Genomic DNA, 144,179 nt, shown 5'->3' with positions numbered 1-144,179 from the left:
CAATATTTACCAATGTTGTTGTTTACATTTACAAATGCAGCAGTAAGTGACTAAGCAGGGAGGACTGAGTGAAAATAGCTTACATCTTCTTCACTTCTTGACCAGTAATAGAAGCAATCTGAAACAAACTGGTATAATTATAAAACCAGAGAAAGCACACATTGTCACTCATCCCTCAGTCATTCATTCATTTGTTCATTCTGAAAAAGAAAATGAAGAGTGGCTTAATAACATGTTATTATCTGTTATTCAGTACTGGAGCTTCAAATGTGGTTGAGCCTGTGATCTCTGTTAGCTTAGAGGTGAGGCCTGTCCTGCTGCTCTGCTAAGAGGACCATGATTCATGAGCTGGGCCTTGTGTCCCTGGAGCGAATAGAAGGAATAGCTGGCATTATCTCTGGCAAATGGGTTTGAAAATGCTTCTGGCCGGGATGTCACTCCTGATTTATTGCTTAAGAGATTGTAAATAGTTAGCTAGCATCTCTAGCATAGGTGTGTGCATTCATTTTCTCTTTTGTACCTCTTAAGGCCATGCTTCAAGTTTAGTCTGGTCATATAGCAGTGGTAAAGCGGGAAAGATGTAAGCTTGGCCTCTTTATTTTATTCTGCCTTTACGTATGTATGTATGTATTAATTTAGTGATTTGTTCGTTCATTAATTTCTTTTTGGTGTGTCACCAGTAGGGTGAGCGTTACTTTTCCTGCCTTCCAAAGAGGACCTGGAATTTTCACAGTGTATCGGACGGTCTCCAGATTTTTTTTATCTTTCTCCTTGCACTTAAAACCAAATAAAAAATAGGGGAAAAATAAAACATCTCAGTTCTGCTGTTTCTCCACTTAGTGAGGGTGCAGAGTCGTGCCATACACATGGACTTTAGCTTGTAAAATAAAACACCTGGCACCGAGCCTTTCTCCGAACTTTTAATATATGTATTTTTTAGACAAGACATGACTTTTTACACAGCATGTTGCTATTCTTATTGAAAGGAGAAACATGGGCATTTCATAGCTGCATGTTGGTCTGCATTTGAAACTGAAGCTTAAATTAAACTAGCAATTTGTCTCATCATAGAGAGAGAGAGTGGTATCTGAAAAAAAAAACCTCAACTTCACACAGGTTCCTCACTTTTCCCTCAATCTTCCCAACTGGAGATAATTGCCATAATGCTGATATTTATAGCATTCATCTGCAACAGTGTTTGACAGCATATCTCATTTTCAGAACCTCAAATGCTCAGTTTGCACTGCGGTAGTCTACAGAGTAGCCTGTATTTTGTCTGTCTTATCACTCTCCTTTTGTGCTGTTCAGTTGATCAGGTCATGGTTGTCTAGATTGTAGTGGCCAAGCAGAGGTTAATGTTGACAATCTTTTTGTGAAGATTCAAAGGCCTCCAGAAGCTGTCAAGAGATGATCATTGTAATTTTGAGTTCATTTTTCTGTTTGCTAGCGGTTAAATCTCGTGCCTTTCAGAGTTCCAGATGAGACAGTATTGTGTCTTGTTCTGTCTCACAGTCTTCACGTTGAATTCGGCAGTTTCAGTCATGTGGTAATGAAGGCGGATTGCCTTGTCATAGCCGCCATTGTAGAAAATGATGACCAAACACACCGTTGGAGAAGAGTTTAATAAAGAAGAAGAAGAATGGAATTTTTCAAGTGGAGGTTTGTATCCGCATCACATATCGCTAAGCTACGCTCAAGACAGCCCTGGTAATGATTAAAAAGAGGTTTGTTGTTGTTTTAAATTGCAGATAAAGGGTTATCATCCCCGAATACGTCAACAGAAAAACATTATTGAAAACACCAATGAGCTTTTCAATTTAACAACTCGCAAGTTTTTCCTTTTCAGTGGGTGGCCACTGTACTGGCCTCAGTACAGTTCATAACGTTTTTGATGTCTTATTGGTATTGTTTGATTGTTTTTTGGCTTGCTCTCATATCCTTGCACTGTGTTACACCCTGTTCTTTAAATGCAGGGTGTAACTCTCAGTCTCAGACACAAAACATGGTAACGTAAACTGCTTCTGACTGATTTTCTGGAGCGTCTCAAATATCAACTGACAGAGGATGTTTTGCCGACATCACCTGCGACTACTGCTACGATTCTCTCCCTCTCTTTCTTCCTCTGAAGCATTCAAAATAATGTTATGTAAGTGTGGCTCTGATTGAAAACATGGTTGACTGTTCTGCTTAGCATTGGTACCGTGGGTCAAGGAGTCACAAGTCACATAGGTTTAATCAGTGACATTCAAGCTCAGTGTTTTGAGACAGAAAATCTCTATGTGTGCTGAATACAAGCTTCTCGCTTTCTTCCAGACCCCCTGCCCTATCCATGTCAGAGATTCACCTTTTCTGAGGCAGATGTTAATATTTTTAAATGGCGTACTTAGAAGTGGATTATACCGGAGGCTGCATGTCAGAGAAATCTGTTTCTGTTGACTTGGCAGCTTGACTCGGGGGTGTACCTTATCGTGATCATGAATGCTGATTAGCCTTTTTGTGTGTGTGTGTGTGTGTGTGTGTGTTGGCGTGTTGGCGTGTGTGTTGTGTGTGTGTGTGTGTGTCTGTGCCTGTGTCTGTGTTTATGTTTGTGTTATGTGTCTTCAGCTCTTTCCACATTATGCGACTGATCAAATATTTTGATTAAATGTAATGATGTGACTAATTCCATGTATCAGAAGCCAAAAAAAAAAAAAGAAGAGTCAAAAAGAATTCCCTTCGTGGCCTTGTGCAGCATCTGTGAGGACATCAGCTGCCTCTGTCGTTTTATTCTGATCAAGAGATAAAAAGAAGTAAAGCTGAATTACACTTACACCACAGGAATGGAGACAACTTAAGATGGAGAAAAATCATGTCAAAAGTTGCTCTAAGTGGAAAACAGAACAATTCATCACAACAGCATTGCACTATCTGTTAATCTTGAAATATAATGTTTAATCCCTGGACTATACTACAGATAATAGTATTTTTGGGGCCGTCCGAATGACAGAGAAAGAGTGAATGCAATTGGTGATTTATGTCACAGTTAACCTTTATTCAAATCATTGCCCTTGCTGCTTGAAAATACTCATTACCATTTAAGCAAGGAGGTGAACGTCATAGTTTTAGAATCAATTTCCTTTTTCAATATAATTAATTTCCCTCCAAATAAATAAGGTTGTTCGTGTCCGGAATGCTCATTACATATCAGCGGCTCTGAGTGTTGAGGAAGACTGTATGGACAATTTCAATAATGACAAGTCCTTTTGATAGCATGCCACACCCATACAACTTAGTGGAAATAACAGAATCACATTTACCAAAACAGCAAGCCTACAGAAATGACCATCATCCATGCGACACCGACTTGGCTGAGCCAGTCACTAATATTCATACCTAACAACCAACACCTTGGACGTCATGGCGACATCAATTATTCTCCTTGCCCAAGTGATCCCAAGGCGGTTGGCATTTTCATTCTGCCGAGCTTCTGCAACAAAGCTTGAATCCTTGGCATTTTATCCTTTTTTTTTTTTTTTTTTGAAAAGCTCGACTTTTCAAATGAAAATGGTAGTGTTGACAGCGATATTTCTGTTGGCCCTTACTCTGTAGGTGAGAAGGAACATTAAGAAATGTCAGAATCTAACTTCCTCAACAAAGATGTTACGGGTAGTTTTGGACTTGAAGCGAAGGTCACGTCTTATCTCATCTGAAGTGTCCTTCTTGTTGAATAGGAATGATTTTTTGTTTTTTTTAAGCCTCAGTATGCTTTTTGCCTATTACTGTGAGTGAAAACCTATTTTCATGAGGATCTCAAGCCCCAATTATTTGTCGGATAAATTGGATGTGCTGAGGCCTTTTAAGAGTGGGTGGCAGCAATTTTATGTTGTGACGACAGTAACCTGTTGAGTTGAAGGTGATGGTGTGGCTAATTCTGAAACGCAACAGTGCGAAAACAGCTCAAAGGGCAAAATAATTAACCACTGTTGATTTGTTTATATTAGGAGTATCAGAGTGAACACAGTAGCTCCACTGATTAAAATAAAACATAACATATTTAAACTTTTGGATGCTGGAGATGATTTATATTGGGGGGAAATATCACACAGCTGGCTATGCGAGGCAGTGTTAGTGTTGCTATGTTAAGATAGGAAGATGGATAGCAGCTTAGCAACACAACTCATCACCTTTGTTGACATAACAGTAGAGAAAGGCTAAACAGAAAGCTAAAATCTTTATACTTGGCTCTTTGGATTAAACTAAGCCTCTGAGTCCTTGTTTTGGGAGTGAATTTGTTTCCAAAGCTGCATAATAACTTTCTTAGCAAAATGTTCAACTGATGATGCTAGAGTAACAAAACTTGCAGAAAACTCGCATGGCAAGCTACTTTTTGAGCCTAAACCTTAGAAGCTAAATCAGAGGCAGATTTTCCATTTTCTTTTCTCTTTTAATTAAAATATGTCACACCTGCAACCTAATTTAGAGTTCATTAGATGGAAACACCTTTGAATTAGGCGTAAATTTGATCATATACCTAACTGTGATTAATCATCATTAATCACAGCAAATCATGCGAATAAGGTGACTTTTTTTTTTTTTTTTTTTATCAGTAGCCACCCTGAATTTCTGTGGACATGTAAAGGAAAATGAATGCTCAAGTCAGTCAAGGTAGGTATGTTCTAACACTGCTGCAAATATAGCATGACCTTCAGTAGTCTCTATGCATGTGGATCTTGAAAGTGCATTGACACTGAGCTATGCGTGAGAGTCAAGTCAAGGATGAAGGCATGAACATACATCCATTTCCCTCAGTCAAAGCTCTCATTCATGACTTACAGGTTCAAAATCTGTCTTACAGTCAGATTCACAGTTACTGGCTCTAAGGGTGTTGTCCATGCCTCTCTCCTGTTCTCAAACAGCAAATGACTTGAGTTTCTGTCCACATTCTATTTGTATGCTATTGAATTTGATCCTGAGTACATATTTGGCGTGATTCTCTAAAGCTGTCAAATTTTTAATGAATGCCTGTACATCTGCTATCATGAAGTAGACTAACACGACACTGAGGACCCCCCCCCCCCCTTTTTTTTTTTTTTTTTTTGAAAGGCAAGTACTTTTGGTGCAGTTTCTTGATGACTCATAAATGAAAGTGTGTTTGAATGGGACATATGTTACCCACACAACCCTGTAGGTTACTGGTCTATGGAGAGTCTATATGAGAGTGTGCCACCAGTCCTCACAAGAAGGTGAATAAAATGGCTAAGATGCTTAATGGAATGATGGTACACTTCTGTTCCTGCAGATGGAGCGAGTGCTTTCATAAAATGTTAATCTATAAGGTATTATAGATTCAGCTGCCTGGGAGTCAGGTGTATATTTTTGGTCAGGAATGAAATGTGAATTGATGCATAATGCCATGTATATGCCCTATGGAAAATGTGTGCTAATCTTATTCACCTCAGGAGGGACATCTGTGGGAGTATGTGTTCTAGAACATTCCAAATTGGAAAAGAAAATGGAAGAAAAGAATAAATGCATGTAAATGTATAACCTCAAAGTCAGTTACTTTCCTCTCATGATAAGTCTTTTCTTTCCTTTTACCTTGTGCACAAAGCTTGAGTAGTTTAATTGAAACAAGTGAGTACGTGTCCAGTTGAGGAAAAGAAAGAAAACAAATAAACATCGGAATACGGTCCTGTAAATATTAAAAATGGAGATAATTTTAATTAGAAAAATTAATTGGAATTTTAATTAGTGTCCTCTGAAGTGAAACACTTGAAGGGATATGGCTTATCGGACATGGGGAATGCTGGATATTGAGCACACAGCAAAAAGCGTGAAAATTTTTGAAAAAACTGGATGGATAAAAAGTGATGTGTCCCCATAGATGGAGGAAGAACACCAGTCGTTAAACTAGCCATGCAGTATCATGCTTTCACGCAGGTTTTTAAAATGGAATTGGTGGTGCGCTCTAGGAATGCCTGTGAAATGGCAAAATGTGTTACCCCATTCTCTTATCCTTATCTGCCATTAATATGAGGCGTTGGGGCGGTGTTCAATGGAACACACTTGTCCTCACAGTACATGCTGAATTCCACCCACATCAAATTTTGGTCTGTCCCCATTAGTATTGCTTTTGCAGAACATCATTTTGTTATGTTTTATCTGCCAGTTCTGAAGTATGGGGCAGCAGAATGCCAAACAGAGGTAGCTGTACTGTTAAAAATATCTCAGATAAAATATATAGTTTGCGACCTCAGTTACCTAATGTGATTTTTTTTGTTTTCAATTATTATATTTTAGCCTACACAGCTCATTATATCTCTTGAAAGTTAAGCAAGCTGCCTGCCTCTCACTGAGGTAAGGTACATGCCATCTGTTTTTACTAAATGCTTGAATTGTTCACATTGTTCTTTAATGTACGTTGCCCTGTGTATTTTCAGCTTGAGAGATCTCTGTAAAATCACTTCTACTCTGATATCAAGGGTATTTATCTGAAAACGATAGGTAGCTGCCGTTTTTGAAGTGGCTTGGTGGGGTGGGGGGTAAGTGGCTGAAATGCATTAGATTGCAGCACCTCTTTGTCATGATTGGTTAGTCATTCCAGTCCAGAAATGACTCTGATCCTGTATGAAATGGATTAACATAGCCTAAACTATGTATGGTATGGTTCAAAAAATGGTTCAAAAAATTGCAGGTGGTTTCGATTAGAGTAATCCAGTGGTATTAGGAAGGATACTTGAAGCAGAATTGATTTGTTCTATGTTCCCATTCTCACATCAGACACAAAAAAGACAGCAAAGCATTTGATTTTTAACCCTTTTTTGAATACCCACCAAAGTTCTTGATAGTATTTTAAAGAAATATGACAAATGAAAAACTCTTAATATCTTAGGTAAATGACTGACAGCATGACAAAAAATATCTGTCAGTTGATTGTGCACAGGTGACCTCCTACATTGTGTGTAGACTTGCTCTGGCAAGGTCTGTCTGTGCCTCCTTGTACAGAACATGTCAATGAGGCCTTTGAAGCGAACCATTGATCTCCAAGTAGATCAAATATAAATCTGCGGTTAGTGATAGCAATAGAGCAGTGCTCTTCGTTTTTTTCCCCTCATCTAAATAAGGCAGAAATCTATTTATCATTTGTTATAGATGCTCCCGCAATGGTCAACATTCCCTTTGGTTTATTTATTTATTTATTTATTGACTGGGAGAAATTAGGTAGACTAATTTTGCTCCTTTGTATATTGTTTTGAAACTAGAGTTAAAATGTGGTGATTTTAATTTCTCTCAAGCTAATTTGCCAATTATGAACATTCATTATCCGTTATGCTCTAATCTTGCCTCGGTCAGGGATGTTAATTACCAACAAATGTTTGTTGTTTATGAACTTGTCAGTCAGCAGACATTTGACAACTGAAATTCTTACCACCGTGTCTTTTCTTAGCCTTTTTTATTTGTTTGTTTTCTTTTTTCTATGTAAAAACCCCCTTAAGAAGAAATGATTAGACAGCATAGAAGGCCTGCACTTATTTCTGCTCTGTCTGGCCAATAACAGTTGGGAAACAAAATATTAAATATTTCTGTTGGAAGTGTGTATAGACATTGGGTATAAGTTATTAAATGTCTTGAAAGGACTGACCGACTGTTAGTTGTTAGTTGGTGTAACGGTTCAACCTGTCCATCATTTGGTTTGTACCTCAGTTTTTGGGCCACGGTTCAGTTTGTATCACAGTTTGGTTTGAAAGAAAACTGAACCAACTCATAAGTGTGTTTCTCCCTTTTTCATTTAAACGTATAGAAATTTGAACCCCCCCCCCCCCCCCCCCAACCACCACTTAGTTGTAGTTTTTCCACTCACATGTGAGGCTGCCATGATGAAAAGCAGAATAGAGGCTCTCTCATGTTGATCTCTACAAGGTCAGATTTTTGGCTTTGAGTTTTCACCTTTAAGCAGTTTTGACTTCAACGTCTTCTCGGTTGAAGAATCAAACTTTTCAAGGGCGCTTCTGTACTTTCAGTTTGCTGCTCTTTTTCTTTTGCCAGAGGAATGTCTGATTCCAGCAGTGCTCAGAACTTCAGATGCTTGTTGTGCAGCTCAGCTCTGTGAAGCTTGTGTTGTTTTTTTTCCTTGACAAGCAAGAACCCCTTTACCTGACAGAGCTCTTAAGCAAAAAACACCACCTCTACCCCTTTAAAAACTGGTATAAGGTCGGAGCTGTGATATTCATTTTGTCAAAGTGTTTCTGCTGACAAAACGAGAGCACTTTACCCTATAGTCAGATAGATCGGTTGTTTGATGTAGGAGGAAAGTTTTAGATGATGCTCACATTAAGATAGTGACTCCAGAAGGGCTGCATGAGATATCGTATTTTTATCATGACCTCCATATGAATTTCCATGATAAATACATCGTAAAGGGCTGTAGTATTAGAACAGCTATGAAAAATCATAAAGCTACAAGGTTGATGGAGAGGCATGGAGGAGAGGAATAGCCCTAATCTAATGTTACCTGCAAACACATCTGCGGTGACATAATTAGAGGGGACGAGTAGAGAGGCAGAGAGCTGCACAGAGAAACCAAAAACAGCTGAGCAACAAACTGCTAAAAAGAAGTCTTGAAGAAAAAACCGAGGCGAAGAATGTAAGTGGGTCAGCAGTGGATGTGATACTGAAAAAGTGGAAGTACATCTGTCAAATGGGAATACTTCAGTTATAAAAGAGACATGTCAAGTATTGGTAGCTGCTATATGGAAGAACAGAGCAAACTTGTATTATCACTTAAAATATAACCAAACTCGTTCTGTTCATCATCAGGGTTTATACGTACAGCATGTATCATGAGAGACACGTTGAAATTGAAACTTAGGGTGCTTTCACAGCTACGTTGTTTGGTCCGGACCTTCGCACTTTTCAGTTTGCTCCAAACCAAAATGGCAGGTGTGAAAGGTGCCTCGGACCACAGGCCGGACCAAAGGACCAAAATTTGGTCCGACCAAAAAAGGTCGACTTGGTCTGGATCAAACTGAACCATGGTTTGGTTCAGTTCACTTTTTTGGATGGTTCGGACTTTCGGACCAATTACAGGAAGTTGAGGCAGGCACTCATCACCCAATAGAAGAAGAAAAAGAACTGGAAGAGAGGTAAAAATGAGCTGCGGCTGCACATGGGGAGTGGAAGAGACGAAGTATTTAATTGTAATTTGGTCAACGAATAAATCAAAAGTCAACTAGCAGGCTTCGCCTCCTGACCTGTAGGCGACGATATAATTTTTGCACGTCAAGGATGTTCATTTGGCAAATTCGAACTAGTTCCAAGTACTGCACTTGAAGCCTGTGCTGATGTTAGTAATGCCATGATAATAACAGTATAGTGGCAACGAAATGAATCTGTTCATTCATTTTTCTCCATTCAAATTGAAAAGGCTTCCCGCCAAATTGACAACACGCCGACGTCAGCTCCACACCTGTCAACAAACCAATCAGTGTCTAGGATAGGGAGACACAGCCCACGTAGGTGATGACGACAGGACTTGGGTGTGTCATGCAAAGTTCTCTAGTGCGCTTGCAAAATTGCAATGTGAAACCAAAACTAACTGGATCAAACGTGTACAACGTAACAAAAACGTGAACCATGGTTTGGACCTTGGTCCGGACTTTCAAGTGTGAAAACGCCCTTAATTTTTGTTTGATTTGAAAAACTTAAGTCTTTGTTTTATTGTATCTCATATCCCCATCGCAGTATCCAGCGCGCTTATCTGACATTGCATATTTTCTCCATATTCCACAACCCTGTATTTCAGTACTTTTATTTTTTTAGCCTAAGTAAGTCAGTGTGTTTTTCCTTTTCCAGGTAGCTGGTAGGCAGTGATGTACTGATTCATTTCTGACTCATTAGTTAGCCAAGTTGATTGTCCCCATCAGTATGTTCATTAAGACCCATATTGGATATCTACCTGGAATTATTTTTTTCTCGTATGATCAAAGTTAGCACATTTTAAAGTAGACCAATTTTAAAAAAGAAAACAAGTGAAGTGCTGGATCAGATGTCATGCCACTTTCATTATTCATAACAAGACCTGCAGGAGACCTAAGCCACGTGAAAAATGGTTTTCATTCATCAACATGAATGACAGAATATGTTCCTGCTGTGTAGGAACATTTGGCTGAGTGATAGGTTGATTCTCTGGCATAGCTTGATACTGTAGACTTGAAACTCCGCCATGCTCTTGAACTAATATTCCATCTCCTTTTGCTGTCATGAGCTGTGCTGAACAGTCTCCAAAAACGTTATGAATGCAGTGGTACTACTGGTAAAGATGAAAGGTCTACCACTGAAACAGGTGCTTTGGCTCCAGAGCTTGTATTGGAGCACTACTACCAGGTGAAAATGGGAAGGAACATGCCAAATCACACCCCACCTGTCTGCACCTAGCTGCCTCCATCAGACGGCTAGTGTTATAGCTACTGAGGTCACTCTCTCTTTTTGTTTTGGATAGCTTGCAATTTTATTATGTCATCTTTCAGGTCATCCTGATATTTGTGAAAAACGTCCCAAACCTTGGTTCTGTACAGGGACAAGTTGAGAAGAAGTTGAATGCCATTTTGGGAACCTAGGTGTAGCCTAACAGTCCACAGATGTCCCTCATCTACGGCTTATGTTTGGTTCTGTTATGCACCAGATATGATTAAGACAGAGCCAGGAGAAAAATGAAAGCGCTTAATTGAAAAATCATGTCTATAGAGCAATTATAGTGTGAGAAGGAAAAAAAAAAAAAAAAACGATAGATGTGGTGAAATATTGAAAATTGCTTACATCTTTCAGAGGCCCTTGATACTACCGCAAGTATTTTCCAAGAGAGCGCAGCACAATCAACAAAACTTCAATCATGAAGTGATGAACTACTCCTTGTGTTGAAGGACTGAATTATTTCAATCAGTGTTGTTTTAATCCCATGTCTGTAGCAGCTCTGTACTGTGAACACAGTAAAACCATCCTGGCCAATCAAGCTCCCTGCTGCTCTGCTGTTTTGGTTTAGGCAACCTGCACTTGTGCTTTAGGAGAAACCAGCGGCACTGTGTTGAACCACGAGCATATCTTAATTGACATCTGAATAGCATGGACACTTGATGAAAGATGCCAGTGTAGACAGTGTTCTGTATAGTTGCTCAGTGGAACTGGCAATGTCATGCTCAGCATGGAGGAGACTGATGGCATACTGTGGGAAGTCTAACTTCTGAGCAGAGAATGCTCTGAATGGCACCATGGTAAACAAAGCTGTCTTAACAAGGCCCGTCACCCTAAGGAAGGACAAAAAAAAAAACCCAACTCCCCCCAATGCCCCCCTTTCCACCAGGAAGAAATGTCCTAGAAAGCCACAAACTCTATGTATTGTGTCCCCCTTTTTTCCTGAAAGTTTCCTTAAGGCTTTGCAAGGAATTGTCTCCTCTCTTTGAATTGTGTTAACACACTGCTTGCTCTGTTCAAGAGTGTATTCAGGATGTTCAAAAAGCTTTTGTGAGCATATATGTGCCTCTCTTTTAGAAATCTTTGACAAGACGTATACAGGCTACTGTGGCCTTTTTCTGAATCCATTAACTGACAGAGGCTTTATGTGATAGTGGGTCATTCTGTCTGAAAACTGACCAGACATGCTCTTTGCACCTTGGTTTTTTCTTTATTCTTCTCTCTCGCAGCTGATTGTGATGGTAGCTTTTTTTTATTGTAAGATGTATCACCATTAATTAAGTTAAAGTGACTTTTCTCATCTTATTGGGTCATCTCATTCAGTGGACTATCGTGCTTTTTTTTCTTTTGCTTTGCCTGAAGAGCAAGATATGAAGAAAAAAAACCCAAAACAAAAAACGCCTTTATATATAAGGAGATGCGTACAAGCATTTGGACTTGTTTAGATTGGAGGATTGCTTGTACATAGCCCACTAACATATTTCTGTTATGCTCATCAAAAACTTAAAAAAGCAAAATTAAGAATGTGATGTTGAATTGAGTCTTATTTTTTTTCACATGTAGTATTTTTTCATGTTGAGTTGTAACATCTAAGGTATTTAAACTAAATTCTTGATGATCAGCACAATGTAACGATTGCAAGGATGCCATGACTGTCCGTGCAAAATATAGCTAAAAATCATCTGAACAGGGTGGACGGTCATAAAGTTTGGAAAATGGCTCTTTTGCAAGGCTCCTTTTGTAGATATAAGCATATATATCGTGTTTGCATCAATATTTCCTCTCAAAAAGGGAATTATCTTCATGATGCATTTTTTAAAAAATGTGAGAGATTATGAGACTTTTGTCCATCTTTACACACAAAATGACCATTTATGTGGATAAGAGCATGGGAGAACACAAAACATAGCCTTTCAACAATGTGGTATCACAGACGTGATGTTGGTGGGGAGGTGAAGCAGATGTTTTGGCTGTTTTAGATATCCATTTATCTTCATTCCTTGTGCTGAGAATAGCCTCATTCTGATATTGCGGTGGACTCGGTGTGGTACCAGCTGAATGTCTAGACGGTGGGATTGAGAAAGTCTAGAAAAAGCAGAGGAGGCATTAAAACAGTGACAGCACTGCCCATAAAAGAGCTTACATAGGCAGCCATGATTACTAGTGTGAGAGAATGAAGTACTTGGCGCCATAAGGCTAGCCAAACTGCCATTCAGTCATATACAGATTTGATTAGAGACATGGGTGGTGTAGTAAATTCATGCTGTGGTAATCCAGTTTTTTCTATGACTATGGAGATTGATATATTTTAGCGGCATGTACTATATATTTTGCCAGATTCACTGTTACAAAGTAGCAACTCAGTAGTTTTGATATATTAGAAAATATGAAAATGCGGCCTTTTTAAACTTTGCTGTATTCAGTTTGCCCATGGATAAATGGAACAGGGCAAGCCTCTTATTACTGGTGGTTTGTTGTCACAACCCTGTGAGAAAAGCTGAAACACTCTCTTTTTCATCCTTGTTTGGCCCCAGAGGTCTGACAGTGTTCTGTGTTGTACTTCACGTCTTGTGCTTTTCTTCAGCGTTTCAGGAAATAACTTAACGTCTTGAATTCAGCAGATGGTGCGTTGTTGCATTTCTTTCCTCGCTACGTTATCGTGGCATTCTGGATCGATTTGTCACGCTCTGCATGAAAAGGGCAACCAGTAATGAGTTCACTCATGCCAAGAATGCAAGCATGTATCCTAGCTTTCTCACAACATATCTTCACACATTCTTGTGTCAATTTAGTCACATTAAGCAATTCATCCACAGAGTCAACTCAGTCACCACGGTGCCCAAACAACTCCTACCTCCAAAGCTTCTCTTTGGATACTGATGATTTTACCCTTAGACCTGCTCATCTAACTTGGCTTTTTCTCCTCAGTGTATCTTGTTCTTGTTGTTCTTGTTGTTCTTGTTGTTGGGGCTGTGTTCTGTGCTGAAACTCCACGGTTATACAGAGTTGTGTAAAATGGATTTCTCAGCATTCCTGCCACCTCCTCCTCATCAGTACAATCAGCACAGGCCATCAGTCAGCAGAAATGCCATGTAGAAATCATGTCAACACAGGATACTCAAGTTACCACTCTTAGGTTCCAGCTTTTTTGTATGTATCTTGTATATATTATATATTATATTATATTATATTATATATATATATTCTGCGTTCATGAACAATGCTTGTTGGATTTCTATAATATAGTGAGAAAGAGAGAGCCATTTCATTTGTTAATTTGTTTCCTCTCCTGTCATGTGAATTGTGTTGATGCACCTCAACGCAACATGGTGCATTAAGAGAGAAGGGTTGGTATAAATTAGTTCAAAGGTAGAGCTCTCTAAGTCAAAAACAACAACAACAAAAAAGGTAGCTCTGGGAGAGCCTGTTCCATAGATACCTCTCTCTCCTGGGCTGTGAAAGTGCTTTTAAGGCATGGACTTGTGCCTGGATTGGTCCAGGTCTGTTGACTGGCAGATGAAAGGGACAGCCGGAGGGGCTGTGCTCCATAGTCAGGGACTAGCTCTGTTTGAGTGCTGCTGAACTGACATTGTTCCTTGTACTCTCAAGGCCTCTAGCCCTCCTTTGATCTTTCTCCACAACCAGGGAGGAAGTGTTGCATGTATGTCTTTTTATTCCATAATTTAATCCATCAGATTTGTTTGTTTCAGCATTAACTGACGACTCCATCTAGAGCTTCTGCACAAGTAAGAGATGTGCATTTCCCCCAAGCGTGGATATTGAGTAGGAGAAGACATTTCATTCGAAAGGGATATCAAGAATCTCTTAAGAAATATTCCACAGTGTTTTGCTGGCTCTGATAATGATGATTACTGTAATTATTGCGATTATCATAGTATTTACTTTTTAAGATGGGCATGGTAAAGTCAGGATAGATTTAAGATCCGTTTAGGATATGAATAGTGCTTAAGTCTGGAGAGGCAATTTAGTCATTTTAGTTAAGCAAGTTTCATTTTTGGGTATTTCAAAGTAGCTACACGAGCAATAATTTCATCATGAATACATACAGCAAAAGCTAATTTGTAGATGAAGGCTCAGTTGGCGAAGTCATTATTTATGGTCGGAGTCTAGTGCCAATAACATTTTGTGTTCATAGTCAGTGAGGAACTTATTTTCCAGGTCAGGAAGAGAAATTCATAGCTCTCATAGATTCTTTTGTACTTTTTAAATTCACTAACCTTTTCTTGGAAAGTGACTGTATTTGAATCTCATTTTTTCTTTCCAACCCTTTATGCAAGTTTGCTCAAAATCAGAATGTCCCTCCAGGGGTTGTAAGGAGCAGAGAGTTGTGTAGTCTGTGTGTCTTCACAAAACTGTTTTGGTGCATAACATCCATTCCTTTTCATTTTTTTTTTTAATATTCTGACAGTTCTCCCAATTAGTATTTGTTTTCCTGTTGTGTTGTTCATCAGTACAACTTGTTGTCTGTGTTCCATGCTTTAAAAAAAAAAAAAAGCTTTTCTCATTTTTCTTACAGTTTGTCTTGTTTTTGTCTCCACAACTTGGCCTAGAGGTAAAATTGAAACATTGTTATCGGAATTGAACGTGCGTGTTGAGGAGAAAGGGAACAGAGGGTGAGGGAGATAGAGCTTAGATATGAGGATGTATGGATTATCACAAGGTTGGCCAGTTCTTATTCGTTTAGCTCATGTCTATTTCACTCCATCACAAGGAGAACTAGCTCTCTATCCATAGGTGTAGTCTGTTAGCATCTAGCTGCATTCTTAATTGGCCAAGTTAAAAGGATAGGCTTCTAAGAGAGACACCCACTGTCTCTGTTATGTTTTAAATGCACACCATGAGCACAGTGAGCCCAAGTTCCCCAAGAGTGTGCTGAGATGAGTCTGTTTCAGCTGAAACTGGATAGCAATGCCTCTGTGAAGTTTCTAGTTTGCCCTGCGCGTACACGCTTGCCCATGGTTTGAAAAACCTGACACCAGCAGATGGATTTCCCAGCTATCCAAGCCGTGAGGTAATGGGAGTCTGGAGCGTAACAAATGGTGGTGCCAGCCAGGTTCTCACTCAGCCTCAGCACAGGTGGTTACTCTTTCAGTCGGCACAAACCCTTCAAAACCAAGTCGCTTTCACAAGCCGAGCCAAGGACACAGTCTGGGTTATATTCCTGAGGTTAGGTTACACTCCAGTCATTTTATTACCTGTTAATTACATTCAGTTTTAAGATTTTTTTTACTCATTTATTTATTTATTTAATTTCTTTTACTAGAAACACGCTAATGGAATCACAATGCTGGTATACCTGCTCACATGCTAACAGGAAGCCTGGCCATTACAGCTAATGGATGCTGTCATTAGCGGAACCAGAACGCGGAATTCCTGCAGAACGTAGTGCTGGGTTTGTTGTCGTCCAGAATCAGCTTGCAAGTCATGGCAACAAAGACCACTCATATCATTCACCATGTTGGTCTCTGCTACTTTTGCATGATCTGTTTTCACGCTGGTGTTTGTTTTAACAAGATGTGCCCCCTCAGCTGCAGAGGCCCTACTTCTTGTTGTTGCCCCCCCCCCGCCCCCCCCGCTTTGCTGTCTACCAGGCTTGACTATTAGTCACAGTGACCACAGGGCCAGAGTTCAGCAGTACTGTAGGTTTGGTTTGTCGACCTTTGGGCTGAGACTGGCTCCCAATGCTGTGCCCTGTCTGCTTTTCTCACCCTCTCCATCATCGCCACCAGAGTCTCCGGGCTGGTCACTGGGCCCTGGCGAAAGCCGACAGGCAGGAGTGGTCAGTGGGGGGCAGGGGACATCTGACAAAAGGGCATCTGCTCAGCCCTGATTTGGCTTTGGCCCGAGAGAAAGGACGGCTCAGCCAAAATTTGCCTTGATGACACAAAGATTGGCTGTACAATATGGCACTGGGAATCATTGCACTGAAAGCTTCCAAGGTCATCGTCACCTTGTTAAAATATGGCGTCATTGAGATGTAAATATCCAGAACCTTCCTAACTTAAGGCATTTATGTATTGTCATTTGAAGAGAACAACAGTGTTTAGTGTTAAATGAATTGCATGAAGGTGTTTTATAATGGATAGAACATTATTACATGCAACATAGGTTCAGCATGAATGGCGAACTGAACAATTTTCCTCTGGGCAAGGGTTAATGCTGTGATTGTTTGTAATTGAAATTGTTGTCACTATTCTTGTTCCATAGTACCTTAAAGATGAATATGTGTTTTTACTTTTTTTTTTTAACAGATTAAAACGGCAGTGACTAATGTTACTTAGGTGAAATGCAGACAATTGTTATCCACCAGCCAGAAAACCTATACCCACCCTCTTCTCTTGAAAACATACTGAACCATGATCCTAAAATCATGGTTCCTACCAAACTCTGAATTATGTGTATCGTTAAAACCTTATGCTTTATAGTGTCATGTTAATTTCTCGTACTCTGGTGAAAGTAGGTTAAGATTTGCATAAGTGCTATGCTGATCTGTTTTTGTTTTTGTTTTTTTAAATATGTAATAACCCTGGGTTTGGTAATTGCCTATGAACAAGCCTGAGCATGTTGTTGTTGCCTTTCTTAAGTTTCTCACTGGACTTTTCACTTCAGCTTAGAATAAGCTGAAGTGTTACATTACTGTGACCAATGCAGCTTCAAGGTCACTGCCTCGTCACCACAGATATTTCTCCTTCCATAAATGAGGCAAAGTGTTACAATCAGGACTGTTTCAGTTCCCAGGCTATCCCTTTACCTCTTGAATGTCTCTATTGTGCTGTTCCTCGACCAGATGGGACATGCGTGATGTCTAACTCACCAGCACTCAGTTGGTTTAATCCAGGCTTTGTGAGGAACTGTACTCGTGGGATACTGCAATGGCGAAAGGCCAAATGACCACTGAAACGACTCATCTGTTCCAATCAGGAGTTTATCAAATGCAGTCAAGCTTTTTTTTCTAAATTACCTATAAAAATGCTGCAGGTTTGTTTAATCTGTGTAGCTTGTATGCATGATATACTATTAATGTGCATACTCATTTCAATTTTTTTTCCTTATTTGCATTACGGACACTAATTCTACATCTTGAATCATTCTGGTCTTAAATCAGTTAGATCATGTTATGTGGTACTTCTCTCTGTCAAGTTGGAATCCGAGGTACAGCTTACTATAAAGAAAAAAAGCAATTTTGCATTTGTCACACTCTTTCAGTCACATGCAGGTTGACTGCTCTATTATTCAGCAGCTAGACACTCCAATGTATGTACTTACTGCTTGTCTTATTTTTTTTTTTCTTTTCTTTTCTTTTGATAATTACAACTCAACATCTACCAAATGTGTGACGACTGGAGGTACTGTGCCAGATGTTGTGAATTCTTTTGCGAAAGGCGTCCCATTGGGAAATCACAAATGTCGTCCCAGAGTGGTGATATTTGTCCATAGTGGTGCTGCTCTAATATTTAGGTGATATAACTGCCGTGGCAAAACTCATTATTGAGACGTGAATTGATCTGAACATTTTCCTAGTGGGAAGCCTGTTTTCCGAGCCGCACGGCGACAGCAGCGCATCGGGACACACTGGAGGAAATTGCATTACGGTTCGTCTCCCATTTCGCCCTGCCTGTCTGATGGGATCAGCTGTACCGCTGGGCCGCACGGATCAACCGTAGGACAGGAGGGCTGAACAACAGGCAAAGGCCAAACGCACACGTGTGGATTTATTCATTGTCTAAGGCTTCAGCAGACGTAGGCAGCAATAGCGAGGTTGGACGCGATTATATGTGATGTACTCACTTCGAACTTTGACAGTGTGTGGGCGTGAACCTGGTCCGAGACACCTTCGCACAGGGGGGGCAAAAAGGGTGTCCCAGGGCATGCCAGTCCTCCGTAGTATTCCACCCATCTGCTCCACCCTGCCATGACGGAATAGCTGGTGTGTGTTTCAGCAGGGCATGGGGAGGCGGGGGGAGGGGCACCGAGAATGTGGGGTGGCTAATCCTCTACTGCTCAGAGAGAATTCGTGCTCTATGGTATGGTTCAAACATCTCGTTTGAATACGTTAGCCGGGTTGATTAGGAATTAAGTCTGTCTATCAAGGTGATATTTTAAAAGAACTCTGAGGAGAAGAGGAGACATAGAAAAGACAGTCAGAAGATAATCCATTTTCAGAGGTTTGGGTTAAAGAATTCTGTGACCTTTGGCATCTTTAACTTATTAAGGGAATACCCAGCCAATTCTTTAGCTAATAAATTGAGCCAACATTTGATTTCTTAAGTTCTTCTCTTCTGCTGCTATCTTTATCTTTTATCTACTATCTTTTTTTCTTTTTTTTTTCTTTGACAAGCTATTAAGTGGTGGACGTGTGACCTCTTTTAGAATAGTTCGGGTAATGTAGACCACTGTTTGGCCTTAATAAAAATGGGTGCAGCAGTGGTGAAGTTGCTGCTTTGAATTGTATTGGGTGGGTTTTTGAGGTCGAGTTGGTCTAGTTGACTGTTTCAGCAGGTGTCCATGCTGCCCCATGACCAGAGAACATAACCTGGAAAGTTTCCCTTTGAAATGTTTGAATCTGGACAAGCCAGGACAGAAAGGAATCTGGCCAACTTTTTGTCTGAAAGTACATTGTGGTGTAACTTATGGCCTCTGGCAAGCTTCAGGAAATTTTCAAAACTGAGCAAACAATGAAATAAGTGGATTTTTTCTCACTCTTTGGCTGAAGGAATGGGAGCAAACAGCATGTATATTCATGACTTTTCTTGTCTAATTGTCTTATTGATTCAGTAATTTTTCCTTTGCCCACTTTTCACTAATACCTATGCTAGCTGAACACAGCTTTGTAGAATTATTTTGAAGTCTCGCCTTTCTTTTTCCTAAGTCATCTCACAAAACTTGAAAGTTGAGAAAAATCTAGTAATGAGATCAACTTGTTTTACCAACATATGCATCAGTGTGCCTGTGCCCCCCCACCCCAGAATCCGTTGGAGGTAACCAACACAGCATGCATTTCCAACAATTAAGTGGATTTGCAACAGAGATGGAATATTTTTCCTCATTTAAGCTCTTGATTGTTACGTTCAGCATTTGAATTATAATGTGTTTTGAATTGGCAGAATGTGAAAGAGCTCACACTAACCCTGTAAATTGGAAAAGTTAGAGGTTGACAGCTCGATAAGATGCTCATCCCATCAAGCGGTCTTGTCTTTTTTAAATCTCTTTCTTTTTTTTTTTCAGTCTTCCACCTCTTCCAAAATTAAATTTTTTTTTCTTCTCCTCTCAACCCAACTTGTCTTCTTGCTCTTAATTAATCTGAAAGGAGCAGTAGCATCTGGCATGCCAGTGTCTTGTAAACTCTGCCACCTCGAACACACACGCTCCTGTTCTGAAGCATACAGTGGGGCACTGAAGGTTGAGACCTCAGGGGATTTGGGAGAGGGAAGTGGTGGAGGAGGGGTGTGGGGGTGAAGGGGTTATGCATGACTTGACACCATCCACCAATACACACACACACACACACACACACACACACACAAACTTCAGTTCAGAGGGCGTCAGGAGAGTGATGAGTGGACGTGACTTTCACAGCCCTGCCTGGTGCTCCTGTTTGTGCCCGGGCGTCAAAGAGAGTGCTGCCGTTCCTACTAACAACTCTTGGCCTTATCTCCTCCCATCCGTCAACCCTTTGTTGAGGAGATGGACCCTGCAAATGGCAGCCGTGATGGATTACTCACTCATTTGGCTGCTTGCTCATATGTGTGTGTGTGTGTGTGTGTGTGTGTGTCTGTGTGTGTGTGTGTGTGTGTGGATACGATGAAATGGGGGTTGGTTGGAAGCTCTGTGAGTGTGTGTATGTGAGTGAGAGTGGAAGAGAGAGAAAAAAGATGAGAGAAAGGAGAAATAAATTTTCATGTCTATGTGGCACCTCGTATGCATTTGCATTCTTTGACAAATATGGCATCAGCTGTCTCTGCCTTTGACTACTCAACCGATATTGTGAGCTTTGTTTTTCTCCTTTGTTAAATAAAGTTGTTCCTGGGTTGCCAGGTTGGTTTTTTTCTCCTTAGAGCATCTCTTGATAAACATCAGAAATGGAAGCTAAGCTGTTGCTTATTCTTCCCAGTTCAGTGAAGCTGAACATTGTCACCCTTGGGGACAAGTGAATCTATTAATAAGTGATTTAAAATAACACACACACATACACACACACACACACACACAAAACTGCAAACACTGGAGCCAGTGATTTTCCTCATCATGCTTGGAAGAAGAAACAGAAAGGGATGTTTGTCTTTGTTATACTTGAAATGAGACTACCTGTCCAGTTTTTTGGGGGTTTTTTTGGACACTCGTTTTAGTTTGTCTCCCACCTATCGGGGGGCTTAGTTTTTTATGCTAGTACAGGATCTGAATACATCGAGGAAGAATGGTTAATGAGATTGTCATGAAGTGGTGCCATTGTTTCATATTCATCAAGCATTCTGTGTGCTAAATGACTCCTCAGAACTGCAGAAATAATTAAAGGAGTAAAGACACAATTATTGGACTCCCAATACCAAAACAGAATTGCCAATAGGGAAATGTTTTACACTAACAGTGGAAACAATGCATTTTTTCTCAATTAAACGGTTGCTTTGTTTAACAACTTTAAATTAAAATGATCCTGAAATGATTTTCTGTAACCTTCCCCAAGTTTTGCCGTTTGAGTCATTTTGTTGAGTTTTTTTTTTTTTTTTTCAGTTTATTTATTATAATGTATTACTTATCCTAACAAACCCTGATTTTCAGTGTCTGCTTTGTTTATCTGTGTGTGAGGTTTGAGTGTCATTGAGCCTGTGAAGTGTCTCTTTCACTGTCTGAATATGCCTCATCCATTTGGAGTGCTGTTGCCCCATGGGTAGAGTGGAGGTGCATTGTGGGAAGAAGGAGCAGAACTAGAGAGTCACTCGGTAAAGACAAAGTGTCTGCCTTTTAGGCCTGGCAAAGCCGCTCCTCTCGCCCCTGTGGGAACGCTCTCGATTCATCAACACGTCCTCATTACATCTCAGTCCCACTGACCCACAATGGGACTCTAGAAGCGTCGCTGGCTCCTTCTTCTCCGTCCCACTGTGCGACAGACACTGAGCCTGCTCCCACACAGTTTACCGTGGAGCAGCCGTCCATCGCTGACTCCAAATGTGCCGTAGGGAGAGGAGGAGAAACAGGCTTTTCCACTGCGGATGAATCAGTGTCCTCTGAGGATCCTCCAGAGTTGATGAAGAAGTGACTCAGGGCTGAGATAAACTGTAGACAAAATGCACGTAAGCAGGCACCAACCAAAAGATGTTTCCTCATCTTTGTTCCTAATGTGATGCAGAGGTATCCATGAACTTAGGTGTTTCTGAATTTTCAGAAGCTTATCTGCATGAGCCAACATGCCACCACATCCCTGTGGGGAAAGAAAAAAACACAAACAAACAGCACAAAACAGGTTTTGTTGCACTAAGAACATTACGCAACATCCAGATGACATGAAATGGATGTGTTTTTTAGGTGCGACAGTTGTTTTTGCTGACAGTCAACTGATGATGTTGGGAGAGAACGTGTTTGAGAAGTCCACAGCTGCTCTCACTGTCTGTAATCTGCGTCATGGCCCCTCGCCGTGCTGTGTTTCCTCTGCCTCAGGTCTTTGGCCTACAGGGTGCATCAGAAACCCATCACTCCCCTGAGTTAGAACATATCGCCTCCCCCACCTCCTCTCTGCCTCCCTCCCTCCTTTTCTCTCCCTCTTGGTCTCCTTTTCTTCTCCCTCTCTCTCTCTCTCTCTCTCTCTCCCTCTCGCTCTCTTTCTCTCTCGCTCTCTCTCTCTCTCTCTCTCTCTCTCTCTCTCTCTCTCTCTCTTCCTCTCTCTCTCTCTCTCTCTCTCTCTCTCTCTCTCTCTCTTTTTCTCTCTCTCTCTCCCTCTCTCGCTCTCTCTCTCTCAGCAGCAGCTCTGGCCTTTGAAGAGGCTCTGGGAGAAAGGGGCGCAACGTTTTAAAGGGGCTCATGTCGCCTCATTTCCCTGTTTTAATTGGGCTATCTAAATGCATCCCTGCTTCGTCAATACCCGCTGGGGTCCCAGATAAAAATGATTTGTCTGCCGTATTCGTCAGCACGCGCCGCTGTTCCCCCTAGAGAACACGGCCCGTGACTCGTCCGGATTAATGTAATAGAGAATGCGTGTTGTTTTTAATTTTTAAAAAGGAACAAGGAAATTGCTGTGTTGAGGCTCTCTCCGTCTCGCACTCTCTTGTGCACACAAACAAGCAAACCACACACTCACACACACACACACACACACACACAAATACACACAGATAGACTGAAAATGCTGAAGGTCACGGTGCTGAACTTACTGATCCTCTCCCATTTTTTTTCTTAAAACTCACACACTAACAAACAGACCTGCATGAGCCCACACACACACACACACACACACACACACACACACACACACACACAGAGAGACAAGGTCAGTTTACTAAGCTGAGCCTTATCTCAGTACTTGTGTTTGCACTCTGATTCCCACCATCCTGTGTGTGTGTGTGTTTTCTTCCCCTTTGTGCCTCTTGTCCGTGAGCACTGAGTGGCTCAGCCATTCTAACTCTGCTGGAGACCCTATTATCTTCAGCGCTTAAGTTCTCAGAGCTGGGCAAGATCCAGCTCTCTATGTAGCTGACTTTAACTGTCTTAACAGTAAAGCGAGACACTTCACAGTATTGAGTGACAAGACTCATCCATATTGATGCAGTCTACCTTCACATGTGGCAGCACGACACTGTGGAGTTACTGCGTGTTGCGCTTAAGCAGCGGTCACATGATTAAGCGTCCAAACTTCTCCAGCAAGTCCAGTCAGTTTATGCGTCCAGCAAAAGCAAAGCCATCCTTTGCTAACTTTGGAGGCTCCCCTAGATAACTGTTTATAATAATGTGCACAATGCCCCACCTTGAAATCCAATAATAAGAGCGAGTAATTGTTTGTGGCTGTGTTTACATTTGTGAGCGTGTGTAGGAGCCTGGTCTAAGTACGTGTACACAGGTGTTGACCAACTGTGAGTTGGGTACACAGAGCCACCTGTGACAGCACGTTCTGAAGGGCTCCTGCAGACTGAGGACAGAGAAGCCCAGTACCTTTCTGAATAATTGATGCATCTGTCGTGCTTTACCATGCGATTGTCCAATTTCTCTCTCTCTCTCGCTCTCTCTCTCTGCAGATTTACAAAGAGAAAAAAAGCAGAGTAGCATAAGCATATCTGAAAAAAGAGCTGTGTCTGTGGGCTGACAAACGACTGGACCCGCTCCTGCGGTGTTTCTGATGGAATTACCTTTCCGCTCTCCAATGAGATAACAATGAAAGAGATGTTTGAAGATCAAAACAAGTGTTTTTCATATATACATATATTTGTTTTTGAAGATTTGATATTTCAGACAGAACGTTCAAATTAAAGGAGGAAAATCCTTATCGGAAAGGTCGGATGTTGGTGTCGGTGTTCTTAAATCTGATCAGAGTCTGTCAGTACATCCAAGTCTGTCGAGCGCTTGCTATTCATTTTTTTATCATCTATTTTATTAATCTTTTTTATGTGATTATCATTTTTTTTTACCCAGTGTCTGTTTACTTTTGGGCACAAAAAAAATCATGATCGGACAATTTCATTTTTGACACAGGAAGATTTAACAGAGTACGTGATTAAGTTGAAAGAGGATTAACCCATTGTAAATTTACCTTTTAATCCAGAAAGTACCCCCCACCACCCCTGTCATCCCCACCGAGGCTCTGAAACGGTGCGGTTAAACCATGTATGTGTAATGAGTTGGTGCGTATGGAGAGACTAGGGTGTGTTTCTTCATTCCACTGTTATCACTAGGGGGTTTTATGGCTATTCTGAAGCCCAAATGTGGGCTTCAGCTTTGTCATTTGAAAACGTATGCGCTTTCACTCAAAACGACACAGCCTGACACGGTAGGGGTCTAAGAAGTAACTCATTTCGTGCATGGAAGAGAGATGAGGTGTCAGTAAATTGATTTAGATTGCGGGCAGGGGGCATCGGCGGGCCTGAGATCTGCACTTCACCGCTTAATGGGGAAAGCAGGAGCTGTATTAAGCACTTGGCCAGTGACACTCTGAAATGAGAAGAGTAGTGGGCAGGGCTCGGGACTGAAGACTATTTTTGTGATGCTCTTCTTGTTCTTCCAGCGTGGGATAACTACGGTGCCCCAGGAGAGAACAGTGGGGTTGGGAGGGCAACAGGTGGACAGAGGCGTTTTTTGACCTTTGCCTACAGTCATGCTCCTCCCCAGCCACCCCACCCCACTCCCTCCCCCAACATGGTCCCCACCCTCTTGCAATTCACAGCCCAGTCCAAATGAAAGATAAATAGGCACCACTTTGCCCAGTTGCTGTGTGACATTAGAGTTTAGTTGGGAACACATTGCACTTTTAGGCTTGGTAACAGTTTACATGCTCTCTGTCTCTGGGGGAGGCTTGGAGACCATTGTGACTATGAGTGTGTAATTATGCCCTAGAAAGCTGTCTCCAGTGCTGACTAGGCATAGACTCTAGAGGATCTCTCAACTCTCCCAGGAACACACTCTTGTCCTATTTCTCCATCCCCTGGACTGTTACTTTAAGGAATGTGTGAAGTAAGAAATGAGATATTTCCTCTCATTATCTTTTTTTTTTTTTTTTTTTTTAACATCCACTCAGTAATTCACAGCATTCAAAATGCCTCGTTTAGTCTGTCACAGCTGTTCTTTTTAAAGACGGTGGACATGCTGTACATCTGCAGTGTATCTTGCGATTCGTGAATGCAGTTCAGTGTGGAAAAATACCGCAGTGCTGTGGTTTAATGTAATGTATAATTTGAGTGGGCTTTCACATTTGGCATTTGAGGACAGTAGTGATGGGTGTGCACAAACTCTCCCCTGAGGTGCACTAATCTAATAAACATCATTGTCTCAGGATGTTGGAGGAAGTGGTGAGGGTATGTGAAATCTTAGTGTAAGAGGCAAAGGATTACTGGCTTTACATGATGCAAAGAGAGGCACCAAAGCCGTCCTCTCCCATATCCCAGACATTGCCCAAAATCCATCAGAACAGCACAACAGCATCTAAACAGGACGATTAGCTCTGTGTCTGGATGAGCCCGACCCACAGGGAATGCACTTTGTGTTTTCTGTGTACACTCATTTGGCTTTGTCAGAAAACTGACCCTATCAAATATTTTGCCTTTTTATTCTAGTCATTCCTGTGGCATTTTTTTTTAACTGAAAGGAGTCATTGTTTACTTTCAGTGTTTTCTCTGGGTGGACCAATTTTTTTTTTCTTTTGCAAGCCTTTGGTTTAAATATATTGTCTACACAATGTCTTGTTTCAAAATGATATGTCATTTAATGCTGTCTTGTGCCTTTTTTTCTAGCCCTTCTAAATCATTTTGAAGGACACTGTTATAAAGGGGAAAGATTTAAAATCCTTGACCTAGTAAGTTATAACATGAGTTATGATTAATCCTCATCAAATGGCCGAGGAGAGATAGGAGACGCGTCAGCCCACACATATAACTTTGAACACAGGTAGATTTCAAAGCAGTTATTTCATTGGCTGCCCCCCCCCCCCACCTCACCCCACCCCATTCCCCTCCAGTAGTGAAACCTTACACCTGTGAGATGACATACTGGCTCTAGCTCCACCCACACTTGCCCCAGGCTGGTAGTGCACAGATAGTGTGAAGACTGTGCTTTGTCTAAGGCGGGACAGTCTCTACAATCAACACAAGATCGTAGTGTCACCCAAGAGCACGCAAGGCAACTGTAACCTGTTTAAAAGAGGTTGTTTAAAAGAAAAAAAAGAAAAGGACAGAGTTTGCTTAAAACACTTGTGATGGATTAAAACACTCAGAGGAAGGTGCTCTTTGTTTTTCCTTTTTTTTTTTTTTTCTCTAAACAACTTCTAATAAGGATTTTCTTACCTGGATGTTTCGCTTTAAAGGATTTGATTGTTTGACTGAGCGCCCTTGGGAATAACTGTTGAGACATTCTGACAAAGCGGGAAACAGGATTAATATTCTCAGGATTTTTAGATGAATTTTTGTCTATTTCACTGTTATGGGTGAGTTTGCTCATCGCCTGCCTTGATCTTTTTCTGCTATGTGCTATTTGATCTTAATTGACTCTATGTCTCTCTCTCTCTCCCCCTCTCTCGCTCTCTCTCTCAAACACAACTTTTGTGAGGCAAAGTAGAACTTAGAAAAACAGCAGTGAAAGAACTGAGCCATGCTGAAAATTCCATGTTAAAGATTCAGTGACTAAACTGTTTACAAACAAAATTTAACTTTGAAATAAGATTTTTTTTTCTAAATCTGAGTTTTGAGACATGTGGCTTCAGATAAGGTGTTACATGAGGAGTATTTTTTTCTCTTCCCAGAGCACTTTCAGTGGTTCCTTTGTCCTTTTATTTTTGCTTGTTAAGCCAAAACAATAGTTTAACCTTGTCTTGGCTGAGCTTCATTGGGTAGCTCTCTGGCAAATTGCCCTGTCTGGTGAGAGTAGCCCCCCCACCCCTCCCACCCCCATTGCTTTTTCAGACGATTCTGAATAAGAGGCCCAAAGTGTGTCCCTTAGCTACTGCTGCTAAGGTGGGACACCCTGCTGTTAGACAGCATGAACTAAGAGGCCAGGCAACCTGTTTTTCCAGTTGTGTATCTGCCCTGGTAATCTCCACTTAGGTTTCAGGATGTTTCAGGCAAAAAAAAAAAAAAAAAGACTGGAAGTTTTTCAAAACCTGCTCAGGTCTCTTGATTAGAGGGGGCACAAGAAAATGAAAGGCTGAGATGGCAGCTGTAAATTGTTTAAAGGATCTGGAGTTTTAATTGCATACTTCTTTGTAATTGGAGAATTTGTTTAAGAGTGATGATAAATGCTTCACGCTTAGTTAAATACTGTCTGTTAGCCCTGGGCAAGGCACTGGTAAGAGCTGGTTTCTTTTTAAACGAACCCACGCTGAAATTAGTGTTCTTTTGGCTGCGTCGCCTACATGCAGTAGGTCAACACAGTAAATGAAACAGGTGTTGCACAATACGTTTATTGCTCAACCTTTGGTGCTGCTGACATGGGGGTAAAAAACAGGGAAAAACACCCTTTTTTCCCCCCTCCAATGGATGTGTTCTCCGTGAGTTGTTCTAAGGTTGGTAGTTGTTTGGAACCGAGCGTAAAAAGAGCCTTTCTGTCTTGGTTTTGTCTAGAGTGAAGAGTGCCTCAGAAGGCCAAGTTATTCTCTTAAGGTTGCGCAAAATCTCAACTTCGCTCTTGCCACTGTTAATGATTCACCAGAACAGACCTATGAACCTCGTGCTGGAATGGAACACATGGGGGGGGGGGATAAAAAAAAGAAAAGAAAACGTCAAGCAAAAAGGTCTGTTATTTCTACAGTAGCTGACCACTCTCCCTACTGAGTCCTTCACGTGGAGTCGGTGATGAGTCTGGGGGCTGCGGGGGTGAGAGAACAGGAGCAGGGATTTTCAGACTTATCTGTTGTAGTCGACCTGTCGTCTGTCACTCTTAACCTCCCCCGTACAAGGCGATGACCTCACATTCCTCTTTTTATGGCTCCATCACAGTCACGTAGCCAGCTGCCCCTCTCAGAGGAGGAGACCGTGAGAAGGACAAAGGCAATAATGACTACGCTTGTGTGGGGTTTGCAGTGTGTGACTTTCATTACTTGGTGTATTTTCATTGCTAAACAGATAGTTTAGGACAGTTATAGCAATTACCCTCAGCGTGCGCCCTCAGAAAAGGGGTTGTTCCCTTTCATCTCAGTAGTTTTTAAACAGCCTTCAAGTTTTCATCTCATTATTTTTTCTTTTTTAATTCAGGTCATTGATTTCTTAATTAGGCCTATCTGTACTTGCCACCTCACTGGTGACCTGTGACATAGTTGAGATAGATCTTTGATCAGTTGTTATGTGGGAATGTGTGTTTGTTAATGTGTGTTAAGTCAGCTAGGATCACTTCAAAAGCCAGAGCTCGTCTAGTCATTTTTATCGTAATTAAATTTAGTTTAAATGTATCTGTTCCTTAAACAGGCAATGTGAAAGTAATCCAAGAATATTCCTGGTGTGTTTCATTTTGAGGTGTCTTCACACACAGTTTTCTTGGAATCAAAGACAATTTTATTTTTAGTGAACTAACAGGTGAAAAACAGAGCAAGAACTTGAATTGCTTTATAGTCACACTATTACTCGATTTGAATGAGAACAGTCAGATGTAATGTTGTTTGAATTTGGTTCTGAGCCAAAGAGGTATCGACAAAGGGGGAAAAAAAGTAGCCTACACTAAGAGAGCGTTGTGCTTTGTATATTAGTAGAACTGCCTTCAGACTTACAAATGATCTGAGGTTGCTTTACTTCAGAGGGTTCAGACAGGCATGAACATTTTGATGCCATCACAGAAAGTAGCTGGAAGGGAACAACTCCTTAAACACATTCTCCCCTCCAAACTCTACTCTAGGAGGTGTGACAGTCATAGATAACTGTCTCTCGAAGGGCAGAACAGAGTTAGAACAGAGACAATGTGCTTGGGCGTTAATAGGCAAAATAATAACTTTGATGAGAGCGTATGGTTATATTATACAACGTAGTAAAATCATTGCTCAATAAAACATCATAAAAGTACTTGCAATTTTCTTCATTACTTCATTACCCTCATTAATAAATCATTCTTGTCCACAAAGCTTGTGTTGTATACATTTTGATGAACAACATGGTAAACAAAAATGCCTTAGTGTCTTGCGTTAATTAGCGCACCTGAAAGTGTCAGTGTTTTTTTTTTTTTTTTTTTTTTTTACCAGGTTTCCATGCTCGTCATTTAGATATTCGTATTTCATGCCTGATTCGTGCATCTAAAACGATTTCTCCCCACCACACAACCTAGTGTGCCACTAAGAACCTAAATTGAATTTTATGAGACATTTAGCCAAACATAGACTATTATGGCAAGAGGATCCTGACTGACAGCACAAATCGGCTTTATTAAAGAGGACATTTCCCTGCTCGTGCAAAACTCATTTCACTCTCAAATCATCTTATTACAGCTATGCTGATTGAAGCGGGCTACATTTGAAGGTGCCTACTGTTTGTGCTGAAGGCCACATGCTGGAGCAGCAATAGTCTGTCAACAGCACAGATAGTGAATTTGTGTGTGTGTGTGTGTGTGTGTGGCCAAACAGCAGCACATCAGAGAGTGATGCGTGTCCTCAAGCAGAGTGTCAAGCTGGCATTTATGATCAGATCACACACCGAGCCATGAATGGGACGACATGTAAATGTAGGGTGTTGTGTAAGAGCTGAATTACGTGTAGATTTAATTATCATTTCTTTTCCTGTGGTTAAAGAGGGAAGCTGCTCGGGTCTGACCTGGTATTACCCTGCTTTGGGGCTCTGTAGATGTTTAATTTGCATGACTAAATTGATCATTTAGCAGACGTTATGTCATTTTTGACAAATGAGAAGGTCAAGCCTAAATGTAGTTTGATTGATTGTGGTAACCATTGAGTCCATGTCTTGAGGTTCTTTTTTCTTTGCGAAAGGATAATTGACCATTGATGATGGTTGATGTTGCCTCTCTCAATGAAAATGCCTCAGAATACAAAATAATAATATTAATAATAATAATAATTTGGTCGTAGTATTATTATTTGTAAAAATATTTTGTGTGGTCGTATGGTTTTACTAACTTTATTTTACCCCGAAGAGTAATAACTTCTTGTGCTTCATGTTCTGAGAAAAGCACAAAAGCACAGCTTCATTTTGTTGTCTGGACTACCGTACACCTCTGCCCTGTTACGTGTCAACAGCATCGTTACTGTAGAAATGCATCAGTTATTGTGACACTTGGCCATACTTTTTTTCTCAAAGTCACCCTCCTCAAACATGTCGACATTCACCCTTACCTAGAACAGCTTGTTCAGATGCTTGTTTTGAGAAAATGAATGAAGATAAATTTCATTTCATTAGAGCAACATTCTTATTTTTAGCCCAGCAGCTCGCGGTCTGGGTGACACCATTATCTTCTCTACAAAAGATACTGAGGACATGATCTAACAAAGACATCTCCTGCTGCCAGATGGGCTCCCAGAGGATTCTCTAATGCTGAGGAACAGTAAACTGAAATATGACCTAATAGTGACTTTGGATTTAATATGTTAGCAAACACTTGTTTAAAAAAAAGGATCTTTTCATTATCCTTTAATGTATTTGTAGTCCTAGCAGAGAAGCAGTGCCTTGCCGAGTTGATGTTTTATATTAGGTGCACAGTCTTTTTGGAATGGTGCCCCACCCCCCCAAAAATGGTATTCATGCTTAATTTTTTGGCTGTTTTTTTATCTAGTGCCATTTCCCGCTTGAATCTTATCTGAATGGGAACATCCCTCACAGTTCATCAGCTAACCATTCAGAAAAACCCTGGATGAACTTTGCTTCCTAATGAGATTGCTAATCCTCAGTTTGTGTCCATGTGAATCTTGCCTCTGACAAAGGTGCCCCCACCCCCCCCCACACACACACAGACACACTCACTCACACACACACACACACACACACACACACACAGAGGCTGTCAGCATGAGGATTCACTGTTAGGGACATGAACCATTGCGTTATGCAGAGAACAAAAAAAAAAAACTCAAGTCCGGGCGATGTGGACACGTCACGTTCTAGAATAGCCTGTGTCAGTCAACTATGGCTTTGTGTCATTAGCATTAATTCCCAGGAACTTGGCTCACGCTTACAGACTCTCTACAATTTAGCATTTATCTGTCACCATCACCTGATGCTGTGAGTCAGCGGACTCCCCTTATCCTGGTGCACTTGTATGAGATGATTTGCATGATACAGGTTCTTGATACCCAGCCATTGTCCTGTCACGCAATCCTCATCGTCCTAAACCACACTGACCATTTTTGGTTCCCATTAGTTTGCATAATGCAGGAAGCCCAGTTGTAGCTGACGTTTTTCTCTCACCTGAGAGCGGGGAGAGCCCTCCCTCGTACAACTCTACATAAAAACCACTCTGAGACATTGGCCTCCGGTGTTCCCCTGAAACCTTAAGGCTTGTTTCTCTTCGTCAAGGTGTCACATTGGCTCAGTAAAGATTATGTGATTTAACTTGCAGAGGCCTATAAAAGCTGACATTATTGGCGACTTCCCGCTAAACGAAGTCAGCTCTGTTGTGTTGCGATGATAGCTAAGAATCTGAACTGAAGCAATTGCTTTAGATTTGAAGTCCAGAAGGGACGGCGTTAACTTCAAAAATGGGAGGGTTTTAAGGGAGAGTTCATGTGTCTGGAATCTCTCTGTCTGTGACAGCCTCTTGTGAGCTCTAATCAGGGCTAGTGACAGGGGCTTGTCTGGAAGCATTTGAAACTCTTTTTTATGTGTGTGTTTGAGTGTGAGTGTGACTGTGCTAGAATAATAAGAGTAGTGTAACAACTCATTTTGCTTCCTCTTCGGCAGAGCAGATTGAACTCTGTGGTCAGATCTTTTCCATGTGTTTGCAAATGACAGCACGCTCATTTGTATTTGAAAGGCTTCCTTTGAATAGCTGTGCCTACATGTGCTTGCTCATGTAACACTGTGAGAAGAGCTGCAAAACCTGTCTGCAACAGCACATTGTTACTACACTCTGGAGGTAATTGATAGTCTGGGACCTGTCTTTGCTCCAGGAAAATCCTCTCTCTCTCCCGCTACCAGCACACACACACACACGCAGGCACGCATGCAGAGAGAGACAGAGGTGGGGATGTGGGCAAGTGCAGTAGGGGAGATGAAAACCAAAGATGAGCTGTGGTTGTGAATGAAGGCTAGAAAGGAATGTGGCAGCGTTGAGAAAGAGAGAGAGAGAGTATGGGTGGACTCTGTGATAGGTACGGAATACGGTATGTTTTATCCATCACATTAACTCACCAGCATCTCACAATCCATCACGGGAAAGAGAATCTTCGATGCTTTGGACTGACTGCAGCTCTGAGAATGCCTACACTGATGAAATAGTGAAGGCAGAGCTTCCTAACTAACCAAAACCCCAAAAACCCTCATCAAATACCTGAGTTGGTTTGTTACCTTAACAAGAAGATACTGTCAAACGTATACTTGAGGTAACAAACAAACTTCCCCTATCTCTCATTAGTCGTTGACTTGAAAGGTAATGTCTGACCCCTCGCTCTCTCTTTAGACCTATCCATGCTGTGGGTAAGGTAAGGATAGAAGTAATATAGGGAGTGTCCTACTTTGAAGCCTATGAGAGTGGAGCAACTGTAAATGAGGATGTCCATGGCTTGCAGGTTGGTGTTCTATGGCTCCTCTTGTCGATAAATAGAGTGCACATTTAAGCGGTGTATTGATCGCTCTTCCCTCCTTCTCCCAGTGTTCTTCCTTCATCCTGATACCGTGTGCCTGGTGACAGAAGCTGTGCCAGGGTACAGGGTGTCGAAGTTCAGTGTGTCCGTAGTAATGGTCACCATCACAATGCTTTCTGGAGATCCAACATTGAAAAGCTAGTGAAATTACATATTGGGATATTACATTTGACAGTGTTCTGTTTCCTCGCACACATGCATTATAACTCCCATGTACTTACACTCTGTCAGTTTGTTTGTGGTCACAAAAGCGTCCTTTGATTTATTTGGTAGGGTCGTTAAGGTTGCTCAGATCATGGTCAGAGTGCTTATTGGTCAGTTTCTACAGCAGGACTATTGGTTTGATGGATTGATCTCGCCCTTTCACTGTCGTTCTCATCGGCCTCATTGTTGATGCTGTTTTTGTCCGTGCTCAGCTCAAAGAAATCATATTGATTTTTTTTCCCCCCTGAAACTCATTTGATTTCTTTTTTCCTTTGTAATGTGCCTTTTGTTCTGTTTGGGTCCCTCAACTGTAATATGCCATTGGTTGGGTTGCAAAACTCACCGGCTATATAAACCCCTTTTTTCCACCAAAGTCTATTGACTCTGCTTTGGAGACGGAGGCCACGGTAGCTCTTTTGATCTTGCTCCTTTCAAGTGAAACCCTGGGTAATTTGCCTGTCTCGGTCAAAGTGAGTCACAAGCTGTCAGAGAAACCCTTTCTGCTCTGGAGCATTCCAGTCAAACGCAAACGACTGCCTAATCCTTAGCATCCCGGCTCGTTCGCTCGCTGCAGCGTAGGTCTGTGCCACAGGTTTTGTTAAAACTACCTCATACTCGGGGTGAAAATTACAAATTAGGCCTACTGCAGCTGCACGAATGAGGAAGACCAAATAAATGTTCTCCCTCCACCTGATGCCAATGAAGTGCCAGGAACCGGTGCTGAATTCCTCTTAGTCACCTCATCTTAATAGAGTTTGAGAACTCCCCATCCATATTGTGGACAAAGTCCCTTCAGAAAAGCAGCTAAATCACGCATATCGTATATCGTCTGTCGGGTTCTTGGAGACTTTGGCTAATTTTCTTTTTTTCATAGATTAACACTGCTTGCAGGGTTGCCACGCGTTGTTCAATTTATTTATTTATTTATTTTTTTGGGAACACTGGGAGTCTGTGGATTTTAGAATTATCCCTGTGCTGTGGTGGCATTGTCTCAAGTCGTCTAATACCCGTTGCATCCCTATCCGCCCGCAACACCCCCCCCCCCCCTCCTCGGCTCCACTCTTTTGCATTTCAAATTTGGAACCTCATGAGATTAGTGGGGATATATGACTCCATCTGCTGCAGCTGTCTGGTTCTCAGCTCCGAGACACAGAGTGAGAGAGACAGAGACAGAAGAAGACACAGGGAGAAAAAGAGAGGGAAAGAAAACGAAGGAGAGACGTAAACAGAGGAGTCTGAAGACCTCACAGAGAGATTAGAGACAGGCTGGGCATGCTACCTCCTGCAGCAGCATCTCACCGCGGGAGGGGGAGGTTTGGCGGAGACAGGTGTGCAGGATGGTTGTCTGGGAGGAGCAGGATTCCTTGCTTTGAGTTTTGCTTTCTTCTTTGTGCTCTCAGCGTCCTTCAGGTGACCTCTTTAGAGCCGATCGGCTGATGTATCTTGGTCCTTGCATCTTACTGCGTAAATGGACTATTCATCCAACAGAAATCTCATTTGTGTCAGACAGTGATTGTTTGCTGAACAATTAGAGTGGATAATGACTTCCAGGTTCACATCTTTGCACAGCTTGACAGTCCTAATTAGGTACCTGAGGATAATTTTCTATTGAAAAGTTGGATTGTTCAATTTAGTAACATCCTTCAGAAAACTCCTTCAAAGGGTCAAAGAACAACGCACAAATGCAAAGAGTACAAAGATCCCCTCCCTCTAAGACAAACAGGCATGAAACATCCTTTCCATTAGTGTTTTTTTTTTTAAGCTGTCACTATTGGTCTTGCATTAACACTGTAGTTGTCCTGTAGAGATAAACTGAGATTTGAATTTCAGAGAGGGCTTTAGGCATGCTTATCCAGCTCTCTTACTGTGCTTAAACATGGAAGAGGAGGGCTAGCCTCCTGCGTTTCCACATTAACTTAAATGTTCCTCTAAAATGGCAAAACTCTTCCCTCCAGGGCAATTTTGTGAACACCCACAGCTGCCATCTTAGAAATTCTCAGGATTTCAGTTTTAACAGCGTGAACGTTTTAGCTGAGATAAAGACAACTAGGGATTCCACCTAAATATGTTCAGTAAAAAGAAAACAAAAATTCCTGATGTGAAAAAAACCCATAATGGTGCCCATTCATATTCTGCTTCTGTACCATGAGGATTTTCTCATATCATAATACAGCAAAACCTCTCTGTAATTAAATTCTGCCTCTATGTTTTCCATACTGCAGGTGATTGAAGGGGAAACATGGCTGTTCATACTTAGGTATGCTTAACAATTGCAGCCTTTTATCAATGCAGACAATACACATGATCTGTTCATGTGTGTGTGACTCAAATGTTTATAATGCTGGAGATAGTATAGGGAAGGGCTGGTTGATTCAACAGGGTATAATGAATTCAAGGCCATTGTGTACGCTTGTCAGATTAGTGGCGCCAGCTGCATAGTAAATTAAGTGTGTGTGCATGTGCGCGTGCATGTACGTGTGTGTGCCTGTGTGTGTGTACACACACACACTCAGTTTTACTGTACTTTCTCAAGCATGGCTCTTAAGTCATCCTGGTGAAGTGAAACAGTGCCATCATGAATAGCATGGGGCACTCTTGACGTGTAAACTTTTGTGTTCATTTTATGGAGGTAGTGGGGAAATGGAGGTGGGAAGGCCAGACAGAGAGTCGACGTCTGAAAATGATCTGGAGCTCAATAAATGCCATATCAATAACAATGCGACGCTGTAAAACTGATTTAGAATCAGTCATTAAAAGTCTTTCCTTAATTCAAATGAGTCTGAGGCATTGCAGTTCCCATTTAGTCCTTAAAGACTGCTCTTTAGTGTAGGTGGTTCTTCTCTCCGATTCAAGACGTACATTTAGTGCAAGTTGCTTTTTTCATGGCAGGTTCGTGACGAGTATGTTTTCCTCACTGATGAAAGCAATCTTTTGTGTCATCAGAGAAAGATCAGGTAAACCAGGTGCCATTTGACTTTGACAGCTCAGTGTTGCGTACATGGGTAATTTATTTGAAGGAATTTTTTTTTGCGACATCGCACAGAACAAGCCATTCATTCTCTTTCCATTGCAATGACAATGTCAATAATCACTTACCAGTAAATTGAAGCCTAAGTGGCGCTCCAGTACATCTTTTCAGGCTGTATAAAGTCCATCTCATTTCTACTGAATTACACAGCGATTGATTTGCAGTGACATGAAAGTATAGGAGGCCTTTGGGTAATTCCCAATGAGACAGCAGTAAATCTCATATTTATGGGTAATAGAAAAAGGTCCTGGTCCTTTGTTGGGCTTCACGGTGGCTCAGTGATTAGCACTGTTGCCTCACAGGAGGCAGGGCCTGAGTTCGAATCCCAGCCGTCCCAGGTCCTTTCTGTGTGCAATTTGCATGTTTGCATGGATTTCCTCTGGGTGCTCCGGTTTCCTCCCACCACATGCATAGTGTGTGTCTCATTGCTCTAGTGGTTGTGTGCTCACTGCTGTTAGGATAGGTTAAATGTAGAGGCTGCATTTCACTGCTCAGTGTGTATGATAAATGAAGTACTGCTTCTTCTACTTATTCTTCTTATCGCTGGCTTTCAACCAGAATAACATACCAATTAGCATTGTGTCTGATAGAAACTTCCACAGCCATGATCTGCATGTCGTGTTTGATTGAAAGCTTAAATTGCATGAAATAAAGGACATCATAATTAATCATGTAAAGTTATGCTTCAGATCTTTCCCTATTTCGGGTTTGTGTACTGCATGCACATTTCATATCATAGTAATTGCACCACTCCTGTTTTGAAGATCTGTCTGTTAATGTTGCTTCAGAGTCAGGAAACCATATACAGTACCAGTCAAAAGTTTGGACACACTTTCCCATTCAAGTGAAAAAAAATCTTTACAACCAGCACATTTCAAAGGGACACTTTTCGAAGAAATATGGAACTTCTTAATGTAGTTATTAGTAGTTGTAGTTTCCATGCTATTTATTAAGAGTCAGATGTTGACTGTAGTGAGTGATTATCCAGAGGAAGAAGTCAGACTGGATGACCAACCCTTCAGTCAGCGCTCATAAAAAACTCTGTCATGACGAAAGCTTTCTGGGGGGGGAAAAATTGAAAAGGGTCTGGGTAATTTTGTTATTTTCCAATTTGACTCCATCAGGTCAGGCTCTGTGTGTTTTCTCAGGCATTTTCTTAATTTGTTTGTTTGTTTGCTTCTTTCTTTCTTTCTTTTCTTTCTTTTTTTTTTTTCTAACAAAGCCGTTTGTGGTATGAAACACTGAAGCAAGACCGTGACTGAAGTGAAGATGTAAGCTATTAGCATTGATGGTACCTGGCAATATATCCTGCCACTAGTCGGGTCTGACTGGATAGTAACATCAGTAGGTTAGTGTGAGAGGGCCTGTTGTATATGTCCTTTTCTCTTTATCTCTCTAGAGAGGCCATTTAGGTAACAGCAATCAAAGGCACCAAGAGTGCTATGTCAGAGAGAGATTGACAAAAAAAGAGGTGTTTATTCAGGCTCGCAGCTAGAGGCACAATAGGAGTAGATCTAAGGGCATGACCATTTGCACTGATGAAAACACCCAGAGAGAAGAACAGGGGCTTTTGAACTGGCTCTTGATTGATGCTGCTGTGCTAGCCCACTGATATGACAACTGTGTTTTCAGACATGTTTTTCTTCAGAGAAGAACATCTGACAGCATGCTGTTTATGTTTCATGAGAGGGGTATTAAACACAGTTTTACTCTCGGTTGCTGTCGATGCCTTCCCGTGGACTCTATCTGTTTCTCTGTCTTAGTCGTCTTCTCTCCTATAGCCCGGTCTTAAATGCTGATTGACATCTTGATCCACCCCGCGAGAAGTCAAGGGGTTTTTTTTTGTCACATTTAAAGGAGGTGATTAAACCACTCTGTCACTGACCCGCTGTACATTGAAATGGTCGTGTATGTTGTTAATAGCGAAGGTAGCTAATGGACATGATCATACAGTCTTGCCTTTCTGAAGTATTATAACTGACTTAATAAGTCTATTTATTTACCTTATTATCCCTGTCATGAGGTGCTCAGTTTGCATCGTATGTGTTTTGGGTAATTGTCAGTGCTTAGGCTGAGTATTAAAGGTGTATTTTTTTTTTTTTTCTGGAGGAATATAAGGTCAGTTTGCTCTTATTTGGTACATGCTCCCCCCTCCTCTGTCTGTTCCTGTTCTTAACCGCAAAGTTACACAGCCAACCGTATCACAAAACTGCTGGGACAGACCCACCTCAAAGTGCTAAAATAGAGCAGCTCTAACCATAGCCTCAGGAATACGTCTCAGTGGAGATGAAAAGTGCCTGTCTCTTCCTAACATCTGTGTGAAGAACTGTGTGAAGCCGGATAAGGTACCCAATCATTCTGTCACTGCTCACAAAAACGCTGTCATGGCTAAAACTTTTTTGGGGGGGGGAAAGGGCGGTGCAGAACTTCAAGTGATTTTCTTTGCCTTCAGACCAAATAAAATGCTGTTTTTATTTGTTGAAATAAAATCAATGAATCAGTTTTTTCTGTTCTTTATCTGCAAACATACCTTTCTCCTTGAATAGACTGCTTGAGCTTAGAAGCCAGCTGTATTAGAGCAGAGATGAAACAGCTACCAGGTAAAAGATAATAAATAAAATATGAGTAATGCTTATGTTTTTGATGAGAAGATGTGGAAATTCTAGATGGGCCAGTTCTTGATCATGAGTCACAGAGATTTATCATGTTTGATAGTTTATACGGTGGCCTTATTTTCTTAATAATTAGTTGTTCCTTAGAACTGTAGAGCCAAAGCCATGACTGACGTAATCAGCTGGATTTATCCAGGCAGATTAAGGAAACCAAAATTACAGTGATGATATCACAGTATTTCATCCAGTTCATTTCTTAATTTGTTTGTTTCATTACCGTTTTCAGTAAATCAAGACAGCGAAAAGCCTGTTTGCAAACACTGACACATTACAAATTGCCAAACTAGGTTTGAATTTTTTTTTCTCTAATCTTCTGCTAAGCAACCTACCTAGACTTAGTTATAACGTAGTGAACTGATGCGTCATCCAGTAGTAATTTTTGATATGGAAGCATTTTTTCTTAGATAATCCTGACATCCCATGTTTTGTTTCCCAGTTTACATCAGTTGTTTGAGTCATTTCTTTTTAATGGCTTACACTTCCTGCTCTTTCCCTCAGATAGGCACAATGTCACTCAACAGTCCCTTTATAACTCTACTAAGAGAAATAAAGAGTTAAAAGTTAACAAGGAAATGTGCTCTGATGGGTAACACTCTTTCAGAGTCTTTTAGCATATCTGAACCATGACTCATACACCGTCTTTATCTTTAATCTGCCCCCCCCCCCCCCCCACTTCTTTCTTGTCTAAGGGATTAAAAGTGGTTTTGGTTGAAAAAGCACTTGAAATGTTGCCTTGTTAAGATCTCTGTTACTTTCATTGTTTCTCTTGGCTTCGTCTCATTTGGGCGCCTAAGACGCTGCCTCCTTTGTGTCTCAGCTTTTCCACATGCGTTGAAATCAGCACATGAGTAATGGACTAGTCATCACCTCTCCAGGTTAAAGGGAGAACAGATTTTTTTTTTCTTTTCTTTCTTTCTGCTGTGCAAGATAGTGGAGGGATTGTTTCTTTCACTGACACTCTCACTTGCACAGGTTAAACCAAATGGCCACCCAGGAGGTCATCTGCTCTTAAGTATAAAATGCCTGTGTGACTAAAAGATAAATATTTTTAAGTTGTGCTGATGTCTTAGGCTAATTCCCTGGTTTAGGCTTTGTTCCAACAAAACCACGTATATGTTGAGTGTTCATTTGATAATTATTCTAGGGAAAAAAAAACAAAAAATCCCCCCCGCAAACTGACGTGTGGTCAGGATGTGGACAAACAGTGTGTTGTTTACTTAAGACCTGAACATCTTACCCGTGTTGGCCTGAGTGTTTAAGCCCATTGCTTACACAGGGAGTGACCTGTTTGAATGAATTCTGCCTCAGACTGATAAGGCACTGAGCACCGCTGCTCGTCTTATTTAAGTGGATTTGTGCAAATGGAGCTTGTGCATTCCTGGACCCCCTGGTTTCTGCATCCTCAGGTGCGTGCACCAGCTCAGACCATTTCTCACTCATCTCCACACTTAATCAGCCATATGGCAAGTGCTATGTGATTCTCAAGCAATCGGTAATTATTCTTAATCTGTTAAGTGCCCCGTTTCCATCCTTTGGGACTATTAGTGTGTGTGTGTGTGTGTGTGTGTGTGTGTGTGTGTTGTGGTTGATCGTGTCCCGGTATAGTTTCACCACCACAGCTCATCAAATCTGGTCCCATCTGTATGGGGCTCTATTTTAATATCTTAAAGTGTGGGTTTAGTGAAGGCCCATAACAGGGGAATCCCATCTCTCTTTCAGGGCTCTGATTTTTAGCTGAATGGGAGTGCATATTTTAGGGGTTGATTTGATAGAGGAGAGTTTACCTACTCCAATTAAACCTCATTGCCCCTGGGAATAGCCTCTAGTTTACATCCACATGCCTACATTTCAATGCTTAAAATTAAGGATGCACTGATACGGAATTTCTGGGCCGATAATGATATCTGATAATAACAGCTTGTTGCGGCCGCTCCAGATACCCATAACCGCTAATTTTACTTTTTCACATTTTGAAACAAGCTCACACTATAATCCATGGTTGATGTGTAATGAGGGGTAAGAAAGGTTAAAACTCTGTAAAGATGGATCGTTGTTTAATTTTTCATAGCCATGACATCATTAAATCAGGCATGACAATTGTTGTCCATGTGTCTGTTGTGAAGCCAGTGTCTCTGATGTTAGCTTTGATCTGGTCGTGAATGTGTGTGTTAACAATGTCTACAGAGTTGACAGGGGAACTTTAGAAAAGTAGCGACAGCTTGGGAGAGTACTACAGGATTCCAAATGCCATAAAGTCCAAGATTTCGTCTCTGATTGTTTTAGCCTTGGGACTGTCCTTGGCAAGTTTTATGCAGTTTTCAGATGTCTGCTGGACAAGCATGACTGCGCTTACTACTGTTTTTGTTTTCTTGCTAATGCCAGCTCTCTCATATTTCTTAAATAAATTGTCAGAAGGGTGAGTTTTTTAAATGACTTATTAGATTAGTGGTATTGAAACTCTTTGTTTTCTTCTTGCTGTACTTCGACTCAACATTTGTTGTAAATTGCAGTTCTGTTGTTGAACTGGTGAAAAAATGCCAGTCCCGTGTGTCTCTGTGTGCACATGAAGAAGATAAAAGAAAAAAGAAAAACAGTTGTGCAAGCAAAACAGGATGCTACCTTATCAGTTGTGATTATTGGCTGTAATTCCACTATTGGAACGGTAATAGTAATTGAAGTTTCCTATTTGTCGGAGAATAACGTGTCGGCCTGCGACGTATCTTGTACCCCTACTTAAAATAAGCGTTCAGTGAAAGTGCTTTGGACTTCCTTTTTTTCCTTCAGCATGTACCAGTGTTATTTCAATTTCTAACCTGCAGGTTTTGTTTGTTTCCTTTCTCAGGTGTTAGTCTATGATCGAGTGAAAGCAGGAAGAGCAGAGCACGACTGAGGAGGAGCAGTGCCAACCTGGAACATGGTGCCTAATATTTACCTGTCAGTACCCCTCCTCCCCACAGGGTTGCCATTTCTCCTTCTACTAAGCTGCATGGTGCTCTCCTCACAGGCAGACAGTGAGTACAGTCGCCGTTTCTCTGACTCGCCGTGTTTTCTGTTTGTTTTGACTTTAATGTATGCAGCCCGATCATGCAGATTGTACTGGTTTTTGGTTTTCGCTCAGTCCTCATTAATAAATGAAGCACTTAGTAGATCCTATGGAAGTGTATAGGCTAATTTGAATATATCTTATAATTTTCTTTATTCAGATGAGCAACACACACACACACACACACACACACACACACACATACAGATACACTCACTCACACTTCTTGGAGACCATTTCTCCAGTCGATTTCCTTCTTTCATTCCCCCTTTGGTGCATTCAAGCTTAAATAAGTATTATATTTTTGTGAGAAATAGCTGACTGAAATGTGTTGAAAAGTGGAGTTTGGTGGGGCCATGTGGGCCACTGTGACCTATTGTCCTTGTGAATGAAGGTTTTGGACTGTAGAGATGTGCTTTGAGTGACACAAAGGCTATGGGAAGCCGTCAGGGTCAGGCAGGAGCCAGCGCTGTGCTCAGACATGGGTCAGAGAGCAACTTAATTCACCATGTGACCTGTGCGCATCCACTGGCACTGGGGCTCTCTGTAATTCCATTAGAGTCCTCTGCTCTCCCTTCTTCATGCACTCTTCCCTCTGTCTTTTCAATCTCAGCCACTGTGTTTAACCTTTCTCTCTCTCACCCACTTCAACATAGTGCCAGTGCAAGAGTTACCTTGAAGTGTTCATATTCGACTTCCTGTTTGATACGTAGAATTTCAAGTATGTCTGTCCTATCTCAACAGTCTTAACCTAATCCTAGAAAGGAAAGTGGAGTAATTCAAATACCTTCCTCTGATTTTGAAGATGTATGTCGAAAATTTAGCTTTGAATGCTAATGCAGGGTGCTTCTGTGGTCTTGAGTGAGTAATTTCTATCACAACAAAAAAATTAACTGAACACTGCTCAGTAAACTAAAAAGTAAAAGAAACAGTGGCATGAAAAAATCAGAAATGTATTCTCTTGAAAGGGATGCTCCACCATTTTTCTGATTTGAACATGATTTTCTACTTAGCTCTGAGGCAGTAAATCAGACACAGACCACACCTGTGTTTTTAAATAGGTTCATCTAAATGTGACCATCTAAATGTATCTTTAGTCATTTCCATTGACGTCAGTTCAAAGGCTTAAGAAGCTTTGTGGAATACTATTATTCAGTGTCCGTAAAAATATGTCTACTAATATCTCCAAATTTAAGTAGGCTTTGTTAAACAAACAAACACAAAGCTAATTTCTTCTTTCCATAACATATTATGGGAAGGGATTTTCCTATGACATTGAATGGAAGTCTCATTCTATTGGACAGCTTTTTTTTTTTTTTTTGTCCTTCTTAGATCTTCATTGTGCTTTAGCTTTTCACATATTGCTCAAAATAACCTGTAAATTGTAATTTAAGCCCTCTTGAAACCAAGGCAAAGACAGCCTCAGTCAGATGGAAACATTTAAAGGACCTGATCTCCCCACGATGATCTAGACCGATGTTCAGCACGGGCAGTTTGTGAAAAATCAGAGCAGTCTTTGAATTTTCGTGGAATATCCTTTTAACCTTTCAGCTGAACCTGATTTCGTTCATTTCATGGAGCATCTTAAGCTTGGTAACTTCCCCTCATGCTGAGGCACTTATTCAGTCCAAATGTAATAACGGATTGCTGTTCTAATAAAACAGTTAAGTGCTGTGAGAAGAGCCTGTGCGCCTCCTCTCCTCTGGAAGGACTCACATGTTGGGGAGATCATCACTGAAAATTGTGTTGAAAATAAAACAGAGCAAGTTAATAAGGTGGAATGTAAGACTGTAGAAAAGTGATAAACCCCTCATGTCGGACCTCTATTCACACACACACACACACACACACACACACACACACACACACACACACACACACACAGTGATCCCTGATGACTACAATTTGAAAATATATCCCATTAATTTGCATTGCCAGTGATTATAATTGGGTTGGTTATGTTTATTGTTGACATGTTCAGTGACTGTATACCCCATATTGTTAGCTGTGATTCACTCACATTCTGAACCAGCCACTGGAGGAGACTGTACTAAGCTCGACTGATAGTAACAGACATCTCTTCAGCAGTTTGACAGCAAGAGTCTGTTTTGATTGATTTAGATTTCTCATCTCTGTGTTGATGTAACTCCAAGCGAAATGTGCACTTTTTAGAAGGCAGGATAAACAAATAAAGCCTAAAAATATAATTCAGGTCATAATATTGACAACCACAAATAGAGGGCTTATTGCATGTCTCTAATCAGTATGGGTTAGGTTTCTAAATAGTGCAGAACTGGCTGCCACCCTTTGAATTACAGGGTAGTGGAGTCCAGTGTCCAGGGTGGAGTACCTGAGATGTTGATCATCGCTGACAAACTTTCCTAAATAAACTCCTTTTGTTTTTTTTAATACTTTGTAAACACTTACACTCCATCTGTGCAATTTTTTTGTGTTCACCAGCCTTTGCAATGATTTCATTGAGTTATTGTATTAGATTAACTCAAGGTTTTTTTGTTTTTGTTTTTGTTTTTTAAGTTCTGTTAATGAGAGGGTAACATAATCTGTAATTTGGATTTCACTGCATTAATGTTATGAAGCTGACAGCTGTAGGTTGAATTGATTTGAGTTGCACATGTCTCTTTGAACGTATGTTTGTATGTAGTTCATACATTATGATGCCCTTTATGAAGCGCTTGACGAATGTACAGTCTAACTGAATGTGTGAGATGATGAAATATGTTTCAGTCAGACAAAGGGCAAGGGGAACACACTGCTAATTAATGTTAGCAGTTAAAGTCTGAACAGTTAACAGTTAAAAACAGAAGACAGTCACTACAATGCAGCCAATTGCTGCTCCTTGGAAGCTCTTCCAAGTCATGCAGCCCATAAAAGCATTGTCTAATGTCCTCTTTCTTAGGAATTGTTCTTGAAGTGGAGGCCAATTCTTCATTAATATATGGATAGCCTTGATTTGGCTGGGGTTTTTTTTGTTTGTTTTTTTTAAGCAGCACACAGCTCTGCCTTTTCTGAAATGCTACTCCGTTTGATGGCAGCACGGTAACAAGTGCATTTTGTGGTGTTGCTATGACAACAGTGCAAATGCCTGGTTGCATATGCTGGCCTACCTTTGGCACTCCAATGGTCAGCCGGACAACTTTCGACTGTGCCGGCTTCACATTCTCTCAGAGCGCATGGAGCTCTATGAATCTGGTGGAAGGACTCCCTGTAAATCGATTAGGCATTGTTCCCCTCTCTGACTCAAGCTGAGCAACAGACAGGTTCGGGAGGGGTGTCTGGGGTGGGCGGTTACAAATTGGATTGTGTTTTAAAGTACCCATATGGTGAGCGAGTGAAATTGACAGGAATGGAAATTGATTCTTTTTAATTAAAAGTAACCGTATCCACAGTCGAGTGGCACTTGGAAAGTAATTCCGTTAGTCCACAGCTGTGATCCTTCGATGACTGATCCTGGAGGAGAGAAAGAAGGCAAAGAGTTTGAGGGGAAGGGAAATGGAAGCCTTTCATGAGGTAGAGTGCGGCAGCGTCAGCGTCAGCGTGAGGGAAGAAAGGCAAGGGTCAGCAGAGGTTAATGATGTGAGATTAATAGCTTAATTACGCAGCTCGATAGCAGGGCTGGAGGCAGCCACCTAAACTCTTATCCATGGCCTGGATTCAAAGACCGCCATTGGGCGACAAGATCACCGCGTGTCCTTCGATGAAGGGCACTTATAAAAAAAAAAAGATCATACACATGTCTTTTTCTTATGCTCATTTTAGGAAAATGTCACAAGGTGCATCGCTCGTAGTATCGTTGTTGAGACCAAGATTTGGCAGCTAGAACTTATTTGGATACATTGGACGTGGCACGGCTGTTTTGTATTCACGTCGTTTTTGAATTATTGTCCTGATTGTTTGCCTCATTTCAAAGACACAAACCCGTGTGTCTCTAATTTGGTATGAATAAGTATTCGTATCATTGGCTGACAGAGTTTTAGCCTCCTAATTATACTGCAGTATTTACAAGTATCTGCTCATTTGAGCCAAATGCTAGATTGTAAGCATCCATTTTAAAAGATGGGGGTTGGGATGCTTTGTATAATCCATCAGCCCATTTTTAATCATTTAAATGAACAGCAAATCAAATTGCCCCAAGCATGCCTTCAATGGCATAGGACCCTTTGTTTTGTATAATTCAGTTCTCTTCTTCCAGTCATGAGTATAAAGAGAATGTATTGTTCTCAGCCATAGCCCCAGCTGACTTCATCTTTCACTCGCATTTTTCATATCTGGTGACCTCATAATGTCAGAGGGCTAATTTTGTGCGTTCACTTACGACAGTTTGTAATTTCAGCAGCGGGGCCTCTTATTTCCTTGCCTTCTGTAGCTGTTCCTTTAAATTACATTTGTCTAAATGATTTGTGCTCATGTGATCATTAAGTAAATGGATTAAGAACTGTAAACATATTGCGTCATAGGGGTTTAATCCCTCAATTATGATGTTTTTCATATCTTTCTTTTTTTTTTCTTATGTCCAATTCGAAGAGCCTGTGTTTAACTTGAAGAAAATTACATTTTTAAAATAAAGGGGGAAAAATAAAAGACATTTTAGGGCCACTGACATCAGTACTTTTCAAGTACAAAGAGATCTTGAAAATCATTTAATGCGTTTTGACTAAACATGTTGAGTTCTTTTTTTTTTTTGAGCAGAGGAGAGTGGGAGCAGCTTTGACAGGGTCGCGTGCTACAGGGGCCGTACTCTATTCTATTCTCATAAAGCAAACCTCTTCCAGGATTTTTTTTTATATCAAGGAGTGTATCCTACTCACCTTTCTTAAGTATATGCCTAATGTGAAAATTCTGTCCCTTTTTTTCCCTCAAGCATCAACATGCATTTTGGCATCACTGCAGTGGAAGAACCTGCCAAACTGATGATAATGCCAGAATTTTGCATGATTCTCTCTCTCTCTCTCTCTCTCTCTCTCTCTCTCTCTCTCTCTGTGAGGTTTTCTAGACCTCTCCCTGACCAAAAGACCTGTCCTTTTGCCCAGACTTGGGACATAACCATTGAGCACCTTTTCAGTTTGTACAGAGTAAATAGGACGACATTACAGTGAGAGTAGCAGGGATATTGACATTGCTGAACTTGGTAAACTGTGTGCACACTTTATCTCTTTACACCCAAACAACAGTTGACTATCAGTGTGATCAGCATATATGCCAAAAGACTCAAATATTCCTTTATTGTGGGACCCAGGTAGCACAACTTCAACCTACTTTTTGATAACCGCAACCTGAATTTCCCCAATATTTTAACTGAATTCAAATTTAAGTGTGGCAGTATCCAGACCTTCCGTAAACTGATCCAGTATTTTGTAGTTTCATAACTGTTGTGATGAATTGCCTTTAACAGATATCCCAGGCAAACCAAGGGCTATTTGTTTTAATACCCCAGTAGTAATGTAATTAGAGTTTACCCTTCCGCATGGGTGAAAGTTTAAATACTCCAGACCTGGTAAAAGATGTGGGCTCAATGAATGGCTGGTCTCAGAGGGAGACTTTATCTTTGGAGGCCAATTAATAAGGTTTGTGAGGGTCAGAGAGGATCTGATTGTGATGGATGACATAATCCAAAGCTTGATCCCTGTGCACCCATATCACAGCTGAGTCCCCCACCCTGCCCCATCCCCCTTTCCCTCCCCACCTCCCCCTAAGAGGAGCACTTAGCTGTAACTCTCTCCACAAGACACTCCGCAACAGAGGGCCAACCATGCCAATGGCTGCTCATTAAGTAACGCCATAACCATAGCCTTCGTGTTGGCTCTCAGAGCTGTTCATGTGACAGTTCAAACCTGAGATGGTTTCAGAGATGCTCTCTGTGTACTCACTGAATAAACTGAGGTGCTGTGAAAGCCCACTCTAATAATCTTGTGAATAAGCTTTGACCATATGTGTTGAGACAATACCATGGAAAAGCCTAAATGTACTAAATGGTCTGTTAATAGTAATACTGTAGCACAGTGCTGTCAAGCTGATTTAACTGTCTTTCAACCCCAACACAGTACAGCCGATGTTTAAAGGATATCTGAAAAAAAATCATTAAAGCTGTCGGAGGGGACTTTTTTCTCGCGGTATTTTCAAACGGTGGCATAACAGTTCTTTGCTTGTGGTCAAGGCAGTAGTTGAATTTTGTAATTCTCCAGCAGCTCTCCATGTGTCCTTAGAGGAAAATGTCAGGTTAACCCACATTACGTGCGGGTCATAAGAAATGAAGACCAGCCAACGCCATGACCATTAGTATTTATGCTGTAATTGCGCTCCTGGGTAAGGGCATACCTGCTGTATGTGGCCTCTCTTAGACTTTTGGAACAGTCCCAGGCGATCATTCTGACTTAACCTTTCGAAATACTTCCAATCTGGCGATATTTCATGCCTCCTTAATCTTTTCCCAATGTTGTCTGGCTGCCCATTGCTTGCTTGCTTGCTTGCATGTGTGTGTGTGTGTGTGTGTGTGTGTGTGTGTGTGAGAGCGCTGATGGTGCGTGGGAGCATTCCACTTGGCCCCTGCTCAGCCAGTGTTTGTGTGTGGAGCATCATTGGCTGCCTCTGGCCACCTGTTGTGGTGTTACATGGGCCAGCATTGCTTCATTTAGCCACGCTCTCACACATACTGATGGTTCTGACACCCATCTGCAGCCATCCAGTTCACAATGCGCTCCACGGAGAACAGAGGAGCATTGTACTCCTGTTTTCAATATGGTGTGTTCATCATAACAATCTCCTTATGAGTACCCAACTGGAATGCACTGGAGTTGTACGCCAGTATATTTTTCAGTATTGATGGGACAGTCCAAATGAGAACATTTTTTTTTCTGTAAAGCTGAATGACTCCATTGTTTTATCATGAGGGCAAAATACTCGTCCATGATCTCTCTCTCTCTCTCTCTCTCTCTCTCTCTCTCTCTCTCTCTCTCTGTCTCTCTTGCTCTCTCTGTCCATCTAGCCCTCTTTATCTTGATTTTCTGTCTCTCTCTCTCTGTCTCTCTCTCTCTCTCTTTCTTTCTCTCTCTTTGATCTGATCTCATGTCAGCAGTAGAAACCACAGCTAATGAGTCATGTCTCTCAAAAGCCTTCTGTGATGGGCATCAGTTTAAAGGCTGAAGTAACACAAGACCTCAGGTTGGCCAGTCATATGATACCGCTTACCCCCATTGACAGGAGACATTCTTTCATCAAACTTGTCAAAGATACATGAACATCAAGCTAATGCTTACGGTAAATGATTTTCTCCTCAGTGACCATGAATGTTAATCCCCCTCTCCCCCCATCAGTGTGAGTAACTTTATTTAATCTCCATTTCTGTCAGCACAGAGAAGTGTTGTCAGGGCACAGGCCATGGGAATGGGCAAGCCAGAAGATAATTCTCCAGCAGATAATCTGCTTCTTAGGGGGAGAGCCATTACTTTAATGTCCTTCACAGAAGGAGGAAAAGAAGTGCATAATTGCACTCAGAGTTTATGTTCTGCACCATTCTCTTAAATAATTCAGCGGAGCCGGAAAGTGGCATGCACAACAACTGCCTTCATTGGCTTTGTACTCACACACACGAATCCCACTGGCTGTTGATTATGTCCATTTATTCATCAACCAAGTGATTTATTTTTCATCGCTGCTGTCTTTAGAATGATTTACCTGTGTAGGCATAAGATCTCCAGCAGTCAGACAGTCATCCAGCAGTCCAGACATGTTCATGCAGACTAATGCCAACCTAGAGTGGACTTGATCATTGGTTCCATATGTAGCTCTGAGAAGTTTTGGTTTTATTTTGTTTTTTGCCAAATTTACTGGAGAGAAAGTTGTGATTATACAGAAAAGGTAGAAACTGATGCTACTTATGGTTAAACAATGATGTAACAAGTTCATAATGTCCTTAAAATTGCAAAGTGTAAAAAAGAAAAAAAAAAGTTATTGACCTTATCTGGGTGGATAATTTGCTTTATGTGATACTAATTGAAAGTTACAGGCTTGAAAATGGACTAGAAGTGCGTTAATGGAAGCATTCCACTAAAACAGCCACTGCTGATATCATCAGACACATTTCCGCTAAGTGTGCGAGTGAAAATGATAACTTGCTAATCTATTATTAATGAGAATTAATGGTCTGCTCTCTGGTTTGTGTATTGATCTTTCTGCTTGTAGTGTGTTTTTACGGATTTGGGTCTCTACTAATTGCTGCCTTCCATTTGTTGTCTGTATTCTCTCTCTCTCTCTCTCTCTCTCTCTCTCTCTCTGCTCAAATTTCACATTGTTTAAAAGCTCTACTGCGGCTTTTAAAAACAGTGAATGTGTTTTGCAGCTTAGGCTCCTGGTATTGTAAATGTTGTTTGCTCTCATTTGGTGAACAAACAGCATATAGCTTGTGTTTACCCTCATTCTCTTAGGCTCTTCTGCTTTAAAACACAGACTTCAGTCTGTTTGGCTTTGCCTGGTTCCGATTTTTGTCTCAAAAAGCCTCTCTCTGTATGGTCTGCTGTGTGTCTGAATGATGAGGCGCAACAGGTGCCTCTGACTATCTGCGCTGACATGTGTGGATTTATTTATTAAGCCAACACAAAGGAGCTGTGACAACAGCACCGCAACCTCGGAGGTCACGACCTTCTCCCTCTCATCATTGCGGAGGCCCGACCCACCCCCACCTCCCACCTCCTGCTCTCTCCAAGGGCTTCTCTGAGCATCAAATAACCTTAAACCTTGTACACCCTTTCAGACCACAAATGAGTCCACACATAAGCGACTACACCAGTCCATTGCCTTTGAGGCGCACACCAGATGTGTGTGAAGAGTGATTCAAGGCTGGCTTGGATGCTCTGCTCTTTGAAGATGTTCTTTCTTTTGTGCAGTGAAAGAAAAAAAAAAATTCAAAAGATCTCCCCAACAAAGTGAATTATTAAATGATATTTGGTGCTGAATTTGGTATGGTGCGACCGCTTAAACCATTGTTTCGTAATCAAAATGAGCGAGAAGCTGGTACAACCGACTAAGAAGTGCCGCAGAACCTGAGAACTCGGAAGTAGAGAACATACTTGCAACCGACACAGGTCAAGGGTCAGCGTGAAACATGGGGAAGTGTGTGTGTGTGTGTGTGTGTGTGTGTGTGTGTGTGTCTCTAAGAAGATTAATCCTATGAGGGGTTGCTAATATGCTTTGTGCGGATGTGCTTTTGGTATTGTCCAGTGATCCCTTCAAATCGCCCCTTTCCACAGGAACTTTGTTGGCTCATACATGCATCTTTCCTGCCTGAAACCTGCTAAGGTTTACAAGCTTTAATTTGAAGCATGTGCCCAGATTGTTTTAATGCCCTTTGATCCTTTGTTCTAAATAGGGGTGGGCACCACGCACTGATAAAGCCTAATGAAATGTCATGACAGATTTTAGAAAGGGAATCTTGGAAGCAAGAACTAATCTGATCTCAAAAATGCTTTGAACTTTCCCTATTTCACATACATGAATTCACTTCCGCATGCAGACACACATAGATATAAAATTCTCTGGGGATTTTCAGACAAGGAGTCGGGAAGGTTTTTTTCTACGCTTCTTTTAAGTTTGCTCACTGAGGGCTGGCTGTGCTTCTACAGAGAGAGGGCTACTTTACGCATTGGCAGCATCTACCCTCCTGCTCCTGTGGAATCATTGCAGTAGGGGGATAAAAGTGACAGGATACGCTTTTATGAGAATACACATTTCTCTGGAATGCCAATCAAGCTTGTCTCCAGGGAAACGAGCACGTAAATGTCAGTTAAATGTCAGGCCGGCCGGTAGTCCGAGGGGTCAGAAAAGGAGCAGGTGGTACACATTGGATTAGATTTTACAACAGAAATACATGCGAGGGACTGCGGACACACACACACAAACACATACACAAACACACACACAGTGAGATAGAAGGGTTTTGTTAACAGCCCCCCCCCCTCCCCCAGATAAAACCGTAGTGAGGGCTATGTCCTAGAGCAAGGGCAGAAAGAGTAGCTCTTCCCCCACCTCGCCCCTCTTATCAGTCGCTTGACGAGCACGGGTGATGATTTAACAGACACCGACTGCCCGGCGAACACCACAGCACCAGGTCTCCTCAGATAGGTGCTACATTATGGTAACTAGATATTGATTCTGTTTGCTTCGCTGCCGTCTTGTCGATCTTTTATTAGTAGATACATAAAAGGGGAAGGACACTTCAGCTCTAACAGTGTGGGCCTGTCGTTTTCTCTGCGCGCAGGCGATGTATCTGTCACGTGACGCTGTATGATTTACCGCTTGCCTTGTGTCTCAGAGGATTAGATTCCCAGTAAGGGAATACCATTCACAGTGTATAATCTATTACATCTTCCAGAGCTCTTAGCACTATAATAGTGCATATGAATCTGTGACACATGGACACAGGTTACCAAAACATCAGAGCTGTGTGGTAGAGATGAGGTTACTGTTGACAGCAGCTGGAATCTCACCCGTCAGGAGTAAATTCCATAAGAGATGTGGTTCAGTACTATACAATGAGTGATCTGTCAGTTAAAGTTGAAGACACAATAGTGGCCCTTGACTTGTTTTGCTGGTCAGTTGAGGTTGTCATCATGTCGTTGGCATCTTAGTCCCCACCGGTTATCACAGTTGCATTGATGGCAGTACATAGCAATTTTTTTGTTTATTTTTTATTGTGAGTAAATTGGTTGATAAAAGCATGACTAGTATCTCTTTGTACAGCCTATCACATGCTGATAGAACTCTAGAAACAAAGACTAGATCCCTCATTTTGTTTTATGTAAGAAAGAGTAATGTTGGCTGTGATTGGTTATTTCTCCTCACATGATCAGATGCTACACATTGTAGCACTCCAGAAGTTCTTCTGTTTTTACCCTCGGGTTCGATCCACTCTACATGCACATAGATGAGCAAACAAACAAACTAATTAATCATTCAAACACCTGCAGAGATGAAGAGCCCTCTGTATACTATTCCTGTCCTCTAAAGCAAAGACATGTTCCCTTGAGTACCAGGTCTGTGAAGGGATGGTCTAAAACATGTTCAGCATTACTGCCATATTGTCACTCTAATGCAATAACCCAGCGTTATAAACCATAATTGACTTATAAGAGGTCATAGAGGCAGTAGAATGTATATGTGTGTATGTATATGTATGTATATATGTATATATATATGTATATGTATGTGTGTGTGTGTGTGTGTGTGTGTATGTATATATATATATATATATATATATATATATATATATAGTTTGTATGACTGTATAATATTTTCAGAGCTAATCCTCTGTTACCTATGTCAAACACTTTTTTCTCTTCACTCCAAGTTTCCTTTTACACCTTCTTGCTTTGTTGTCTCTCTGAATTGTGTCACTTTGTGTTTATGCTTTTGAGCAATATATATGTATGTGGTTCTCCATCCTAGACCAGTTTCACCTTCACTGGGTGGTGCCAAACCGGTCATACTGCCTCTTTTTTTTTATTTTGTAACTGTAGTAAGTGTAACTCTGTGAAAAAGTTACTGGGTGTTCCTACAGAAACACAACACGTTGCTCTGCAGCACACTGTGGCTGGTCCCAGGAACCCCGGCACTTGTTCTCACAGTAGTTCCACTGCGACTAATCGTGCTAACCAGTTGAATCTGAACCACAGCTACTCGACACTTTTTTGTTCTTTTCTTTTCTTTTCTCTCACTCTCTGTTTTTTTTTGTTTTTAAACATCTTGTTTTTATATATTTGTATTCAGACCAGCATTGTTAATGCACCTCCCTGATGAATAGCAGCTACCAAAGCCTTGATTTTCAAAATGTGCAGTGCTTGTAGTTACAGAAAAAATGTGCAATGCAGTGAAGTATTTCATGTCAAAGGCAAACAGCCTCTCACAGGATTTAGCTGCAGGTGTGACAGCCACAATGGCGTGGTTGTTGGTTTTGTTCTTGTGTCAGGGATATCCGTTGATAACTAGTTCAACATGTTTTTTTTTGTGCACAAATCCCCACTCACTCTCTCTGTCTCTACATATATATATATATATATATATATATATATATATATATATATATATATATAGAGAGAGAGAGAGAGAGAGAGAGAGAGAGAGAGAGAGAGAGAGAGAGAGAGAGAGAGAGAGAGAGAGAGAGAGAGAGAGAGAGAGAGAGAGAGAGAGAGAGAGAGATGGTGTCTGTCTATCTATCTGTCTGTCTGTCTCATTTTCTTGCCGTTTCTCCTCTTTCCAGGCTTGCCGAGTTTCGTCAAAACTCCAGAGGACCAGACAGGGATTTCGGGAGGGGTGGCATCCTTTGTGTGCCAGGCGGTGGGTGAGCCCAAGCCGAGGATCACGTGGATGAAGAAGGGAAAGAAAGTCAGCTCTCAGCGCTTTGAGGTGTGTCTCTCTTCAGCCATGTCAACGTCTCTGCCATGCTGTGTCAACCAAACGCCTGCTGCTATTCGCTTTTCATTCCCTGACACCCTTTACGTCTGTGTGTGTGTCTCTCTCTCTCTCTCTCTCAGGCATCTTTTCTCACTCTCTTTTCTCTCTTTCTCTCTCTCTCTCTCTCTCATCCCTTTTGTGCTGAAGTCAGCTACCTTTCTCTCCCCTCTCTGTGTCTCCCCTATCCTTCTCTTCATGTTTCTCGGGCCCCGTGTCTCTCATGTCTTTTGAACAGAGATGTGAGTAGAGAGTGTGTGCTTTCAGTGACGGGGGTGTGGGAGGGATGACCACCTGATGGCTCAGGTCAGCAGGGGGGCCTGTTATTTTCTAGCAGGGTAGAATCTAGACTCAAGAGGAATAGCTCAACACATAATCCTCAGAAAATAAATAAAAAGCCCTGATGTTCGTCTCCCCCCTCGAAACCCCTCCATCCTGTGCTGAGTTTCAGCGGAGATCCATCTCTCTCCAAGCTCTCTCCTCCAAATCATTACCTGTGCAGAATGTGTGAGCACTCTTGAATGGAATGAGATCTGTGTGAGTTAGCATGTGTTTTCAGCTGAGTTAAGATCAAGCATACGAAATCCCTCACTCTTCCTCAGTCTAACTGGCATATTTCACATGCAGTTTGTGGGGTTGTTCTGTACTTTTAAACTCTGTGTGTGACTGATCTGACTGAATAAGAGACCCAAGCTCTCACAGGTAGTTTAGGATCCATTAAAGTTAACATTGTTATTGATAAATTTAAAGAGGCTGCAAAATATTGCCGTGCTAGAAAAATGGTATTCTGAGATGAACTGAGGCTTTCCAGTTGCTGCTCTCAAGTACCATCCATAACCTAGATCCTGAATTTGACTAAAATCCGAGAACAAAGGTTTCTGTGAAGCCGGTTTGGTTTGTGGTGTGGTGAAATATTTGGGCAAATTCCTCTTTAGGAGAACAAAGGAATTTCTTTTACGCATCAGTGGAAGAATCTGATTGAGTGACACGGTTGTGAGAGTCTGGTGTGTCTGCGCTGTTTTCTCAGGTGATTGAGTTTGATGACGGCTCAGGCTCCGTGCTGCGCATCCAGCCGCTGAGAACACACAGGGATGAGGCAATCTATGAGTGCACAGCCACCAACAGCGTGGGAGAGATCAACACCAGTGCCAAACTCACCGTGCTAGAAGGTAAGAGAGAGTTCTTCTCTCATCAGCCTGGACCGAACCTCTGACATGAACAAGGATGTTGTTTTTACTCTGTTTCCTCCCATGGCTTCCAGTTCTTATAGGTTACATGGTTGGTAGATGTAGACGTAATATGATACAGCAACATCTCTGGAAACAGATAGAACCATCCTTTATTCCAACTCCTCCCCACTCTCTGAAAACATGTTATAGAGGATAGATGAGTACATGAGTACAGAACACTTCAGGCTCCATTGTGTAAAAGACTGTTAAATGGACATTCTGTTACGTCCATAACTCTGTCCAAAAGCTTGTTCAGTCTCTGTTTTTATTTTTGCCTATGCAGGCAATGGTAGGCTGAGGTAATAAAAATCCATTAGCTATCTGCACTGAGCCCATAGGAGAATCCATGATGTCTCATACAGTTAGTCTTACTGTATAACAAATCAGTTTATTTAAATAAGCTTTTGGACCAGTTTTAGAGTTCCCAGTGGGTGAGAAAAACGACTGGCGATATCATCAGCATACTCTCATAATTCAGCTGGAGGGTCTTGTGCTTCCCATTTTATTGCAGTGAGGCGCTATCTAATGTGATACAGTGCACAAACAGCCCCGTAACATGAGGCGTACACGTGAAGCAGATGAGATTAATCAAAGCATTAGGTACTGGTCAAGTGAAGATACCATGCCTCGGGCCCCCAGACAGCAAATTAAGACAGACTTACTCAAGCCAGTGTTTGACCAAACCCACTAGCATGTGTTTTGTATTAAAACATTTGCCCTAGTGTAATCCATCTGTAATCTTATTTTTGACACAAGAGGAGGAGCAGACAAAGGCCAATTAGTTCAAATTAGAAAGTCTAATAAAGAAATTATTTCATGAATGTGGCGGTTGGGAGGCCTCATTTGGCTTTGGTGTGGGGAGAGCTTTAAATGAAGGCAGACAGCGTGCCGTCTGGCTGGTAGTACGGAGTGCAGCGGATGAGCTGGACGCCCCCAGGATACTCAGGGATGGAGATTGAACTCTATTTATAGCCCATTGTTCTTGGCCAAGCAATACATCAAGTTCACTTCCATAGCACAGCGTAAAAACTGGCACAGAATAGAAGTTGATTGATGATCATGTACTCTAATGACTCACTTAAAGGTGTCCTTTGTGTCACATTTGCGGACGGAGAAACTGTGTCCATAAATATGACTTTTTTTTTTTTTTTTGGTCTCATCTATAGATATTGTAAAGCCCTAATATGTTTTCTTGGATTGTAGATTGGGCTGAGGAAAGATGCGGTGATCTCTGCTGCAACAAGCTGTATTGTCTTTTGCATAACTCTTCTTAGCTGTGAGTTGTGGACATTATGGACAAATTAGGTATAACATGGTAGTGTCACATGTCAGCAACAACTAGGTTCCTCAAGTAGATTTTTACTATTTGGAGATTTGTATGTGGAACTTTGGCATGGGGTTGTTTCTTTGAATGATTGAAATAGTAATGAAGAGTAGAGGGCTTGATTTTGTAAGAATGAGGGATCTATGCTTTAATGATGGAGCTATGCGTAATCTAATGAAGGAGCTACGCCAAATTCTTTGTCCTTTCTTTTCCACTGCAGTGAAATAGACTGGAGACAGCACAATGCAATTATATAACGTAAACATTCAAATGAAGGATATGCCTCAGAGCAGGGAGCATTCAAAACCATGTATACTCTGTGTGGTGGCGCTGGCAAAGTATGTCATTTCCAGCACGACTGTCTCATTCAGTCTCCTCGATATCTCGCTGGAATAGGAGAAATAAATATTCTCTTTGCCAGTATCTTTATTTAACAGGAATGGCTTTGAGGTAAACATGGAGCTCTCCTTTAACAGCAGATATCCCCAAAGAGTTTAGATCTTTTTGTGGGCTGGACCTCCTCCAGGTTGCCTAGCTGATGGAAGCCTCAGTGAAAATTCTTCACTTATGGATTGTTTTAACTCAAGGAATCTCAGATTAGTATTTTTTCCCACTGTAACAAAGCTCTCGAGTCTCTCAGATCCCTGTGTGGTGGAGGCGAGACCAAAGGCCTTCTTCTTAATGATGGGCAACCAGTCATTGGACTCTGGTGGGACCCTGGAGCAAAAGCAGACTTAATTCAGTGTTATGCAGTTTTTTTCAATGGTGATCTGTTAAGTAGTGAATTAATTGAAAAAACATTAAGTGAACATTAAATCTTTAATGAAAAAAAATTATTTCAGCATTAATGTTCTTTGTTTAATAGTGGTTTGAGAATAACAGAGAAAAACAACATATGTTGATAATTGAAAAAAACATTTAAATGATTAATAGGTTAATTTTTTTTTAAGACCGTAAAATTCGTATTGATTTGGCATTCTACAAAATGGAGGTCAGTAAGAAACACTTTGTCATCGGATGGTCCGCTTGCTTTTTCCTATTGCCTTAAAGTACCTCGCAGGTTTCATGTTCTGTCCGAAACCACTACTTCCTTCATTTAGTCTGAACTACTGCTGTAGGATTTTGATTGTGCATTGAAAATTTCACCATTTCATCTGTAGTGGAATGTTATAAGGGACAAAAAGAAGTGACTTGTATATGAGAAGACTATGGGTAGTGACTTGTGGGCTTATGTGGGCTGGATGTTAAGACATTTTGATGCCCAACTTGTTCTAATTTGCCACTTGTCCAGCTGCAGAGTGCTAGCTTTTCAACGAACCCCACAATCTGTTGAGTTGCCTCTCGCTGGCATTGCCAGTGGCCTGTGAGAGATGAGCCATCCCTATTATTATTTGCCGAATAATAAAGAACATTTTGTGCCAAAGCTATAAGTAGATAGCATGGAATCCGCATTTATGAAATAAAAAACAATTAGAAATTATCCATCCAGACTACATTGCTTGGCACAAAGATGGTGGTCTGGTGAGGTACCCAGGCGTTCCACTCTAGAGTCCAAAACCTGGCGTTAGATTGCCCTAAGCAACGGTGGGTGTAAACCTTGCGTGAAGAGGAGAAGGAGAAAAAAAAAACACCTACAAGAAGCTTATGAACTCTGAGCGCTCTGCTCAGTGGAGGTTGAGGGTGTGAGCGACCAGCTGCTGAGTAAAACTTGGCCAGGCTTGCAGTAAGCACCATTCAGGCTGCCTCAAACTCAGAATGACTAAGGCCTCTAAGCAGGACTCTTCATCTTTCAATGATGCCCGTAAATTGTCTGCACCTGTGACAGAAACGAGAAAAACTGCAAAAGAGCATCATCTGAGAGAGAAGCTTCTTTTGTAAATCATCAGATGCTCCACTGCCAGCGGGACTGATCTCCACTCCAGACGTGTTGTTACTGTATTACTTGTTTCCAGCCTGTATTATTGTCATTATTATTATTATTATTGTTATTACTTTCGAGGATAGGGCGTATAACTGGTAGAGAATGTCTCTGTGTGAGGTCTGAGAATAATCACTTTGTTTATGCATTCCTTCAGTTCTTTTCGGTTTTGAGGAATTGAGTCTTCTGTCTGCAAGCCACTCTACAGTGAGGACTGAAAGGATCTCTTTCTTTAGAGTGCTTCTCCATTAAGGCAAAGGTTAAAAACCTCTCTTTGATTAAGACTAATTAAAATGACAGAGTTTGACCCACAGTTCAGGAGAGAGCAGCTTTTTACTTGACCTGGACAGACAAACAACTCTCTCTACAAAAAGTGCTTCCCATCATCCTGCCCGCAGTCTGGAGAAACACGAGTGATTGATCCATGGAATTTATCCCATCTCATTAGTCAGCTCATCAGAGGGCACCTCAGGTGGCAGCAAAACTCCTACATTGTTAGATGGCCTCAGAGTTCTGCAATAAAATCGGCAGACGGTACCTGTGGTGGTGGTGGGTGGGGGGGATTATCTCAGAGAATTTAGGTGATGTGTGGTGTTTGTAAACAAATTATAGAGTCAGCGATTTAGAGAAGGCTTTATATGTTTGACATGCATTACAATCCATGGCGAACAAGCAGACAGCAAATAACTACCACGCAATAGCACAATACAGGGAGTAAATGTTTCAGGAACAAGGCAAGTAAGGGCACAGAGTAAATTGCTGCAAAACATCACTGTATTGTGTCCCTTATACAGTAATTATACATGTTCACTCTAGTCACTTGTCTTGTAATCAAGATAGGCTTGAAATTTTCCATGTTGGTTCTTCCATGCTGTATCCCCTTTTGTTTGTTTCCTCATCCCTCAGCTTGTTTAATCCTAGGTGACAAAGCGCCAAGAGTCTTAATGCTTTTACTCAATAATTTAGTAAACAAACAAGTCTGTTGGGCAGCCGTCAACTGGAAGGACAAAATAAACTCGCACTTGCTCTATTGTGCAGTGTACAGTCACTCTCACGCACACATTTGTAATCTACTTCACCTCTACAGGTGTGGTTTCCAACTGCTTCCTGGGCTCCAGTCAACGGTCCGTGTCACAAGTTTAATTTCTCCCACCATCTGCTGGCTTGAAGCCCAGCGCTGTATATCATAAGTGGTTGACAGTTACAAACTGCGTCTGTCGGGAGAGGCCTCTCCCAAGGACTTGCGCAATATGGTTGGGTGGAATCACTCACCTCATTCCCGTCTCTTCTTCAAGGGCTTTCCAATGAGGTTATAAAACCTGGATCGTAAAAAAATGAGGAACAGAGGAAAAACAAAACAACAAAAAAGCTAAAATAAAATTTTCTGAAACTCCTCAATTTCAATTTACTTAAAATATGTGTGTTTCTGAAAGATTATATTTAAAATGTATTTTGTTTTAAGTAAACTGATTGTTGTTTTTCTTTTTTTTTTTTTTTTTTTTCCTTATACCTTTGAAAGAGCATTATGTGTTTATGATATGTGGATTAGCTGAACAAATGCCTGAAGGGCGGTGGCCAGCTGAGAGATTGAGGTTGTGTTGAAAAGGATGAGTTTGAGTAGAGGATGAGTTTGTTTTTCTGGCCAGCAAGTTATTGGTCCTTGTGTTAACCTGCCCCCCCCCCCCCTTCCTTTCTGATTTCAGTTTCAAAAGCCTGCTCTGTTGAATTGGACAGTGGGAGATATTTGTCCTGACCTTTCGTATAGCTGCTAGGCCATAGCTAAAGAGTAAGAGGTTTATGGGGGTTGGCTCTGTGCTGGTCCTGAGTCAGCTCTAAAGACTCATTTGTATGTGTTGTGTACTCATATAAGGTTGGCTTGTATAGTTTATGACAATTACTTTTATGTCTGAGTGGACAAATGCGCTCGTCAGAAGAGGTGTTTGTGCACCTCTGAAGTACTATGGCCAAATGGACAAGGCTGGACAAGTTGACTGTGCTGGGAGCAGCTCGGCTGTGCACAAAACAAACAAGGTTGTTTTTGACTTCGTGAGGGAGTTAGGGGCTGCCGATATCTCTCTGAGACTTTTTCTTTGGGTTTTTTTTCTTTCTTTTTTTTCTTTTTCTCTCTTATTTCTTCATGTTACATGGAAATCAGTTGATCATAGAACGAGGGGTGTAACGGTAGGCAAAAGTACCCGGTTTTGAAGTCACGGTTCGATACATTTTTTGGTACGGTGAAAAAGACATGAAAAACATGAAATTTCTTGTAAACTTGTAAACATACGAACTTGTACAAACTTGTAGACAGTGGCAAATTGGCCATAATTTCCAGAACACATAAAGACACATACCTTTCTTTCTTAAAAAAAAAACAAAAAAACATACCGTACGTCTAGGTATTATTTTTAAAAAATGTCAATTAATATTGCTGCAACCTACTATCAAAACTTAATGTGCGTCTGAAGGTTATCAAATAAATAATAAAAATATATAAATAAATAGTATAACAAGCTCTGGCTCTGCGGTCTGACGGAATCCGTGTCCTCATCATTTTGCTCAGAAAGTTCAGATTGTCAGAAAGCTTTGCTGTCTGATTTATTTGTTCTGTGTTACTTCAAAAACGATAAATGGTGACCAAACAGAGACACCAAATTGTTAAATCTCCATGTTAGTTTCATTGTCATTGACAGTGTATATAAGACATGTCACTTGAAACATGCAGAGAGAGTTTTCATGAACAGCAGCTGCCATGTTCTGCTGTGTTTGCCGTCGAGCTGCAAACTCATAAAAGTGACCTCTGTCCACATGTATGACTTCAAACATGACCCGAGAAACACCAGGAGGTTTTCTTTTTCTTTGCCCTTTTTTTTCCTTGTTACAGCTGGGGGTTTTTTTGTTATTGTTGTTGTTTGTGTGTTTGTTTTTTTTCAGTTTCTCCTTTCCTTTGCTGGCTCCAGTCCTCTAACAGAAAATTCCAAGTGCAAATTTGCGAGTGTGAAATTTCGTTAGAAGATATGACATAATGGTCATCCGCATCCGATCGATTTGGCGGCATCAGCCTGTTCTTATGGAGGCGACACAGAGCACACTCTCTTTATCGGAATCCTTTGAAGATTCTCTGTAATAGTTAATGAAGCTTGAGATTTCACACAGTTGTCATCCCTCAAGGTGACTAGGGACATGGAACTGGAAGACCGCCCTTTAGTTGTGGTAACAGGTCACACATGCTGTTATGTACAAACCATTGAGCCACGGCATAAATAACAGAGGCATGCCTGTGGCAGAGCAGTAGATCATATTGAAGACAGGGGAAGTTAGAGGGCAGAGAGAGAGAGAGAGAGAGAACAAGAGCCAGGGAGAGAAGTGCTACTGCCCAGTATTGATTAAGTGCCTGTCTGCTGGGAAGTGAGGCTGAATATTCTGCCCAGCGAGAAAAAGTGTATTATTTCAAAGGTCACGGCATGCATTACACTTCTTTCCCCAAACCGACTTGGATAAACAGCACGCTGCTGGCACTCTGCCGCCAGGAACCAACCTCTCAGGCACAGCTTAGCCTTTCACATGTAATTTTCAGCTAATACTTGAATGAGGTTGTAGGGCCGCCCAATGAGTGTGCTGCATTAAAAATGTATGGTGTAACATCAGAAACATCTGGAAGATTAGTTCGTGTAATTTCCCAGCTCATGCTTAGCTACAGGCATTTAAAACGTTCTTGCTCAAGACCCTTCCAACAATGTGCACAGTTCAAATCAAGAGGCAATAGCCTTGATGTGTTAGACTCCATTGAGAAGCACTGTGAATAAGATCAAATCATACAGTCTTCAACAATAATCCTTTATTTTTACTCAGAAAAAATGTCTTTCACGGAAACGCCCTATGATTTTAATGCTACGGATATTGTCAAGATATAATTTTTTTTCATTGTTTTTCTCTAATTTTTTTCTTTTGTTTTTGGAAGAAAACCACGGTATTTGTACATATTTGAGCTTGATTTGTTTGAAATTTGTCAAGGATGTTGTCTATAAGCCAAATATGGCCAGTACATTCAATCATTTCTCATTTTTGAAGATGCAAACGGGTAAAATTGTTTACTCAGAGGCAGGTGATGTGGAACGAATTTCACATTTGTGAAGCTATATTAGAGACCTCTCAAATTCACAGTCGCTCACACAGTTCTCTCTGGCAACTAGCCTCTGGCATGTATGGACCTGTCACCAAGATACACATTTACAAGGGGCTGTTTTTACACTCTTTGGATACACCCTTCACAGAGGTGTGAAAGTGTGGATGAGCTCTCATATACTTCCCTTTAAACCCCAGACCAGTCATCTCTTTACTCGACAATACTCTTTCTCAGGCCAGTGCTTTACAATGACACCATATTATAAAAAGAGTAAACTAGCATTTGTTCAGTAGCAACAGTGAAGTCATAGAGGGAACCCATTCCCCCCCTTTAATCCTGGTATCTCAGAAAAGCTTTTCAGAGTAGGCCTTCGTAATGTACACAAACATGTCACTTCAAGTTCAGAGTCATTCTGTTTTCTCATCTGGTCTGTCTGCTTTTGTGAGGAAACGCACCTCTCTGTCTCCAACAAATGCAAATATTTAGCATATATGTGTTACCTGTCAGATTAACCCACAGGCACTGTCACGCACTATCATAGGTCGTCTGTGGATCATGTCGGACAGTTTAGATAATTGGCCTTTAAAATTGAAGGTTTAAAAAAAGAATCAACATTTTTGTTAACTTTACATATGCTCCTTGGTTTTGAGTCAATTCTGAATGAAAAAGGTAATTGGTTAACTGCTGATTGGTGAATTCAGTTAATTGAGTTAGATTCTGAGATGAAAGTGACAGTAGACTTGATGAAGTAGAATTGGAATTGAATTGGTATGAAAGGAATCCAAACTTAATTCATGGGATTCTAGAACCAAGAGAGTTCTTTCCTGTCTTTACTGAAAAGGTAGCCTATTCTTTTCTAGTGATCTCATATGAAATACACATTCTCTCTCTTCCGGAGAACACACATTCTCAGTTGCACTCGTGACATTTTTACTGGGAATTATTTACTGCTGTCAGTTTTCAGAGATTGTTCACAGCTCCCCTAGAAAGAGATATCACCTGTAATTGTTGTCATTCATCACTCTCTGACGCACCATTTAGAGAATTACAAGTGCATTTAAAGCAGAGATTTTTCATGAGCAACTCGGCCATATAGTTGAACCTTGCAAAACTGAATCAACAGAGCTGACCTGGTTCAGACCAGTGTTGCTCTTTTAAAAACACAGGACAGCAATGCAAAATTTCTCTTTTGCTTAAGGGCAAATATATCCGCTCGTATGCAGTAGTTTATGTACTTCCCATACATAAATCAGGTCACACTCTCTCAACACGTAAGCAGAGTCCAAACAATAGCTCATGATTTTTTTTTCTCTCTCTTATTTCTTTTCTTTTTTTTTTTTCTTTTTTTTTTGTAGTAGTACGTATTGTAGGTGTTTTCCAGAGAAACCGAGTTGCTCCCTCAGTTCCTAGCTAAACATTTACATTCGGCTCATGTCACAAACATGCTTCTTTGCTTGCAACAGCAGCATGATGTAGAGTTTGGAATTTGAGCGTGTGCGATTCGTCACAGGCAGAATCATCATCGGCAGTGTGTGGGTCTCCCGTAGCGTCGCGGTTTGTGGACCGAGTATTCAGTTCAGTGGCAATGAGTTTGTTTTGGGTGGAAATAACTGAGCCTGACTTGGGAACGGTGCAAGTTCTGGCAGCTTCGCAGTGGGGCTGAAGGGCTGGAGACTGGTCGGTTTCAGCAGGGTTCTGATTAGACTCATCGCCCTGCCTGCCATGCTCCACTCGCCTCGGTAATTGGAGCTGGCAGGAGGTTGGCATACACCCCTCCCCTTCACCATTTCCCTCTTTACTCCACTGCCATCTCCACCCACTGGGCCCTTCCTCCTTCTCCTCCTCGTTTTCCTTTAACACAGTAACATTCAACACAGCCGCCCCCTCTTCCTCTCTGCCTCTCTGAGCGCATAGAGTTGAAAGCCCATACAAGTCTGAACCACATTATCTCCTTATTTTGGTTTGGTGTCCCTTGCCGCCAGATAATTTTGTATTTTTGCCAATTTTTCTGTCTTTGAAATTGAAATCAACATTGTTTCTCTCAACAGTCATTGTCTGTGATAACTCTCTGGCAGTCGATGCGAGAACTCTTGTGTTTTTGTCAGATTATGGGATATAGTTTTCCTCCTTTTCCTCTCCTCCTTTTCCCCCCTTCTTTTTGTGACTATGGCGCCCATTCCAATTAGCTGGCACTCCTTCCAGTCTTGACCCTCAAACCACTCTCCCTTTCTTTACAGTAAACACGTTTATCAGATAAGCAGCTCATATTGCACAAAATAAGCTCCAGCTCATGTAATTTACTGCTTCAGAGAGAACAATGTTCCTTTTTCATTTTCCACCATACTGATTACCGATGGGCTTGTGTTCCTCTCCCTCGTTTAACATTGTCAGAGAGTTTGGCTATGTTTATGGTCATTGGCGTGGATAAAGCTTGGACCTGCTCCTGGCCTCGTTCCGCAACCACAGAGATAATATAGTACAATAGATTTTCATCTGCAAAGGCTTGTGCGAGTGTGTCATTTTGATAAGAACACATTAAACACTGCCTTTGGTTTGGATCAGTGGATTTCCTGTAAGAGGGGAAATTTGGTTGGCTGCCATGATGGATTCTGTCCATTTTGTGAGCAGAGGTCACAACCAGGGCTCAAACATCAACTTAGTAAAATCTGAAAGGACCTGTTAAACAGCTTAAGTTAGCAAGAGGCTATGTTTTGGTTTACGGTACTTGAATATTTGCTTAACTAAGAACAGTTATGCTTTTCATGAACAGTTTTTGAGAGACAATGATTCTTCAAGATCGCGTGAAGATAACTCCACGTCAACGTATTCTTTGAGACCTTCTCAAAGAACCATGGTATAAGGAGCAGATGGAATGAAGGATGGCTGAAGGAATGAAAATTATTGGAAATAAAATCACATGGAAAAAATAGAGGGGATGGATTTTTTAAGAGCATAACACTATAGTTTGCCCAATATTTTACCATTGTTGATTTACCATTGGTCCAAGGCAGGAAGTCATCAGGGAACGCCCGATACGATATCGTCACGGTACCTAGGTGCCGATTCGATTTGTATTGCGATTCTGTAAGTATCACGATTCTATAAATATCCTGATTCGATGTTGCAATTTTTTCCGATTTTTTGTTACAATTTTAAAACCTTGAACCATGAAAGAAAAGTTGAGTCATACCTCTAAAGCTTTATACCTTGAAAGCTTCAGTCAGTGATTCCTTAACTTGTGATTTCACCTTGTTGTAGAGCTGCGTCGGAAAAAAAAGTCTTGATGATGTGACATACCATGGCTCTAAAGAGTACATCATATTATGAAAACCTGTATTTTCCACAACACTGTATGGCCTCAGATCTTTGCATATAAAATGAGTAATTGACATTGTGATGCGCTTCACTGTATCTGAACTGCTAGGAATCTTGTTCAAACTTGTGTCCAGTGTTCGTTGTTGGCTGCTAGCAACAGGTTTAGCTTTCTCTGCCGCCTTGTCTAACTCAGGAAGGTGTTGAGCAATATGGGCCTGTGTGTTAGTTGTATTACCACAATACTTAACTTTAGTGTGACAGAGTTTGCATACAGCGTGGCTCATGTTCAACTCCCCCGTTACTTAAATTATGAAGGCCAAAGTTCCTCCATACATTCAATTTAAACTGTGGAGGAGCAGCACATTTCTCTGGTATGTCATCCACCATATTGTTATTTCTAAACAAAGTTAGCAGATAATTTGCTCCAACCACACAGGATGCTGTGCTGCCTGCCAATGTGTGAATAGTTTAGAGCGCGCCACCTGTAAGATTATAGAGCAATGTTTCCCCGCCTAAAATTCAAACGTATATGAATTAAAAATTAATTTAAAAAACTGATTTTGGAGTCAGTGCGTGAATCACCGCACAAAAGAATCGCGATACATAACTGAATTGATTTTTCCTCTAATCTTAAATTGCCATTAGTCAAATTTGGGGAACAGCTTTAGGAATAGTAGCCAGAAAAGTAACTAGAGGAGGACATAACACCCCACCAATGCGGTTTGGTTCTCTGGTTAGTTGACGAAAAAGATTCTGCCAAGCTATGTCATTCCCTGCTGTACCAATTCCTTTTCATCCAGTCTCATGTTTCTCAGTTGGCCGAAGATGGCAGCCTAATTACCAACCGAATGCATCACTTAACCACAGCCAAGCACCTTATCATAACTGCTCCTGAGAAACAATAAGACCAGTGTTGGCAGGCTTTTTTAAATTCAAACTGCCATCTGTGGCAGCGCCTACATCTATGATGAGCAACTTAGCTGAGACCAGGGACAGAGTGAGCTGTTTTCCAATCATCCCACACCCCAAGGCCATTCACTGTAATGGAGCCTCGCGTGACTCAACATACGTACGGAACAGGTTGTGATTGTATTAAAAAGACAAGCTGAATTTGTTGACTTCTCTTTTTCTTTTTCTATTTTTGTTCCTGGTGCAGAACAATGATGCATTAGTGATAAAGCATGCCTTCAACACTGATGGGGTTTGCCTTTATTTCAGCTCTGCCGTACCTCAGTAGTATGTGTCAGGATTTCCTACTCTATTTTTGATAGATAGTTACAAACCATTACATAAGACCGTTTTTTATGCTCGGAAAGGTCCGGGTAGGCAGATACCTACTTGGGCTTTTGTTTTTCATCTAGGCTGATGTCGTTAGCAAACAGGTTTTTCGTGATCTTTTGAGACTTAATTTTGTCACGCGCAAAAGAAAACAAATGTTGTAGGCCTCCTGGTTATGACTGGTGTCTAGTTTCTCACTGACTTTTGTCCTTCAAGTTTTGAGGATGTCCATACCACATCACGTGACTCGCTGACTCTGAAGACAGCACACTCTTTTGTAGCTTTCTGTCTATACTCATTTTCCCACATTTCTGTATTTGAGTTGTTTGTTTAATGTCCTTTAACAGATTTCAACACTGCAGTCAAAGATAGGAAAGAAGAAGGAAAGAAAAAATAGTGAACGTTGACCTTGACTTTTGGTGTGTTTAGTTGCAGTACTCAAATCTCCCCTGTACAGCAGTTTTCCATGTTTTCTGAGCATGAAATATTTAAGAGAAGGCTCTTGATGTGTGTGTCATTTTGTCCTTAGTACTGCTAATGGAGCACTCTGGCTGGTGAAACAACACTTTTGTCATCTGAAACTCAACCTGGGGATCGTCATGCTAGTCACACTGTTTTTCCACTCAGCACTCTCAAACAAACACTCCAATCAGAACTTGAAAAATAACACGTTTCTGTTCACCAGTGAATTAATACAGCTTGTATTGTTCTTGCAGGCTCCAGAGTGTGTGTTTCTCAGACTATGCGTAACACCACTTTGTCTCAGATCATGTTTATTGGTTCTCTCTCTTAGAAATATATACAGCGAGATTGCTTGTTTTATCATAGGCCACCCCAACAAAGACAGATCAGCGTATTAGATATACAGCACAATGAACACAGTCTTGGCTTCTCATGTTCAACATTATAAATGTGCCTCTCTAATGTGAGGAAATGTCTAGACAGAGAGCTGCTCGCTGTGTATACAGTGGTCACCTAATCAAGCATATAGTAACATGAACAGTCTAGTGCACAGGGTTATTATATTGTACATGCAGATCCTCTACACTGTCAGCATCTTGTTGAAAAAGTCTAATGATCTCAAATGTGCCCTGCATTAGCTGTTTACACTCTAAATAATATATTCTTTATACATTTTTTGATTTGGGGAAATGGTTACTTGTGTAACAATTTCTCTGATCGGTGTTCTCGACTGTTTGTAATCTCCACTGCCCTGGAACATTGAGCTTTAATACATTGCAGGAGTTTCCTGAATAGTTTTTTGCTCTCTGTGGGTCTTATATGGATTCCATTAAATCACCATGTTTTTTTGATGTTTTGTTTGCTTGTTTGTTTTCCCCATCTGTGCAACATGCCTCACACACACATGGATTGGAGCACTATATTGCTTTGTGTCTAAATCTCAGAGGGAAATAGAAATCTAAGTCACCATATATTTCCAATCTTAAGTGTTAATATATGTATCACAAATAGAACTGCATGCGTGACTTACCGCGACTTCCATAGGTCGTAATTAGTATATCTGTGCTATTATCATTTGATGTAAAATTATATGTTTCTTCACTATTATAGTTTGCTGTTCTCCTGTTTATCTGAATAAATAGGTTCTGCATCATTTTAGTTGTAATTATGAACTTCATTGAACATAGTTAAAATTTCACTGGTTAAGCACTTTGCTGAGGGGATTTGCAGGAGACTCCTGCTGGGATTTGAGCTGGCAAATGTTTTACTCACCAGCCCATTTACTAAATCAATGCACCATAGAGACTGTCTCTGCAGTTCTCATTCATTGGTGTCATTTTTCAGTTCAAAGGCAGCAAGCTCAACTGGGACAATGTCTCACTCACAAGACGAGAGCAAAGAAACCAGGAATTTAATAAAGTCTAGGAATCGTCTTCTTTTGAACATGTGCACTTAACTAACAAAAACATTAAATTAAACACATTGTTCTTCTATAGGAACATATCTGAATTAGCATTACAATCAGAACATTCTATTTCTGTTTGTATACGCTGTGTTGTAAATTGGTTGTTTGATTGTGACCAGAAAACAAACCAGATTTTACACCCATGAAAAAAGTTCAACGTCAGAGAAACCACACACCATAATGTAAAATGCCTGTAGGCTAGCCACCCTGTTCTGGAATTCTGAGTTTATTAAGCAGCAGGAGGACTGTTTTCTGCTCTGTGAATTGATTCAGTGTACAAAATAGACTCTCACTCCTGTTTCTGTCTGTACTTTTCAGAGGCCATGCTCTGTCTTTAGAATAGAAGTTACAGACATTGTATTGTCATCTATGTCACCTCCTATCTGTAACCAAGCTTATCAGTCTTAACCTGTCGATTGTTTGTGTTTCAGAGGACCAGATTCCTCATGGCTTCCCTACCATTGACATGGGTCCCCAGCTGAAGGTCGTTGAGCGGCTACGCACGGCCACATTGCTGTGTGCCGCCAGCGGCAATCCAGACCCTGAAATCTCCTGGTTCAAGGACTTTCTGCCCGTGGACGTCAACGGCAGCAATGGCCGCATCAAGCAGCTCCGTTCAGGTAATCATTAAGTGCCACCCTGATGCTATCCCTCTCATCCTCAATCTCAATATGACGGTGATCTATTCGAATAGCGTGGAGAAAAGCTTTTATAATAGCATAAGGCATTCAGCACTATCTGTTCCTTCACATGTTTGGGTCCATATGAATCTTTCTCTTTTAGTGCCCATAAACACAATTCGATTTGATACCACTTATGAGTAGTGTGTTAAATTTAATGGCTTTCAATTTAATACCACACAGTGTTCGCTCAGCACCTAAAGCTGCTCACCGCTCTGGTGCTTCATCTTCTTGTCTACCAATTTGTAACAGATCACCCTGGAAGGAGAGTCTTTGATGCCCCCTTAGCATCAAATGAACCTTAAGCTTTTTAAAACATGAAGCCAGCCTTAAGTAATTCCACTCAGGAACGTTGGTATAGTTCTTTGAGTATTGATTGGTTGTTGTATTTATGTTTTGGACCCTTTGGATTGGTATATAGCTGTTGTCTGACCCTGGATCAGTCAAGTAGGCCAGAATACATATTGGGTAGATTAGTGGATTTTGACAGCTTTCAGTGCTGTCCTTGAGCAGTAAATCCACCTTGTTTAGAGGGCTAGTCCATACCCTCTCGGGATCTCGTCCCATGCCAGAGCCTAAGAATAAAATTGAGAACCTTCCCTCTTAATATACGTGTGTACTCTCGACAGCACTGAAAGTTAGTCACTAGACTGGGTTCAGTGTCTTTATCAATTTCTTTCCTGAAAAGTTTATTATCGGGCTGTCCGTGTGTCCATGGCAGCTTAAATATTTGCTGATCTAGATGAGTAAGAGGAAGTGCCTCCACGTGACATGAGTCACGGCAATCAGGGGTTGTAGCCTTGATAGTGTAGGTTACGTAGTTATTCAACATAGACAGTTCCACCCTTTAACCCCCAACTCTGCGCTGTGCCCTGTAGTCACTAAAATCCTGCTTCATGACAGAGTTAAATGTCTTCGCAAACATACTACATATTGTTTGTTGCCAAAGCACTGAACTAACATGTCACCGTGTCCTAATCGCATGAACTCCTGTGAGCTGAACTAAGGGTGGTCTACCTCAACAAAACTGAGCAAGCACCCTTTTCTTCTCTAACCCCAAAGGAGCAGATCCCTAACTCTGCTATTCTCTAAGCGTAACTGAAATAGCTTTTGTTTAATTTTGCTTTCCTCTTACTTTCTTACGCTGTCTTTGCTTTCTTGATCTGTTTCTGCCTCTCCTTCTTCTACTAACGCTTCTTTTCGATCTTGTTTGCATTCAATTTACCTCACCTAGGTGGTTCACCAATTCGAGGTAAGACAGCTGAACAGTGTCTCTCAAACAGTCACCTCCTTGTCCTGTCTTTTCACCTCTACTGTCATCTCCTGCTTGCTCAGTCCGGACATCACCTCTGTCTTAGATCACAACCTGTTCATTTCCCATACCGTCTTTGTTTCCAAAAATGAGATGATATCTCCAAAAGATATCGGTCTGTACGCAGACTACTGTGCAAGGTGTCAGAGTAAAACTCACTGTTTTTTGGAAATACCCAGATGGTTTGACCACTCCCAGAAGAATACACGGTCATTGGTCTTCATACTCTTTCAAGACTTTGGGAAGAAGTTGCATTTTAAGCTGAAGGCCAGGTTGGTCACTGAGGAATGGCTTTGGCATTCAAATGCTGGTGTGATGGAATTGAAATGACTTGATTAGCATACGAGTTAGGCTGAAATGGGCACCGCAGGGAAGTGAGGGTATGGCTTTGATTGCTAAGGTGGTAACTTTGACCCCACACACACACAAAATCGCTCTCACTTACTTATTTGAATGGAGCTATGATTCAGTTGGAACTGAGATGAGCCAGCCATGGGTGCCCCAGGCAAACACCATATTCCTCCTCATTTTGGTCACACCAGGCATGAGTCTTAGATTTAGATCAAGAGGACTATATTCTCGGAGACCAGCCTCGGCAGTCAGGAGGTTCACCAGACCCTGCTCTATATTCTGTTATTAAAAAGAGATTGACAGAAGAAGAGGGTATACGTTGACACCTTTTTCCTGTCTCCACGCTTTTGAATTCGGAGGAACTCTTTTCCTTTTTGGCCTCCAGTGAGTTCAAGGCTGGTCCCTCAGTGAGGCTGAAACCCATCATGGATGTGCTTTATTCCTGCTGAGAATTGTTAGCCCCTTTTTAGGGAAGCAAGGCCACTATTTTAGAGGTCCTGATTGGTTTTTGAATTAAAATGGGTTCAGACAGGCAGGTGCAGATGACAGGCTTCTAGGAGGCATATTCATGAGACAGGGAGATTCTGTGAGTGCTCGTGAATTTGACTTGCTCACTGGTTCGCAGCACCAGATCCATCTTAGATGTGCTCACACGTGCACGCACGCCGCTGTACTTGTTTCTTTCTACATTTACCTCCATAAAACATGGTGTTGTCTCCCAAACATATTTTATTCTCCTATGTACTCCACCTTCTACACGCTGCATGATTTTTTCTATCATGTCAAATTTTGGAATTGCCAGTTAGATCATTTTGAATGCACACAGTTCATGTAATCTCATTTGCATGTGCTGTGTGAAAAAAGAGCAAGGGACTCACGCAGTACTTAATGTGGATGGAAGGTAAGACTATAATCATGCGCGATCTTCTAAGGTTAGGAGAGCATCTTAAACAAGTTTGTGTAATGTACAAAGCTAAGGAGATGGACAAACTGAGAGATTTCCCAGTCAACCAGCCAAACTGAATTTATATTTTTTCTTTACTTCAGTTCCGTAGTCCTTGCACCAGCTGCACTCAAGCCAGATATATTGTCAAGAGTGAGGGGTGATGGCAATCAGCACCAAGCAATCTTAGAATTGATTAGCAATTTGCTACTTGTCAGTGTAGGGAACACTACCAATCAGTTTCCCTTGAATTCTGAGAGAGGCTGAGGTTAGTGATACAGCCTTTTCCCGGCTTTCCCACAGTAGTCATGGGAGTGGTAGCAGTGAAGAGGCACAGGCAGGTTGTGACTCGTGTTGTTAAGCCTTGCTGGAGCCCTTGCAAGTTATCTTACTTCAGCAGAGCAACAGACCTTGTTTGGTACGTAACAGAGGTTCAATGTCTGCTGACTAATTGCCGTAGAGTAAAGAATTTAATCAGCTGAATGGTGTGTCTCGATTTGTGCTAAAAAAAAAAAAAAAAAGAGAGAGAAAAGGAAAAAAAGGAACGATTTTTGCCTCTTGTCCATGTTGACTGGGGTGTCTGAGGACGTGTTGCTTTCATTCATACAATACTAAAATCTAAGACATAGGTTATTTGGCAATTACAATATTATGTGATATGTAGCGATTGCAATATTAGCAATATAAGGATTGCCAGAAATGATTGTGGAGTTTTATGATGAGGAAACAAAAGGCTGAGTTGCTCCGTTTCAGCTGTTTTTTGGTTCAGTTGCGGTAATTCTGTTCTCAGTCAACAAGTTTTCTTCCGTGAATCTTTGTCGGTTAACCCTTTGTTGTTACTGATAAATGTATGCGGGCTTGGCCTTTCTCTGAAACTTGAAACAAGAATTCTCTTTAGAGAAAAGTCGTTTTTTTTAATCTGCATTACAAACGCTCCTGAAGTGAAAATTACACTGATTTACCACTGAATCCGATTTAAAATGGGTGGCCGTCTTTGCCCATGGTATTTTTGTTTAATGGCGTTGTTCTAACGTCAGTATGGTAGAGCAGATGAAATCCAGATATGCGGTGTGGTGTTATGTCGGATAGAGTGAATGAAAGATAGCTGTCCCACTCAGCACTTTTCTGCCCAGTTTATTGCCCAAGCACCGCAAGCGTCATACAAAAGGCCATGACAGTAATGTGTAGTGCTATTTTATAGTCCACAAGGTTTTACCAGATGTGCATTGCTGACCTCTGTGTTTTTGTCGTCCTGCATTCCTTTCATAGGCTGAGTACATAAATAACTTGTGTTGTTAATAAAGTCTTGAGCTGAGCATTAATTGGCTTTATGTCATAAGTCTGACATTATTGTACTGTAAGCTTTTTCTACATATTGACAGAACAAGGGAAATAGTTTGATTTGTACATGTATGAACCTGCAAAATCAGCAGTTTTTGCTTTATTTAGTAAGCTTTAGGAGAAATCAACAGCTTTCAGACGCTGGAAGTGCCCTAACGTTTGTAAAAGGAGCGTTCCCTGATTGCTCACAACTTAATTTGCAAGAGGACAATTGTTGAGTCTTGAGCAAGTTTTAATTTTCTTGTCTCTTTTTCTTTTCTTTTTTTTTTTTCTTTATCTCCCTTTTTTTTTTTTTTTCTTCAGGCGCTCTACAGATCGAGAACAGCGAAGAGTCGGACCAGGGGAAATATGAGTGTGTGGCTATGAACAGTGCAGGAACACGTTACTCTGCTCCTGCCAACCTCTATGTACGAGGTAAGGGTTGTCTGTTTGTCCATTCATCCATCTCTCTGTCTTTCTCCATCTCTCTCTCTCTCTGTCTCTGTCTCTGATAAGAACCTGGCTGAGTTAACAGCACACCTCTGTCCACCGGCAACAGGTGTCACCCCCATGAAAAGCTTGATTCATGTTGTTTCCGCACAGATGGTTTCGCATACACACACGGTCGTGTTTGTTTTGACTATGTTGTAATTTTGCTTTTCTTTCCTCCTGGTTTGAACTTTGTTTGACATTTAGTATAAGGAAGCTTAACATTTTAGATGTGTTTTTAGCTAGGCAACGCCAGCACTGCATTGAGCTGGTACCACGGGTGAATCCAAGGCCAGCCAAAAAGTCATCGCAGGAGCACAGCCCCGAGTTCTTAACCTCACGTTAGTCCAGTATCTCTCGATGGTCAAAAGGCTGAGAGGATCGTAGTTTTGACATCATCTCTGCTTTGGGTCCTGTTAACAGTGCTCTCTCTTTTGATTACACAAGGATTATTTGTTCAGTTTTGCTGTAAAATGAACCAAGCAGAGCCAGCTTCACACAGTGTAAACAAAGACACCCGCACAATAAAAGCATGGATTTGGTGATGTACAGAATACTGTCTACTAAACAGAAACCCGGGAGTGCTCTTGTCATGGGTGTCAACCCTCAGTTTTTTCCATACAGGTAATCATAGGGGGTGAATGGCAGTTTGCCAAAATGGCCTGCAGCTAGTGACACTGCTAGTGCCACCCAGTAGTTATCACGCAAGGTTTTTCAGACGGTTCCTCCTCTGCCTTCTCTTTTCAAAAGATAGATAGCATTGGAAAACAGATCAATTTAAGCCTTTAAAGGAGAGCAGCAGGAAGTTTGAAGAGAGTTAAATTTCAGAAGACCTTCAGTGGACATTTAAATTTACACAAGACTGTTGACTTAAGAGTCCATTGTTGATTCCCACACACTTTTATTTCAAGCCAACCACAGGCAGCTTGACAGAAAAGAAATGGCCAAGCAAAACAACCAAATAAAAGGCAGAGAGTGACTGCTTGGACCTGTGTTGTCATATGCAGCTCCCACACCACCAGCCGTGTTTGGTTTTTTGTTGTTTTTAACTTTTCACTGTAGAGTCAGGATCCACCTTCTTTACACCTCTACTCTCCTATTGTGTGATCGATCTTCAGGATTCTGCGAAAAGGTGAAATGAAGGCTACGCTAATAAACTTGAAGCGCAGGCCTTTGAATCTGAATTAGGACGAGTTTTGTTTTGGTTTTTTTTTTTCTTTTCTTTTTCATTTTGTTTTATTTATTTATTTATTTGCATGCTTTGAGTTGGAGTCTTCAGTTTAATAGCATTTCAACAGAAAATTAAAAGAAATGTATATGTTGCCAAATAAGGACAAAAGAATAGATAGGTTGCCTCTAATATGCCTGGTTTGACAGTAAATATAAATAATGAAATGTTTGTACGTTGTTCACATAATTTTTTTTTTTTTTTTTGGCATCCTATATTTCTACGTTCTCTAAGATACTGGAAACGATTAAAAAAAAGAAAAGAAAAAAAACATTTCTGTTACTGCACCCATAACTGTTGCCATGCGACCAGCTGAATAGTATTATTTGTCACTTGTGCGAGTGTGCTCACTCAGTTCTGTAGTGTATACATGTGAAATGACTAATCCCTCTCCTCTCCCTCTTGATGTATAGATGCAGTATAATGGTTTAGTGATATCATTCATTATCTCATCCACAGTTATTTGCTTGGTGGCCACACACTGTATCTCTGAGTTCAGGCGTTCGGTCTTCCTGAGTTTCCATGGTTCTGTGTGTATTCATTCAGTACCTGCTTTTCTCCCCTCTAAGCTCTAGGAATTTCTGGGAGTGTCTGGCACTGTCCCTCGTCTCTCTCTCTCTCACTGACAGAAGGCTCCATCATGGGGAACCGGGGAATCAGAGTCATGTGTACTGTCTGCATGTGAATGCTCATTCATCAGCCTCTTCTTTTTCTCAATTGGAAGGATGTCATTTACTGTCTGCTCCTCTCCCTCTCCCTACACAGCTGTCAGCAAACAGATGAGGATTCGGGAAGCTTGCACTTCATCCTCTGTTGCCTTCTTACTGTGTGTGTGTGTTTGTGTGTGTGTGTGTGTTTGTGTGTGTGTGTGTGTGTGTGTGTGTGTGTGTGTGTGTGCGTGTGTGTGTGCGTGCGTGTGTGTGTGCGTGTGTGCACGTACACGTATTTGTGTCCACGTTTGTTCGTGTTTATAGGCGTGAAGTCGAGAATAAAGGCCTGTACATAAAACAGTGAATATATTTTTTGTATCCTGGAACTTCCTGTGACCCTGCTGAGAAGTTACAGAACAAAATTTACATTCTACATTATCTCCGTCGTAACATGTTAATCTGCTGTGTCTGGTTCCATTAGCTGATGGTCCCATTAGTTGATCAGTTGCACAGACACTCTATGTATACAGATAATTAGAGAATAGAGCCTGTTGAGCAGGAGACACATTATACTTACAGTAATGTTAAAGCTCCTTCGTATACAGAGCATTCAAAATAGCGTAACCTATAACTAAATGGAAAAAAAAAAGATTTGAGACTCCTAATATGATGGTCTAGCTTTTATCTAGCTTTGTCTGTCTACCTAGCTATTTAGCTTTTCATGAATATGGCAGAGTCTTTGTGTGTCAGGTGTGGGTTTCCATTACATTTTCTCACTGTTGGGGATAAGCTCATGACATGTCTGTTTCACTCTCTCTCCCTCTCTGTTGTCTCCATCTTTTGTTTTTGATTTTGTTCCATTTTCAATCCCCATCCCCATCTCCCATCTACTCACCAAACTCATCTCTCAGAACCACGGGAAGGTTGGTCTTTTTTCACTACGAACCCCTTCTCTGCAGATCTCAGACTCTGTTATTGTTCGCTCTTTGTCTGTCTGTCTGTCTTTCTCTCCCTCGCCCTCTCTGTTTCTCTCCAAATCAGAGCAACTGGCCTTTTTCTGAAATCCTTTTTCAGTCCTTTCTTGTTGTAATCATACTTTACTCTGAGTCCCCGTGTTTAATGTGCCAGCTTCCGGAATGCTTGCATGAGCCTGATGCGCGCTTGTAACCCCAGTGCACCGCTTTGTGTGTTTCACAGACATACAAAGCTGCTGCCATTACTGTGTTCCCTAGTTCTCGACACTGCCCCGTTGTTCATCGCCGCTCTGAATCAAGCTTTTGGTCTATACAGTCCGGTACTTTTAGGTCTAACATACATTTGTATGTGTAAATCTAGACACTAAATTTCACATCGTCCATTGTGCAGTACTCTCATGTGAATTTGCTGTCTCAGACTGAAGTAGCGTCTGTCGAACATGCCGGAGTATGATTGTTTTCAGATGTTATGCGGTTATGATAATGCCTGAAGCCTTTTACTGAGACCTCTTAGCGGGAGAGACTAGCGGACAATCGATAACAATTACCTGTGCTGTAGTCCTCGTGTTTCATAGACTCTTTAAAGCCTAACCGCACACAATAAATAATTCAGAATATTAAGCTTGAGCCACCCTGACACATCAACGAGTTCTCTGTCTCAAGGAGGAGGAGGGCCAAATCAGGTCGTTGAGTTGATGTGCTCGGCGTATTGACCTGTCTTGACTTGACAAGTCCGTGTCTTGTTTGACTTTTGATCCTCTTGGGAAAAATTACAGGTTTTATGGAAAGATTTGATGCTATGGTCAGTGACCATCAGTGTCCTTGACCAGTGTGTCCCAGCAACCCATTCTGTCCGGTTAAGATCAACTACCATCTAATAGCGGGTCACTGATTGGTATTACATTGCCGTGTGTCTTTGACAGCCTTCTCAGTGTTGACCTTTTGAGTGACCTCTCCCTTCCCATTGATCATGCATGCTTTGCTAGATCAGTCTGTCTACTCCCACCCCCACACCCCACCCCACAAAAAAAAAAAAAAAAAAAAAAAACCCTCCCAAAACATGTTGTGCTGATGCTCCTCTCTCAGTGGCGTGTCATGCTTCCTGTTTGCTGTCAACATTCAAGAGCATGATTATGAACCGAAACACAGCAAATTTGTATAATTTGCTATTTTACAATATTGTGTGTGCAGATGTTACTTATTGTCAGTGTAACAGGTGTTTTAAGAATGCATGACCCCCCCCCCCCCACCCCACCCCCCGCCCGTGCTCTTGAGATCTGTTTCTCTTGTGAACATTAACCTATACCATGTTAACAGAAATACGACACACATTTGGTCAATGTCCTTGGACGTTACATCAGGTAGAGGACAAATGAAATGAATCTGGGTAGAATCTTATATGCTTTTGCCTCAAGTATTCCCATGTAATGTTTGCTACGTAAACTCTTTCACTCTCTCTCTCGTTCTCTGGTTTGCTATTATTTTCATTTTCTGCTAATTTTAAGAAGAAGAAGAAGAAGTGAAGAATTTCAAAAGGTGTGGCTGTGGCTTTTCAGCACAGAGCCATAATGAGGAGGATAACAAGCGTAGCCATAATGACTATCTGGGCATATTAACGCCCCCCCCCCCCCCAAAAAAAGAGAGAAATAACGCATACTTGAAAAATCCATTTTCACGGGGACTGGTGCAGAAACCAATTATCGCTTTATGCCATTTCTCCTTGGAGACACAGGAGGCAGAAGTGCATTAACACAAATAGGCAGAGAAAAATCTGTTTAGTGTCCTGCTTTATTGTGTTCCTCATTTTAAAAGGACAAGAAAAGAGTCTCACAGAAACAGCGCTTCTTGCTCCCTCAACAGACAGCGTGTTTGCTCCACGGTAATAAAAATGAACATGAAAATTTAAGGACCCTTCAAGGTTTTCAACAGTACGTACTTTTTTTTTTTTTTTTTCGTCAGCAAGGTGTTGCTGAGGTTACCCTGCCATACTGGCATTATCTTATTCTCATGGCAAAGTGTCTAGTACAGTGTAAAATATCGATAGAAAAACAACACCTTTTTCAGAGCATCTCAAAAAGAAAAAAAAACAAACAAACTTAATTTGGAAACATTTGTGAGTTTTATCAGGTTGCGTGTCTTTTTTAGTTCTGTGAGAATGTTTGTCAGTGGTGGTAAAATGAGCTCTACATGGTTTGTCAAGGCTTTCTATGTCAGGGCAACCTTAAAATATTAAAATACAGCCTTCACACTGATAGTTCTGCGCTTTCTCCACCCATCCCCGGACGACGTCAACGGGCCCTTTTCGTCACCATGGGAACCCCTTTTAATGTCAGCTTATCTGCATATCAGAGCTTGACAAAGCGAGAGAGAGGGCTGTGGGAACAATACAGATCCCATGGAGTCTGTGACAAGGTCTGAATCAAGTCAGTAAATCTTCAGGCACAGGCTTGTGCCATGTGATGAGCTCTCAAAGAGAACCCTACAGGCTACTGTTTACAATCTGCCTCACTTTTTATAACAGAATCCACCTGAAAACTCAATTCACTCGCTTCAATGTGCGGCAAATTTCAAAAGCTCAAAATGCTATCAGACTGCTTCTTATCTTTTCTTGTATTATGGACATCCTCCTTTTGTATGAATAGTCAGGATCGTTTTGATGTTATGATGTTGCTGCTGTTTTTTTTTTTTGTTGTTGTTGTTTTTCTTTTCTTTGTCCAAAGATGTGTCTGCAGATCAATTCTTTTGTCAGCACTTTCTTTTTTTTTTATTGTCAGCTTCAACGTCACATGTTGTCAGATCTGATACATGTTATTATTATTTTTCACCTTTACGTCACCCTTTATGGGCTTGTGCTTTTATTTTCGTTCATGAATGAAAACTTCATTGTAAAGCAGTTCAAAGCATCCAAATGCTAGTCCTTGTTTTTACCCAAAACCACATCCATCCCTCACACGTCTCCTCTTTTCTCTCTGCCAGTGCGGCGAGTCCCACCTCGCTTCTCTATCCCCCCAACCAATCACGAGGTGATGCCAGGTGGCAGCGTTAACCTCACGTGTGTGGCCGTGGGTGCTCCCATGCCATATGTAAAGTGGATGGCGGGCGAGGTGGAACTGACCAAAGAGGAGGAGATGCCCATAGGCCGTAACGTGCTGGAGCTAACCAACATCCGTCAGTCTGCCAACTACACCTGCGTGGCTATCTCCTCTCTGGGCATGATCGAGTCTACAGCACAGGTCTCGGTCAAAGGTAAGGCGTTCTCCTTAGAGCACCAGAACAGAAAATACAGACACCACTTTTGATACAAATTTAGCTAATTAGCACTGAGGTATAAATGTCGTTTTTTGTTTTGTTTGTTGTTGTTTTCTCCACATACAAGCACTGCAAGACATATCTTTGAAGATAATGATGCTCTTCGCCATTCACCAAAGTTTGACTTTAGATATAAGAACAGGGGCAAATCTACAAAGTTAAAACGCACACACACACACACACTTGCCCGCTGTTGACTGTGAGCTTTTGGGGACTTCCCGTGTTTTACTGTGGGATCGTGGGAGAAAAATGAAAGGCTTTGCTTGCTCTGTAGATCATTCTGAGCATGTGTTTGCCCAGACCAGATGTCTGGAGCAGTCTCTGTGAGCCCAGTCCCACCAGGCTGTGTACACACACACACACACACACACACACACACAGACGGGTCTGCCAGAAGTGCAGCTTTGTCACCATGGCTGCATGCTCACAGGATCAGCCTGCATTATCAGCTGCTGTCTCTATCGATTGCACTTTGCACTTCACCAATCAATACGGACTCTGAGAATGTCACAGGCGTTTATCTGGACTCCAGCCACAAATCTTAAAGACACAATGACGAGATTGCGTCACTATCTATCTCTCTGCGCCGCTCTTTCTCTCTCTCTCTCTCTCTCTCTCTCTCTCTCTCTCTCTCTCTCTCTCTCTCTCTCTCTTTCTCTCGCTCCCTCTCTCTCCCTCTCCGTCTCTTCCTATTATAGACCAGGTAGACTGTTTGTCTTATCAGGCCAAGTTTTTACCAAGCAGTTTACGAGAGTATAGAGCATTTCTTCTCTCTGTTCCCAGCTCTTCCAAAGCCCCCCACCTCGCTCACTGTGACCGAGACCACCGCCACCAGCGTTACTCTGACATGGGACTCAGGCAACCCAGAGCCTGTGTCCTATTACATGATCCAGTACCGCGCCAAGGCCTCAGACAGTGGCTTCCAGGAGGTGGACGGCGTGGCCACCACACGCTATAGCATCGGTGGCCTCAGCCCGTACTCCGAGTACGAGTTCCGCGTCATGGCCGTCAACAACATCGGACGCGGGCCCCCCAGCGACCCCGTGGAGACGCGCACGGGGGAGCAGGCGCCGTCCTCACCTCCGCTTCGGGTCCAGGCGCGAATGCTAAGCGCCAGCACCATGCTGGTGCAGTGGGAGCCTCCAGAGGAGCCCAATGGACAGATCAGGGGCTACCGCATCTACTACACGTCCAACCTGAACGCTCCGCTCAGCGCCTGGCAGAAGCACAACACAGACGACAGCCTGCTCACCACCATCTCCGGCCTGACCCCAGATATCACCTACAGCCTGCGTGTGCTTGGCTTCACCTCTGTGGGCGATGGACCACCTTCAGACGTGCTGCAAGTGAAAACCCAACAAGGAGGTCAGTTTGTGGCTGGGTGTACGTGGGTGTTACGGTATGTAAGTGAATGAGTTAAATAATTCATTGGTGAGTGAATGAGTCATGTCTGTTTATATAGTAGTTGCTGGGCTCCAGAACTGAGTTTCTTCATGTTCTCTTCATTATTATGAGCCTCGTGTATGGTTGCATTGCTCTGCACATTCTGTGTCCAGAATCTGTGCTGCAGAACAGCCAGGAATACTGTTGTTGCTGACCTCTGTGTTTTTTTTTTTTCTCCTGACCTTGTGTGCTCTGCGCTCTGCAGTCCCAGCCCAGCCGTCCAGTTTTGAAGCTGAAGCTGAACTGGACACGCGAATCTTGCTGACGTGGCTCTGGCCAGTTCAGGATCCCATCACCAAATATGAGCTCATGTACTGGGAGGCCAATTCAGACGACAAGGTGCAATAGCTCACTGAAATTCCATGAACTATAAAGAGACAACAGCAACTCCATGTTTCTCAGTCTCCTCCTTCTCTCTCCCCCTCTCTGTCTCTCTGTGTATGTTGGGTGGGGATATGTAAGTGCTTCGTCCGTGTGTGTGTGTGTGTGTGTGTGTGTGTGTGTATAAGAGCAAGAGAGAGAGGATGATATTGGGTGTCCTGCACAGTAGCTGTGGGCGATGGCTGTGACACAAAGATTGCTGAAATTGACATTTAGCAAAACAACCCGAGGCAACAGTCTGTAGTCGATTGATAGAATTAGTCATCAAGATTGTTCTTTTGCCGGGAAAAAAAAGGAATATTGTAATCTGTGATTAGTGACAGTAATTCAAACTCTCACCCAAATGCTTGTGCCATTTGGAGGAGTTTCCTGGAGACGTTAATTCTGAGCACATTGTGAACAGATGCCTGTAGCACGCTCTGATCACTCGTGATACCAGCCTCTGCGCCTGCATACAAATGCAAACATGCAGAAGCAGAAACTGATAATGAGAACAACTGTAAGCTGGGTCACTGGTCCAAGATAAGAATGTCTTTGAAAAGTTGGTGAAGTAGAAAAAGATTTATGAAAAAAAATAAATAAATAATGTTTGTTCTCTCTCCGCCCCCCCCCCAGATCCACGTCACCTTCGACCCTGCTGGTTCCTACGCAGTAGAAGGCCTTAAGCCAGACACGCTGTATAAGTTCTCCCTGGCAGCACGCTCTGAGAACGGTTTGGGGGTGTACACGCAGCCTATTGAAGCCAGGACCGCTCAGTCCAGTGAGTTTTCTCCTTTCAACTCTCCCATACACTAACCCTAAAGAAAAAAGAGAAATTACTCCACAGCTTTTCAGGGGAACAGAGACTTTTCTCCCCAGTCTCCTCTGTCAAGCCTTTTAATGCTGTCTTGGCAATTAATTACTTCAAGCTTCTAAGCCAAGGAATACCTTTGCTCATTGACAAGGGCAAAAGGTACGTTCTGTGCATGCTTGTGCATCTGTAACCATTATTTTGATTCAGTTTAAGGCTATAGATCTGATTTATCACCCTTGTGATGTGAAGAACCAGAGCAGTAGAACCTGTTTGAGGGATAGAGATGAGGGGGGCAGTCACTCTCAAGATCTAGCAAACATCTCCTGGAAAAAGGCAAAGAAGAAGAATATACGGACGTCTTTTTCTTTTTTTTTTCTTTTTTTTTTTTTTTGAGTGTTGTCACTGACAGCACAAAATGGGAGCGTGTATGCTGTTAAGCTGTTCGTCTCCAACTTAGCATGTTTCTGCACTCCCTTTGCGCCTTACTGCCTTTCTGATGCTACGCCCCCCCCCCCCCCCCCCCCCCAAACACCCACCGGTGCCACCTGACAGCACATGCCCCTAGAGAATTACAGTCATACCACCGAGCATGTCTCTCTCTCCCTCTCTTTCTCTCTCTCTCACTCTCTCCCTCTCTTTCTCTCTCTCTCTCTCTCTCACTCTCTCCCTCTCTCTCTCTCTCTCTCTCTTCAGCTCTGTCTCACATTCCAGTTTGGCATATCACCTATCACTCAGTATGGAGAAAAGCACCTTTGATCTCAGAGTTGTCTGTCAGGACCCCTGAAACTCTAGTCTCAGTCTGTAAATATCCATAGCCACATTCTGTTCTCCGGTGCTGTATTTTTTGTCACCTGGTGTCTCGTCATGTCTTTGTAGTGGCTCTCCCGCTGTCGTCAGATTAAGGGCCTCCTGATGAGAGAAACCTCACATTCATATCCTGCCACAGGCATGGAGGAGAGTGGCAGGCTCCCTCTATCTTCCATCACACTCTGCTCTGGTTGTTAACAATGCAAGGAGAGCATGCCAAGAAAATCCCAGCAGACATTTCCTCAGTTCCCTTCCTCTACCACAACCCCCCCCCCCCTTTCCTTTTTTCTCCTCCATGTTCTCTTATTTTGAGCTGTGTGACACATTGTTTCGTTTAGGTGTGATGTATCTGCTATATGCTTTTTTTTTCTTTTTTTTTTTAAAGAGTGCATGTAGGTGTGAACTTTTGATTTTCTTTTGTGCTTGATTCGTTTGAAGTTTTACTGTGATGCCATTGTAGTTATTTTGTGTTTCCTGTTTTTTCTGCTTCTGGACTGTGGAGAGTTGGCCGCAACTTTTTTTTTTTTTTTGCTTTTGCTTTTAAATAATTCCTCGTCCGTTTTAAAGTCACCTGAGTCCCATGCAACAAGGAATAAAACTAAAGATGTTGTTCCAGCGTGGGTCTTATCTCACTCGCTCAGGAGTCGCACCGGTCTTCGCTTTGAGACGAGACAGCTCTGAGACAGCAGGCTGCCAGACACATGTCTGCTCTCAGCTGCCACACTGGCTGACACTTGGAGCCATGACAAATGTAGGATGTCGTACACAAGCCAAAACAATGCTTGTGAACATGTGAATGCCAGTTAACATGTATAGACACAACGATGCCCTTTCCCCTCTTTTATCTGCGTATGTGAAGACATAATGAGAAAGGGTAAACAAAGATCAGTGCAACTGTAGGTCGGTACTAAAAAAAAAAAAAAAAAAGACACAAGTACAAGAGTTATATCTGAATAGTTCGAAAGGACGTAATCCCAACAGCTTATTCAAATGAATGAAATGATAATGATTTGGCCATCAAATCTTATTGTACTGAGTAATTTCTCAGGGAATCAAAAGAAGGAGATATTGCAGTATCTAATGTATTGTCGAGCCCTCCTTTTTAAACCATACTCCCAGTCCAGAAGCCTGCTTGCAGTTCTTTGTGCTTTGCTTGATGCCCTCCCTCCATTGCCCTGCCCCCCCCCTTCTCCCTACAGCCCCTTCTGCCCCTCCTCAGGATGTTCACCTGCTCAGTCAGAGCTCTACCAGCATCAAGGTGAGTTGGGTGGCCCCGCCCGCCGACAGTCGCCACGGCGCCATCGTGCGCTACACTGTCAGCTACCAGGCGGTGAGTGGCGAAGACACAGAGCGCCACGAAGTGCCAGACATCAGCGCGGACGCTACCAGCCACGTGCTGGAGGGTTTGGAGAAGTGGACGGAGTATCAGGTGTGGGTGAGGGCGCACACTGATGTGGGCCCCGGCCCAGAGAGCGCACCCGTTCGGATCAGAACGAATGAGGATGGTAGGTCTAAAAACATCTCACCTGAAGCCCTGATAGCGCCGGATTCCCCTCCCTGGGTTTTTTCCTCCTCTTTCTCGTCTACTCAGCCTAATTTTGGATTGGGTCTCCTTCAGGGTCTGTTCTCTCACAGTTTTTAACCTTCTCTCTGTTGCCTCCTTCTCTGGTCAGTCAACTTCATTTAACCCCAGAACAATAGCATTGTATTTCATCCTAAGCTAGTACACGCTGAGTAATCTAATGAAATTATGCATAGTTTGTACATATAATCTTCCATGAAGCTTCATATCACATCCAGCACGCCAGACCCTGCAGCGGGAGACAAGGTTTTGTTGATAATCTTCAGGAGGAGTACCGTTGTCCGTTTTCAAAGGAGAATTTGGAGCATTGAATTTGCTTTTTACATACATTCTGTGGAGCTCACCGTTCTTGCTCCCGAGACATATCTGAGTTTTCACCCAACCACATGAGCCTCCTAAAACAAACTCAGTATCACTCGGGAAGACCAGAGATCGATCAGCTTTCATGGAGCATTAGCCATACTAAATTAGTGTGAAACCTGCGGATTTATGAAGACCAGTCTGTTCTCTTGAAGCTCCCCCTAATCGACAGACCCCTACTCAGAGTGAGATTCCTCTAGCATCCTCTAGCTCAGTGTAGAAAATTGAGCTTTGTTGCCAGATAAGAGCCCTCTGAAGTTTGATGAGTGAGGGTTTGGCCCTCTTCATGGTTTGGTAAAGACTTAACCGAGCTTGATTGTGTCCTTTTTCTCTATGGACAGACGGCATTTTGTGCAAATCCAACACACACCTCTCACAAATCTCTTCTCTTCCCTGTCCTAGTCACCGCTTCTCTTCGCTTGGAGCCTTACTAAATCCGGTGCTTTCCAGTGGATTTTGAGCGTTCTGAGAGAACTGAATTCAATAGCATTTGAATAAGTTGGATGCACAGTTAAAATTGCTCCTGGCTTGGCACTGTAAGCCTGTATCCAAAAGCGACTATGGCAGTCCTGTGTGCCTGTGGCAGGCTGTGTGTATTCTGATGGAGTGGCCTGTGGGGAAGGTGTAGGTGTACTGAAGAGACTGTGTGGACAGAGTGGGATCTGTCTTTATGACTAAGACCGGATACACCCAGTCCATGGCCCTCCACCAGACAGCATGTGCTTTGTCTCAGAATAACAGGATTTGCTCTGCTCCCCTGGATATGCAAGGCCTTTCTCACACGCTTACACAATCTCACTCCTTTCTCTGACTCCAGCCTTTTAACGCCCTTTCCTACGTCAGAGTAAAAGCGCTGCTCCGTCTTTGTGCTTCAGTTACGTTTGCTCTTTTGTCACTATTGCTGCCCTTTTCATCCCTTGTTTTCTTTTCAGTCTCATCGCCTGCTCTCTCTCTCTTTCTCTCTGTCTCTCTCGCCCCTTTAGATTCATCTCTCCTTCATTGTCTGCTCATCGGCCTCTGTATTTTTTCTTCCTCTTCTTCTTTTCTCTCTGCTGTTGCTTGCTCTGTCAGAAGGTCTGGCCTTGCCTTATCCCATCCCTCTCTCCCCCAGTCCTGGGGTCATGCCCACTCCCCTTGAATGTGTATAGAAATAGAACAACTGTTCTTTCTCTCTCTCTCTCTCACTTTCTCTCCTTCTCGCTCTCTCTTTTGTCATGAATATGAGATCTGTCTTCCCAGTGGGGTGTTCTCTATAATTAATTTGTTTGAAGTTATTGCAACTCAGCTGATTTCCTGCTATAATTAACAACATTTCAGCGCTTCACTTTGGACTACTAACTGTCCTTGATCCTTTTGGCCCTTCTGCAGAATTAAACTGAGATTCTTTTAAAGCTATAGTAATGCTTTTTGCTGTGACCTAGAATTGCTGCTTTGCTGAGTGAAAACATCTTAAATGATGTTACTCTAAAGTGAATCTTTATACGTTCTTTTTTTGTTTTGTTTTGTTTTTGTTTTTTTAATATCCTGGGCCTTATAAAGGATAATTGATCTTTTGTGTAAACTAACCTTTAATTAGTACACAATTATATGTGTGTGCATGTGTTTTTAATGGTTCTAAGCCTTGAGTACATTTTTCTCTTTGCTCCCCCATCAGTGCCTGGTGCCCCCCCTCGGAAGTTGGAAGTGGAGGCTGTAAACTCTACAGCTATACGGGTGACTTGGAAGCCACCCTTGTCTGGGAAACAGCACGGCCAAATCCGGGGATACCAGGTCATTTTCTCCCGGCTGGAGAACGGAGAGCCTCGTGGCCAACCAAACATCATGGATGTAGCTCTACCCGAGGCCCAGGTACAAGCCGCCACTTCGTCTCCCCCTCCTTGTACACACTGTTTGGGCTCAGTGTTTGAGATGGTGTCCTTCATCTTTCCTTACTGATTTTTCTTTTTCTTTTTCTTTTGAATCTCCCTCCTCCATACACTCTCTTTAATCACCTCTTCTCACCCCCAGTTTCACCAGCAGCAATATGGAGTTTCTTCATTTTTCAGGGCAACAGGAGTTGTAACAAGATATATGCTAATTAGTGTGTTCAATTTTTCATAAAGGTATTACATTGGCAAGCCCTCCTCATTCTGGCGCCTTCACATTAATACATATGCACTACCTTGTTGCTTATTTATTTATTTCACCCATGTTTCACTAATCCAAGGAGATCCAAAATACCTGAGGAAACGAGAGGTGCAGCGAAATGGAAGAACGATAGTAATCCGCTGGAGGAGGTTTTTTTTTTGTTTTTTTTTTTTTCTCATGAATATCCTGAAGCAGACACTTGTGAGGGAATCGAGAATCGGTCCGGGGGCATTTAAATGCCTCAGCCTTGGGATTGTTATCCAGGAATTAACTTGCACGGACACGTGTTTCAGCTGCACCCTCGCCACCCTCCGACAAGAGTTTGTAATTTACCTGCGTAAGCAGTCCTGGCCACGGGGGTCAGCCAGGGGAATATCCGACAGAGGGATGTAGCCTGAGATGCTGATGTGCTGTGGCAGGGTTTAGTGGTTTAGGGTTTAGGTAAATGGACTGATGACCAGAGCTTTGCTGTATCAGTTCCCAGATGGTGCCTACCAAGCAAAAAAGAAAAAAAAAAAAAAAGTTCTCCTCGCGTTTGTGTCAGAAGATGAACCGTTCTGTCAGTCAGTCAGGACGAAGAGACAACGGATTCGCCGAGATTATCTCCCCTAGACATCGTCTGCGCCAGATACTGCTCCGTCCAGTCGGTCCACATTACATCAGCCACGTGTGTTTTTGGCTGTTGATGTGACAGATACATAAAATACATACCACACTGATGTCGGCTCTCACTGGTGGAGTTTGGGTATTACAGGCTGTTTGAGAATGTATGGTGTTTTTTTTGTTTGTTTTTTTGTTTTTTTTATGTTTTTCCCCTCTGTGAGTGGCACAGTGGAGGCCTCAAGTCATTCCAGCATTTTTTTCTTTTTTCGAAAGGTTATAAGCTTGTTTGTTTGACAGCATATAGCACGCCAAGGGGATGTGTACAGGTTTCATATTTTTGTTTTGTCTGGTTCAGAAGTGGGCAGGATGGGGGGGGGGCTAGATTTGTTTATACAGTGTGTCAGTTGAATTTCTGTTGACCCCAACAGACAAGGACACCTGCTTTGGTCTTTTATCCCTCCTCAGGGCAATTTACAGCTAACCCTCATTCTCATTACTCTGCTTCAGTCCCCATGGGAATGTTGAGTGACTCAGTCATTTGCAGTAGAATGTGAGAATATTAGCTGTTTTGTTCCTGTGTTTGACTCATTAGTCTCCCGACTTCCAGCATAAAAAATGACAGAAAGCTGAAAGACCTGCCCAGATTTGTCAAAGTACACCCCACACCTTGAACAGATGTTTTCTTTGTTTTTATCCTTTTAGACACAACACACAGAGATGGTTTTGCTCCAGTCAGAACCAGTTTGTAAGAAGGGGGTCTACACCTCACTGGCTCAGAATATCAGAGGGTTTTTTAAGGCTTTTTTTCTTGTGGTGTTGTGGCCCTTCAGGTAGCTGTAGTAGGCCAGCCAGGACAAGAAGTGCGTGACTGAGGGAAGAAAAAGGAAACATGTTACAGCAGTGAAATAATCCATTAGATGTAGCTGTAATGGTCTCACATAGTGATAAACAAACAGCTGCTGTGGTGAATGGATTGTGTTGGTCGCTGGCTCCAAAAAAACAACAACAAAAAAATTTATAGTTTTGTAACATCTTGTCTTTCCACGCATCGATTTTTTTATTCCACATTTGGAAACAGTGTTTTAACACGCAGCATAAGTATGGGATCTGAAAACAATGTAAATGGGCAAAGTTTTAGTTTTTTTTATTTAGCTAGAGTTAATAATTTCTTTGAGTTTATATGTGAAATAGAGTTGCCAGAGATATTACTTATTTGATACATGCAGTAGATATTTGGCAACTTGAATAGTGACAGACAAATAATGAGTTTTCTGTCCTGACATTTTTAAGGTATTCCTTTCCAGTCAAGTTCCTTCTTCTTCTTCTTCATTGGCATGATTTCTTAAAACAGCTCTATCGAGAGTTTTATTCAAAATCCCTGAATGTGAATGAGAGCCAACTCTCCAAATTCAACATCTCCTTCTCTCTCTCTCTTTCTCTCTGTCTCTCTCTAGCTTTCTCCCTCTGTTCCCCCACTTCCTGTTTCCAGGCTCCATTTGAAAAGCTGGGAAGATACCAAGCGCTTGTTTGTGTGTGGGCGAGTTAAGCGCTTTTTTCTTTTCAAATAAGGCCAGACTCAGAGCCCACACACCGCCCTAATTTTGCTGCTAAATTTAACTGGAGAGAATGAGTCTACAGATCTATTCCACAGTGTGATGGTGGGTGAGCAGCATCCAGGGGAGAGGACCAGTGGCCTCTGTATGTAACACATCCAGTCGGGTGACAAAAGGGTCCCTCTCGAGTATGTCTGCTCTGTTATTGTAATTAATCTGCTCTGCTTATTGGTGTGGGTAGGATGACAGAGTGAAATAGCGAGAGATGAAATGATTGAGTCGCTCAGTATTTTGGGGATGTAAGTTTTACTTAAAATGTGTATAAGGCTTTACAGTGGGACCCTGTGATCATGCCTATGGCACTTATAGGAAACGCACACACGGTCGCATACTTTCTCCACGTCCCCTCATGTTCTTCTTAAGGTCCAAGCTTTCACCACATTTGTAATTTCCTGTTTCAGCAGTTTATTCCATCTGAAATCTCATACAAACTGGATTTCAAAACGCACCACCAAAATGATTTATGTAGTTAGAGATAAGATTAGCTATCGTGCAATTCATAAAAACATTGAGAACTTTTTTTTTTTCCATTTTAGGACATCAGCACCTGATGGTTAGAAAATAACACTATCACCAGTACATGGCAGGACACAGAAAACCTTTCCTGACTCATTAATCTGGGCCAGGGAAAAAAAAAAAAGACCATCGCCATCCTCTTTGGCAGCACAGTAGATAGGCTGGAGAAAGGATTTTCTTTAGGCAGCAGACTCCAGACTGTTCGGCCATCATTAGGGTTGATGTTAAAAACTGTGTAATGTAATGGACTTAGTGTGGTGTGCCCATGGGAGCAGCATTGCCATTTGGAATTCCATATGTCTGAGTCATTGAGTGTTTGGGACTAAATGGATGCTTAGCTGAATATTTTTTAATCAGAATGTCAGTTTTGTGTGCAATTTGCAATCAGCTTCATGTTTCACCGATCAGATTATCTGTTTATAAAATAACGTTACTTGAATGTTTCTCGCGCCCATCTCTAGCTGTGCAGGTCATTTGAGAATGATTTGTGTCGTGATGTGTGATTTGAGATGGTTTGACCCAAGTGATACATTTTCATTTCTGTCTGTTGATTCAGTTCAGATAGGCGGCTAATTTACGCATGTTGTGTAAAAAAAAGAACAAAAAAACAATACTGTTGGCTATCTGAATACATGATGCCTTTAATGAAAGGATTTCTATTACCCAGCACAGCGTATGAAGTCCTTAGTTTAGTAATCATGCAAAATGCAGTGTAAACAAATTAGACCTCCAGCAAAAAATTTCATTGTCTTTAGCTTCTTTTTCTTTTTTTCTTTTTATTTTCCTTTTCTTACAGTGAAACTGAAGTCATCATATCAACCATGATGCAGCAGTTTTCGTAAAGCTTTGAAATCTGCATGTTATTACTGGATCCCTGCTCTAGAATGATCTGTAGTTCCCGCTGACTGTGTTATGACGAGAGAGGAGGTTGTGAAAGAGTGTGTGTGTGTGTGTGTGTGTGTGTGTGTGTGTGTGTGTGTGTGTGTGTGTATGTATAAGATGAAGGGGTTGTCATACATTTGTCTGTTTGTCAGCATTGTGCTGCTAGCTGCTTATTCTAGAGAGACCAAATCAACAAGCTTATAGTGCTTGATTTCCTCTCCACCCACCTCTCACCAAGAATAGCAGCAGTTTATGGACGTTTTTGGATGAGTCTTTGTGCCCGTGTTGTGCACGCGTTTGTATTGTGCTACATACGATGGATCGGACTGCTGATTGATTTTGGAGGGAGCGAGTTAAGGATGAAATACAGTCCGTGTCAAACCAAGAGCAACACAACCGAGTATGAATTCTAAGTGCTGTCTGCAGAGGATAGTATGAGCTCCGTCATATTTGATCTGTGCTTTGGTTTTGCCCACTGAATAGATGAGTGATCAGTCTCAATTTGCTGAGGAGACTGATGATCAGTCTAGCTATTTGCTAGAGGTGAATGTGCTCCTGGTGAGACTTTGCCTCTGGCAGGGACAAGAGAAGTTGGCCTTTTCTTAGAGAAGTTGGCCTTTGTTTATTAAGAGCATGGTAAATGTCCAAAACTCTCACTGTACCACAGGCCCCACGTGGCAGTGGCACACATGACTGGTTTACTGTGATTGCATGGGCCCAGAGATGGACATGGTTTCTGTTAATAGCAGTGTGGCCCGTGTAGGTGAAGAGACCGGAAACCGCTGGCTCCCACCCCAGGAGGTAATGATACCATTGGGTTACGAGCCATACGGCACTGCGTGAAAAACAGATCTAGTTTTGTCCTGTAAGAAAGGTGATTACAGTATATGGAGGGGGAAATTACAGAAAACAGTTACATTGTAGAATTTGCAAAATGACATTGCTGCTCATCTAGCTGCTTCAAACAAGAACACAAGAACATGACAGAAAGTGAATTGGACAGAAAAATCCTGGGGTTTTTTTTCCCCGGTCCCACCACCTAAACCTGGATGACTCTGTGGTCTCGGTCAATGCCTTCAGTTCTGCTGCTAGGCCCCGGCTTTTGCCGCATGCCGGTTAAGTTTGATGTGACCGGGCCGGCGGATCGGAGAGGGTAATGGGATGTCATGCTCAGCTCCAACGGGGTGTAGGCGCTGCAAAATGGGCTTTCAAATCCCACTGGAGTCCCTCACAGTTTCAGTCAAAGAAGAAAAATCTAACTATGTAGCCCAGGTATTCAAATGTAAAAAAAAAAAAAAAAAAAAAGAAAACTTTCAGAGGCTTTTATCTACATCAGAGGCGGGAGAAAAGCCTCTGTAGTTTACAGGATTTACTGCGGGTATGAAGACTTAACAGGCACATTAGAACACGAATTTTAACATGACTTCAAATGCGACACGTGACAGAATCGCTTTGAACCAACTAACAAGGTAGTGCATTTGTATTAAAAGGGTTCCCTTTCATTCACCGCAGTGCTTTTCTATGTCACGTATTGATATTTAAATGAAATGTCTACGCATTTAATTCTGGATCCAAATCAAAGGTAAGTTTGTGTTTGTGTTCTTTGGGTTTTCTCTAAGCACAGAGACACTGTGATGTTAATATTGGAGTGTCTGTGTGCGTGGTGTTTTGCTCTTTCCTCCCACAGTGCTGAAGTACCTCGACGCTGCTAGCCACGTGAAACTTCTGTTTTTACCTCACATTATAACAGCAGGCATTGTCAGGATTTAAAAAAGGATCCATAGCGTTGTCTGTCTCTTTCTTCTTTTCTTGCTCTCCCTCTCTCTCTGTCTCTCTCTCTGTCTCTCTCTCTCTACTCTCCCTCTCTCTCTCTATCTGTGTTTCCCCTTTTTCCTCTTTCAGTTCAGAGTGACAGTTCAGCATGTGACTGGTACTGCTCACTGATCACCTATAGAGAAAAAAAGTAGAAATGCTTTTTTTCCCTTTAGTAGTGCCGTTTCTGATTCATTTTCCCTTCGTCTGTCATGTGTTTTCCCTCAGTGGAAAATTGAGGAGTCCACGGAATATGTGAGTAACTCCAGTGTGTGCTGGTGTTTGCGGCATTGGGCCCGGTGGGATCGCTGTGTGTGTATATGTGTGTCTGAGCATCCCCTTCTCCCTCTCTCTCCCTCTCTCTCTCTCTCTCTCTCTCTCTCTCTCTCTGTCTCTCTCCTCTGGGAACTAACACTCTCCCTCATAACCCCTATACAGAGGGCAGTGGGATTAACAGTTTGATTGAACTCCCCCCGGTGTGCTTGATGGGGACTTGGACCAAGCAGCTTGAAAAATGGCATGAAAACAGTTCCTTGAGCTCCCTTTGAAGAGTGTGTGTCTAATCGACCTCAAGTCCTTGTACCCAACTCTCAGATAAACATACACATATACACACACACACACACTCACTCACTCACTCACATACACACACACAGAGACAGAGAGTGAAGTAAACTACATTAATACAAAATCAAATTTGCATTTGCACTGCAAGGTTCATTCACACGTAGTCTCTAACTCTAATAGCCTCTAATTATACGGCATGTAATGCAGGTCTGTCATATTAGCTGTAGCCTCACTGCGGGCATGTAAAAGTGCCTCGGTCCAGTTTGCCGCATCTTGATGTAATGACTACTATAACCAGTCCCTTAATAACTGACAAACAGATATGAAAAACATGGAGGACATTAGCCCCTCACTAAAAACTGTGTTCTGTAATGGCTAATGTCCGTTTATGTCCCCATTTCTGTTATGCACACACACAGATGCACACAGAATCTTCAAACCTTCAAATCTGGAGCAACAGCTCAATATTCATTTAGTGATATCCACACAAAACCCTCCTGTGATTACCCTCTCTCTCAACCTGCTTGGCCCTGTTGTGTGTAATGGTGGGAAGAAAGTGGGGGCGTTGGTTTGGAGAATATCATGAGTGTTTTACAGAAGACTGTCTTTTTACCTGATGGTGATGTGTTAATGTGCTTCATTATGTCTATGTTAAATGGGAGAATCAGTTACACCCAGACAGGAAAGAGACCTGGAGTTACAGATGCGCTTCAGTTCTCATATATATATATATGTGTGTGTGTGAGTGTGTGTGTGTGTGTTCATTTGCATCTGTGGAGTTACGTGAGTGAGTGGGTGTGCTTGTGTGTGTGTGAGTGAGTCAGTGACAGTGTGTGCAGTTGAATGACTGTGTATGTCGTCAGTTGAGATTTTCTCACAGTTTCTTGTTCTGACAGTTGCGTGAGAACCTTCTCCAGTGCTCGGGCTCGCAGGCGTTACGGTAGTAAATCCTCTTACCACTCAGATTGGAAGGAAAGGGAAAAAAAAGTAAACTGGGCACGCTTCAGTGACTGGTGTCATTTTTCTCCCGGCTAAACCTCACCCTCATCTCTCAGGGCTCTCATCTCCTTGCCAACTCACTGCTAGTGTTCTCTGTAGAGGCCCTGTAGCTACAGAATGCACCTGATCCACTGCAGCCTGTGGTAACACGCAACAGACACTTAATGTAGGCCAACTAAACCATTCTCCCTGTTGATCCAAATTCAGTGGGGTATTTATATTGGAATCTGGAACAGGATTCATAATTGTTCTCATGTAGTGTAAAAGAGGATTGACTCCTGACACCTGTGACCTCATGCTTTTTTTCTCTTGTGTGTGTGTGTGTGTGTGTGTGTGTGTGTGTGTGTGTGAGAGAGGGACTGAAAGAGACACTTCCTCTGCTACAGATTCATTAGGGTTACGGTGGTGCTCTGTGTGTGTGTGTGTGTGTGTGTATGTGTCTGTATTTCTGTCACCTCATCACCCTGAAGGTTACTGTGTGTCACAGCTGCTGAACTTATAGGGGAATAAGCATCACCTGTGCTGTGCACATCAAGGCCTTTAACATGTGAATTTCAAATAGTTCATACGATCACCCATCCAAACAAACCCATTGCTCTTATATTGGCAAAAATTCCTCCTTTAGGGCAGGAATTACATCATTCACTGAAATTCTTCTCACAGAGCATGAGGTGTGGTTTTACAACACTGCTGAATAGAAAGAGCCTTGTCTGAAAAGATTTCTTTTCAGTGGCTCCAGTTAATGGAGCATACAGTGGAGCTGCTTTTCTCAGCAATAATGTTGATTGTGGCTCAAAAACAATGACACTCATCAGTATTTAATGATATTTATACCCAACCCCCCCCCCCACCACCCCAGTGATCTATTGCAACTGTCCATCATTTTGTAAAAGGTAGTGTTTCTAGTGAACTGTGACAACTCCACACCCGGAGGGAAAAGCCTCACTTTTCCACCTCCTCTCGTACCCCCCCCCCCCCCCCCCCCCTCGCATGCAGCACGTCTGCCAACGGAGAGCTGCCGCCCTATTCAAACGAGAACGCCATGCGAATCAAATCTGCTCCGTACACACACACACACACACACCTCTCAGGCTCCTCAATAGTGCTGCTTCATTTTCAAACTCTCATTAGATTTCCTTTCTAATTTTCTCTCTGTATGAAGACTAATTGCCGAAACAGGCCTGTATTTACCGCTGCCAAAATAAGGCTTTCGTTTTTATGCGCGCTTTGAAAGGAGGCCGCACACAAACGACTGCGCTTCTACGTGTATCAATCACCGAATCGTTTTCCGTCCTCTCCCACCGAGTTAAACATCTGCTCGCTGGGAGTCTGAACTGTTCCCCTCGTAGAGTGATAAGAGTCCCCATTTAAATTTGAGAAAATGAGAGATAGCTGCAAATCCCATCGCCGAGCCTGTAAAAGTAATTTGGTATGATTAAAGTAATGAGTCTTCCTCAATAAACGTAAAAAAGGTTCTAATCATTTACCTTTTATCCTACAGTCCCGCTCTCTCTTTAGGGTTTGTGTGGGACAAAGTCTAACCAAGCAACCTTTAAGCAGAAGAAAAGTTTTCAAACATCACCCAACATAGACCATTAAATGTGCTTCCCTAACTGGAATGGTAAACTTTAATTATAGAATGTGACACAATTCAAGCATATCAAAAAAAAAAAAAAAAAGAGAGCCCAGTCTGTTTGTAAGTCAGGAGCTTTGAAAGACAAACATGGTGCCTGGGAGAGAAGTACTGTTTACAGAACTATTGATCACGTGCCATCCCGCTACCCACAGTGTTACCTCAGAAGTCCGGAGGAATAACCAAGAGCCCAAGGCAGAAATTAGCTTGTGGAATATAACCATAGCTCATTTTTCTTACAGTGCATGGCATGCCACTGCCCTAGAGCTGTGCCAAAGGGAGTTTTCATCAGTAACCTTAGGCTTCACACACAGAGTTCCCCATAAGAAATATTGCTGATGAAAAGGGCTGGATAATGGTGTGGATGGAGCTTTGACTATGTTGAGAATTGTACCTATAGGGGCTCACGCAACAGATTTGAGGTTATGACAGGGCTAAGAGGTAAGTCGAGAGATTAGTGTGAGGGAGAGAGAAAAAGGGAGTGTCTGTGTGTGTGTGTGTGTGTCTGTGTCTGTGTGTCTGAGCCTGTGTAACAGAGAGAATGTGTACATGTTGGAGTGTTTCAGTTCTTGCTTTCAGTGCCTTCATTCAAGATGTGTTCATCTGTTGTTCTAACAGACAGACACTATGAAGAGCGTGTGTGTGTGTGTGTCCGTGTGTGTTCAGTTTCCTTACTTTCATATTTCTCAAGTTCTGTTCAATTGTTCAATCAGTTTGTTCTTTGTGCACCTCCATATGCGTCAGTGTTCTTAGAGGGTTTTATTCCTTCCACATTAATTGATAGTTTTGTGCGACCAGCTGCTGGAGCAGGTGCAGTAGATTTACAGAGAGAGCTGTTAGACTAAGCTTTTTTTCAGCTTGAGGAATCTTCTCACAGACATGCTACCACTAAACATTCACAGGATACTATACGTTTAGTTGGTATCTACATAGTACTTTTAAATCCAATTGTGGATTATTTTTAATTTTTTTTTGGTTTAAGAGCTTGTCTAAAAATGGTCTAAAATTTACTGATTGACAGTTGTACATTTTGCATAATGCTGTGGGTAGCACAGAAAACATTTTCTTTAAGTTCTCAAATCTTTTAACACGTAGAACATACATTTCCACTACAGAACATACAGATATCTGTCATGGTGTACTGGTAACATGAGACCTCCAGCCAAACCTTTATTCTCTGGTACATGCTGGTCATGAACAAGAACACTGACACTTATGGTACGTGCTGCTTTACATGTTCGTCTGTCTGTTTTTGGCTTGAATAAATGACTTATGGTGGACAGAATCCCCTCAGAAGTTTTCAGCCTTAAAACCACAACAGTGGAACTTTTCAGATTTGGGACCCTTGTAGAATGGGCATTTCAAAAAATAAAAAAAGAAGAAGAAATAGAAGAAGTTTCCTTTAAGGTTCAGATTTGTTTGAAAAAAAAAAAAAAAGGGTGATGTGCTTCTGTGTGGTTTGTGAGGGTATGTCATGGTGTGCGGACCAGAGGCAAAATGTAGTGTCCAATCACTCATCGCCCTGTGTCTGTCTAACAGGAGGCCTACATAACTGGACTCCTCCCTGAGACCACATACTCAGTTACCGTAGCAGCATACACCACCAAGGGCGACGGAGCTCGCAGCAAAGCCAAAGTCATCACCACCACCGGAGCAGGTATGTACACTCGTAGAATTATCTCCACAGAGGCATCTTAAGTGCTCCTGTACACAGGGCTTCAGTCAGAGAAGGCAAGATGATTGCAGTGTCTGATTTCTTATGTGTGGGAATTACCCAGAGGTATTGCCTGAGTTGAGGTCTATTTGAAAAGTTTCGATGGTGTCCCTACAGGGGAGCCTGTGTTTCACACAGTTCGGTCAAATGATGATGCACAATAATAGCACTCTCTGCAGTAAGGCCTCCCACACTCCACATTCTGTCCCTTCTAGTGCCTGGAAAACCCAGCATGATCATCAGCACTACTGTGGAGAACACTGCCCTCATCCAATGGCAGCCACCCAAGGAGATGGTCGGTGAACTGATTGGCTACCAGCTGCGTTACAAACGGGTTGAGGAGGAGACTTTTACCGTTATAGACCTCAAGAGGACCGACGACTACTACACGGTCACGGGCCTGCACAAGGGCGCCACCTACAGCTTCCACCTGAGCGCTCTGAATCGGGCAGGCAGCGGTGAGGAGTATGTGAAGGAGATCAGCACTCCGGAGGACGTGCCCTCTGGGTTTCCCCTCAAACTGGAAGTGGTGGGGCTCACAGCCTCTTCCACCAGCCTGGCCTGGGAGCCCCCAGCGCTGGCCGAACGGAACGGCAGGATCATCCAGTATCTGGTGGTGTATCGTGACATTAACAGCCAGCAGAACAGCACGAACCGGACCACGGAAACCAAGATGACCATCCAGGGTCTGAGGCCGGACACTACCTATGACATTCGTGCACAAGCTTTCACCAGCAAGGGTGGAGGACCACTCAGCCCCAGCATCCAGAGCAGGACCATGCCCCTCCCCCCGGGTCAGTGTGTGCACACACGTTGAAAAGAAACACACAAGAGCATACACATTCTACAGAAAAACACACATACATGTATGTATGAGAGAGACAGGCAGAGAGAGGGAGAAAGGATATTCAGAGGTAACATAGAGACATAGTGTTTAACATATAAATACAATGTGTGTCTTTCTTTGGGAAGTACGTTCAGGCATTTATATGCAGTAAAGCATGTTGCTGCTAGAAATGATTATGCTTAACTATCATACACATGTACTCGTGCACGTATATCCTGAGAGGGAATTTGTGCACGACGCCAGAGGAATAGAGATTTTAACATAATCCACGCATATACACAAGAATTCACGTGAGGACCACGTTCATACCCATGTCTTCTCAAAAATGTAAGAGTGAGATAGAGATCAGGAGAAGTCAGCATTTGCTCTCCATTTAGTCACACCAGCTCACATACATCTGCATCACAGAAAGAACATACTAAATAAAACTCTAATCCTATTAGAGAATCCAGTCACACTCTCATCACAGTGCATAGACCATTCTCCACACTCAAATTAAGGCCATGATACATGTACTGTCATATGCCTGCACATTAAATATTCCAATTTTCTCAGTGCTTGTGTCTATTTAAAGGTACACAGAGAGAAATTCCCTGTACCTAGTTTTCATACAAATCAAGAATTTGTGCGACAGAATGTGGTTTAACAGAATATGGAAGCGGAATATGAATTGGGGTGGCCCATGTCTAGATACGTTCTTTATTCTCCAGAGTCCTACTGTAGTTATCGCTTTGAGATGGTTTCATGAATACAGAACACAGTGTTTTCATCAGTGTAGCCCGGTGCTTGTATTATTGATGGTTCTTCGTGTGATTTGCTTCTCCACAGATTTTGCCACCAATTTTAGTGTCAAGGCTGTGATGAAAACATCTGTCCTGCTCACCTGGGAAGTGCCAGAAAACTTCAAATCCCAAGTGCCTTTTAAGGTAAACATCCCCGTGAGCTGCAGCATAAATGAAGATCATCTTAGAGCCTGGAAGAATATCAATCAATAAAGTTCCTCTCCTCCTTTTAATGTTCCCCATTTAACAACTTGCCAGAATATGTTTTCATAACCTGAGTAGTTTTCTTCTTCCCATTAAGACAGTTTAATGGCTGCCGGTTGAATCTCATCCCCCACCTAGGGCTTTTAAGAGCTCTTCCTACAGATTAGTCTGCAGTGGAAAGAATCTACAAACCGCACAATTAACTCATCACGCTCAAATGTCTCTGGAAAAAAGTCTCTCCAAACAGCCTCTCTCCACCCTTACCCATGGACAGACGTCTCTATGGTCTGTCAGCCACCTATTAGAATAATCCCATTACTGTAATGAGTGTGAGGGCTAGACAGAAAGAGGCATAGTCATTTTTTTTCTTTTTTCCATTTCAGCGCTCCACTGCATGGAGAACATATGGAGCAGTCATAACTGTTGATTCCATTGAGTCTTATGAGTGATTTGAGAAACAGGAGCTAGATCCATGCTCAGTTCATTGGACGTCTCATTCATAACTGTTTGGCTTTCAGGTCATATAATGAAATACTAGTGCAGTGCGTATATATGAAGCTCTCCTGAGAACTTTGGAATAATACTGAAGTGAAGGAGGGTTGTGAATATTAAGACATGTTGTCATTTATATAGGAGAACTGTGCTGCTGCTATTTGCTTAGTGTATTGCAGGTTACAACTGTAAGTGATCCTCTCTCTCTCTCTCGCTCTCTCTCTCTCTCTCTCTCTCTCTCTCTCTCTCTCTCTCTCTCTGCCTCTCTCCCTCTTGCTCTCATAGATCTTGTACAATCAGCAGAGTGTGGAGGTACAAGGTAAACTGAAGAGGAAACTGATCACCAGACTGCAGCCAGACACAGAGTATTCCTTTATGCTCACAAGCAGAGGGAACAGCGCTGGTGGCCTGCAGCAGCAGGTGTCCATCCGCACCGCGCCCGACCTGCTCAAGACCAAGCCCGTCTATTTGCCTGAACAGACCAACAGTGGCAAAGTCACCATCAGCCTGCCCAAAGTGCCCAGCTCTGCTCCCGTCAAGTCAGTGGCATCTTAAGCCCTTTTACACAGCCTAATTCTCCAAGTCAGTCAAATACAACCCCAGCCCTGGAGCTTGGGTCCATATAAGCTCCAAAGTTATCTACTTTTTCCTTCGTAATCCAGTGCTCCAGCACACATTCAGGCGCAGAATACCATCGCATAGAAAACACTGTAATGATTTTGAAGAGTCCACCGCAGATACTGTCAAGCCTGTGTTAATGTTACTACCAAACAATATCAGGTTACTGTGATCTGCTATATTTGGCAGCCAGAACTCTGCTCAAGTCAAGATGTTTGAGAATGCTGTACATAGTGTGATTGTTGCCTTCAGTCAGTATTTTCTCTAGCACAGACTGGAAAAAAAAAACATGTCTGCCCTTTCTGATATAACGCTTATAGCTTAACAGCAATCACACTCATTCTGCAATAGTTTGACAATTCTGTCTGCCGTCCCTGTCAGCTCACACTTAGTTCATCTTTTCTGCTGACAAAGACTGTCCCAGACACCATCATTGTGACACAGTTCTGTCCAAAGTGAATGGTGCCGTTTAGGTCAAGTCAGTAAAGCAATGTGGTTTTCATATTTCAGTTTAACAATTGCGTGTATAACCCAGCAGTCATTTTACCCCTGTATCCATTCAGTGCAGCATGCAGTGACGCAACCAGTATTAAAACTGCTACTTCTTTTTTATGGTTTTTTTTTTGTTTTTTTCTTTCCTGGGATGGTTCTAACCTCACCATTCTGTAAACTGTAGCCCTTCAGATTAGAAACTAAGTTTTGTAAGTGTATTCTCAAGGGTCAAATGCCCACCCATCTATCACAATGCTGTAATCAACTCCAGAATATCCTCCTTTTTGGACGCTGTCGGATTTGTTGCTTTGTTGTACCCTTTTTTCTTTTTGCTTTTTCATTCCCATTCCAGCTCTTATGCTCAATTGTCACCAGTGACTTTATCAAACTGAGAGAAATAAGATGCTAGTGGAGTTCAGTTGATTCTGCAGCAGCTTGACTAAGGGCAAGACATGTAACAAACGTTTTATCTCTCAACATGAAAATCGTAAAGATGAGCAGCCCTCTCAAAATCGAAAATGGTTTCATCTGGACAACATTTGGTTGTGAATGAAGTCACTTTATTGCTCTTTATTAAAAATGCTCTGTAATTATTTGTTTGACTAGAAGGGATCATATTCTCGTGTAATTTACAATGCTCCAGTTATTATGAGTGATAATGGAACAAACAGTGAAATGGAATATATTTCTTTTTTTTTCCTTTGTGTGTATGTGGGTGTGGGCCTACTTGCTTGCCTGGTTTTTCCACATCTAATTAGTTTTCTGATTAAAAAAAAAAGTGGTCAGGCACTTTTGGTGAGGGTGCAACCTCAGAACTTTTCTGTCTGACCTCTTGGCCATTGACAAAATCAGAGCTGGTGCAGACTGGTCCGACTTGGCTGTCAAACCCCTCTGCCAATTCCAGGAGTGGCCTAAGGTAGCGAGAGAGAGTGATTTTTCTGATTGGTAAAAAGATTACTCGGGTGTCGGGGATGAGAAAGTCTTAGCGGAGATTGACATTTGGAGTGCCGGTGATTGATATGGGATTTCTCCTAAGACACAGTCCCTCCGTCTGTGGTAATGGCGGAGGGCACTGAATCACAGGGAGTTTTCATGGGCTTGATTTTTAAAGTGGCTCTTGTCTCAGCGGCTGGCCAAATTAGAGCCTCAGGCGGCAACCGTTTTTGTGGCACTGCAGACTTACCCAGGTCACGGACCTTCACAAATGCCCCGTGCCCCTCCAGGCATTTTCACAGAGTCTGCAATGGACATACAGATTATTTGAAGATCACTAGCCCTGAAATGATTAACTCGAATCATTACCTGAATAGCAAGTCATCCATGTGTTTTTTTTTTTTTTTTTTAGTTCACTCCTAGAATAGACAATATTCCCATACTTCAGTCTTCTGCCAGTTTTCCGCTAGTAATTGCTAGAAGGGTGGTTCAGCCACATTCGTACAGACCGCAGAGAGTTAGAGAGATTATGTGGTTGATAGAGGACACCGTATTCCAGGCATGTTAAGGCTTTTATGGGCAGTAAAATTCTGTTGTGTTAAAGCCTACTGGTTCCTCTGTGTTTGCAGGTGTTATTACATTGTGGTGGTCCCAGCCTCACTGTCGTCATCACGTAGATGGGATAATCCTGATGACATGGAACTCGATGAGGTAAGTGTCACTGTACTTGTGTGTTTATATATGTATATATATATTTGTGTGTGTGTGTGAGAGAGAGTGTGTGTGTCTTTATATGTATATTTATGTATTTGGGTGTGTGTGTGTGTATGTATGTTTGTATGTATGTATGTGTGTGTGTGTGTGTGTGTGTGTATATATATATATATATGTATGTATGTATGTATGTGTATGTATGACAGAAGAACTGAGTCTTTAGACGGAATTTGCTAGTTGTAGACTGTCTCTAACTCCAGAGAGTCCACTGGTTGTGAGATTGTTTTTTGCCAACCTTGAATTAACTGGAAATGTTTTTTCCCCTAAATCATTGCTTCAATAAAAAAACATATCTGTAGCATTCCTGTCACTTTTGTCCTTTAGCCCTGTTTTCTGTGACACGAAATGTTCATCTAAGTTCCATGATTCTCTGTAGCTCCTGGAGTCTAGTGAAGGCCACCCCCAGAGGACACGTCGACAGGCAGACGCCCCCAGGCCCTACATCGCCGCCAAACTCACTTCCCTCCCAGACACCTTTACCTTGGGTGACGAGAGAGACTACAGTGGCTTCTACAACCGACCTTTGGCCAGCGGCCAACAGCACATGTGTTTCATCATGGCTGAACTTAAGGACCAGTATGCCGCAGCCGCCAACGAAAAACAGGTAACGCATCATTAAAACCAGCACACTTTCAACAACATCCATGGCAACTTCAGTCAAGCATCTCAGCATTCCATATCGATCTCGCTCAAGTCGGGATGGTCACACCCTCACCGCGTGGTATCAACCGCAAAGATCAGTTTCACTCGTCGTGGCTTGCTTTCTATGTTGTGATTTCATTTTCTCTTGCTAGCATTCCTTTGAACGCTAAGGGTGCGTGTTTGTATCCGAAACTCAAACATGTGATAATGAGGACAGACGTGAGTGTGTAAAGCATGGCATGGCAACATGATGTCTTATTAATGAGCAGACGTCCTCGCGTCCCTGCAGAACGGGGTAATGGAGTCCGTGGCGCAGTGACCCATGGCTCCAGAGAGCAGTTGTTAAATTCAGGCAGTGGTAACAGCTCTGTTGCCACCACTGGTTTTTCTACTCGCTCTTCAAACAAGTACTAAACTTCCAAAACTATGAAAAAAAAAACCCCTCTCTCTACATTCTGAATAAACTCAAATGAAAGTCCATTATACAGCATGGTCTCCAGAGGACCCCAGGGTGATGAATATTCATGAGGCTACCGTTCACAGCGGCGATAGCGCTAGCTCACAGTCTTGGCTCTCCTCTGTGCTTTTGGAAGTAGCAGGAGGATGGATTTGTATGGCAGAAGTTTGAGAGAGTGAAGCCTTGTCCTGATTCCCTTGAAGCTGACTCTTAAGTAGGGCTAAAGCCCCGGCATTAATCTGTCCTGCATGCTTTATGACAAGAAAGGAGCGCCACTCAACACTTCAAAGCGCTGCCGGCTCTCCTCTCTTTAACCCCACGGCCTCTGCTCCTCAACTCCCACTCAGTCTTTCTCCTACTACTCCCCGGAGTTCACAGGTGCACATAGCAAACACTGGACCTGAGGTTTGTTTGACATTCTCCTGTATTACTGGTCGCTAGTTACTGGTCACGTAGAATATATTATTGTGGGTGGAGTTGAATACGTTAATCTACAGGGTTCCGCATTTTCTCGTGTGTGTGTGTGTGTGTTTTTTTTTTTGTTTTGTTTTGTTTTTTTTAAACATTGTAGTGAAGGATTGGGCTACCCACAGCTGTTTTCCCATTGCTGCCCACAACATTTCATTGGTCCACTTAAATTGGTCTTTTCAGACTAAAATGAGGGAGTAGCTCGACTTGAGCCAGATTCAGAACAGGGCCCACGGGGGCGGCCAAAGCCCTGAAGCACACAACACGACCGTACCAGAAGAGACATTTTTCTTTAGTGCAGCCAGCGGGCACAGGGGCAAAACAATAGACTCTCAGTTTAATAATCTCTCATATTTCATCAGCAGCTGCCCCTTCAGAGAGGCAGGCAGGCCATAGCCATGTCAGGAGGGAGGGAGAGAAGGAGGGAAAAAGAGAGAGAGACTTCATGTGTAAGTATTGCCCAGGGCATAAAAACAAGCCAGGGGAAGTGTGAAATCAGATGATAGATACAGAGTGTAAACAGAATCATTTTAAACAAGTGAGGAGAGGAGAATGGATGAAAGGAATGTATAGTATGAACCAGAGATGGGTGTGAAACAGGGGTCTGCGTATAAGAGGGAAATAGGCAGACAAAGCTACAGATGCAAAGACCGAGCCGATAGAGAGCATAGCTGTAAACATAGATGGAAAAACAGTAGCTGGAAAAAGAGGCCGCAGACGGAGGTTAGAATAAACAGTGCCAGTGATGGAGAGCGAGCGAGAGAGGGTCACTTTGCAGGGTTAGTAGCGGCCTGCAGCTCATTGGCTGTTTCTCACTGATAAAGTGTTTGCATTAGCACTCTGAGCACTGAGGCGACAACACAGAGATGATGTCTGACACTGGCTCCTCTGTAGCCCGGGGAAAAAGAAAAGCCAACTTCTTTATCTGGCCACATTTGTTAGCTTGCATCTTATTACTTTTATCATTATTATTATTATTATTATTATTATTATTATTATTATTATTGTTTATCATGGTCATTATTATTCCCTTGTGTGTTAGTCAAGCATGCTGCCTCGCAGTCATTTAATCTTTCACTAAAGAGACGAGAAGTTAGTTTCGGTCGACAGCGGTGGAACGGAGAATGACCAGTAGCATGCTCATCAGAGATTCTTTATGTGACTAGATGCAGGTTCCACACTCCACCGTGGCTCACGGCAAGATAATTCCGGCTTTCTTTTTATTCCCTTTTTTTTCTTTTTTTTTTTCGCTAGAGCTTTAGTCTTCTGTGTCGCCTTCTCTGTTTCAAGTTCTTCCTCTTTTCCCTCTCTCTCTCTCTCTCTCTCTCTTTTTGTCTTTCTCTCCTCCTCAGTCCCCCCTTGCTCCCTTTCTTTTCTTGCATACACATATATACCTGGCAGTCAGTGGTGAATGGAAAACACTCTGGAGGAGAGCCTTATCTGACGGATTCTGCTCAAACCCCTGTAAATGAATGAAAACTTCATTTGCCTCTATCAGAACGAGTGTGCTTGTAAGGTCCTCGCACCACTCTGACATTTCAATTGGACATACAGTACAAAATGTTCAGAGAGAGATCTTTTTGTGCATAACCACACACGTTAAACACAGAAGCCATGTAAAAGGTGAATGACCCCAGCAACCTGATTACAGGAGAGAGTGCTTACTTTCCGATCCATTCCAATATTCAAGAACACATTTCTCTGTGCTCTCAGGACTACTACCACCGAACATGTCATTTCATGGTTTCGTGTGTCCCATATAGCCAGCGAAAAAAGACTGTAACGCATTGTGCATTCTCCATACGCTTCTTGACACATGAGCGACGATCACATGCGTGTGCTGAATGTTTGCGTTGGCTCTGTCACATGAGCTGTTGAGATAACCACAGAACTCTTCATGACGTGACTTTCCTCCAGCTAATTTCCGCTTATCTCTCAAACTCATATCTCTGCGCTTTTCTAACGCTGAGGAGCCGGTCTGAGGCTAATGATGCGGATTACGGAGGCCCGCACCGCCGCTGTGCGCTGGGAGGAGAAATGGGGGGTGGGGGAGGGGGGGTCTTCGGGGAACGAGTGTCTGTGAGGATGCCCTCTCCCCCTGCTGATAAAGGAAGCCTGCCAAGCTGTAATGACAGACTCCATCTCTCTCTCTCTCTCTCTCTTAACTTCTGCTCTCTCTCTCTCTCTCACTCTCTCTCTCTCTCTCTGTCACTACCCAAGGCGTTTCAAGGAGGGGGGATTAGCTCCCCTCCCGGGGTGCTTGAGTTGAAGGGGAGACAGCAAGAAGATGTCTCATTTATGTGGCCACCCCCATTTTTCTCTCCCCCTCCCTGCCTCCCTTTCTCTTCCTCCTTCTCTCCCTCCCTCCCTCTGTCTCTCTGTCTCCCTCTCCATTCCTGCAGCAACATCACTACTGTCATGCCTTGAACACTAATGAAGAGGTTATGATTTTGTCTCCTCTGCCTCCATTTATCAAAGCCACCAAGAAACACATGCTCTCCTGCTCTCTCCCTCTTTCTCTGAGTGCATCTCTCTCTTGTAGCATCTGTCTTTTGTCTATACCTACGCACACCTTTGCTCTTCAGTTGCATGAAGGGCACGTAAGGACTGTTTGAAAACTGCTTAGGTTGAGAGGATTTTGAAGATTTCAAAGAGAGTTGTTTCGTACAGGGATTGCAGAATGTGAGAGGTTGTCTCCCTGTAACTATGGATCCAGCCAATGAACAACTCTGTACCAGTCTCCGCTCGGGCTGGCAGCTGCTGCAGTTTGCCAGTCTTGTGTTGGGGAATTTGTGAGAAACACAGACATATGTATTCGACACTTTGCATTTACTAGGTTTGATCCTCATGTGTCCACATCCCCTCTCTCTCTCTCTCTCTCTCTCTCTCTCTCTCTCTCTACCTCTGTCTCCTCTATCACAGCGCATCTTTTCAGCCAGTCCATACTCTGATCCAATCCAAGTGTCCGGTCCTGGACCCCGGGTCCCTCAAGTTGACCAGCCAGAGATGTTGTGGGTGATGGGTCCAGTCCTCGCTGTGGTCCTCATCGTTATTATCGTCATCGCCATCCTGCTTTTCAAGAGGTGAGACACACACACACACACACTCTCTCTCTCTCTCCCACTCTCTTATCAGACTGTTTTTACCAAGCAGTTAATGAGAGTGTAGAGCATTTGTTTTCTGCGTCTCTAGCTCTTCCAAAGTACCCCTTACTTCACTCTCACACACACACACACATATGCATGCACATACATACATCCTCACACTGACATGCATACACACACACATTCATTATTACTGAATAGTGGAGAATGTCATTTTAATGAATTAGCGGAGAAGTTAGTCACTTGAATTTTGGTTGGCTTATCACTGAAATTCAACTGGTCAGGTCATTTTTGAGAGGTCTCCTTGTGAGGAGTTGAAACAGCGTGTTACACTATGTTGAGCCTGTGATGGGCAGGTGAGAGAAGCACCTGCTTGTGTCTCTTTATAAAGCAAACTGGATGGGCCTGAGATAAAGTGAAGGTTGCTGTTAATTGCATCAGCTTCAGCGTGGGACTTATTTGGAAGTGTTGTACCCTACTGCAACTCTTCTGCTTTTTCTCCCCCTTGCTTTCAATTTCCCTCTTCTTCTTCTTCTTCTTCTCCTCTTTTTTTTTTTTTTTTTTAAATAAAAGAAAAATACCCAGGTCTATTTTTGTCTGCCATTTGTAATGGAGGATCGAAAGCCCAAACCCGTTGACTGAAATGATAACAGTGGTGGTTAAATTGAGTGGTGAGGCACTGGAGGGTGGGCCGCGTGTGGTTTTACGCCGTCTGTGCCAAGGCCGACAAGCACTGCACACATCAGCACTCCTTAACACAAGGAGCTTTTGACTCTCGCTCAGACCCACCACTCAAGGAAAAAAACACACACAAAAATAAAACAATGTAAGAAAAATCCCCCACAAATTTAACTGCTCTTTTTGTTTTTTGGGTTTTTTTTTTTTTAAACCATACAAATATTCCATGCCTGCTGCTCCCAAAGATGGGTGGGGGGGGGGGGGGCACTTAAAAAAAAAGAAAAGAGCACACTCAGCTCCTCTGTTGCTGTTGCTCTCCCCAGGCAGGCTATTATGATACGGCAGTGCCACGCCCGGGCACTGCCACTCTCCAGTCTGTCATCTTAAACAGGCGACCGCTGCGCCCAGGATCGCCTGCTGGCTACATCGCGTATTAATAGCTCTTATGATTGATAACTTCTGTGGAGCTGCAGCTCTTTCTCTCTCTCTCTCCCTCCCCTACATATGAGTCTGCTTTCTCTTTCCCCTCCATATATGTGACTTTTGGCTTTCTCTTCCTCCCTCTCCCCCTATATGTGAATTCCATCTCTCTCTCTCTCTCTCTCTCTCTCTCTCTCTCTCTCTTCCCCTGTGTGTGCTGCATCTTCTCTCTGTCCCCCTGCTGAACTAGACTTCTTTTCTCTCTTTCCCTGTGCACGATGGAGCAGGTTTTTATTACAGCACAGAAAATGCAGCGGCTGGTATCAATCAAAAGTTGTCCGAAATGTGTCATTGTTATGTTTTATGTGTTTGGAGCAGTCAGTAGTTATTATCAGTCAAAACACCTTCTTTTGAAAACGCCTCTAATTGCAAAAAAGTAGCGTGCCCTTTACTGTCAGATGCCATGATTTTAGGTCATTTGTTCTTCTAAAAAGGTTTTTGTCAGGAAATGTTTGTCAAAAAATAATGAGTGCTCCGCTCTTGCTCTGTCTGCCTGTGCATTTCTGTAAGTGGGGTGATCACGCTTGTCTCTTCCTTCCTTTGCTACGTGTGATCACAGCAAACAGGAAAGGTAGGTATTTGTCCCTTTTTACCCAGAACCTCTGACCTTCAGGGGTCATCGCCAAGGTTACAGGGTCAGCAGGTTTTTCCCCCCATTTGGGCACAAACCCTAATTCAATGCTCTGACGAAAAGACCGTTTCCACAACCCGTCTTTGACTAAATGAAATCTTGAGTGCTAAACACCTGCAGATCCTGTAGTCCTTAAAGAAGCAGAGGACCTCTGTGTGACACTGGTGCATGTTTTGTGTGCGGTAGTTGTCCTTGTAACGTGTCGTGTGAGTGTTGTGTTTTTTTCCTTTTCTTTCGTGCTGTGTTGGCTCCGTGAGTGCCGGTCGTCTTCTCCACCCCCAAGGTCAGCAGTCAGAGGGAGCCAGTCGTGCCGTCCTGACTCACCTGGGCTCTGAATGGGCCATTGTAAAGCAAATGCCAGCTCTGCAGCAGCTGTTGAAATAGAAATGTTCCGACCATCAGGGCTGACATTTCCCTCTGCCAAACCATTTTGTGTTTCTCTTTCTCTCTCTCTCTCTTTTTTTTTTCCCCCTGACTTCTGGGCAAACAAACAAAGGACTCTGTCCCTGGCGTTTTCAACCCCTCCTCATCCCTTAGTCTAATTCAGACCTCTGAATGAACAGCTCTTCTCAGCTCCCCATATTGTATTAATTCAGTGCTAAGGTGGGGTTGTGCACTCAGGGAAGGAAAACAGTACACAGAGGACAGAGTGTAGGATTGAGGAGAGAGGAGGAAGAGAATAGACTGCAGTCAGACAGAGGAAATGAACTGCCAGGGATTAAGCATCATACTGTTCGCATTAGCGTAAGCCAGGCCTCATCAAAAGGCATGTGGTGAAATCCATTAGCATGGAGTTAGTCAACGAATGGTAGCTTGTAAAGTCTGTCGTGTCAAGGTTCCTTTTGGCCCTAAACTGAGAGCTGCAAGGAACAAGTCTGTTGTCAGAACCGGGATTAGGACTCTGCAAATAGAGCGTAATCAAATGTGAAATATCCACCGAGGACTCTGTGCTGATGGCAGCCCATTTCCAGGATTGCCTGTGAGTGTGTGTGTTTGTGTGTGTGTTAGTGTGTGTGTGTGCGTGTGTATGTGTCTGCGAGTGCCCACGGGTTTGTGTGTTTTGTAGTGTTTGGCTGACAGATGTTCTGCGTCCCGGAATTAGCGGGTGCTAGTGCACAGAGGTTTTCGCTCGCAGAGAAACTCACAGGTGCTGCAGTGCCGTAATTACCTGGTGTTGTGCCATTCAGCTGATGTGCTAATTACCCATTCGCCTTGTTTTCCACCACGAACGGGGAATGGAGCAACTTAAACGTAAAAAGAAGGCGCACTGACAATTGAGTCAACATTCTACCTTTAGTCATACCCATTCTCTGCCCCCTTCCTCATCCGTTCAAAAAACAAAAAAGAAAGAAAAATGTTTTCCTAGAAAGTATCAAAGTTTGAATGCATTGTGTTCAATGCATCCCATCTGAAAAACAGGTTGTTTTCCTAGACAGCTGTAATCGCTTACCGAGCCAAATGGGCGAGTTATGCTGAGTCACACCGATGTCTAGACCATATAAGGCTGCCACTGGCCATGAGTACACTCACGCTCTCTAGCTGACTATTACGCCTCATTTTGACCTCCCTCCTCCACAGAAAACGGGCGTCGCCCCTGCCTAAAGACGATCACTCCGGTGGGGTGAAGGACTGTCTCCTGGCCAATTCGTCAGATCCCGTAGAAATGAGGAGACTCAACTACCAGACAGCAGGTAACACACTCCACAGATGCTCTCCCAGAACCACACTGTTCTCAGACATAAACAGAACCACACAGTCGCACAGTTTGCCAGTTCCCAGGTAGGCTTCCATATGTACACATACTTACACAAAGATTTAGCAGCACACTCTGTCTGGCATTCGGTAGACTTGTGTAACACCATATGTTTGAATAGCTACACTCAATACTCACACAGCCTCGCTCTTGTGCTCACTAAATACCTGCCCAGACTGCCAGACCCCAACAAATGACTCATCTACACACCCTCACTTCTCACACATATACCTACTCTGTCAGACACCAGGTATTCCAACCATCTGCAGCCTGTGGATCCAGGAATAGGAAACACTGACATATATAAAGGACCAGTTATTAAAACAGTCAAGGAATTCTATATTTGTATACATGCACATGCCCACTGTAGTTTAACTCTCTGAATGTCTCTGTAATCAAAATGATCTGTCATTGCCACGAGTGCCTTGTAATCGCCCAGCTACGCCCACCACAAGCCCAAAAACAGGGTGCCTGACTCCCCTGATGTGGTTCCTCACATCATAGTCCCTGTGTCATTGAGAGACAATTTAAGAACAAACTGTATTAACACCTCGAAGAAATTCCTCTCCTCTTCGCCCTCTACAACCCCCACCCCCAAATAGTTCCTTTCCACCCAAGGACTCAACTGTCCCATCTTCTTTCCTTAACACATTATGTTTTCTCTGTTTTTCCCTGTACTTTTTTTCATGCCTTAATCATTGTCAAATTCATCTGTCTAAGGGTGCTGTCGCCTCAAAGGAGTAAAGATTTAGGAGATAACAGGCGGTCACAAAATTGATCTCAAGCCATTTTCAAAGCCATCTCAGTTGAACTGTGTGTCAGGACTGCGTTGTCTCCAGGCTTGCATGCACAAAAATAAATAAATAAAGTTTGTGTTCAGTTCAACAGAATGGTTGTTTTTCTAATCTGAGACAAGTCTCTTTTGAAAATTGAAATGTTTTGTGTGGTGAAAACATTTCAGTCCTTAATTAGAGAAAAAGAGACAGAGAGAGAGAGAGAGGGGAGAAAAAAAAACACAGAAAAATTAGCATTTTTTTTCTGACTCACTATAGTGAAGAGATTCAGATTCTCAGTGACAGCCTCTGAGACCATTCATCTCCTCACTAAGCAACTCTGATTAGGCGCCATCATCTGACCTCTTCTGTCGGGATTCTTTTCCTGTCTCTCTCTCTCTGTTCAGTAGTCTACCTGCTTTTTATTCTCATCCTAAGAGAGAGAGAGAGATGCTCAACACAGACTCCAAAACCACCCTCGTCCCCTCTCTGATCCACAAGCTCTGTTTCACAGTAAATTCAGTTTACGCACCAGCTTTCATTTGGTTCTTAAAATCACGGATGAGATGATGGCGCCCAGGAGCCTTTTTTAGTTTTATGTTCTTCAGCTCTGCCCCTCTCTCTCTCGTAACCAAGCGTGCAGAGAGAAGGGTGTAAACAAGCTCAGACAGGTGTCAAATAGGTGTCTAGACTCCTCCTGCAACTGTCATTTCTTACACGTCTACTACAGTTTTCACTTCCACACCAGCTACTTCCTTTCATGTTCTGCTTTTTTACAGACATCTCTCGGCACTTAATTCTCTGCCCACTGAGATTTTCCTTCGACTCACCACATTCTAATTGCACAGAGTATTAACAGTCAGTGGTGAAAGAGTTTCAAAATACATGAGTTTGGCAAATTGTTCTTTGTAGTTTGTGTCCTCTTTAATTGGATCGCTGTTACAAACAGGAGATGTTGCTTTTGTTGTACTCTCTTGATGTGCTTTGGCCACAATTCAGTGGACCATTAACTTTGAAATAACCCAAACCTACTTTGACTCATTCATGCATTGACAGTTATATCTATATCTTAAATGTCATAGGCTTGCTGTGATGTAAAAACACTACTCTAAAACATCACCTGCACTATTCTAAAGAACAAGCCGTCAGACTTATTCAGGTTGTAGTGGTTTTGTAATTTTCTCATTCTCACGCTGAAGTGAACATCAGTAAGTGTTTAAGTGAGCACAGGAGAATGCCCTTGCCAGCGGCAGCAGAGGACTCTGCCCTGGAGAGTCCATTGATAGCTCTTTTGTTCTTCTATTCCTCCCTCCGTCTTCTCTCTGCAGGTCCCAGCACTCACCGCCGCCCCAACACTCCAAGTTAGTCTGCATTACTGCTGTGTGTTTCCACATCGACACCACATCGCCCTCAACTCTGTCTGTCTGTCTCTCCTCCTCTGCTTTTCCTTCCTTCTCATGTTCTTCCATACATTTGCTAGCATTTCCATTCCCATTACACACAAAAAAAAAACTTGCAGCTTCTTTTCACTTGCTTAGTTATTTTTACATCTGTCTCTCTTCAGATGTAACTGGCAGATCACTAAGAAAGCTGACAACTTGCTGATTTTCATTTTCATTGGGATTTTTTTTGCCACGCTAGGTGAAAAAAAGGGGAAAATTTGGGTATAAAACAGAAGTGTTGTGTGTGTATTCTGAAATAAAGGTGCTCTCTCTCTCTCTCTCTCTCCCTCTCTCTCTCCCTCTCTCTCCCTCCCCCTCTCTCTCTCTCTCTCTCACACACACACACACACACACACACAGAGTACATCAGCACTCATGTTGATATACAGTAGAGGGCTAGGGCCCTGATGCCTGCTGCTGTTCAGTAATAGATGCATGAGGTGTCTGGCATTGGGCCTGTCTGTACATTAGTGTTCAGTGCTGTGGCCATAATGACTTTTTGATGGGGAATCAGTCCAGACCGTGTCCCATTACACTTCTCTGTCATGGTCAATGAGCTCCACCGCTCCAGACACCGCAATCAGAATGCGAATACCTCTCCTGTATAAACATGTATGTGTTTACTTGTTTATGTGCGTGCATGTCTGCCCTCCTCTGTAATTGTGTCGGTCCCTTATTAGATTTCGGCTTCTCGACTGCTCCTAAGCGCTCTCCCCTTGCCTCTCCGAGAAACATGACGCAAACGGTGAATTTGCTGTAAATCCAGTTAAGCACAGAGCCTTGCCAAGTTCAGAGGCACGGAGAATTTGTGTTGGTAGATTAGCCATAAATCATCCAATAACCCCTGAAGAGAAATCTAGAGCATGATGGAGGATTTGAGGATTTTTTAGGGGGGAGGGGGTTTGAGCTGGCAGGCCGAAAAGAGGGCGCAAAAACTCCCGTCCGCCACGGGCTGACTGAACTGGTGCATCCGGGCCCACGATTCACAAGGACAGATGTTCACCAGGTGGCCCATGTGATGACTGGCCAGTGTGACCAACCTGGTTTGAGATACTTCTCTCATATGATTAGGGTCCTGCACACCTCTTAGCACCCAGGACCATGTCCAGCGTGGAACGTCATGTTGTGCCACCCCTTTACCCCCACCTTTGCATGATATCACACCAACATGAGTGCGCTATCCCTCTCTCTCTCTCTCTCTCTCTTTCTCTCTCACCCTCTCTCTCTCTCTCTCTCTCTCTCTCTCTTTCTCTCTCACCCTCTCTCTCTCTCTCTCTCTCTCTCTCTCTCTCTCTCGCTCCTTCATGTTGCATTGTTAAACACTGCACATCCCCATGTCCTCTCTGGCAGGTTCTGTTGTCTCTGTGGCACTGATGTGATGACACAAGTGTGTTTTCGATGACTTCTTTTCATTCATATCTCTCTCTCTCTCTCTCTCTCTCTCGTTTTTTTTTCCTCCTTCCCATTCCTCCCCTCTAGGCATGAGGGACCATCCACCTATTTCTCTGTGTGACTTGGCTGACCGCATCGAACGCTTGAAGGCCAATGACGGTTTGCGTTTCTCTCAGGAGTATGAGGTAAGATTATAACAACTGAGTTTTTAAGACTTCATTATCCAACTGTTCAGCACTTGCCAAAACCAGTCTTCAATAAGCTACTGAGACAAAAAAAAGACTCTAAAACTCTCTCACAGGTGTTACTGGTGTTGTTTTGTTTTGTGCCATGGAGCCACTGCAGTGCATGCTTCTCCTCCTGGTTGTGTGTAGACAGGCTCATTGTGACACTGTGGTTATCAGTAGCATGGCTTGTGTAAGGGACTGGTAGAAATATGTTGTTGCAGAGAGGGGGGGGGGGGCAGATTAAGCAGCGTTGTCTTATCACTCTGCTGCATGGACTGAGTACGCTGCTGTTTTGGCAGTTTACTGGCCTGGCTGTGGTGCTCCAGGTAAGGCTGTGTTGAATCAGACACATCCCACAATCTAAACTCTTAGCTTCTTATTTGCTTTCGGTCCTGTGTTTGAGCTGTAGATTTGCTCTCTGAAGCACTAGGATGTGTTGCTATATGAAGGTGTCAGAGCTGGCTGAGTTCAAGCAACCAATTTACGCTCCAGTCCTTCTCTGAGCCGTGGTTAGAGCACCGATCCGAGCTGTTTTGACAGCTATTTACACTTGAATGTATTCATTGAACAGATGCTCCTTTCTACTGCCAACAAGTTTACTCCAGCAGTCTTAATTGTCGTAATGCAGATGGAACCATTTCCTTGTGAGGAGAGCTAAAGAGGATAAAGGCTTTAGGATTTCCTATTTTAACAGTCAGCTGCATGTATCCAGGCACGGTGTTTAAATTTGGGTAGCAGGGATTCTCTCTTTGAATAATGTTATTCATCTGCAGTTTTTTCTGAGTAAAAAAAAAACTCACCAAGGGATTTTCGTAGGCAGTGTCCCATAAAAAAAAGACGACATTTGCATTTAAAGTGATAGTCTTTCTAAGGGGATGAAGGAAAGGCCAGAGGTTAGCCATATAAAGAGTGAAAAGTAAGCAATATTGTTGCAACTCTTGGGTTAGGCCTCTCTTCCAATTGTTCTCTTGTTGTTTCTGCTGTTCCTTGCCTTTGGAACTAGATTTGAAAAGAAAAAAAAATCTCATTAATGAAATGTGTGCCTGTGTGCAGAGTACCCTTAAAATACAAATTTTTCTCATTTGCTCTTCCTCTAGCCCTGATTTTCAACTCTCCACTGCGCAGAATTCTCTTGTAACCTGAAAAGGAAATCACTGTGATTCAGCAGAATAATTCTACATGATTGGCTACTGTAATGAGAGACCTGCTTTAGCCTACGCAGAGTCCTGTTGGTAGAGTAGTACTCAAAGAGCACTTTTGGCAGGTGGTGATGTCATCTCCTCCTGTCAAGGAAGGCCCCCTCCCCCGGGACACAGATGGTTGTCTCCTGGCCAATTGGAGCAGCCCAGCCCAGCCAGCATGACAGACACAGTGGGTCATCGTCACGTTCACTGGCACCACTCTCCTCTTGCTGTATCTCGGTGTCTGTTCCATTGTCCCCTGTTGTTTTTACTCCTCTCGTCTGCCAAATAGCATCACCACCCACCTCCCTTGGCTCTATACGATACAGAAAGGAAATATCAGACAAAAATCCTTATAGTCTGATTGTGGATCAAGGCCTTCGAATGACTACATTAACACTGAACTTGTGTGCAGCATTTGGTTTCTTAACGTTGGTCATAAAATCTAGGACCCGATTTAACAAAACAGTTGTGAATCCTCGATAAAACTTTGGCAAAAGTCCACAGTAAGATAAACAAAATGATGGTTAAACCAAAAAACAGCAGCAAAGCTGCTGCAAAGGTGGGGGTCACTGTCTTGTGACATTGCTCTCTCCAGTTTAGGACACTTTACAGAAGCAGTCAATCAGACTCTACATACACTGGCAGTCAGTGACAAAAGGCAGTAGCTGACGCATTCCTCCACACACATCAACAATAACAAGTCATGTTTGTCACCGTGCTGCCTTTTTTTTTTCCCCCCACAGACTAATCTTCACCCTCTCCCACCACTATGATTATCTGCGTCTTGCACGCTAGTCAGCCCAGGTAGTGACAGCTGACTTCTCCTCGTTTGGAAAACGCTGCCACTCAAGCATACCAACTGTCTGCTCGCATCTGGTCTTAACACACAAGACTTTTTTTCTTTTTTCTTTTTTTTTTTGGCTTCGTGGTAAATTCTCAATTCTAAAATTCAGGATGTCAACAAATAAATTGGTTTCAAGACACTTACCGCATCAAACCCATGGCTCAGCAGCATTGAACGCAGGATCTGCTGCGGTAATGGCCCTTTAGTGACATGGATTCGTCTTATTACCTTAAATGGTCGGTCATTTTTCTTTTCTTTGCGGTGCTTTAGAAAGCTTCTGAAAAAAAAAAAAGAGGCAGAATGTGAAGTCTGGTGTGGATCCAGGTCAGCTCAGGTGAAAGGTGTGCATAAGTTGATGGACACATATTGGACCCAAGCACATGGCCAGAGCAAGAAGATCAATGCAGAATAACAAGAGACTCTGTGACATTATTGAGCGTGTAGAGGCAGACTGCATAGCACAGCGCCAGAGATCGATGCTCAGATACAACCTGATGTCATTTGAGCTGAGGGTCCTTGTGACGAGAGAGAGAGAAAGCAAGAGAGAGAGAGTGTCTGGTCACGACGTCAAATCCTCAAAGGTCACAATGAGAAATGCTAAACCTCATAGATGCATAGCTCTGTGCCCACCTCTTGGTCCTGACCAAAGACGAAAAGTGTCTCCAATGTCCTTGATTATTTGGGGTAATGGCGAAAGTTTGGGTGTCATGAGCTTGAGGGATTGAGCATATTATTCGACTGAATCTCAGGGAGTTCAGCATTATCCTCATGTTTGTCACCAACCCCTTTCACTGCAGTGTTTGTAATGCGGCTGGTTCTGTGTTTTCTGAGTAATATTTCATGTTATCGACATTGTGCCCTTCACAGGGCTTTTCATATCCTCCCTCAGTATTCAACGGATTTGTTCACCTACAAAAACAGGCTGTTTCATACTGACCAGCGAAGTAGCATCGAGAGCAGGGCTGAACTCTAAATATGTTCTCTTTCTCTCTCTCTCTCTCTCTCTCTCTCTCTCTCTCCCCCTCTCTCCCTCTCTCTCTCTCTCTTTCTCTCTCTCCCTGAATCTCCCTCTCTCTCTCTCTTTCTCTCTCTCCCCATATCTCCCTCTCTCCGTCTCTTTCTCTCTCTCTCTCTGTCTCTCCCTCTCTCTCTCCCCCTCTCTCTTCTCTCTCTCTCTCTCCCTCTCTCTCTCCCCCACTCCCTCCTTGCCTCCCTCTCTTTCTCTTTCTTTCTCTCTCTCTCTCTCTCTCTCTCTCTCTCTCTCTCTCTGTGCCTGTTGGCTTATATAAACACCACCTTGTTGATATCGGGTATCTGGTAAGCAGAGTTTTTGCTCTATACGCCTATCAGCAGGAGGAGAACCAAGAGCAGGCATGATGTTCAGCAGACACAGCCCTGTGGACTTGAACAGTTAAATGCAGTTACCACAATTTAACTTTCAGCACAAATAGCTAGATGCCCAGGCCTGGTCAGAGCAAATTCACTGAATTTTCCCTGTTCCAGTCCAGTAGAAACTGAGTAATTGCAAAGGAATACCTAGACTGTAGTTCTCTGTGAGCGTCTGTAGAACATTGTGTTTGCTTCTCACTCACAATGTTTTTTCTGAGTCCCAACTGCAAATGACAATCTTTTGTTCTTTTTCAAAGTAAATAATGAGTTAGATTGTGTGGGTGAGTGCTGAAACGTTGTCACAAAAAGGCAGTGAATTGTCATTCTCCATCAAGCAGTTTGCATTTGCCTACTGATTCGAACATGCTCTATGGGAGACATCCAGTCCCCCATGATCTGTCTCTGATTCTTTTGGGTTGCTCTTTCAGAGAACTCAGTTGCTATAGAAACAAAGCTTTTCCTGCTGATGTGATGCTAGTCCATATTCGCCCCTGCAGGACTCAGGGGTATGGATCCTGCTCTTCATACCGAGCCTGCAAACAAAGGTTCTGCGTGAAAGAACTGTGTGCAGAATATCTCAATGCTGATGTTCTTTTTTTTTATCTCCTTTTCCTTACTCCTTCTCTCTCTCTCTCTCTCTCTCTCTCTCACTCACTCTCTCACTCCAGTCGATTGACCCTGGCCAGCAGTTTACCTGGGAGAATTCTAATATGGAAGTCAACAAGCCTAAGAACCGTTACGCTAATGTCATCGCATATGACCATTCTCGCGTCGTGCTCTCCTCTGTGGACGGTGAGATTGTTTTGCATTTAACTAATTTGGCAGAAATGTCAATAAACAATTCCTCACAGGCCAGAATTCAGTGACATCTTTTGGAGTATTATGACAATAATACTGTTAATGAAGTTGATACAGTGCCATGCAATGAATTACTATATCAAATCTTCATTTATTCAGATTATTACATGAACGATTATATCTTCCTGATGTTTGTGTTTTGTCCGTTTGCAGGTGTTCCAGGTAGCGACTACATTAATGCCAATTACATAGACGGCTACAGGAAGCAGAATGCTTATATAGCCACCCAGGGTCCACTCCCTGAGACGCTGAGTGACTTCTGGAGAATGGTGTGGGAGCAAAGAGCCAACACCATTGTCATGATGACCAGACTGGAGGAGAAATCTAGAGTGAGAACTCCACTACAGCTAAACATACAGTTATCCACATACACACAAATACACGTAGCAATTTTCACACAACTCCACTAAGATCCTCACTCTAATCTGGAGTACTATGCCGCTTTAACCAGGAACGTAAATAATGAAGGATTATGGAAGGAGTTGGAAAAAAACCCAGCCTGCATGTCAAGTTGTTATCTAGGATTTTTCACTGGATGAGCCTTCAGATTGTTTGTCTTCTGCTGGCTCTGTCTCTCATGTGCTGGCCTGCTTGGCAGCATCAGATCTGCAATAGCACGGTCCAGTCAATGAGTCAGGCGTCACGTCCTCTGCGCTGTCGAAATGTCACATCTGACAGCAGATAGCCTGTAATTCCTGCCTCACAGGAAATTGTGCTCTCAAATTTATATGATAGACAGAAGGTCAGATCGGACGTTGGGGAACATGGAGCATGAAAGCATTCTCTGTCTTCCCCAGTGAGGTAGACCAGTGTGACCAGTGACTTGTTTAACAGATGAAGTAAGAAAGGTAAAGGCTAAACATGATTCATGTTGTCATGTGACTCTGAGGCCTTTTAAGTTGGAACCAAATAAATAGCTTGGCCTCTGAGCCAGCGGTTTTGTCTTAAACAGGCTATCCTTCTTCTGACATCAGTTTTGACAGACATGGAAACTTTGTCCTAATAACCCAGAAAATACACCAGAACAGAAACAAAAAAAAATTAAATATCAGAGAGGGGAAAAAACAGTTGGTGGCATGTACTCAAAACTGGTGATATAGAAACTCCCCTCTGTAAAGAAACTCCTGAATAATAATCAGTTTCGGAGCAACAGTGCTCTCTGTAGAGCCAGGCTCTACAGTAGTTATCAGAGCAAGCTTTGTCCTTTTGAATTATGGAGGCAGGTGGCATGCCCTTCTGTTGTGCTCTGTGTTCCCTCAACAGCGCAAGCACAGGTCTCTAATAAACCTATAACAGATTTAAACAATGAATTAGCTTACCAAACTATTATGATATTTTAGCTCTGTAAGGAACCTTTCAAATGTTTTCTCAGGACGGCACAGTAGTTTGGGTTTTTTGTTTAGAGAGAATTTCAATTTACGCTGTTAAGGGAGGAAAAGCTTTGTTAACAGTTGCCTAACCCGTCATTAATCTCTTCTATACAGGTGAAATGTGATCAGTATTGGCCTGTTCGGGGAACAGAGACTTATGGAATGATTCAGGTGACCATGCTTGATACGGTTGAGCTGGCCACTTACTGCGTACGCACCTTTGCTCTATATAAGGTAAACTCAAACACACACACAAAGCTTTTTCATGTTTTTTTTTTTTTTAAATATCCTTTTCATTCAGCTTCACTCAACTTCAGACATCCTCTAAATTGTCTCCATGCTCTGTGTGTCTGTCTGACAGAATGGTTCCAGTGAGAAGCGGGAGGTCAGACAGTTCCAGTTCATGGCCTGGCCAGACCACGGAGTGCCTGAATATCCCACCCCTATCCTTGCTTTCCTGCGCAGGGTCAAAGCCTGCAACCCCCCTGACGCCGGACCCATGGTGGTGCACTGCAGGTGGGCTGGCTTCATGCTCTGACTTACTGCCTTGGAATGTGACCGTAACAACAGCGTGGTCTTCAGTAGAAACGCACAGTGGTTTCGAGTCATCACTAACCGTATGGCTCATCTTTCACGGTTGCTAGGAGTTACCGAGAGACTACACACGATGGAAAAGAATGTTTTAGTCCCATGGAACTTGTTGTCAAAATGTCTTGGCTTTGTCATTCGCAGTGCCGGCGTGGGTCGCACCGGCTGCTTCATCGTCATCGATGCCATGCTGGAGCGTATGAAGCACGAGAAGACGGTGGACATCTATGGTCACGTGACGTGCATGCGCGCTCAGAGGAACTACATGGTGCAGACGGAAGACCAGTACATCTTCATCCACGAAGCCCTTCTGGAGGCAGCCACCTGTGGAAACACCGAGGTGCCCGCCCGCAACCTCTACGCCCACATCCAGAAACTCACACAGCCTCCGCCCGGAGAGACCGTCACCGCCATGGAGCTGGAGTTCAAGGTCAGTTCAAAATTGCTTGCTCTTCTTCAGCTCTTCCTTTTGCTTTTAACTCAAAAGCAACAAAGCAAAACAAACTCCTCTTTGCTTCAGGGCATTCGAGCTGAGGTTTACCTCTTCACCTTGAATAATATAATTCGTGTCCTAGTCATTTTTAGCCCAGTAACTTTGTCCAAACATTAAGTGGGACAAACCTCTCAGAAAAAAACAAGTGTTTGAAAGAGTGAAATGCCAAAGAAAGTGTATTAAAGCCCTCTTATGAGCAGTGTCTCAGTCACTAGGTCCGTTGGTTCCGTAGAATTTAATAGTATCATTATGACATAATGATAAAACTGGGCTGTAATTTGAAGCCATTAGGATAATAAGTTAGTGTTTGTTGCTGGGTTCAGTGAAGGCAAGAAGGACTGTAGGCAGGACTGTTTTGGCAGAGCCATGCCACTCTACACACTCTATGCTGCTGTCCATCTGTGCTCTCCCACTGCCAGTCCCGCCTCCACACTCTCTGTCCAGCCTGGCCACACGTAGCTCCCTCTACTACTCCTGCAGGGCTCCTACTCTATGGCCATTCAGTGTCTCCAAGTACAACATGTTTGTCTTCTTACACACAGAGAGAGAGAGAGAGTATTCAGCAATTCTCATTGTTCACAATTTCATCATTGTTCATCATTACCAGTGCTGTGTATGATGTCTCTCAGCGCTATCAGTACACCATGATCAGTCTTGGTGCTTAGAGTGCTTTTTCTCATTACTGTCAGTAATCATTATTTCCTTTACTGCAGTCATTACTCTGTGCTGTCATTATGATCATTATGTCCTCCCCAACAGAGACTTCTCTCTGCAGAGAAACTTTCCCAGTCGTTTTTTGGATTTGGCGGGGGTGGGGCGGGCGCTCCCGTCTCAAGGTCATGCCTCTGGCACGTTTGAGTTTTTCCTCTGCCAGTTTGAATATGTTCAAGCCCTTGTGATTTCCGCCCTTTTTTCAGAGACTGGCCAACTCCAAAGCTCACACTTCGCGCTTCATCAGCGCTAACCTGCCTTGCAACAAGTTCAAGAACCGGCTGGTCAATATCATGCCCTTTGAGTCCACACGCGTGTGCCTGCAGCCAATCAGAGGAGTGGAGGGTTCCGATTACATCAACGCCAGCTGCATCGACGGATACAGGTAACGACCAGCCCTGAGGGTGCTCAAGACATGTGTAAAAAGCCTAAACAAGGGGGGAATTCACCACCCTTTTTGTTATGCTTGTGTTGTTATCTGGTAATTAATGGGCATTCATCAAGTCTGAGTTCTTATAGAATGGACTGTATCTTGGCAGCAGTTACAAATGGCAAAAATACTACATTCATTAGACGCCTTAAACAGCAGAGCGAGTGTTTTTGCCTGGGTCTAAATCAGTCTATACAGATAAAAGGAAGTCTGTAGAGAAAAAAGAATGAATCTTTGTCTTTGTTTGTTATCAAGGGCTGTTTTTTCTCACCCATTAGACATTTATATTTAGATAAGGGAGCCTAGAATTCAGTGATCTCATTTGTGAAACGGTATCAAATAGTCTGCACCGTAACCACGATCATTGCTGTGTTATTCTTCTTAACCGACAAAAGAATCAAGCACTGCTCTCTTCATGAAACCCCACATTCTCCACTGCCTCCTCTGTCTGCTAGTCGTTTCTTGAAGTACAAAGCTAAGCAGCTCTTTATGTGGGGGCGAACACTACAGACAGTCTGAGAAGTGGCGGGGGCTTGGGGGTGTTGGGGTAGGGCGGGGCAGCGGTTACGAAAGGGAGCGAGCAGTCGTGTATTGCTGTAAAGAGAGAAGTGGGCATAAATGTCACACGGTCTGTGAGGGAATCGTCGAGGGGCCTGACACAGCAGTCCCTCCTTTATCAAATTAAAACTTAATGAAAGGTACGCCGGAGAGGCCCACCTCTTTTGTCAGTGTGTAAATACCATAATTGCGACCCACTCCCAGTGCAGGGAAAGGATCTTAATGAAGTGTTTTATAAATGTGCTTCTTCCTTTCACTCTCGCAGTCTGCTCCGTTCATGCCCAAGCCCCGTTTCTCTTTTCCTTAACGGCGACCAAGCCTCGGAGCACGTCTGCGTTGAGACCTGCTTCCTCTTCGGAAGACGCTTTGTCATTAAATCCCAGTTTAAACACCACATTCACAACAACGAATTGTGTTCAGATCTTTCTCAGTCACAAAGAACTCTCCCAACGCAAACTGGCTGTTAGGTAGGCAGAGAACCAGGTTTTGCTACCAGAAATTACCAGAACCAGGAATTACTACCACTAACACTGTCATGTGGTATGTCAGCTAATAAAAGGAGGTAGCGATGATTGTGTAACTCACTGACAAGCTTAGGCTTTGAGCACGGATGGGACCGCAATTTGCCAGGCTTTTCTGTGTAGAAAATCCTGCCCTAGGTAGATGTGTATGATTAAGATTTTAGATAAATCTTAGTTCTTCCCCCTCAGATCTTTTAATCAAAAGCCTGTCATACAGACAGCTGGGTATAGGGAGCACACAGCTTTGTTAGAGGCAGAGTGTGTGCACCTACCTCCTCTCTGGTGCTCTCTCTCTCTCTCTCTCTCTCTCTCTCTCTTTCCCTCTTTCTCTTGGAGCTGAAAAGAGGAGAAATGTGAGGGCTCTGTAATGAGCAGTTGAGTGGCAGGGGAGGAGGGAGGGTCCAGTCCTCCCTCTCCTCTTTTGCTCTTTATCCTCTCTCCTCCTTTCTTCTCTTCTCGGCGGTTTCTGTGGTTGTCAGAACAGGGCCCTGAGCAGACTTTAATCTCCCGGTTCCACGTTATTGCCTCGCCTGCAGCACCATCATTAGTTGCTAACCCATGGCTGTGTGTGTGTACTTGACTGTGTGTGTACGTGTGTGCACGTGTGTGTGTGAAGTGCTGTGCACACTTTCTTTGAAGGACCTCCTAAACATGTCACACTGCTGCCATCTAGAGGCAGTATTTATATATATGTATATATGTTAAAAAAAAACCATTACTTCCTCTGACTGATCCACAATGTGATTTTAAAAATCAAGAAACTCATGTTGTCTCCCTTGTCTCAAAGACTCAGCGCTGTTTCACTAAGGTACACAGATTTGAGTTTCACACGCGCTTGTCCACCCCCCTAATGCAGCTGTAAGTAAATGGCTTTAAATGCATGTTGGTTAAACTGGCAGCGTTACCCTGCGTTCACAGGCAGCAGAAAGCCTACATTGCCACTCAGGGTCCATTGGCAGAGACCACAGAGGACTTCTGGAGGATGCTGTGGGAACACAACTCTACCATTGTTGTCATGCTGACCAAACTCCGCGAAATGGGACGGGTATGTACACCAGTGCACACACGTACAGATTTACGCCACACGCAGAATAATGTCAGTGCGATGAATCCTCACTCATCTGGCTTTCATATGACTCTTTCCCTGTCTCTGTGTTAGGAAAAGTGCCATCAGTACTGGCCTGCTGAACGCTCAGCTCGCTACCAGTACTTTGTGGTGGATCCTATGGCTGAGTACAACATGCCTCAGTACATACTGCGAGAGTTCAAAGTCACGGATGCCAGGGTACGTCATACACACTCTCAAATCCGACACAAGGTTGTTGTTTTTTTTCACCCCCATCTTCACGCTTTATAGCTCATTGAAACACGCACACTCTCATTCAGCATGTTTATGATGGCACTGGTCTTCTTATTCTCAAAGGCACCTTTCCCTTGGAACTTAACTCTCCTCAGTACAAATCTCAATGGACAGATGAGAGGCCATGCGAAAACTATGTTCTGTACTGTTTCCTCTCAGCTTCATGTTATGCTGCTTTGTTCAGTCATGCAGGTCCTACACATTAGATCAGTCACATTAGAAGTTGTAGTATAGAACTGGAGACACAGAAAGAGCCGTGTAAGAGCAGTAAGGCTGGGCTGATCTTTCATTCTGTAAATATGTGTTTGAGCTGCGTCGGATCTGCATACTTGTTCCAGAGTTTTCACTTATACCCCTATATTCACTCTGTCAGACACAATGGGGCTGTTCTGTCTGTGTATATGTAGTTTGATATAGGCTTTCCGTCGCAGTGAAGGAGTAGACTCTGTCTCTGTGTGTGAGCAATCTGTCGCTGGCTGTGTTCTCAGTGTGTCGCGTACACTGCTTTTACCCAAGGGCCCTCAGTGCTCGGCTCCCTGTGACTGCCACGCTCTCTGTGCCCTAAAAATAGACCAGTGGTAATGGAAGGTTCCCAGCTCCTAGTGCAGAGCAGTGTGCACGCACATGAAAACACACATGCACACTTCTACACACTCTCACTTTTACACACACACACACACACACAGAGCTCAACACATGTTCATACAGCAGCCATATGGACAACGACCTCCCCAGTGTGTAAACTCTAATAAGGGGGGGGGGGTTCTCTTTGTCTTTATGCCTTTGTCTATTAAAATTCCATCCTTGGAGCTAAGTCAGGGTTTTACCCTCATCACTAAGTTCTTGATAAACCTTGATGAGTGTGATTTCACACTAGGCTAACAGAAAATGAACTTGTTGTCTCCCTCAGGATGGCCAATCCAGGACCATTCGCCAGTTCCAGTTCACGGACTGGCCTGAGCAGGGAGTGCCAAAAACTGGCGAGGGATTCATTGATTTCATTGGCCAAGTGCATAAAACCAAGGAGCAGTTTGGGCAGGATGGACCAATCACTGTGCATTGCAGGTAAGATGCTCAGATAACATATACAACACCTAAGAAACAACTGACAATGTTTAAACAGAGCTCTGGTTAATAAGCAGAGCTCCAGGATAGGGTTAATCAATTGATATCAGTCAGTGTAAGCAAGCACAGTAGTAACAATGTTGATGTGTGGCAGCTTGGATAGCCAGTGTTAGAATTACACTCATCTAAACATCAAGTTTTCACCATCTAGACTTGCCTGCTTGTCTGCTGACTAGTGATAGCATGCTGATGCGTGTGACATGTGTCTGACTCTCTGTGGTGATGTTGCTCAGTGCTGGCGTGGGCAGGACAGGCGTGTTCATCACTCTCAGTATCGTGCTGGAGAGGATGAGATACGAAGGAGTGGTCGACCTGTTCCAGACTGTCAAAACACTCCGAACTCAGAGACCCGCCATGGTGCAAACAGAGGTACGGCCCAGTCCCCACTGAATCTCCGTTCAACCAACATTTCATTCAGTATGAAAACCAAGCTCTGAATCGCTTACATATCAGTTACTGTTAAAGCGTTTTTATATTAATGCATTTACTGGGATTAGTGGACACGGAGAGTGGCGGAGGAATTTTTCAGAAGGTTAACTATTTCAATACACTCGTGATTCAGTCGAGTTTTGGTCTATGGGTGAACACAGGCTAAATGTTTTTGAAGCTTTGTGTTTCTGTAATCAGTGTAAGCAGTTGGTTTCACATTCTGACGCAACTTGCTCCGTCTCCACAGGACCAGTACCAGCTGTGCTACAGGGCAGCACTGGAGTATCTTGGGAGCTTTGATCACTATGCAACGTAACCACTCCTGGAAAAAAAAACAAAAGAAAAAACAGCCCCCTGGTGCAGCCGTTCAGGAGCGCGTCAAGTGTTCCTTCTGAGCCTTCATCCACCCACCCGATTCTGTACAGGGAGCTGCCAGAGGGCAGGGGGAAGGAGGATCTTTAAGTGGCTGGTTGAGCAATCACAACATCTAGACTGACACCGAGAGATTGCTTTAAAAAAAAAATTATAATAATAATAACATTGACAACTCTGTTTCAGAAGCAACGACTTTAAAAAAAACAACAACAACAACAATATCCTGATTTCTGTTTAGCATGTTGCCACACTTCCCCGCCTCCAAGGCTACTGGTAGCACTAATCAATTGTATTTTTGGGCCTTTTTATCTCCCATATCTTTGTTATTATTCTGAAATTTCAGTAAGACTATTTTTTTGTCATTATTTAGATATTTGTTTTTAATAATTGTTTAACCTCTTTGTCTTAATGACCCCCCCCCCCTCCACCGCGGGTCTGTATTTTCCATGATTGGTACTGTCTTTTTTTTTGGTTTTTGTTTTTTCTTTGTCATTTTTTTCCTCTTTATAGGTTATTTTAGCACAAGGGACATGTATTTTTAACACGTTCCTAGATACTAATAATGGAGAATCACTATTCTCTGAGCTGCTGTCAGTTTTACGTCATAACATGATTTTCATTATTTTTTTTCTTCCATTTTTCTCCTTTTTGTATGCTTTGTCTTATTGAGGTATTTGGAGTGGGTTCACTTTGAGAAAACCTTTCCTCACCTGTGTCTTGATAAACACTTTGCAAAATGTACAGGCATTCGCCAGAATTAGTGATACTAAACGCATTAGGTAGAGGAAAGCCAGTCAACTAATGTAAACAAAAATCAGCACTGTACAGAACTCCAGAGAATTCAGAATGATCATGATTTGAGAAGAATCTTGTGGCGTCAAAGCCTTGGTTATCAGTGAGGCGTTGATGGAAGATGGCCCGGGCAGAACATAAGCCCCACCCCACCCCACCCCCACTTACCCGTCTTTGACTTCTCCTTGTAACCTGTCGACTTTCTGATGGGAAAAGAGTGAACCCCATCTTCACAGGCAACTGTACAGTATCAATCACTTTCCAAGAGGAGAGAGAACTCTGCTTTATCTCCTTGGACTGACCTGTTCTTCTTTTATACAGAAATATAGATATATATATATATAATTATAATTAACAATAAATACTATTATACATATATACAACGTCTACTCTACTGTCAGTAATTCACTCTCAAAGTAATCCTGGATTTTCTTGACATACCAACATAGAAAATATTTCAAGAAAAAAAAGAGACTGCTGTCTGTGCATTTGTATTGATGGTATAAAGTTATATCTACTGTATTATCTTAACACCCCAGATATAAGGATGGTTTCCTTGGGTGGGGTGAGGCAGCACAACCCAAATGGAGGAGGACTCCCAGCAGGGTAGAAGTGATCTGCTCTGTTACATCATAACCAACAAGGTTGGGAGAACTGACCATAGAGACAACATATGTTGGCAAAAAGTTCATTTTTACCTTGTGAATGCTTAGTGCTGTAGGGGTTCAGTCTGTTGTATACACAGTCTGTTTTCTATTTGTTAATAAGAAAACTGGAATTTAAAAAAGATGTTGCAAAAAAAACCTTCCTTGATGTTAATAAAGTTGAATAATTGGGTTTTTTTTAAAAAAAAAAAATCTGACTTGTCCAGTGTCATTTAATGTTCACTGTTGGATAACAACCTGTTTTTGTATTTTGTCCTGGAGGCTGTTTTTTGTTTGTTCATTTGTTTGTTTGTTTTTTCGCAGTTGAACTAAATGTAGGGTTTTTATTTATGAATATCTTAGTATGGAGTTAATCAATAAACGTTCACAAGTTTGTTATATTTCTGCCTCAAGTACGTTCCAGCACAGTCAGGGCATATAAAATTATATATGAGACATACAAGCAGAAAACATTACCTCAGCATTACTGGAATTAGTACAACTTGAGAATGCAGTGTTCTTCTTGCATCGTGTGCAGATTCTCTGCTGCCTCTATCAGGACTTTTTGCCAAGTGGTCAGATGGTGTTTTTTTTCCCCCCCCGACGAGGCTTTTGATGCCAGATACTCCACAGGAGATGTGTTACAGGATAACTGGCAAGACAAGCACAAAGTAAAGAATCCCAGTATGTCACTGGTCCTACATCTTCACTCAGATGGTCACTGGTTAGAACAACAACCCATATTTGAAGCTTTGTTTTTACAAATATAATTTGAAGACTTGAAGAGGGAAAATGACGAAAACCCCTCCTTTTAAGGGTCACTTACCACCTAACATTGTTCAGTTCATAAAAGCACTATGGCAAAATGTTAAGCAATGTCCGCTAGCTACCATTTAAATATTCTGTTACTTCATACCTTACATATTGGGGGTATATTTCAGTATTCACATGTTTTTATGTCATAGTACATTACTAAGCGTGCCGCAGAGAGTCGAGAACTTAATATGACCACAATGTTTATCAGTTTTGTGTAAAGCGATGCTCCAAATGAAGAGTATGCAGGTTAAAGTATTCAGGAGATACTATACACTTTATGCTTGACATATAATCAGTAAGTAAGGCTCGGTATGCACCAACTGAACCAAATCTCACATCAAAATGCTCATTAATACTGACAGCCGACCTCTAGGCCTATTTGCTGGCTCCAAGGCAGCGTCTTTGGCTTTGGTGGACTGTCCAGCATTCAGATCTGTGGCCATTAGTTTACTATAAATGTCTTTACTATAAATGTATTGTAATTTTCTCACATTTTTGATTATGACATCAACAGGATATCTGATATGGTTTGAACTGTTGAGAGGGGAGTATGTCATAAAACAGCTCCATCTCTGTTATGGCGGGCTGAGTTTCATCATCATAATAAAGAAAGAAAAAAGAAAGAATTAGTTTGTACGTGCGCGGATCTGAATTATAGTCTTGCACGGTAATATTTAATTTTGGTTATTATTTACACATGTTATTTGACTCAAATAAATTCGAGGTGATTGCTAACGCCGTTACTGAATTTACCACAATGACACACAAATACGTAAGGTACAATGTGCAAACTCGTGACTGAATTTAGATACAAATTTAACAAAAAAACAACCCATTCCATGCGCACGTGACTTTTCTTTTATGAATGAATACAGACTTTATCATTCACAGCCCAGTTTAAAGTAATGTAATAGGCTTTCGTTTGGATACGACAATGTCTAGAATAGTGACTTGTGTGGCTCTACATTGTAGTTTATTCTTACGGGTATTGCAAACCTACTCATACTTCGAGTCTACGCTCTTGTGAACGTGACAGCGTTTTGATTGGTCATGGCTAATCTGTAGCATGGACAGCCTGTAATGGTAAACAAATGTTGACTACGCATGCGTATAGTAGGGTGTAATGGAGGACAGCTTCTGTACCGTGAAGTAGGAATCACCACTAAAATATCTACGAAAACCTTGACGTGAGTTCCTTGGGATATTTGAAGTCGGTACGTCTTATCGGTGTTACATAAGTATACCAACGTTTAGAATATTTTTGGGAGTTTTCATACTATATTTAATTATTGACACTACCAAGCAATGTAGGTAGCTAGGAAGCTACCAGTGCACTTTCAGTATCGGATGGGGGCTAAATAGCTACGGCTAACCAACAGTACATCGAGTTGTTATCTGTTGCTAAAGCTGTGTTGTCTTCTATCGTTGATGCGATGAAAAGAATATACAACGTGACACATGTCCGATGTTATGGCTTATTTTTTAAAACCACGATGGGAGAAATTAACCACCTTTAATGTTTCCCCTCTGTGAGCTTTTACGGGGACAGGGCCTAATTGTTTCGTGACTTTTAAAGAGACGCTGTTCTTGACCAATCATAGTTGAATTTGCTGTTTTGCATGGGTAGCGCTGGTTAATGGGCGGAGCTTGCATTGTACTACAATAACAGTAACAAAGCATCGTTTTGTGAACAAGGTACTTTTCAAAACTTCAGTCAGGAAGGTACGTAGATTCTGCTTTCTGGTTCAGGAAACTTCGAATTCATTGTTGTTGATTTAATTGTGTCCATTAGTTTAGGACAACTTGCAGCCTGTACAAACTTAACATGACAATCCATACGGTTTATCTCCACAGCTGCTTGTGTATCATCAAACCGGTTTGAAGATCCACATGCTAAATGCAGTTCCCATTTTAAACTGCAGGCGCGTTTTTATATAGCTATATCAGTCACAGGTGATTGTTACAGACTTCAAAGCTTACTCAAAGTGCGTCGTCCTTACAGATTACACTCAAAGTCGTGAGACGATTTACACATACATATACCGTACGTGTAAATCGTCTCACGACTTTGAGTGTAATCTGTAAGGACGATGCACTTTGTTGCAGACTGCAAAGCTTACTCAATCACCTGTGACTGCAGTTCTATAACCATAGTCAAATCAGTATTTAATCACATCCAGTTTTCATGAGAATGCAGTGTTGTGTACCTGTGGTTCAAGGCAAGTACAAGTGGCCCGAAAGTAAATATCTAACTTAGAACAATGTGGGTGTTTACTCATGTCAAGATACTTGGCAGGTCATGTGCTGGCTCTTGAATCAAGTGAAGAGAGAAATGATCTCTTTGGTTCTGATCTCCAGGAGGGCTCTATCAAAATGGCTTCAGACTCTCAGACTTCTTGCTCCAAAGGAATAATGACCTTCCGGCCCACCATGGAAGAGTTTAAGAGCTTCAGTCGATACATTGCCTATATGGAGTCTCAAGGTGCACACAAAGCAGGCCTTGCCAAAGTGAGTAGTTACTCTTGGAAGGGGATAGAAATTCAGCATATGGTATAAAACACAAATGGTGTAAAACAAATACCATTCCACCCTGCTGATTATGGTTAATTGATTGATTTTCTTCCCCCTAGATTATCCCGCCAAAAGAGTGGAAACCTCGACGGTCCTATGACGACATCGATGACCTTTTGATCCCTGCACCTATCCAACAGGTTGTGACGGGCCAGTCTGGTCTGTTTACACAGTATAACATTCAGAAAAAGGCCATGACTGTGAAGGAGTTCAGAAAGACTGCCAACAGCGATAGGTAGGGTTCCACCTGTCAGTTTTCAAAAACTGACAACAGATGTGCTTCAGTGTGCAATGCTTACCCTCTTCATGTTGTAGGTACTGCAGCCCACGATATGACGATTTTGAAGAGCTTGAGAGAAAGTACTGGAAGAATGTGACCTTTAACCCTCCCATCTATGGAGCTGATGTGAATGGGACCCTGTATGATCCTGTGAGTTGCTTAGCCGTGTCTTGAAAGAAAATCCTTCTGTTTGTTTGATTTTCTTATACTCTTTGCTGTCGGGCATATTTGTAAGCAAAAAATTCTTTTCTCAAAATCTGTAGGATGTCACAGAGTGGAATGTAGGTCGATTGCAGACCATCCTGGATACAGTGGAAAATGAGAGTGGGATAACTATAGAGGGAGTAAACACACCTTACCTGTACTTTGGCATGTGGAAGACCACTTTTGCCTGGCACACTGAAGACATGGATCTCTACAGCATAAATTACCTGCATTTTGGAGAGCCCAAGTCATGGTGCATCTACCTTCATCAGATAATATCGCTTACTGGGTTTTTATGTCTTGTAGCAGTATTATGATGTGGTTAAGGAAGTGAAATGACGTTCAGGAAGTAGACTAAAAATATAAATCGCGTGCTGTGGTTGAGGAAAGTGTTTTGTTTGTTGCATAGGTTACAGTAATAATACCACCCATATAATAATGAAATTTTGTGATGATGAACTGAAATATTATTATACTCCACAGGTACTGCGTACCCCCCGAGCATGGAAAACGCTTAGAGCGCTTAGCCAAAGGTGTGTGTCAGAAATATGATATTTGATGAGACTCTCATACAAGACAAAATAACATTGACTATAGCTGATGTTTCAATGCTTTTCTAAATCCCCCCCTAGGTTTCTTCCCTGGAAGTTCCCAAAACTGTGAGGCTTTTCTTAGGCACAAGATGACTCTCATATCTCCTTCCATTCTGAGGAAATATGGTATTCCATTTGAGAAGGTATGACTTTTCTACTGGTTTGCATATTACTGTACTGACTCCTGGGTAGGAGATTTTCATATGGTGATACTGCGGGCTTTGGGAGATCTCTGACTGCTCTGTGCGGGAAATTACAAATATGAGCTTTTTTTTTCCCCCTTAAAATGTTTATTGCATTTCATCCTACAGCATCTTTCAATTTGTGATATTTTTTCCCTGCTTGGTTAGATCACTCAGGAAGCTGGTGAGTTCATGGTTACCTTTCCCTACGGCTATCATGCTGGTTTCAACCATGGTTTCAACTGTGCCGAATCCACCAACTTTGCAACCAGGCGATGGATTGAATACGGAAAACAAGCAATACTGGTCAGTTGTAGCTGTATTGTTGGTTCTGTATTCTCATAGTGTGTTGCAGCATATAGAATGAAGATGGGTTCATAACTGTATGAATGTGTTGCTCCAGTGCTCATGTAGGAAGGACATGGTCAAAATCTCTATGGACGTGTTTGTGAAGAAGTACCAGCCTGAACGCTATCACCTGTGGCTGGCAGGCAAAGACAATGCACCCATCGACCATTCCAAGCCCACGCCAGAGGCTGCGGAGTTTCTTGGTGGCGAGGGAGTCTGTAGTGACCAGGAACCATGTACAGACAATCAGAGCTGTGATGGTCAGAAAAAAAGGTACAACATATTTCAAACTATGTTATTACAGACTGCTAAAACCCTAAAGTTAGCAAGTGGTTCATGGGTCTTGAGTGAAATTTGACTCTATATTTCTAAGGTTCAGTGTATCCAGATATTAGGCTTATGTATTTTTTAAAATTTCAACTCCCAAGCATGTCCAAACAGAGGATAGGAACAAAGAGGCATCGAGTGTGTCTGGAGGTTCCAGAAGAAGTGCTGCCAAAAGATGAAATGGCTGAATTGGAGATTGATTATGGCAAGAAGGCCAGACTGACATCTCAGGCAGACCACTGTACTCAAGACACAGGTAATTGTCATCTGCTTGGCATAGCCTTGCATGTTAAATGATGGCTTGGTATAGTTTCTTTGTCCCACATGGATTTGTTAAGTGTGGCACATGAAATTGTAGAAAAAAAACAGCATTTACATATCGTATCTTTACGGCACTCTGCTGTTCCAAATACAAATTAAGGTTTTGCCTTTCAGATGCACCGGAAACGACAGATAAGAATGCAGAGCACCCGCTGAACAGCCTGTCCGTGGTTAAAACTGCTTCGCAAGACACAGTCCAAACAATTCCCACAACCGCCTCAAACCTGTCTGGAGTTTACCCACAGCCTGTCAGAAAAACCCACCTCTCCATTGCAACAGTCCCCACCAACCCACACAGCCTGTCTGCATTTCCAAGGCCTGTCTCCAAACCAGGTGTAGCCAGCTTGCTCTTCCACAGGACTCTGAGCCCCACAGATGCCCTGCAGGTTCACAGCTATGCAGCCAGGACGGCCCTCTCCCGGCCACGGCCTCCCAGCGCAGAGGTGACGAGAAGTCCAGATGCAGAACCAGACATCGGACCACACGAAGAGCAAGACAGCAAACCTGACCAACAGCCGAAAACTGAGATGACGGAGCTAGACACAGACGAGGTCAGTTTACGTTAGTTTTGAAATTGCCTCGGTCAGCAAAGTTACGAGTTACGTATGTGGTCCTAAAGGGAGAGCGAAGGATTAACCTTCATATATATTTTTTTTTTCTCTTCAGCTGGAAACAGAAGGAGAGACAGAGAACCAGAGTATGAAGAGCAAACGACAACCTCTCAGCAAACTGTCTCCTCTGCATCCACTCCTCAAAGAGAGCTCCAGTGATGAGGGTAAGCAGTAAGCCCATACCACTCCATCTCTCTCTGCCTCCTAATGCGAACACGCTGCTTAATGACTCTCTTTGTGCCTTACAGAAGTTCAGGAGCAGGAGGTAGACTGCCAGGAGACAGAGTCCTGGGCCAAGCCACTTAGTCAACTTTGGCAATGCAAACCGCATAACCTCAAGGCCGAGAGAGACTACAACAAGCGCATGGGCCTGCAGCCCCCGTACTGTGCTGTGTGCATGCTCTTCCATACATATCATCAGGTATAAAACACAGCATACAGGAATCCATACAGGAATCCCAGTGGATTCTGCGTGGTTCTGTGTTGAGACCTTTTGGGGGGGAGGGGGTGTTTGTTTGTTTTTGTGGTGTATTTGTACTTTAAAATATCATTCCAGTGTTGTCGCCAGTGTTGTGCTGGAATGCTTGAATGAGCTCTGCAAGATGGAAGCTTGTCAATTTTTTCAGTTTTGGTCAAGGAGCCTTGTGAAAAACATTTGTTGTCCATCAGCTAACGTCTGGTAGAAATTTTTGTCTGTAAACGCTCAATCTAATTAGTCTGATATGTTGATATGAGAGCCATATGAACATGTAGAAATTCAGACCCTGTAACCCCACATTGCCCCTTTGTGATCTTTATGGGGATTCTGTCACCTCACCTGTACATTGGTCTTACACTCTTTTTGTGCTTACTGTCTTTCACAGAGTGAGTTAAGCAGCAGTAACCAGAGCGATCATGCTAATGCTACTGCTGCTAACGGAGAGAGGTTGAGGACCAAACCACTGATCCCAGAGATGTGCTTTAGCACTACCAGCAGCTCAGAGGGACACCTCTCCACCCCTCACCTGGAAGAAGACGGCACCAGCTTACTGATCACCTGTTCACAATGCTGTGTCCGGGTCCACGCCAGTGAGTGACTTCTTAATATCTACCTGACCAAACTTATGATATATATCGTGTGGTTTTTAGCACAAGTTTGTGACAGGTCCTGACTTCTGGTCCGTGTACGTATCTTTAGGTTGCTATGGAGTGTCACGAGAGGTCAAATTAGATGGGTGGAAGTGTGCGCGATGCGAAGCTAATGCTATTACTCAGGTGAGTGCCTCAGTGTTGACCAGAGAAAGATGTTCACCTTAGTCAACCTCTGTTACATTTGTCTCCTTTTTTGAATTGCAGATGTTTTTTTTAGGTAATGCTGTACCTGTTGTTTGTCCCCTGGGAAATTAACTTTGACGAATAAACAAGGTGTGCTTAGTGAAGTATTAATTTACTGTCTTGGCCATATGTAAGGTTTAATGAAAGTGGCATTTTCCACAGTTATTTTTCCCTCTTATCACGTAGCAGTTTTAAGCACATTAAAGTACACACATGAGCGTTTAGGCCTAAGCAAATACAGCATTTGAGAAAATGACTTTCGGAGCCGAGATCTTCACATTTTTGCATAACCTTTCCCGGCAACTAGAGGGCGATATCACACCAGGGCTCCAAATATATCTCGGTGCCCAGAGACCTATGGCAGCTTTGGCTCTGTCATAGCTGTTACGTGGTATTTTACTCCCAGAGGAGATGAGCATGTGTTTGTGTCTTTTTTTGTTTTGTTCCTTTAGGATTGCTGTTTATGCTCTCTGAGAGGAGGAGCAGTACAGCGAGCCAACAATGACAAGTAAGTTCCTTAGAGCCCACTGTCTGCAGCTCTCCAACACAGACGCAGCCCTCACGCCACAGTGCTGGATCAAAGAGGCCTTGTAAACATGAGATACTGAAAAAACAGAACAGAAGTCAAGTGTCTCTTTCCAACATTTCTGTTGTCTGAGAGGGTTTCACTTTATTGCATGGCTGCTCAACCCTAATAAACTGAGAGTTAGCCCATCAGTTACAGGACTTTATGGAATGCATGCTTCTGGTCCTCAATGCCGATTGGCTTAAATGCTTTCGGAGCAGTGATTTACTCCCTGATGGAGTCACACCTATGATGAGTTTAACTTGTTTACAACGTCTTGTTCCAATATCACTGTGCTCTGCACAGATTTAACTGTTTCGTTGTTGTTGTTGTTGCTGATGTTGTTGTAGTTTTTTTTTTTTTGGTTATTTTTCCCCCTTGTTTTTGTAATTGAAAATTGCGTTCAAGCAGTTAAAATAACCATGTCGTGTTTGTACAGTACTGCCTCAGTTATGAATTCCCAATTATATTTCCATCATATTTCCACACACATAACTACCAGCGCAAACATGTCACTACTATTGCCTCTAAGTGACAATGTTATTAAAGCCGTAATATGCTAAAAATATAGGATATCTCATGAGTATAGTCATAGTTGTGTTAATATGCAACGACAGCACAATTCTCATTGCTTCAATATAGAATTTCACTGTCAGAGGTCACCTCAGGCCACATGCAGGTGGAGGGAAAAGTGTTGTGAGGAGAGTGCTTTTGGTGTTTTTGACGTGTTTATGGTTTTCTTGTTTAGGTGGGTGCATGTGATGTGTGCTGTGGCGGTTTTGGAGGCAAGGTTTGTGAACGTTGCAGCCCGCAGTCCAGTTGATTTAGGCAGTATACCTTTACAGAGGTTCAAACTGGTAAGTGGGATTTTGTCTGAAACACGAACATAGCCTCAACTGTGGTGATGACCTTCTCATCTGTGTGTGTGTGTGTGTGTGTGTGTGTGTGTGTTTGTGTCAGTGTATTTGTTCTTTGAAGAGAGGGTCATGAACTCGAACACAAAAACAGTTTTAAGATGTTTTCAGTGCACAGCTAGTTTCATTCACTCAAAGCAGATGTTTTGGTTCGTTATGCCCATGTCCTTTTCTCTGTTGGAGGAGAACGCTATGTTGAACGGCTGAACTATTTTGAATTCTTCTTGTTAACATTAATGTATTATGTCTAGAAAGCAGATTCTGCTGGTGTTTATTAGCTGACGGAATCTGTGGGAAGGCAAGGTTTTGTTATGTGCTCCTCCTTTTTCTCTCTGATTAAAATAAGACCTTGAAAAGAAACATTTACTGATTGAACAATGTAATTGTTATGCATTTGAACAGACACACCAGCATGATGTTTCGGGGAATGAACTCTGCAGTAAAAAGGAAAAAGTGGCGACAGAATTGTTCAGCTAACTCTAGGTTGAATCAGATTGCCTCCCCCATAGTATTCTCAACCGTTAGGTCTATTAACCCTAAACCTTAGCAGTGGTATATAAGGAAACAAGTAAACTTCAGCGTAGAAATGGAATTGCACATACCATGGCATTTACAATTGAACACCTTCTATGTATTTTCTGACAGTTTTTTTTTTCTTCGGTTTATAATACTTGAAATATCGTAAATCTGTTATAGATTACACAGAGAGAGGGCTGTTTGGGTTTGAAAATGTTATATGTCTCCTCTTTGGTTTCCTGTCTATACCACATCACCACATCTGCTTTTTATCCCTCACAGAAGTGTCACTTTTGCCGGAAGCGGATGAAGAAAACAGCGGGTTGCTGTGTGCAGTGTTCTCATGGACGCTGCTCCAGTTCCTTCCACGCAACCTGTGCCCAGGCCGCTGGCCTCTTAATGCATCCAGACGACTGGCCCTTTGTCGTCTTCTTCACGTGCTGGAGACACAAAGCCGCCACCCAAGCAGAGGTACGGCCGCTGCGTTGTTTTCTACTATACCACAACGTCCCAGACCAGCTGGCACAACCTCACTGGCCACAGAGCAGCCAAGTTAAAAATATCACACACAATATCATACATTTTAGCTTGGAACACCCTTGTTCAACTAAATACTCAGTTCCAGTAATAGCGGCATTTTGTGAAATATGATGGTAAGACATTAGGTTTTTCTAAAGTTTGACTGCTTTAGCTTTTTAACAAATTTGCATGTTTATCAGAGAGACTGCTGAACACACCCTGTTAGGAAAATCTTCAGACTGAAGCAGACCTTTGAGCGGCGTCATGTCTTTAAACACGGGCCGAGTATTTATAGTCTGTGAGAACATGCCTGAAGTTTCAAATATGGAAAACCTCTTGGCAAATCTTTTGGTTTATTTTAATGCTGTAAGAGAACTTGCTTCAGATGCTTGTCTGAACATGCATAAATACCATCCCTACCCTGTTATCGCAGCTGAACATACCTGGAACTGAATGTGTTCCTTCGCTCTGACAGAATGTAAAGATAAAAGTTTTATATAAGTCTGCCACAGCTGGTGCATTTGGACTCTGATTTTATTTCATTGTTATATCTACACATTCATGTATGCATGCCTCAAATGCAAAAAAAAAAAAAATAAATAAACATAAAGGAACCACTTAGATGCTACTTATATAAAAAGTAAAACTTATCTGGAGAAAACTATGTAATGTCGAAGACCTGCTCACACTTGTGTTTTTGTTTTTTTCCCTGTGTTTGCAGAGTTTACCATCTTTGGCCTTTATGTTTAATCTAAACGAAAGAAGGGCCTGACTGAGCGTTGTTGGTGTTGTAGTTGGTGAAGTATGGTTTTGTGGTCACCTGACATCTCTCCTTTATGTTCACCTTTTACAGCGTAAAAAGACAAACATGCGTGAGTTGGAAGAGGGACAGAAAGTGATCTGCAAGCATAAAAATGGCCGTTACTATCAGTGTGAGGTAGTGGAGCTGATCAAGGCCACTTTCTATGAGGTCATCTTCGATGACGGTTCGTTCAGTGACAACCTCTTCCCTGAGGATATTGTGGTAAGAAAAGTGCTGTTGCAGCTGGTGCACTGTGGTTTGTGAAGTTTAAGATATGCTCTCTGCCAAAAAAATGATCATGACAATGATTTTTGGGCCTGTTTGTGCACGTTCAGAACAGGGACTGTGTCAAACTCGGTCCGCCACCAGAGGGAGAAGTGGTGCAGGTACGCTGGACGGACGGACTTCTGTACGGAGCCAAATTTGTGGCGGCGCATATTATCCCAATGTACCAGGTCAGAGGAAAGCCTCCCCACATTCTGTTCATCCTACACTGGGGAGGAGAACATGTTCAGTTTAACACATCAGCCAGACATGTTAACTGGGACAAACCAAAGTTTCGCCCAGTGGAGTGAATCACGCCCATGCCTTTGCATGCCGGCTGTCACGCAGACTACGATTTCGAGATCCGTTCCTTAGGCTTATCTCTTCAGTGTGTCATGTGTCCCTGCCTTTAAGCCAGACGCCATTTTATGACCTAATGTATTCAGTTATCAGTAGAGACAAGTGTTGATTATCTGTCTAGTTTAGTTTTTTTTCTTTTCTTTTGCTCCCTGTTTGATTGCAGTGTCACATATGATCAGTGCACTGTCCACTGTGGCATAGGCGTTTCCTTTTCCTTTTCATCGACTGTTTAAATGCTGTTTTCTAATAGAAGCTGACTGTGGTTTTTTTCCCTAAACTAGGTTGAGTTTGAGGACGAGTCTCAACTCACAGTCAAGCGGGATGATGTGTACAGTTTGGATGAAGAGTTGCCAAAGCGTGTTAAGGCAAGACTGGTGAGTGAGTTACTCCCTCCCTTCTTACACCCTCAAATCCTGTCATACCACCTCCGATCTTACACACGTGAATAGCAGTGCAGCCTGTTATAAAAAAAAACATATTTTTTTACAGTATTTTTAAATGATCTGATTCAGTTTCACTTCATTTCTATATTTGAATACTCACCACGCAGTATCTATATCATAGGTTTACTTCATGTCATATCATTGTAGTCTCCCATCATACTCAGAAATCTAAAGGGGCTATCATAATCTTATCTAGTTGTAAACGTATGACACAACTGAAGCGTCACTCACTATAATTGCATTAATGGGATTGCTAATTGCTTTTTTGCAGTCTGTAGCATCTGACATGCGTTTCAAAGGTGTCTTTGTGGAGAAGGAAGTGAAGCAGGATTCCAAACGACAGCGGGTGATAAACTCCCGCTACAGGGAGGACTTCATAGAGCCGGTCATATACAGAGCCATAATGGAGTAATTACCACGCCCGCACTCTCAGCCCCCACCGTCCTCGGCGGCGCGTTCAGCACATCCCGCTCTGACCTCTGGTTAAAGGGGAGACAGCATCGACTAACTGATAACATAAGCCCGTGAACCCTTTTTTGGCTTATTTTTGAAAAACAAAACAAACAAACAAAAAAAGGAACCGTAAACACACTGAATGTGAGTCTGGCAGGGAAAAACATACAGACAAGCTGTACCGGCTCTCCAGGTTTGGGGTTTTGTTTTGTTTTGTTTTTTTTTTGTCTTCTGTTTGTTTTAAAGTTTGGATTTTCCATTCTGTGATGCAGGTCTCACTGAAGTGTTCTTAATTTGAACTTTGATGTCTTAGCAAAACTAATGGAAACCAACAGTGAAACAATAACTTGGGGGGGTGAATAACCAAATACTGTATATGATTTGTTACTCCTTTTTTTAATTCTCAAATGTAGCACTGGAAACCTTACAAACACGTACAGTTTATCATCTTACCATGCTAAGAGAGCCATTTTATTCAGAGCTTTGTGAATGGGAATGCATCAGTCATCTACATATGAGATAAAAAGCTATTGAAGACATTTGACTATTACTTGGGAATACTTCTTTATGATTTTTTTTCTTTTTCTTTCTTTTTTTTAAAATTTTTTTTTTTTGCTCTGCAATACCTGAACATAGATAGCTTTTTGTAGTATGATGAGACAGATTTCTGGTCTGGGATCTGCTGTACAGATAAGATGTTGTTAAAACCCTAGCCTTACCCTCAGAGGGCCGTGTTCTCCTTGGTTGTGTTCAGTTCTGTCATCATCTGCATGACCTTTGCATTCGGTTTGGCTAATTTATACTTTTTTTCAGAGATCAAGGGTTTTTGGGGGTTTTTTTCCACGGCATTACACTGATTACTATTCTTCTTTGTTTAAAAAAAAACATATTTATTGATGTGTACCATCAAACTTTTTATGTTCTTTTTTTATTCTCTGTTGCTTTATAAGCCATTCTAGATGGGACTGTAAGTAGTTACATGGTCAAACCTGTTAAAACTCAGATGCACTTACTGTTGACTTATACCCAGCAGTTTTGGCATTAAATGTGATTCATTCTGGAGCTGTTGAATGCAGGGACAGACCAGGACTTGCCTGGGGATAGGTGTTACAAGGTCAAGAAATCAGTCGTGATTGCATCCTCATTTCAGTGAGACAGCATTAATTGTATATATTTTGCATTCATTTTCATTACTTAGAAGTCCTCCCCCCCACACATTTTTTTAGATTCTGTGCAGTAGGCATTACATGTGATTGATTGGGCTATTCATATGTGTGGTTTATTTAAGGCTTAAAAGACATTTTAAATGAATGGTTCATCACATATTCATTAACCTGTGCGCTCTGAACACCTCAGGTTCTAGTCTGTTTTTGCAGCTGCTATTTCATGGTGGTTTTTTGGTTTTGTTTTGTTTTTTGTTCGTTTTTTTTTCTTTTTTTTTGGTTGATAGGTTTGCTTTTCAAATAGATGACTTGCATTTATGTGGGTGACCACGTACATGCACCTGCGCATATTTGTGAATGACCATCTGCTGTCAGTAAAGAGTTTGGGCTATAACTTCCCTGTTCCACTCTGTGTTTCAGTCTATTCACTGTCTCAAGTTCACACAGGTTTGTCTGTGTAGGCATCAACACCAATGTATCATTTTACCAAGCAACCTGAAATTAGAAAGCCACCTGCTTTCGAGAGAATCAAAAATTAGATGATGAAATGGGAAATGGATGAAGAGCAAGTCTACAGTGTATACCTCTCAGTCCGGTCGAACATACTTATTTTTGATATTTACCTCAGACTAACTTTACGGGGAAATGCTTACCTCCTCCACTGGAAGTACGTGTTTGTTTCATCAAGTGTGACCAACTTCCCAATAGATGACCCCCCCCCCCCCTTTGGAAACTTTAGCCTTGCAAGAGTGTGAATGAGTTAATGAATTAACGCCGTGTCTTTAGTGTGTTACACCATTAATCAGGATGAGCATGTTCTAAGGAAGGGCACCTCCCTGGTGCATAATATTTACCCCAAGGCTCAAAATGCAAGGCTGGCGACGGGATTAGCCAGGTTATGCCAATTAGGTTGTATGAGATAATTGCCACAGTTTGACAAAAGCAAGAAAGAGTTAGCACGCATGGCTTATATAATCCTTTTTTTTTTCCCCCACTCTGTCCACCTCTCCCCATTGGATCATCTCAATGCAGAAAAATATTCATGAAGGAGGCAGCTGGGGGCCATGCTCTAAACGGTATATCTGAAAGAGCAACAGTGAAATTGTTAGGCGAAATTTCACACTTCTCTGTAGGACCTCTGTGGCTGTCTTATCTGTGTTATGTGCCTGTGTAGTACAGAGCCACCACTATGTGTCTCGTTTTCATATGGGAGTTCACCCATTTCAACATTTTGGGCTCATTATAACTATTACTTTCTTTTCATCAA

The 144,179-nt window shown here is 42.4% G+C and overlaps 2 protein-coding genes across 2 annotated transcripts; both read left to right on the top strand.

Moving 5' to 3' along the window:
* Nucleotides 1–26,251: 26,251 nt before the first annotated feature.
* On the top strand, nt 26,252–127,864 carry ptprfb (protein tyrosine phosphatase receptor type Fb). Its single transcript, XM_030775352.1, has 35 exons — nt 26,252–26,581; nt 41,628–41,796; nt 54,094–54,239; nt 55,312–55,453; nt 69,830–70,018; nt 71,313–71,330; nt 74,329–74,439; nt 77,283–77,294; nt 80,322–80,591; nt 81,438–82,019; nt 82,303–82,436; nt 83,094–83,238; nt 85,278–85,583; nt 87,675–87,868; nt 93,802–93,828; nt 98,312–98,429; nt 98,702–99,280; nt 100,162–100,259; nt 101,097–101,350; nt 103,484–103,565; nt 104,005–104,211; nt 108,118–108,278; nt 111,667–111,779; nt 115,536–115,633; nt 119,761–119,884; nt 120,104–120,279; nt 121,435–121,554; nt 121,682–121,836; nt 122,053–122,338; nt 123,319–123,497; nt 125,540–125,666; nt 125,781–125,906; nt 126,892–127,046; nt 127,340–127,475; nt 127,783–127,864. The coding sequence occupies exons 2-35, from the start codon at nt 41,700–41,702 to the stop codon at nt 127,849–127,851; spliced, it is 5,736 nt and encodes a 1,911-aa protein (XP_030631212.1). The 5' UTR covers nt 26,252–26,581; nt 41,628–41,699; the 3' UTR covers nt 127,852–127,864.
* Nucleotides 127,865–131,292: 3,428 nt separating this feature from the next.
* kdm4ab (lysine (K)-specific demethylase 4A, genome duplicate b) lies at nt 131,293–142,582 on the top strand. Its single transcript, XM_030774534.1, has 22 exons — nt 131,293–131,376; nt 132,521–132,670; nt 132,793–132,968; nt 133,049–133,163; nt 133,277–133,470; nt 133,701–133,750; nt 133,850–133,953; nt 134,161–134,298; nt 134,396–134,613; nt 134,769–134,923; nt 135,103–135,539; nt 135,655–135,763; nt 135,848–136,020; nt 136,463–136,667; nt 136,777–136,853; nt 137,366–137,421; nt 138,227–138,335; nt 139,191–139,379; nt 140,281–140,451; nt 140,565–140,684; nt 141,135–141,227; nt 141,568–142,582. Exons 2-22 carry the CDS (start codon nt 132,536–132,538, stop codon nt 141,706–141,708), a joined length of 3,165 nt encoding a protein of 1,054 aa, XP_030630394.1. The 5' UTR covers nt 131,293–131,376; nt 132,521–132,535; the 3' UTR covers nt 141,709–142,582.
* Nucleotides 142,583–144,179: the final 1,597 nt, after the last annotated feature.

Source organism: Chanos chanos, chromosome 5 (genome assembly GCF_902362185.1).
Source record: "Chanos chanos chromosome 5, fChaCha1.1, whole genome shotgun sequence".
Taxonomy (NCBI): Eukaryota; Metazoa; Chordata; class Actinopteri; order Gonorynchiformes; family Chanidae; genus Chanos; species Chanos chanos.
This window is presented reverse-complemented; position numbering and strand designations above follow the sequence as displayed.

Excerpts from the sequence above, each read along its gene's own strand:
- ptprfb (XM_030775352.1), top strand. The coding sequence starts at position 41,700 with ATGGTGCCTAATATTTACCTGTCAGTACCCCTCCTCCCCACAGGGTTG. Across the intron at positions 85,584-87,674 it reads GATCAGAACGAATGAGGATG|TGCCTGGTGCCCCCCCTCGG; the intron begins GTAGGTCTAAAA and ends CTCCCCCATCAG. Across the intron at positions 125,667-125,780 it reads AACTCCGCGAAATGGGACGG|GAAAAGTGCCATCAGTACTG; the intron begins GTATGTACACCA and ends TCTCTGTGTTAG.
- kdm4ab (XM_030774534.1), top strand. The coding sequence starts at position 132,536 with ATGGCTTCAGACTCTCAGACTTCTTGCTCCAAAGGAATAATGACCTTC. Across the intron at positions 133,471-133,700 it reads TTTGGAGAGCCCAAGTCATG|GTACTGCGTACCCCCCGAGC; the intron begins GTGCATCTACCT and ends TATACTCCACAG. Across the intron at positions 137,422-138,226 it reads CAGCGAGCCAACAATGACAA|GTGGGTGCATGTGATGTGTG; the intron begins GTAAGTTCCTTA and ends TTTCTTGTTTAG.